General features: G+C 42.0%; 11 protein-coding genes and 2 long non-coding RNA genes across 20 annotated transcripts in view; 6 read left to right on the forward strand and 7 right to left on the reverse strand.

The window, feature by feature from the left end:
• The window catches only part of LOC117738061 (collagen alpha-1(XI) chain-like), a 36,386-nt gene extending 31,094 nt beyond the window's left edge, over positions 1 to 5,292 (forward strand). Inside the window, exons 52-66 of the mRNA XM_034544356.1 lie at positions 359 to 412; positions 535 to 588; positions 936 to 989; positions 1,077 to 1,184; positions 1,278 to 1,331; positions 1,419 to 1,472; positions 1,563 to 1,670; positions 1,812 to 1,865; positions 1,963 to 1,998; positions 2,092 to 2,145; positions 2,299 to 2,632; positions 2,806 to 2,918; positions 3,059 to 3,127; positions 4,039 to 4,272; positions 4,380 to 5,292. Of these exons, the coding sequence (XP_034400247.1) occupies positions 359 to 412; positions 535 to 588; positions 936 to 989; positions 1,077 to 1,184; positions 1,278 to 1,331; positions 1,419 to 1,472; positions 1,563 to 1,670; positions 1,812 to 1,865; positions 1,963 to 1,998; positions 2,092 to 2,145; positions 2,299 to 2,632; positions 2,806 to 2,918; positions 3,059 to 3,127; positions 4,039 to 4,272; positions 4,380 to 4,526 (1,527 nt within the window). The 3' untranslated portion in view covers positions 4,527 to 5,292. The remainder of the gene's footprint in view (positions 1 to 358; positions 413 to 534; positions 589 to 935; positions 990 to 1,076; positions 1,185 to 1,277; positions 1,332 to 1,418; positions 1,473 to 1,562; positions 1,671 to 1,811; positions 1,866 to 1,962; positions 1,999 to 2,091; positions 2,146 to 2,298; positions 2,633 to 2,805; positions 2,919 to 3,058; positions 3,128 to 4,038; positions 4,273 to 4,379) is intronic.
• Positions 5,293 to 10,527: 5,235 nt separating this feature from the next.
• Positions 10,528 to 33,344, forward strand: LOC117733383 (noelin-2-like). Its single transcript, XM_034537000.1, has 8 exons — positions 10,528 to 11,137; positions 19,395 to 19,544; positions 21,685 to 21,840; positions 26,044 to 26,263; positions 26,579 to 26,685; positions 31,003 to 31,179; positions 31,275 to 31,448; positions 32,480 to 33,344. Exons 1-8 carry the CDS (start codon positions 10,994 to 10,996, stop codon positions 32,798 to 32,800), a joined length of 1,449 nt encoding a protein of 482 aa, XP_034392891.1. The 5' UTR covers positions 10,528 to 10,993; the 3' UTR covers positions 32,801 to 33,344.
• Positions 33,345 to 42,841: 9,497 nt separating this feature from the next.
• Positions 42,842 to 44,934, reverse strand: LOC117731988 (P2Y purinoceptor 14-like). Its single transcript, XM_034534620.1, has 3 exons — positions 44,803 to 44,934; positions 44,295 to 44,554; positions 42,842 to 43,409 (listed from the first exon to the last, which is right to left on the reverse strand). The coding sequence occupies exons 1-3, from the start codon at positions 44,932 to 44,934 to the stop codon at positions 42,842 to 42,844; spliced, it is 960 nt and encodes a 319-aa protein (XP_034390511.1).
• A 1,254-nt stretch (positions 44,935 to 46,188) lies between these two features.
• On the forward strand, positions 46,189 to 51,112 carry LOC117732333 (microfibril-associated glycoprotein 4-like). Its single transcript, XM_034535265.1, has 5 exons — positions 46,189 to 46,203; positions 47,631 to 47,828; positions 48,648 to 48,744; positions 48,942 to 49,109; positions 50,844 to 51,112. The coding sequence occupies exons 1-5, from the start codon at positions 46,189 to 46,191 to the stop codon at positions 51,110 to 51,112; spliced, it is 747 nt and encodes a 248-aa protein (XP_034391156.1).
• Positions 51,113 to 52,415: 1,303 nt separating this feature from the next.
• On the forward strand, positions 52,416 to 69,497 carry LOC117732597 (cdc42-interacting protein 4 homolog). Of its 2 annotated transcripts, XM_034535674.1 has the most exons (15): positions 52,416 to 52,850; positions 57,366 to 57,481; positions 57,590 to 57,643; positions 59,117 to 59,264; positions 59,403 to 59,465; positions 60,238 to 60,342; positions 61,149 to 61,277; positions 61,467 to 61,613; positions 62,626 to 62,787; positions 64,525 to 64,548; positions 66,432 to 66,541; positions 67,502 to 67,634; positions 67,763 to 67,830; positions 68,395 to 68,501; positions 68,591 to 69,497. In XM_034535674.1, the coding sequence occupies exons 1-15, from the start codon at positions 52,827 to 52,829 to the stop codon at positions 68,734 to 68,736; spliced, it is 1,536 nt and encodes a 511-aa protein (XP_034391565.1). In that variant the 5' UTR covers positions 52,416 to 52,826; the 3' UTR covers positions 68,737 to 69,497. The 2 variants fall into 2 exon arrangements, with proteins under 2 accessions (XP_034391565.1, XP_034391647.1); XM_034535756.1 differs by lacking the exon at positions 64,525 to 64,548 and having other exon boundaries at positions 52,425 to 52,850.
• An 855-nt stretch (positions 69,498 to 70,352) lies between these two features.
• Positions 70,353 to 85,076, reverse strand: sh2d3a (SH2 domain containing 3A). Of its 3 annotated transcripts, none has more exons than XM_034535469.1 (19): positions 84,768 to 85,027; positions 84,457 to 84,548; positions 84,222 to 84,339; positions 83,145 to 83,203; positions 82,871 to 83,028; positions 78,729 to 78,768; positions 78,457 to 78,573; positions 77,947 to 78,090; positions 76,808 to 77,127; positions 76,557 to 76,642; positions 75,569 to 75,688; positions 74,844 to 75,001; positions 74,496 to 74,690; positions 74,162 to 74,323; positions 73,864 to 73,979; positions 73,241 to 73,412; positions 72,300 to 72,411; positions 71,816 to 72,001; positions 70,353 to 71,059 (listed from the first exon to the last, which is right to left on the reverse strand). In XM_034535469.1, the coding sequence occupies exons 2-19, from the start codon at positions 84,544 to 84,546 to the stop codon at positions 70,863 to 70,865; spliced, it is 2,550 nt and encodes an 849-aa protein (XP_034391360.1). In that variant the 5' UTR covers positions 84,547 to 84,548; positions 84,768 to 85,027; the 3' UTR covers positions 70,353 to 70,862. The 3 variants fall into 3 exon arrangements, with proteins under 3 accessions (XP_034391360.1, XP_034391276.1, XP_034391445.1); XM_034535385.1 differs by having other exon boundaries at positions 70,354 to 71,056; positions 84,768 to 85,076; XM_034535554.1 differs by lacking the exons at positions 82,871 to 83,028; positions 83,145 to 83,203; positions 84,222 to 84,339; positions 84,457 to 84,548; positions 84,768 to 85,027 and adding an exon at positions 80,835 to 80,953 and having other exon boundaries at positions 70,356 to 71,059.
• Positions 85,077 to 86,133: 1,057 nt separating this feature from the next.
• Positions 86,134 to 102,638, forward strand: LOC117734407 (proto-oncogene vav-like). Of its 5 annotated transcripts, none has more exons than XM_034538435.1 (29): positions 86,134 to 86,303; positions 86,755 to 86,851; positions 86,945 to 87,061; positions 89,085 to 89,201; positions 90,623 to 90,684; positions 91,893 to 91,958; positions 92,051 to 92,159; positions 92,981 to 93,073; positions 93,183 to 93,251; positions 93,445 to 93,548; positions 93,633 to 93,732; positions 94,230 to 94,325; positions 94,731 to 94,799; positions 94,955 to 95,041; positions 95,144 to 95,229; positions 95,338 to 95,473; positions 95,557 to 95,666; positions 96,172 to 96,273; positions 96,370 to 96,464; positions 96,579 to 96,601; positions 96,772 to 96,808; positions 97,193 to 97,350; positions 98,617 to 98,682; positions 98,937 to 98,968; positions 99,874 to 99,984; positions 100,892 to 100,979; positions 101,289 to 101,430; positions 101,586 to 101,737; positions 102,152 to 102,638. In XM_034538435.1, the coding sequence occupies exons 2-29, from the start codon at positions 86,765 to 86,767 to the stop codon at positions 102,203 to 102,205; spliced, it is 2,568 nt and encodes an 855-aa protein (XP_034394326.1). In that variant the 5' UTR covers positions 86,134 to 86,303; positions 86,755 to 86,764; the 3' UTR covers positions 102,206 to 102,638. The 5 variants fall into 5 exon arrangements, with proteins under 5 accessions (XP_034394326.1, XP_034394324.1, XP_034394327.1 ...); XM_034538433.1 differs by having other exon boundaries at positions 86,137 to 86,303; positions 92,978 to 93,073; XM_034538436.1 differs by having other exon boundaries at positions 86,138 to 86,303; positions 92,978 to 93,073; positions 97,193 to 97,329.
• Positions 102,639 to 103,531: 893 nt separating this feature from the next.
• On the reverse strand, positions 103,532 to 105,663 carry ubl5 (ubiquitin like 5). The gene is made up of 5 exons (XM_034538461.1): positions 105,541 to 105,663; positions 105,096 to 105,160; positions 104,658 to 104,741; positions 104,530 to 104,567; positions 103,532 to 103,814 (listed from the first exon to the last, which is right to left on the reverse strand). The coding sequence occupies exons 2-5, from the start codon at positions 105,149 to 105,151 to the stop codon at positions 103,771 to 103,773; spliced, it is 222 nt and encodes a 73-aa protein (XP_034394352.1). The 5' UTR covers positions 105,152 to 105,160; positions 105,541 to 105,663; the 3' UTR covers positions 103,532 to 103,770.
• On the forward strand, positions 103,760 to 111,034 carry pin1 (peptidylprolyl cis/trans isomerase, NIMA-interacting 1). Its single transcript, XM_034538447.1, has 6 exons — positions 103,760 to 103,866; positions 105,832 to 105,897; positions 107,355 to 107,437; positions 108,992 to 109,100; positions 109,184 to 109,294; positions 110,132 to 111,034. Exons 2-6 carry the CDS (start codon positions 105,840 to 105,842, stop codon positions 110,239 to 110,241), a joined length of 471 nt encoding a protein of 156 aa, XP_034394338.1. The 5' UTR covers positions 103,760 to 103,866; positions 105,832 to 105,839; the 3' UTR covers positions 110,242 to 111,034.
• A 3,262-nt stretch (positions 111,035 to 114,296) lies between these two features.
• Positions 114,297 to 117,124, reverse strand: LOC117732074 (perforin-1-like). The gene is made up of 7 exons (XM_034534744.1): positions 116,858 to 117,124; positions 116,646 to 116,725; positions 116,043 to 116,088; positions 115,643 to 115,776; positions 115,426 to 115,564; positions 115,244 to 115,324; positions 114,297 to 114,812 (listed from the first exon to the last, which is right to left on the reverse strand). The coding sequence occupies exons 1-7, from the start codon at positions 117,122 to 117,124 to the stop codon at positions 114,297 to 114,299; spliced, it is 1,263 nt and encodes a 420-aa protein (XP_034390635.1).
• Positions 117,125 to 123,250: 6,126 nt separating this feature from the next.
• Positions 123,251 to 124,570, reverse strand: LOC117736483. The gene is made up of 3 exons (XR_004609972.1): positions 124,486 to 124,570; positions 123,840 to 123,983; positions 123,251 to 123,763 (listed from the first exon to the last, which is right to left on the reverse strand). It is a non-coding gene; the product is annotated as an uncharacterized LOC117736483 (long non-coding RNA).
• Positions 124,571 to 127,344: 2,774 nt separating this feature from the next.
• On the reverse strand, positions 127,345 to 130,154 carry LOC117732124 (perforin-1-like). Its single transcript, XM_034534879.1, has 6 exons — positions 129,888 to 130,154; positions 129,676 to 129,755; positions 129,073 to 129,118; positions 128,673 to 128,806; positions 128,456 to 128,594; positions 127,345 to 127,860 (listed from the first exon to the last, which is right to left on the reverse strand). The coding sequence occupies exons 1-6, from the start codon at positions 130,152 to 130,154 to the stop codon at positions 127,345 to 127,347; spliced, it is 1,182 nt and encodes a 393-aa protein (XP_034390770.1).
• A 6,115-nt stretch (positions 130,155 to 136,269) lies between these two features.
• Positions 136,270 to 137,589, reverse strand: LOC117736535. Its single transcript, XR_004609973.1, has 3 exons — positions 137,505 to 137,589; positions 136,859 to 137,002; positions 136,270 to 136,782 (listed from the first exon to the last, which is right to left on the reverse strand). It is a non-coding gene; the product is annotated as an uncharacterized LOC117736535 (long non-coding RNA).
• Positions 137,590 to 140,322: the final 2,733 nt, after the last annotated feature.

A 140,322-nucleotide genomic window follows, 5' to 3' on the forward strand; every position in this document is an offset into this window, starting at 1 on the left:
TGCAAAATTGCCAGAGATGACCGAAACTATCTTTCTGGGATAAAAAAAACACGTAATGTTACTTCGTTTTAAGGACGCCGCTGAAACTTTTTGTCTTTTCACAGGAGCAATTCTGTGATAGTAAAACGCAATGGAACAAAACACGTTACATATGTTTAAGGGGAAATGTAAAAAAAGGCCAAATTAATTGGATCTCTTGAACTTTTCATTTTGTGGAGAAATTAAACAAATGAACAACGACCTCGGTTTTATTCCTCTTCCTTAATATGTCTCATAATTAAAATCTTGCATGTAAAGACATCTTCCAATATATTATCTGGTGTATATCGCCTGCCCACTCTTTGTCTGACCTCATCAGGGTGTGGACGGTCTGCCCGGGTCTAAAGGAGACACAGGAGACCCCGGGAAATCGGTGAGCTCCTCCCTTCTACGTCACACACCACAAGGACGTCCACGACGCTCTTTAATTCATAAACAAGAAACAAGAAAGATGCAGTCGTCATACAATCCAATGAGTTTCTTCCTATTCCTCAGGGACCACCGGGAGCAGCAGGAGAACCTGGACCATCTGGACCTCCCGGGCGAAGGGTTTGTGTTTGTGTTTTTGTGTTGTTGTGAGGACGAGGTTGAGGGTGTTATTGCATTCTCACAGTGTGTTCAAGTTCTTTGTCATATGCACAACAATTACAGAGTCTCAGGCTCCCACCAACAATGCTGATGTATAAAAATAAAAGGTAAAAAAAAATTAGACTTTAAACATAAAATAGAGTAAGTTAAATTGAAAATATATGTCGATAAGAGAAATGTAAACAGGAATGCAGGTAATGTGTGTGCAGAATATTAGTTGTAAAACCGTAAGTAAACGAATATGAAAGCTGAAAGGATCGATTGCGTGTGTGTCCGAGTTTAAAATGTTCTAAAATGTTCCTCTTCAGGGCCACTTGGGAAAAACAGGGAAAGAAGGAAAGGGGGGTCTGAAAGGAGCGAAGGTGAGTGCTCGGAGGCAACTCTTTGAGGAAGAACATCTGTACGCTCGCAGCGTCATGAAGGTCACCCTGTTCTCCGTTTCTTTTTAGGGTGCTCCTGGTCTGGAGGGGCCCATAGGGAAAACGGGGCCCGTAGGTGCCCAGGGACACCCCGGCAAGTCAGGCCCTCAAGGTTTAAGAGGGATCCCCGGCTATGGCGTAAGTCGGGCGGTGAAGAGTGAAACAGTTGAAGACGGAAAGAAAAAAAGATGGAGGTTAAAATACTTGTGTGTGTTTGTGTGTCTCTCTCAGGGGGAGCAGGGTTTAAATGGACCACCCGGTCAAACAGGACCCCCAGGCCCCATGGTAAGAGGCCTCAATCGAAAACACAACGTAGAAAGAGTGTGACAAATAAATGAGTGTTGTAATCCCATCATAACTTTGTCCCTTCAGGGTCCGTCGGGATTACCAGGACTCAAGGGAGACCACGGCAAGAAGGGAGACAAGGTGCGCGCATACTCAACACACACACAAGAACATTCACTCTGACCTTCACCCTCACTTTGACCCTGAGCCGATTTGTGTCACCCTGTGCAGGGTCACGGTGGTCTCATAGGTCTGATCGGGCCACCAGGGGACATCGGAGAGAAGGGCGACAGAGGACTGCCAGGAAACCAGGGCCTGTTGGGTCCGAAAGGAGACGAGGTGCTGAACATGTATTACAAACAATAGACAAAACCCCTTATTGTGTTACCAGCAACTTAATCCACCTTTAAAGGATAAAGCTGGCAGGATAAAGCTGTTCTCGTTCTCTGACTGTTTGGTTTCTTTCATGTTTAATATCAGGGTCTGGGTGGTTCAGCAGGTCCCACCGGCCCCCCCGGCCCCAGTGGTCTATCTGTGAGTATACAAAGTAATCTTGACATGGGGTTAGTGGGACATGTGTTCATCTTCCCTCTGTGTATCTTTAGCTTTAACTCTTTACTTCCTCTCGCAGGGTGCTGGTGGTACAAAGGGCTCTAAAGGAAACCAGGTACCTGTGATGCTCTTTGCTTTATTTGATTGAATTAGTCAGTATACCGTCACTGTCATTGAACGAATCCCTGTGCTCTGTGTACGTATTTAGGGTCCAATCGGTCCCAGGGGAGACATCGGGCCTGCAGGACCTCCAGGACTACCAGTGAGTTCTGCTTGCATACATTTAGTACATCAACCAACCATAAAACTCTTATAACTTAGAATTAACACAAACAAAACCCCATCTGTGTGTCTTGTGCTGCATCCTCAACCTGTCCACCACCTGTATGTACCTCCTCTCCTCTCCTCTCCTCAGGGAAAACCAGCGGCCGACATGTCTCCTCTGCCAGAGCGTGCACGGAGAAGGAGAACCCACACCTCGGTGGATGGCGCTGCAGTCGAAGAGGAGGAGGAGGAGGAGGAGGCGATGGACAGAGGCCGGGACGAATGGATGCAGGGGGATCAGGCGCGGCAGGACGGTCGAGTGAAGGAGGAGAAGGAGAAGGAGGGCCAAGGCATGGAGGAGGTGTTTGCGTCTCTGTCCTCGATGAAAGTAGAGGTGGATGGTCTGCGTAACCCACTAGGGACGTTCCACAGCCCCGCACGCACCTGCAAGGAGCTGTGGCTGCTCCACCCGGAGCTCCCCAACGGTACTTTATCAGTTGGTCTCTCGCTCGCCAATTTGTTTTCACAGCTTCTTTCTGTATTTTATTTACCAGCTGTCTGTGTGTTATTTATCTATCTGATACCATCTGTGTGGTTTTACTCTGTTTGGTGTTGACCCCCCCCCATCCCTCCTCCGCTCCCCTCTGTCTCTCTCCAGGTGAGTACTGGATAGATCCCAACCAGGGTTGCCATAGAGACTCCTTCAAGGTGTTTTGTAACTTCACTGCACAGGGAGAGACGTGTCTGCAGCCTGACAAGAAGTTCCAGTCGGTTAGTTCACGCACACACACACACACACATGTGCACACACTCCTGTTCAAAGCCAACAGGAGCCTGAATGGAAGAGATTAAACTGTATTTAGTCATCATCTGTGTGTTGATTTAGTGAATCTTTGTTTGTCTGCCATCAGGTGAAGTTGGCAGCTTGGAAAGGGGAGAAGCCCGACAGCTGGTACAGTAAATTCAGGAAAGGAAAACAGGTATAGTGTGATGGTTTTTGCACGATATCGATGAGGTGTGTGTTTTAATACACAGACTTCACGCCGAAGGATCTCATATATGAAATAGTTGAATCGCTGCTTTGATGGAATGCTAATTAGCAGCACTTCATTTTATTAAGTGGGTACTGAAAGCAGCATTTACAAAGTTCTGCATTATTCAAAGTGATCTACAACGCGGCTCAGTTTTTTATTATTAAATCATTTATCATTACGGCAGGAAAAAAAGAATGCATGAGAAAATTAGCTGAGGCTTGTTTGTCGTTTGCTCCCGCCCACCACAACGCTCGGAGGCGGAGCTGCCAGGTATCACACACTAGATGTGGGCGTGTCCAACGACATGGTCGTTTTGATTTTCATAAAGAAAACCGAAACGCAGGTTAACAGCAAAACTAACTCACGACGATGATTCACAATGTTCATTATAGTCGGGAGATGATATTAACTGCTTATTGGCGTTGAGCCACGTGTGATCAATCACTGTAGAAGGGTTGAAAAAGAGATGTGGCAACTAAATAATATATATATATATATATTGTATAGACAATACTTTTTATCCAAACAAGCTTTAGTCCAGTAAAAACATTTTGTACAAACATTCCTGATTTTCAGCCAGCTTTGCTAATTGACCGACTTCACCTCTACACCAGCAGGTTTATATCTTTGTCTTTTAGTAAAATAATAAAAAACATATTGGATGAATAAAATTTAAAAAAGGATAAATTGTTTGTTTTTTTAATCTAAATTGCGTTGCTTTATTGGTTAACAATGATGTTGGGATGATGTCAAAAATGCGAGTTTAATTTTTAAATATATTAAATTTTTAGTGTAATTTTGTTTTCCACTGCTGTGTGTACTTTTACATGCGTGTGACTCCCGGCGGTCTCCCCCAGATTTCCTACTCCGGGACGGACGACGTTCCCGTCCACGTGGTCCAGTTGACCTTCCTGCAGCTGCTGAGCGCCACGGCCAAGCAGACCTTCACCTACCACTGCCTCAACTCCGCCGCCTGGCTGCACGCCGCCACCTACAGCCACGAACACGCGCTGCGCTTCAGAGGCGCCGACGGGGAGGAGCTGACGCACGAGAACGCGCACTACATCAGCGCGCTGTACGACGGGTGCCAGGTGAGTATTCGACGCAGGGAACGCACGTACACTTCCTTTATGTGTGTGTGTGTGTGTGTATATATATATTGTTTGTGATTGTTCCTCCGTGTCACTCGTCCCTGTAGACGCGCTCGGGGCAAGAGAGGACGGTGTTGGAATTTGACGCTCCGCTGTCCAACACGCTCCCCATCGTCGACGTGGCTGTGCCTGATTTCGGGAAGGGGAACCAGAAGTTTGGTTTCCAAGTCGGTCCGGTCTGCTACAACGGTTGAGCAAGCCAGTGGGGGGCGGGGGGAGGATTACAACAGGAGTAATTTAATAGAGCCATGGACACTTTCTACATGCAGGGAGAAAACTACACCCAAGACTGACCTGGTGCCACATATTTATAAGTTGATTTACCTACTACAGTGTTCCTTCACCTAAACATTCACTCTTACACAGACATTCTTTCACTCTCCTTAATTCACCTTATTCCCCTCGTACTCAAGAGCAGTCCATAAATGTATCGACTGTCAACCTCATCCTCAGTTACACACAATTTGGATTTTCTGTCACCCCCTTTGGTAGAGTGAGTGATGCTCCCATTGTTTCACCCCTCTCTGGTCATACATGTATTGATCTATGCACTCACTTCCTATCAATATACAAGTCTACAAACACTTTGATCAGTGAGTCATCTTCATAAATACAAACACACCTTATTTCAGCACCCGACCCATTGTTCTGTGATTTCATCAAACCTCAATTTGCTGTGTTGTTTTTTTTTTGTTTGTTGTCGTCATTTTGTTGTTACAATGACCTATTATGTGATGTATATTGGAGTGTAATTCATCACGGTGCTATTGTGTGGTCCTTGCGGAGTACATTTATTTTGTAAAGGGGAACTGGGGCAGCAGTGCATTTTTTTAATATTTTGTTTTATATATTGCGTGAAGCCTTGTTTTTATATTTTTTTCAATATAACAAAACCAAACTGTGGTACATGATGAACTCAATGTCTTTCTGTGTATAGTTGTGTGGGGAAGTGACTGAGAAACATCCTTTAATAAAAAAGTACATCATGTACATTTAACTTAATATGATGACATTTAGTTTCATTGAATGCTTCTCAAGCAAAGCCAACAAGAGAAAAGCTTTGAAGAGCAGAGGCACCATCTGCTGCTCTCCAACCAGGAAGTCTTTTCACAGGTCTGCACCTCCATCCGTCTTTCATCCTGTTCCCACCGTACTTCTCTTTCCACGGGTACAGGGTGCTTGATGATGGCACACAGTGCCAATTTAAAGGGATGGTTTGGATCCTAAAAACACATTTTAGCCACCCAAAAGAAAGGCTGAGAGTTCCTCAGTTGGTTATTTTGTTTGTGTCATTGTGTGATTCTGGTGAATTCGACCCGAACCCTTTAAAACACCAACACACTGATGTTGATTTCACTTCTTTTTTTTGGTCTTAGTTAAACAACGACTATTGTGTGGACTGTAACTAACTTTGGGACACATGGTGCAGAGAGGATTTAATCCCTTAATTCCACTGACCACAAACGGCCTGGTGTTTTAATTAAATGTCTCGACAACTATTTAGTGGATTTTCAGGAAGTTTGGTGGGGAATCAGGATGAAATATAAAGATTGAGCTCCTCACAGAGCCACTGTGGTCGTAGACTAACCGTGTGGTCTGTTGTCTCTCTGCGATTCCTCCACGTTAAAGATGGACATGAGATACTCGATGACCAGATTAAGCATTTTGATTAAAAGAGGCAGCCTAAATAGAGTGATATGACAATGCACCAAATGGTGCCGTTGTAAAAAAACAACCTAGTTAGGGCCAATCAATTCAATGCATTGATCGCTAAAAGCGTAAATTATACTCTTCAAGCAACTTTAATTTGTTGGAGGGACCATATGAATGTGTGGTCCAGCTTTAGTTAAAAGCCCAGCGACAGCAGTATGAACCAACTCAAAAGGGGCTTTCTGAATACCGGGAGTTTAAATTGAAATAAATGCTTGAACAACTTTCTTCAGCTACACACAGGCCTCTCGTACTTTCTTTTAAAACGTTAAATTTGAGTGAAAGATATCTCCTAAATGTCTGGCAGGGAGCCGGCTTTGGGACCGTTTTTTTGTGAAAGAGTGCTCATATTCTGTATTCATTGTGCGCTACAGCTTGAGGATAAGTCATTCTCTCCTGCGGCCCCCATGCAGTCTTCCCTCATTCGCCTTTTTAAAAAAAAAAAAAAGGTGATCCTTATCTCCGCTGTTCTTCTGTTTATGTCATCATGCAGCACGGCTAACATCGGCAACAACAACGTTGAAACTTTAACGAGAGGAAGCACGTGACACGGGAGTGTTTAGCCTGTTAATTGTTTTTTTTTTGCAATTAAATATAAACGACCTGACGTCATTATTAGCGTTAACTAACACCACGGTGAGCGCGAACATAGGAATGTGCATATTTGATGCCCTTTGAGCTTTAAAAAAAAATATAAACAACCTTTTTTGAGGAAAGGTCCAACACTGTTTAATGTTTTATTCCTTTTTCGGTTTGTGCTTACTGAAGATTGATGTCAGTGTCCACAGAGATGGAAAAAAAGAGAAAAGTAAGAAGCTTTATTTGTTATAAACGACCAATGCTCGGTGTGGCTAATGACAGCGATGTTGTCAGTCTTTTTTAATCAAAGATTTTGTCAAGAGTTTAAAAATGTCGACTACCTTTGGAAAGGGAAAACGATTCATGGTCCCTAGAGGTTAAAATAATAATGTAATAGCATTTATATGACACCAACAGGGTCGAACTTTCATGCTAATATGTTAATGGTACATGTTCCATGCTAAAGATGAGCATGCAAACTAGCTAGCTAACGTTAACGTTACACGAATGCTCGTGTAAGCAGTATAACCACTGCAATGGGGAAATGAATTACTCTGATATTGACTGTAATAATCATTTTATCCTGTTTTTTATTTCATGACATGGAAAATGAATGCAGGATATCGTTAAAAACCCCCACCCCCGAAAAATCCTAATTTGTGTTGTGTGCTATAACTCCCAATTATGCTTCAAAAGCGGATTCATACTTTTTAAAAATATATTTTGAGTTCCTGATTTGCTAATCCATAATGTTGCTAGTTGTAAGGTTATGCTTTTGGTATATTATGTGAAACAGAAACAAAATTGGGATTTTGGAGGAAATAAACATGTTAAAAGTCCCCGAAGGAAATGGAAAAAAAATACATATAACGTTGGCAATCATACCATAAGTTAATTGAGGTATTGCATTAGCACTACCATGAAGAGAATAATACCTCTGGAACAAATGTTCACGTTATCAGTCAACCTGACTGATATTGTCTCAATCAACTCAACGTTGGGAGAGAACGGCTGCTACAATTCACTGATGCTCAAAGTCCATGTCTTAAAATAGCTGTCCCACATATGAGGATATATTATTACCACAGAAGACGAAAGAAAAGCAGCAAATCCTCACAACTGGACTCCAAACATAACTATTATGTATATTATTTATACACTCGTTCTCTTCACGAGGCCCAAACCAACAATCTTGCATGCAACACACACATACACACACACACATTCACAGACTGTGCATCCACGATCCTCTCCCCCCAACTCCTCCTTACCCACAACCCCCCTCTTTCACCTTCTCTAAGACAGTTGTCCTCTCCAGCTGGCGCCGGTGTGGCGCTCCTCAGCATGCAGCCAACACCAGGACAGCGTTCTTTATCCACAGCCAGAGGGGATCAAGTCACTCCAGTGGAGCAGCCCATGACCCCCGAGGTGTTCGATCCCCCCGCGGTACCTGAAGCAGACGCGGCGTGTGCATTGCTGTTTGTGCCCGCAGCCTGAACCCGGGTCAAGACTTGGGAGACCTGAAGGAGAGAGGAGCTTTGGGATGGGTCCCGCCGAAGCCTTTTGGATGCTGCTGCTGTTTACTGTCTGCTCCTGTAAGGTAAGAAGATGGCCCTCACTCCTAACCTCCTACTCTATGTGTTGGAACGCCAAAAGACGAAAGAAATTGCAGATGTCTAATTTAATATCAGATGTAAAGGTGATGCAGACTAGTTTATACTTGTGTCCTATGTAGAGAGAAAGTCCTCTCTTATTCATCACATGATCATTTTAAACTCTAAATATTTGATATTGGGTATTAATGCACACTTTTGGCAAAGCATGCACTTGTATGGACTGTATTTAAACCTCCCAAAAAGCACATCTTGGAAAAGATTCCCATTTGCTATTTGTCTACACTGTCAAAATACATGAAAGGCTGCATCCGTCCACAGCATGAAAATAACTGGATAAATATGATATTTTGCTGCCAGAGGAGTTGTTGCCAGCGTGTCAAGAGTCCTCCTTTCAGTAACTCCTAAAATCACATTATCTCGTCGCTTTGTGCTCGTCTTTTTTTCTTTTATTGTGGGTTTTGAGGTGCACACTTTTGGGCTCATTATTGCGTGTCCGTCTTTCTTATCTGCCATTCTGTGGTGTATTCTTGCAACTTTGCTTTTTTGTTTTGCTCTATAAAAAAAACCCATATTATTATTAACAGCAGGATTAGTAGTAGTACATGTTTGCTAGAGGAGACCATAAATACCCCTGAAGGCGATTCACACAGCTCAGATGCCACGTCGGCTCTATTGTGGCCCTCCGTCTCCTGACAACCACGTTACCCCTAAGTGCTGCTGATTGAAATATTCATGTTGGTTCAGCGTATTCGCTGAAGGGCTTTTTTTATGTATAATTCCATGTGTATCCTGGGGGTTCTGTACTCAGACAAGAAAGCCTGAGCATGTAACTGTTGATGAGAACAAAGGCACAATAAAACATTTAGTGATAGGTGGTTAAATTGTCGACATAATCGCTTCAGGCGTGAACCGCAGTGTCCTTTTGTAGTTCAGCTGCAGTTACACATGCTCGTCTTGTTATAATACCGTGAGAGGCGCTCTCACACACCGCCGATTAACCTTAAATGTTCTGTGGGGGCTCTTTAACAGCTCAACAAAAAAAAAAAAAGTAACGATATTTAGCTTGATACTTTGTGGCATATCAACTTATAACACATCTATTACAGTTTATTATGCATTACTTTTGTTTGGTGTCTGTAAAACATGGTTGAATACAGTCATTTTTATGCAGCAGTAACTGAAAATCCCCAATAAGTCTATATTGATTTATGTTTGTACATAATGGTTGACACGTGTGATTGAAAAATGACTTAAAACGTTGATCAATTATCAACATGTGCAGTCGACTAATCGATAAATCCACTTAAAGGGTTTGCATTTATTTACAAAAAGAAGAAAAAAGTACCTAAAATGAAAGCATAAAGCAGTCAGGATGCAGACTCAAAAAAAAAAAGAATATTTTCCTGTCTTTCCATTTTAATCTGCATGACAAAGTTGCAGTTTGATGCACGGTGTCACTTCCTGATAGCATCAAGTTAAGTGTATTAATTATTTACTAAGTCGTGTGGAATTGGGACACCTCTGCAGCACATCCACTGGCTTCTTTTGATCTGCAGTCCCTTCGGCATGGTCGACATACAAACAACCCCATAATACTCCAGCGGCGCGTTAGCCGGATGTTATTTTGGGAGTTTGTTGTCTCCATGGAAACGCTGCAGACACAGATCACCTAAAACATCGTCTGAACATCTTGTACTTCGTCTCAAGTTTGATCGCATTTAATGTGAAAACAGCTTGATGCGGAGGTGAACTCCTGCGGCGTGGCGGCTAGCGGCCACACGGGGGCGGTGTTGCCTCGGTTTGCACTGCACGCGGCACGCACAGATCAGGAGCAGGTCAATCTACATACAGTGTTGTGTTTTCATGGAGCCGTTTGCATTGAATCAATGTAAAGGAACATACGGGGAGATGGACGGAGAGGAGAAGAAGGGAATGTGAAGATGAAAAGGGAACATTTAGAGGACAGGGTCATGCGGAGAAAAGGAGTCTGGGTAGGAAGAGGAGGAACACAAAAGAAGAGAGGATGAACGTGAAGAAGGTTCTTTTTTTATAAAAAAAAATTAAAATAATCTCACTTCACATTTCACATTGTTCGCTTGTTCATTTAGGAACCATTGTTCTGGAGGAGAATGGGCTCGTGTGATGGAGAAGTTGAGGGAATAGATGGGCGCATTAGTGAGAGGGAGAGATGGATGAGTGTGTCTGAGAGGGAGAGAGAGGGGGGGGAGGAAGGGAGGGAGGGAGGGAGGGAGGGAGAGGATAAATGAGAGAGCAGCGCTGGCTCAGCCTCAGCTTCTTACTGCCAGGGGAAGGAAGGAGTCCAGGAAACGCACCCACAGATCAGGGGACCTCACCAGCGGCGCCCCGCAGCATCTCCTGCAGCCCGAGCCGAGCCCTGGATGGTTGGACCCGACGCGTCCTCGCGTGGAGACATCTGGAGCGGCTCCAGGATTTATCCTCTAACCTGTGGCCCCGTGCGCAAGACTTTCAGCAGTGGGACGATCCCGGCGGTGGATTCTAAAAGACTGAACGCTCTCGACCGGGCGTGACCACAAACGTTTTACAACCATGTCGTGTACGCGTGCGCGTGTTTTTTTGTTTTTTTTTAATAGCATGACTGCCGCCAAGAGTTTGGACTGCGTGTGAGAACCAGCCAAGAGTTTGTGTGTTTTTGGTTGCCCGTGTGTGTGTGTGTGTGTGTGTGTGTGTGTGTGTGTGCGTGTGCGTGCGTGTAGTGTGGATGCGCGTGCGTCAGGATGAGTGTTCCCATGTTAAAGATCGGCGCGGTGCTCAGCACCATGGCGATGGTGACAAACTGGATGTCCCAGACTCTGCCATCGCTGGTCGGACTCAATGGAACCGTCATTTCCTCTGAGGGCACACACGAGCGGATCGTCAGTGTATGTATCCTGTATGCACGCACACGCACACGCACACACACACACACACACACTACAGACAAATCACATTGAATAAGATGTGCTTCTTTTTTTTCTCGTTCTCCAGAAGTTCATCCTTCACATTGTTTCTGAATATTTAGGAGTCAGTCAGTTTGAATTGGGAGGTATTTGTGTGTCGACCAGCTGCTTTAAGTTATCTTGTGTTCTCTGAATGTGCACTCGCTCCAGCTCTCTGCACATGTAATTGCATCGGGTCTCTAATGTGACATTCTCTGGAAAACAACCAGACTATATCTGCTACCGCTTGGTGGAAAATCGACACATCGGAAACGTTGAGCAGCAGATAGTTGATCTGTTTGTTGGTGCAGAGAATAGAGCAAAGGTGGAGAAGAAAGAAGAAAGAAAAGATGCTGAGGGGAACAGATTGAGAACATTTAAAAAACGAAAAGTGTGTTGCCAATATGAAGAATAAATAGCACTAATAAGGACATAAATGAATAAATAATCTTCTCTTGTTTATGTGAGTCATAACGAACACATGTACAGTATGCACCAACTACACACACACACACACACACACACACACACACACACACACACACACACACACACATACACAGTGTAATAGGATGGCTCTCTCCCTGACTTCCTGGGGTGATATTTCTCCCAGGGAAGGCTGACTCACCCGTGGGACAGCCAGCAATTTGTTGCCTTAGCAACACCCTGACATGTAGACGCTGGACCAATGGACGTATACAGGTCCCCTCACTCTGTATATAAACCATGTGTGTGTGTGTGTGTGTGTGTGTGCACACGCGCTCTTGGCTTTGCATGATTTAGCTTTCTGGCTCGAGAGGCACCTCACAGCTGCTATGTGGCGGCACTTTGCAAGTTCAGCAAAGTGCATGCAGTCTCATGCAAGTAGACGCCTACACACAAAGACACACACACACACCCTCAGAACAACACACACACACACACACACAGAGGAGCTGGCTGGCTTGTTGCTACTTCAGGCTACGTATGGGAATGACTATACAGTATGTATATAAATACACACATGATATAGTGCATACACTGCATAGTAAGGAGTATATTTATCTGGTTCCCAACTCTTTCATAGACGCCACCCATCATGTTCAAAACGAGGTGCTGTTTACCACTTTTGATTATTAACAAAGTGGATATTGTGACACTATGTTTTTCATGCAATTTAATTTGTTTTAGTTGGTTTGGCCAAGTTCATGCATTACTTTTAGCTCACTACAGTATTGCAATCGTTAATCCATTACGCTACGCTCATTATTTTAACCATGTATCCATTACTTTGATGCATTTGAACCATTTACCCATTCCTTGTATGTATTTCAACCGTGTATCCATTATTTTTATGTATTTTAACCTTAACCCTGATAGGACCGCGAGCACCACCTAGGTTCAAATGAAAGTTGTTTGCGGCCCTCTAGGTCCTGGAGGGCCGCAAACAACTTTCAGTTACAATATAGCTTCCCACCACTTGGTGGCGGTAATGCGTCAATCAGTTGTTTCACAAGCTCCAATAGGCAGAAGAAGACACTCAGCCAGTCGCTAGCCTGTAGCGAAAGTTATGGAGAAGTATTAAAAAATGAATAAATTAAAACGAAAGTGGTAATAAAACCCCCCAAAAGTCTAAATGTACAATCCCGACAGAGGTGACGAGGCAGAGCCAGAGCCCAGTGTGTGTAGCGTGTGTGTACTCTGAGCTCACGCTACACACACACTGAAGCTTTAAAGCTAAAGCGGCGTCTCAAGACCGGACATCAGCGCTCGTGGGAAAGCCGGTCGACTCTGCCTGACTGCCGACGTTACCGCGACAACACGCTCCCGTTGGTACATGCTGCACAACATCAGGAGAATACGTCCTCTTCTCACTCGGAAGGCGACACGGGTTCTGGTCCAGGTTCTGGTCCAGGTTCTGGTCATTTCACGCCTAGACTACTGTAACTCCCTCCTGGCAGGTCTACCTGCTAAGGCCCTCCGACCTCTGCAGCTCATCCAGAATGCAGCAGCTCGACTGGTCTTCAACCTAAATTCACCCACACTGGTTACCGGTGGCTGCCCTCCTACACCCAGGACACGGTCTAACCTTACACCCAGGACATGGTCTAACCTTACACCCAGGACACGGTCTAACCTTACACCCAGGACATGGTCTAACCTTACACCCAGGACACGGTCTAACCTTACACCCAGGACACGGTCTAACCTTACACCCAGGACATGGTCTAACCTTACACCCAGGACACGGTCTAACCTTACATCCAGGACACGGTCTAACCTTACACCCAGGACACGGTCTAACCTTACACCCAGGACATGGTCTAACCTTACACCCAGGACACGGTCTAACCTTACACCCAGGACATGGTCTAACCTTACACCCAGGACACGGTCTAACCTTACACCCAGGACATGGTCTAACCTTACACCCAGGACATGGTCTAACCTCACACCCAGGACATGGTCTAACCTCACACCCAGGACACGGTCTAACCTTACACCCAGGACACGGTCTAACTTTATACCCAGGACATGGTCTAACCTTACACCCAGGACATGGTCTAACCTTACACCCAGGACACGGTCTAACTGTACACCCAGGACATGGTCTAACCTCACACCCAGGACATGGTCTAACCTTATACCCAGGACATGGTCTAACCTTACACCCAGGACATGGTCTAACCTCACACCCAGGACATGGTCTAACCTTACACCCAGGACATGGTCTAACCTTACACCCAGGACATGGTCTAACCTCACATCCAGGACATGGTCTAACCTTACATCCAGGACATGGTCTAACCTTATACACAGGACATGGTCTAACCTTACACCCAGGACATGGTCTAACCTCACATCCAGGACATGGTCTAACCTTACATCCAGGACATGGTCTAACCTCACACCCAGGACATGGTCTAACCTTACACCCAGGACATGGTCTAACCTTACACCCAGGACATGGTCTAACCTTAAATCCAGGACACGGTCTAACCTTACATCCAGGACACGGTCTAACCTTACACCAAGGACATGGTCTAACCTTACACCCAGGACATGGTCTAACCTTACATCCAGGACACGGTCTAACCTTACATCCAGGACACGGTCTAACCTTACACCAAGGACATGGTCTAACCTTACACCCAGGACATGGTCTAACCTTACATCCAGGACACGGTCTAACCTTACATCCAGGACACGGTCTAACCTTATACCCAGGACATGGTCTAACCTTACACCCAGGACATGGTCTAACCTCACACCCAGGACATGGTCTAACCTTATACCCAGGACATGGACTAACCTTACACCCAGGACATGGTCTAACCTTACATCCAGGACATGGTCTAACCTTACACCCAGGACATGGTCTAACCTTACACACAGGACATGGTCTAACCTTACACCCAGGACATGGTCTAACCTTACATGAGAACATGGTCTAACCTCACACCCAGGACATGGTCTAACCTTACACCCAGGACATGGTCTAACCTTATACCCAGGACATGGTCTAACCTTACACCCAGGACATGGTCTAACCTCACATCCAGGACATGGTCTAACCTTATACCCAGGACATGGTCTAACCTTACACCCAGGACATGGTCTAACCTCACATCCAGGACATGGTCTAACCTTACATGAGGACATGGTCTAACCTCACACCCAGGACATGGTCTAACCTCACATCCAGGACATGGTCTAACCTTACATGAGGACGTGGTCTAACCTCACACCCAGGACATGGTCTAACCTTATACCCAGGACATGGTCTAACCTTACACCCAGGACATGGTCTAACCTCACATCCAGGACATGGTCTAACCTCACACCCAGGACATGGTCTAACCTTACATCCAGGACATGGTCTAAACTCACATCCAGGACATGCTCTAAACTTATACCCAGGACATGGTCTAACCTTATACCCAGGACATGGTCTAACCTCATACCCAGGACATGGTCTAAACTTACATCCAGGACATGGTCTAAACTCAAATCCAGGACATGCTCTAACCTTACACCCAGGACATGGTCTAATCTTACACCCAGGACATGCTCTAACCTTACACCCAGGACATGGTCTAACCTTACACCCAGGACATGGTCTAACCTTATACCCCAGCCCGTTCTCTCCGCTCGGCATCTTCCAATCGACTTGTGACGCTAATCACTCGACAAAATCCAGACTGTTTGCTGTGCTGGCTCCTCGGTGGTGGAACGAGCTCCCCACTGACATCAGGACAGCAGAAAGTCCTTATACCTTGTCTTGTTGTATGCGCAGGTTTACATACACATGATAAACAAATGTGTCATGTTTTTGCTCGTCAACTGTAAGTGGATTTGATTTAGTTAGTAAATACAAATCAAACAGAGAGGGCAATCAATTAGTTAAACCAATACGGTGTTACTATTGGAATGGGCCCCTGGGCCGCTTTGGGGCCCAGAGGTCAAAAAGGTTAAGAACCCTTTGATCTATACGGCCGCTACTAAAACCTTAAATAAGGTGGCAGCTGTCACCAGGAAGCTGAACGTCTCCTACTTGCTGTTTGCTGTATTGTCTTTGTTTTATTTCCGGTAAATATCACAACGTAAAACGTGTGTTTTGTGTTTTAAAACTTCGCCTGCTGGTCTGTTCTCGAGCTCACAGCTGATTTGTTGACATGAGGTAAACGTGCCGCTTGTTGTTGGGACGCGGGCGTCTCCGCATTTAATTTGAAATCAATGCGACCGGGCTCGTGCTGCTTTTAGTTTCCATTCATTGTTTTTGTGTTTAAACTATTTGAATATGTTGGAGTTTAGCGCGTTTGTTGTCGGTCTTATCGGGATCCGAGTACTGTTTGATGAAAAGATGCCGACGTCGAGATTACACTTTGTTTGAGCATCGCGTATTGTCCAAGCTCTGCCTCCGTCTGTTGAATCCTTGTTGGTATTTCTCTCTATTTGCACCGATCGCAATCGGCTGAACCGCCCGAGTAGATTTTGATCATCTTTCCCTTGTGTGAAATGTGCCCTTAGGTGCCGTATGTCCTCCTCTGTTTAATTACATCGAGCAGGAGGCACAAGCGATGCTTACATTCCCATCACATCCACGTCCTCCTGTTTGAACCCCCTGCCACCGTCAGCTCTATTGTAAATGGGACTTCAAGGTTACCACACCAAACCCAGCTGATTGATTTATCAGACGTTTCCCTCCCGGCCTCCTCCTCCTCCTCCCCCTCCCGTACCTTCTCAATCCTCCCAGCATCCTCCTCTGTGCCTTCTTTGTCGTGGTTTGTAGGGCATCCTCTCAGACAGATTACTGTGACAGGCTGCTGTGCGTCAGGTTGAGCTCACACTGTTCCTAAATGTTAACGCTGCTGTAAGTAGGTCAAACCGAGGACCTCATTTAATGGCTCGTGAATTGGGTCCAACGTTTGGACCTCAGGGAACATTTGCTCAGTCCTATCCTAATGAGGTCCCAAATATCATATGCATGATTATATAACAACACAGGTAGTGTGTTGGAGCTGTTGAGGAATGCATGTGTCTTGAAGTGTACTGCAGCTTTGAAAAATCACATCAGCAAACGCACGTCGTTGTCATTAAAAAATTAGAAAATTTCAATATCAGTGTTTTTATAGAAGTGAAATATTTTACAGTGAGAACTGACTTCAGAAGGTCGATTTTAGTGGTCAAAAAACTAGATTTATAACATTTAAATAACGAGCTGTAAACACAACACTGCCGTCTCATCACTTTTTAAGTTGATATTGCAAATCGTCTCATGCAGACACCAAAATCCAATTAACACCTTAACATTGGACATGAATAATGAATCGAGCCCGGCTGGAATCCATCTAAACCCTGCTGTCAGTCATGTGATCTAAGTAGGAATTTCTAGAATGTTTCATCTCTCAAGTTTTGGCCGCGGTTTCGATCAAAATTTCAATTGATTATTAAAGTTTTTTGAATTTATAAACCTTTTTTTTTTTTTAAATCGCGCCACTTAAAATGAAGCGCAGCCTAAATCACACCGCATCAATACAGATGAATGATTAGTCAAAGATTTCAATGCTTCACAGCTTCTACAACGCTATGGTAACAAATTTAATAAAGTTTTCAATTGATATTCAAATCCGTGCCTTTATACGCTAAACAAAGTTACAAAAATGGAACCGTTTTTGTTTTTGCTCACATTTTTCACCAGTTAAAATAAAAAGATCTTAGACCTATTTTTTTTTTCTGAACACAAGAGACTTTCTTTCTCTCAAAAAGGGAGCACACGATAGTTCCTCCATCAGTGAGTGAGCGCCGCTCCATCCACCTGACAGGTGTGGCATATCAAGCTGCTGATTGAACCGCACGATTATTACACGTTTTCTGTATTTTCATCTTTTTACGAAAGACATTTATCAGCTGCCTCAAAACCATGTGAGGCGATTTGTGTTGCGACACAAAAACCTGCACGTTCCACAGTGACCTTTCGTGACCCCTCTGGGATAACCCTGCTGTTTAGTCAGCGTCTTGATGTGCCACGCCCGTCAGATGGATGTTCTGCTCTTGGCAGAGGAGAAGCGCTCACAGATTTAAACACATTTCTGCACCGCGTTTTAAAGGCGAATGAGTATTTTGCGTGCGGCAGAAAAAGTCTGAGATCTTTTATCTCAACTCGTGAAGCTCCTTTCATGTCTTACCTTTCTCAACAAAAGCCCGGGACATGTGCACCGCAGTGTACCCGTTCTCCAGAGGGAAGTCAAAGGAAACTCAATGAAACGCTCAGACGTTACAACGATTTACCTCCGACAGATCGAAATCTGTTCTTCTTTTTTTATGTTTTATGTTCAGATCTCTGGGATCTCTGGGGAGCTGGTGACTTTGTTGCCAGTTCCTGGACATTTGATTTAGACACAGCTGTCTGTGGCGCGGACAAGTACAATAAAAGACAAAGAGCATGCACTCTCCTTATTTTTACATGAATGGACACTGAAACCCACAATATGCTTCCAGTGAAGAGCTCCTGAACTCCTGCTCTGATTTACCAGTAAGGCAGAAAATAGACAAAGACGTTTGTCAAACAACAGCCTGAATACCACGCCGAGATGCTGAGCAAATGTGTGAAAAGAAGCACAAAAGAAGCTGCTTCAGTTATATGACTCATTGGGTCTTTTTTCACACAAAAAAAACCAGATCAACAACAAAACAACAACCTGCAAACAAAAAGAAATCGGAAATGTAACCAACTTCAAGGTCCTTGAATTAAATAGAAATAAAAAAAGTCACTTCAAACAAGACAGCATACATAACTCACTGCATTATCAATGTTAATTGGTATTTCTGTTACATTATCACATTCATATGGAAACGCAGAGCACATGCAGAGCACATGCCCCCTATATTGCTGTGTGTAGCCCTACGCCGGTGCTGTAGGGACGTGATTCAGAGCAACTTGCCACTGATCGTGGAGCTGCTGGGGTTTGCACTCCGGTCGAAGCACATTTGAGTGAATCGACTGGTTTTTTTTGTTGGTCCCTGAACGGACACATTTTAGATTTCACAGATCAGACCCAGTTAGAGGTCTAGCTGGGGATAAAAATGGGATTTAGAAAAGCTTGGCAATCCTATTACACCAGGTGTGTATGTTAAACAGGGAAATGCTCACTCAGTTAATCAAATTAGGTATACAGGATGTCAAAAATGTCAAGTCGATTTTATTTATAGAGCCCAATATCACACATTTTGCAAATCCCAGAGGCAGTGGTGACTTCACGCTCCTTGTTTTGCCCGAATAAATAGACAACCGCTCAAAAGATATTTCATTTGAATTTTATTACTGATTTTGGGTCAATCATCACATCTTAGAAGCTGGAATCAGGGACTTTTTGCCCTTTTTCGCTTTCCCCATTATTCGCTTACCAAGATACCTCACAATTTCTACATATATATTCATTGACTTATTGTTCTAGCAGTATAAGACAGTATGAAATATCACAGGAAAAAGGCCTGAAAGGTCAGACGTGGTTCCTGGAGGGTAATCTATTGTTCACAAGTAAAACTCAGACTGAAAACGCATTCACAATAGTGTGTGTTATGATTCAATGGAAAATAACATTAATAAAATGTGAGCTTTTGACAATAAATAAACAAATAAATCCCTTCGTCTAAATTGCTTGGCTGACCTTCTCCTCCTGCAGTGATGTCGTTAACGCCGAGCTTGCTTGTGTTGCAGGGTCTGTACCCGGGCTCGGAGGAGGGCTGGCAGGTGTACAGCACAGCTTCGGATCCGGACGGCAGGTGTGTTTGCACGGTGGTCGCCCCGGCACGAAACCTCTGCAAACGAGACCCTCGGAGTCGACAGCTGCGCCTGCTGACTGAACAGGTGTGTGTGTGTGTGTGTGTGTGTGTGTGTGTGTGTGCACGTGCGTATCTGTGTGTGCATCCTTGCATGTTTCATTGCGATGCCGCACAGGGGAAAGGCAGCATACTGGAATGAAGTATTCACTGGACTCCCTCTTTTGTTTTGACACTTGCAGAAACACACATGAACAGACAGGTTTTCACTGACAGATGTAGCCCCCCCCCCCCCCCCTCCCCCACCCCCATCTATCCATCCTCTGAAGACTCCTAGTCACTCAACATGCACACAAAAAAAACCCGGGTTTAAACTGACAGATCTACACTACAAGGTGCAGCTTTATGAATGTTTATGAGCTCGTGTGTGTTTACGCGAGGATATTGCATCCGGCTGCGTCAGCACTTTTCTCCCGATGCATTATGTGCGTCCTCGGGAGAGAGAAAAGAAAAGAAAAAAAAAAGTGATTTGTGACAGAAGCCGATGAATTATTGAGCGCCATAAGGCCGGCGAACATTTCCCAAAAGCATGCTCCACTGCCAGGCTCACACGTCGGGATAACGTGCATCCTGTGTTCCTCGCTAAAGTAAAAGGGCCCTCCAACGATAATGACATCACGAGGGGTTATTTTTCACCCACTGCTGATGTTGCACCCTCTGCTCACCTCACGCATAAAGAGTAATACAACACTATCTGAAATAACTTCCCTTGCCCTCCTCCCTCTGTTCCTGTTGGGAGGCGTCTGTATTTATGAATCTTAATTAGCTCAGCGTGTCTCTGGAAGTGACACCTCCATCCTGCTGTGAGTGTGAATGTGTGTGCGTGTGTGTGTGTGCGTGTGTGTGTGTGTGTGTGTGTGTGTGTGTGTGCGTGCGTGTGTGCTCCTGGAAGGGTTTACACGTGTTTTTGCTCAAAAATTTCCACCCTGGCATGTGTTATACTGGCAGATGTGAGTGTTTTTTTGTGTTTGTTTGCATACATCTGTGGCATTTTTACAATTGCTTAGCTTTTTTTCATTTTTTCTTTTCATTAAAAATGTAACGAGATCTGAACTATCCGTTAATGAGAAGGAGCGTGGGAGTGTTTGTGTCTCCAGAGCAGACGAGGCGAGGACCTCATGCGTTAGATGGATCCGATGATGAAGCTCCTTCAAAGAGGAACGTGTCCGTCTGCCTTCACGTCCGTGAGCCCCGAACGCAGAATGCACGCGACCCAAAGACACGTTTGTCCCTTTTTTGAGTCATCTGTTCGTGAGATTTCTGCCGCCTCCCTCTTTTTGAAACTGAGATGGAAGGAGTTTTTTTTTTTCCTCCCCTGTAGTGCTCACGGCTTTAAGATATCATCACAATTCAGTCGTAATGCGTCTATTCCACGATCAGATCACCGGGAAATTGAGCTCTCTTGGGGAGCACAATTACTAACTTTAATGACTTTCCTTGGTGCATTAACTTTTCCTCATAAGGTGGACATTTTCAGTTCATGCTGAATTTCCAGTTCAATGTATTGATAACGTCGCGGATTCCTTGAATTTTAATCTATCTCCATTGTCGGGTCAATGCTAAGACGGTAAACATTTGACCTGATAAAAGATCAGCGTGTCAGCATGAAGCTGAAAGCCGAGCTGAACTACAGTGATGACTCACTGATGACTCTGAATCTGGTTGATTAGATAATGAAGTCAATATTGTCGCACTGACACATCAAGCTTATTTATTTAAATATACACAAACAGACAGTGCTGTTAACATTAATTATGAGACATCCAAAGACCTGTAATGAACGCACATGTCGAGAACAACCAAAATAAGCAGAGATGTCAATACAACCACATCATCACAGTGTCCCAGGAACTTTAAGTATTTAACTTTAACTATTTGCACGTGCGGTATCATGCGTATGGAAAAAAAATTGAACTTTTTGGCAGTTTATATAAATATTTCGCCAAATCGACACACGGCCATATTGAACGACAACAGGTGTTAGGAGACAAATAACAGTAGTGGCAGTAATCAAACAGCAGCCGACACCAATCGAAAGCATTTCAGGCGATGCAGGGGGCTCATAATGATCACTCATCGTATCAACCGTGTGCGTGTGTGCGTGTGTGTGTGTGTGTGTGTGTGTGTGTGTGTGTGTGTGTGTGTGTGTGTGTGTGTGTGTGTGTCAGGTCCAGAATGTGAGTCAGTCCATGGAGGTGGTAGACCTGCGGACATCCAGAGACCTGCAGTATGTCCGAGACTCTGAGCCCCTGCTGAGAGGAGTGGATGGACGTTTACAGACTTACGTCGCCAACCCCCGCACTCTGACGACCAAGGGCCTGCAGGTAAACACACACACACACACACAGGCAGACATCCAGACACACACACACACACACACACACAGTGTAAGACAGTCGCTGTAGGGAACACATAACCTTTGGTGTGAAAACATTGATTTCACGCATGCCAAGCTGAGCTTTTCTGCATGCACGCGAGCATCTTTCATCGAGGGGGGGGGGGGGGGGGGGGGGGGGGGTTGTCTTAAAGCTGTCAATTCACGGGCTTCATGTCCGCCGCGCAAACGTGTCACACGGCCTTGAACAGAAGGCGCCAGCAAAGCTGCAGCGTCACTGCACACATTAAGACCTCGAGCTGTCCCAAAAAAGAAAGAAAGAAAGAAAGAATCTGTCTGGAATGAAATCTCACATTTTAATATCGCCGATGACATTTTACTTCATATTTAGACACAAAAAGCACGAGGGAGTGAATGCAAAGCGCACAATTATCTTTCAGTCTGGCGTCAGTGTTTGAAATGAGCAGGACAGAAGACAAGAAGGCTGAACATGTCTGCCTTTTATTGAGGGAAATCTAAATGTGTTGTACCTCTTAAATTTGGAGTATTAATCTCATCAGTGTGTGTTTCCTGCCTTGATGCCGCTTGGCAGGCGTCTGTGCCAACTAAAAAATAAATAAAATAAAAAATTACAAAAAACAGCAGGCAAGTGGCAGATTATCTCCAGAGCTTCAGAGAGTGAAAGGCTGTGGATCTGAGGAATGAGAAGCGGATGATCCCGAACAGTTAAATCAGCCGTGACATTGCTGGTTTAATGTGCTGGTGGCAGCTGACGACTCCTAATGACTGAACTAAAAGGTACTAAAACCCTGCAACCTGTCTTCGCTCGCAGGTAACTTCCCCAAGTAGGTACACGTTGTGCCGCACAATGAGCTCAATGATGCGCTCGGGTAGGCGTCGGCGCTTTGAATCGAATCGGAACTCGTTCACGCTGCATAAAGTTCAATGAACGGACACGAGGTGTTATTGACTTGTTCAGTAAGTAGTGAGCGTTTCTGTCCTTTTAATGCAGTGTTAAACGGTTTTAATGATATATTTGGGGACATTTTATTGGGAAAGTTATAGCTGAGGGGATTGACACCGCTCTCGTATCTGTATGGTAAATATGAAGCTCCAGCCGGCAGCTCCTCTTAGCATGAGGACTGTAAACAACTAGTCCAAAATTTAATAAAAGTTGCCTTGAAGATAACTGATATTAAACATGTTTGTTTAATCTGTACAAATGTCTTTTTTACTGGTACTTGTCCGGGAGCAGCAACTTCCCGCAGTCTCCGTTTAGTTTCATATTAATAGCTCATTAATCCGACATTATACGTAATGTGACATGTGGTTGGCCCAATATGGCCGCCCCCAAACCCATACAGCCTGTGGCATCGTTTTAAGGGTACTGGTATTGGTAGTAGTATCATTATAGAATAATATATCAAGTAGTTAAAGGCATGATATGCTATATGAACCGGACACAGGCTCCATAACGGGTCTGCAAACAAACAAACAAACAAACAAACATGCACAACCCCGGACTTCCCCAAATATGAACAGTTCTGCCTCCCCATAAATCCATTCTGCCGAGCATCTTTTGCCGAGCATCTTCTTAATACATTGCAAGGCTCAGGGGTCTGTTTTTAAGTTTTTATGCAGTTTGTGTTTGTGTGTGTGTGTGTGTGTGTGTGTGTGTGTGTGTGTGTGTGTGTGTGCGTGCACACGCTTGTTGCTCCTTGGGGGATTTCACAGTCATAAGCTTTTGCCTTTGCACTGAGAGGCAGAACTGGTGAATATTTATGCCATGTGCAGCTAGTAAGTTTATCAATAACTAAACAGTATTTTTATCCCTCGGGGTGAAGGAAACAAGGGGGAGGGAGGACAGGAGGTCAAACAGAGAGATAAAGAGGGGCTCTTAGAAGGAGGGCTTCAGAGACACGGGGGAGAAAAGCGGAGGAAAAGAAGAAATGGAGACGGCTTATTGCTTATTACCATTTTTTCCCAGAGGGAGGGAGGGATGAGAGGACTGAGCAAAGGGGAGTAAGTGGGGAGGTAAAGGTTAGGTAGAGAGAAGGGGGGGGGGGCGGGGGGGAGGATAAAAGAGTGAGACCGGAGGGGAGAGATTAGAGAGATGAAGGAGGAGGACACATGGCAGTGTGGGGGGTGGGGGGTAGGTAAAGTGTTTACTAGTTAACGAGCCGTGACATTTTCCAGCTATTTTGCAGAGATTGATTTTAATGCACATTAATGCATTTTAAATGATATGCAAATGATGACGTCAATACCAATCAGTCGGGATGAAGTGGCCACATTTAAGGTCAGCCAAGTGTTCACAGGATTCTCACACTGTTCTTTTCTTTTTTACGACATGTGGAAATTGATCTGGGGGGAAGTGGAATAATCGCCCTGATTTGAAGATAGGGGAGGGAGTCGACTCACAAAGCGTTTGACGGACAGCCGAGTCTGCTTCCTGGATGTGTTGAGCCGCTCTGACGAGACGATAAGGTTTTTTTTGTTTTTTTTGTCTTTGTCTTTTCACACTTCTTTTAATCCTTCATATCAAAATCCAACGCCTCTCTTCATACTCAGCAAACCGGCTTCCGGAGGGTGAAAAGACTTCAAAGTGTCGAGACTGAAAAAAAAAAGAAAAGGGGGGGGTATTTTAGGAAAATGTGTAATTTTTTGTGAGTCGTGTGTCGGGGCGTTTAATGCATACACTGAATATTAATCTGTCTGTGAGTTGATTGCAGAAATAAAAGAAAGTTCTTTTTTAAATCCACACTGGCTCAAATGTAGCCAGACGATGTCTTCAGTCGTAGAAAAAAAAAGAAGAAAAAAAAGCAGATTTTTAACGGTTCTTGGGAGGCCAAAAGAAATGCAAATAAGTTGCTCATCTTCCCCGCTTCCATGCTGCTTATCTGGGTCGCGGTGCCAGCGAACTGGAAGCCCCGGCTTACTTTTCCTTCATCCACATCTTCCTACCTCCTCCTGTGGGATTGTAAAGGCGTTCTCGAGGCCAGATGGGATGTGTCGTCCCTCCGGCGTTTCTCGGGGGCGCTTTCCATTTCGCTCACTTGGCTCCCTCGCCTCCATCACTCGAGTCTCTCCCTCGCGTCAGAAGAAAGGGTCCAAAATCAATTAGGTTGTTCCTTTCGGTTTTCAATGTGAGACTCAAACGCAGGAAAGGAAATACTCGCCCGTTCCATGTTTAAGTCTAACTTTTAGTCTAACTTTAAGTCTCAGTCAGCGTATTCCCAACAGGTGGTGACCTGTCCTCGCTGAAAACACACTCCCCCTCGGCTGGATCCTGACATTGGGTGTGGGAACCCTTCTTTTAATTAAAGGTGTTTTTTTTTTTTTTAAAGTACCTCATGTCTGCTGCTCCAGTACTGATTAGAGATCCGTTGAATGCTCAGTGTGCGATGGATTATCATCAATACAAAACACAGTAAGTAAGGCTCAGGCTGATATTATAGGACAATAATAACAGTGGCGATGTGGCTGAAAAACACTGTAAGTCCGTATATATTTTTCCTGAATGAGCCAACGTGCAAAATAAGAAAAAGAGAATGTGAACAAGATGAGCTGTAGAAGAAAAAAGAGCCAACGTTGAGGAAGAGAACTTTTATGATTCATTCATCATTCAGAATACACACTCGACTAATCCTTTTTTTTTTTACCAGATGAATAATGAATAACAGAGGTGCAGCTGGTGCTTTTATTCCTGTTTCCACAAGTAATTTGCCTCATCTACAGCATTTAAATCATGCAGGGACATTAATTGTAGAGCAATGCTGTTTCCACAAAAAGAGCATTTCCCTCTTACTGAATACACACAATGAACGTGTGTTGCTTTCAGGTAAAAAAACAACAACAGCAACAACAAAACAACAACAACAAATGTCCACATAGAAAGATACCGTTGGTCGTGTGGAAGCTTCCTCACTCGATCCATCTTTTGAGTCGCAGGCTGCAGGATGGAGGAGCGAGGACAGGAAGCCTAATTAGCTGACACCAATGTGCACCCTGAGTGCTCTCCATGAAGGCCCACTCAGAGGGCACCCTGACCCAGACGCATCGACCATGTGAAGGAAGGAGCAGCGCCTCCACTGCCTTAGACAAAAGACTAAAGAAGAGTCATGTTAGTGCATGGAGAATCCATCTTCCCTCTTATCTGATCTCCCATCCCCGTCTTTAAATGCACCCACAGGAGTTAAAGGGCCAGATGTCTCAGCTGCGGCCCCTTCTGTCAGTGGTGGAGCAGTACAGATTGGACCTGCAGACGCTGGCCACCCTGCGACTGGAGCTCCTCAACCTGTCCATCATCCTGGCGGCCATCCAGGAAGAGGTCGGAGCGTACGACTACGAGGAGCTGCAGCAGAGGGTTCTGCTGCTGGAGACGAGGCTCCACAGCTGCATGAACAAGCTGGGTACGGGAACGCTCTGATTACACGTGAGGCACGCCACATGTCGGGGGCGTTTTAAGGCGGTTTAATAGATATATTATATTTCTTTACAGTGCATCCTTTTGGCACACATCTATTTCACCTGAATAGACTTCATTTAGTTTTTGGTGAATTTTAAACAAGCTGGCCAGGTGACCTTGACAAGGCGACGTCACTCCAATCCAGAAGAATATGAGCACACAATTTGTTACTTCGCTTTCCACAATTGTCACTTTATGTGCAAATATAAAATTCATTTTACGATTGAGCCCGTTATGTGTCCGTCCTTTTTGTGAACAGGTTGCGGTCGTCTGACCGCAGTTAGTACCCCAATCACCGTGAGAGCCTCGGGGTCCCGCTTTGGCTCCTGGATGACCGACGCGATGATTCCCAGCTCCGACAGCAGGGTAGGTGCACAGTGTGTGTGTGTGTGTGTGTGTGTGTGTATGTTTGTTGTGTGCACGTGACAAGTGAAGTAGTTGTGAATGTGGTCAGAAGGTAGTTAAGCTCGATATTTTCCTTCATGCCTTTTACTGCCTTTCTGCCTCCTTTCCAACATGACTCCCGAGTGCACTTTGTCCACACACACACACACACACACACGCACACACACACGCACACACACACGCACACACGCACACACACACACACACATACACACACACACACACACAGTCGGGCGCATATTAAGCTAGTTGTCAAGGCGACTGTCTCCCAGTTGCCAGGTGTGATTTATATCGCCATGGTGACCCTTGCCTGTTCCCCATTAGAGCCTCTCCCTGGTGATGAGAAGGAGCTGTACGCAGCAGCAGTCTCCCAGTTATTGCCTCCCGTTTCCCAGTCACCAGTGTGACTGTCACAGTTATGGGTCGGGCCTCCTTCCCGGTCCCGGTGTCCGTTTGCGTACTTGTCTCATAGATGGGAAGCTGTTTCTCTCTCTCTGTGTGTGTTGCTGCCATTAAATGGTCGTTCTGGATTTGTATTATAAACAAGATGGGGAAACTAAAAAGCTGTAATCTGCTGAAATCTCTTTCATCCGGCTTTTCTTTGATCGTGAGGGATCCCCGTGGAGCTCTCTCGTCAACACACTTCTTATGTTTACATTGAGCGTTTCTTATCAAAACGCATATGGTGTTTTCATTGTTCCTTAACATGCGTCTAAGATGCATCTCTTATTATCTCTTAACAAATACAGAGCCGATCTTTTATTTTGGATATCGCATTTAAAGATGGCGCCCCCCCCCCCCCCCCCCCCCCCCCCCCCCCCCCCCCCCCCCCCCCCCCCTTTCCTTCTTATGAAAGTACAGGAACCAAAGAAGTCTCTGCAATGAAAGGATTGCATCAATTTCCCAATAAAAGCCATTTCCCTCTGAAGAAACACAAACACATTTCCACACAGTGTTTTCTGTGAAAGATTCTAACGAGTAGGTGCAGCTTTTGATATTTCATATAAGGTCATGATTGCAATACCGCCTTCACACTATACTATACGAGCGACTCAGCGACTACAGAATAATTTTCAATTGAAGCCGGTGACATTAAGCTACAAAATAAGGAATTACCGTTTTTGTTTTATTATATATATTATTGTTTTGTTTTTTTAAATCTTATTTGACAGTAAAGTTAAAAAAATGAAAACGTAAAAAATCTATCAGTGAATTTCCCGGCGGGACAACCTGCATCTTATCAGTTAAAGCACACACACTGTAAGTCATTCTCATACACCCTTTTGGTATCCATGACTACAGTATCTGCACAGGGTCCCAGTTTGGCATTTATGAATTCTTCATTAGCTCAACAGTGTGTGACATGTGTGCACGCATTGTACTACACACACACACACACACGCACACACGCGCACACGCGCATGCACACACCTGTCGCTGTCTTTGAGAACAGCTGCCGAGGTGCCTGCTGAAAGTGTGAGAGAGAGAGAGGTGAAGAGGTGTAAAGCAAGAACTGGAGACAGTAAAACGAAAGAGTGGGTGGACAGAAAGAGAAAGAAACAAGGAGAGTGTGTGGGGCGTGTGTGTGGGGGAGGGGGGAGGGCGTGTGTGTGTGTGTGTGTGTGTGTGTGTGTGTGTGTGTGTGTGTGTGGTGGTGGTGATCAAAAGAGCAGCAGTCGGGACAGGCAGGCAGGAAGGTATGAAAGAAGCTCGGGAGGCGACGGCGAAGACAAACAACAGAGGGGAAGATATGTGAAGACATGAAGTAAACATTAAAGTTGTTTTTGTTGCCGTAATCTTTCTTCCTCTCCACACTAACCATAAATCGATCCTCTCCCCCCCCCCCCCCCCCACCCCCCGAGCGTAACTCCACAGGAGGAAATAAGAGCCAGCACCATGCAGTCCTGTTTAACTATGTTTACGACAAGTTCGACTGGAGGAGGCGTGAGGCGCGCCGTCAGTCGAGAATCGCAACGCCACGCGTGACCATTAGAAAACCTCCCTTCTTCTTGTACTTTTGAGTTTAACGTGTGTTTTTCTTTCTTCTTCATTTGCCATTCATTCCGTTTGCTTGACGCGCTCGGTCTGTGCAAGTCGCTGTGACCTACATAGACGCGCTGGTTTCAGTGTTACTAAATAATCTAGCAGGATTGGCTCATTTGCATACGATTAGCCAACGAGGGAAGTTGCAATTGTTTTTATGGAGTGTAGAGAGAGAAAGGCGAAACTACCGGTGAACCCGAGTTCGATGCAAAGTGTAAGCGATTCATATGTTAAAACGCAAACGCTGACCAGAACTAAAAGGCCAACCGATGTGTCGCGTCCACGCTTTTTCTTTGTTCTGGACACAACTGAAACCTGGACCTGAGGGGGCAGAACACACAACGCGGGGGTGCAATGGTAGCGATCTCAACACTAAAGTGTGAGGCACGGAACGAGAGCTGTGGGTTTTCACAGACTAAATCTGAACCTATCCTCCCAGGCGGGTACGACGGGAGTGGAGGCCGACTGGGAAGTGGAGGCCGACTGGGAGAAAAAACGCTGCAAATAATCTGTAAAAAAAAAAAAAACCTGAGGTGTGAATTCAATAACAAGAAAACCGCAAAAAAAAATAAATACAATGATAAAAAACACACCTCCCCCTGTTAACCTTTTCTAGATCGCGCACGTTGGTTGTGTAATCAGCGTCTGGGGCTTGTTGATGTGGAGCATGTGGAGCATGTGGAGCGTTCAAACGGGAGACGATTACAGCTGCCAGGAGACAAAGGGACACCAGATCCTTTTGAAAAGGGAATTAAAACAGAGACGGCTTCGTCAGATTAGCTGCTGAAGCGGGGAAGAAATGGCTGGAACGGTTGGAGCATTTAGAGGAGGGAATGTTGGTGGTTGAGAGCGAGAGAGAGAGAGAGAGAGAGAGGTGTTTGATTGTCATTGCAAACCTCAAGTCAAGTGTCATTTAAACACTGTTGTCGAAGGCCCTTTAGAGTGACTGCAATCAGTCGCCGTTTTACTGGTACGAATCATAATTCTATGAGAATTCTACTGTAATTTAAAAAAAATCGGTGCCGTCATGCACTGCAGGAGAGATTCATCTTTTCTTTGACACCCAACAGACAGGGTCCCTTTTTTTTTCCCCCATCCGGTCCGTCTCCTCTGCCCTCCCGCTTTTCTCTGTTTGCAGAGAGAATAACAAGCATCTTTTTTTCATTTTTTTTCACCAACAACGCTCTTCTCTTCCTGCCAGAGCACTCTGCTCTTTTCTTTCATCCGTTTCACCTTCCCGTCCCTCTTTGGGTAATTAATCCACCAATGTTACCCGCCCACCGCCCACCCCCCCTTCCACCACCCCCTCTTCGTGCTCTCTCATTCTCTGTCAGTTTGCTCCTCCAGGGATCTCTGATGGTTATGGACGATGAAGGAGAGGACCATCGAGCACATTTTATTAGCTGATTTGTAGCTAATTCATTTGAACTCCGTGTGGGTTGGAAAGTGTTTTTCCGACCGACTCGCTTTAACAGATTTGGACTTGATGGCCACAGACACACACACACACACACACACACGTGATATCCTGCTGAAAAGAGTGAGGCTGAAGCTGCGTGGCATCCTCAGCAGTGAAATGCAGTGTAGTGATCAACAGAGCTCCTTTTGGATGCTCATTACAGTGAAACATAACCTACATATTTACGCTTTGATGTCCATATTTTCATCGAGGGCGACACTGTCTTGCGTAGCGGCTTTGGATGGGGTTGCTGAATTTCCACAAATATAATAAAGAGTAATACAGACACGCTCGTAATACCATAAAATCCCAGGACCATAGAATATATAGAATAGAATAGAGCTAATGCTGAGCTCTTTCGTTTTAGAAGTATTGCTGCAGGTCGGGTTCACTTCCGGATATGCCCACGCTTAGACTAACTCTTTTTGCTTGTGTTTTTGGTTGATAAAAAAACCTCTGAACTCATTGAATATCCCTCTCACTCTCAGTGCAGCCACATGCACACACCTCTTTAGCATGTGGAGAAATCAAAAGCCAGACAGACCTGCTGTGCCTCGTCGCGGTTGCTAAGCCATGATTAGAAAACCGGTGGTCGGTCAGTTAAATGGTTTGCCGTCACCGATTCCATTGGTTTGAGGTGGGCTGTTTAAGTACCAGCCACCATGTCATTATCTAATCAAGTTGCTAGTGAGCATGGCAGGTGAACAATATGGATTTATGTAAAATGAACAGAGCTACAGGGCCAGAGGTAAACCGGTTCCTTCCTCCTCCTTCAGGTGTGGTCGATGGACGGCTACTATAAGGGCCGGCGCGTGCTGGAGTACAGAACCATGGGGGACTTCACAAAGGGGCAGAACTTTGTGCAGCATCTGTTGCCCCATCCCTGGGCAGGAACCGGCCACGTGGTCTACAACGGGTCGCTCTACTACAACAAACACCAGAGCAACATCCTGGTAGGAGAGCGGCTGGAATGGAAACGCGGGGGAGAAGTGAACCGTTTGCAAAAAGATGAGCAGAGTGAGAGATGCATGCGTCTTTCTCTTTCCAGATCCAGTACCACTTCCGCTCTCGCAGCGTGCTGCTGCAGCGCAGCCTGAGTGGAGCCGGGTACAACAACACCTTCCCCTACAGCTGGGGGGGGTCCTCTGACATCGACCTCATGGCTGACGAGATGGGGCTCTGGGCCGTCTACACCTCCATCCCGAACGCAGGAAACATTATGGTAACGGTCTCTTGTGATAAACAAACCCAAAATAATAAGCATTAAGAACATGGAGATAATATTTTCACGCTATCTGAAAAAGAGACATTTAATGCAGTGATGCGTTTGTTCCAGTCTGGACTTTGCTTTACCTTCCAAAAGTCGTAAACTCCCACGTTTTTTAAAAAATCCATTAAAACAGCCGAGGCAGATTGCTGCGTTGAATAATGTAATGTATCATAATGAACTCCAAGTTCAATGTTGTTTTACATAACATGATTTTTATGAACTGCATAAGCCTCTTCTTTTTCCAAGCCTGTGCTTATACCCTGTGTGTGTATGTGTGTGTTTTACCTGTCTAGTGGGGACAAGAGTCTGATTACACAGTCACATTGTGGGGACTTACCTACCTTTTGGGGACAAATTGTATCGGGGGGGGAGGGGATACCATAATGTAGAGCATTACATTTTAGGGTTAGAATTAGGTTAGAGTCATTGTTAAGGTAAATCTCCAGGAAATTAATCTTAGTCAATGTAATGTCCCCGAAAGTCATGAAAACACGATTGTGTGTGTAAGGAACCTCCACTTCAGGTACAACAGGCTTTTCCATCGTTGGGTGATTGAAAAGAAAACACAAAGAATCAGTCGATATTTAAGTCCCATTTATGTCATGATTTATTCACAAGGCCTTTTTGCATTTCGTCACATTGATTGATACACAAAAAAACACTTTCTCCAACGTCTCCTTTGGATGTAGCTCAGTAATTAGGCACAGCAGGTCTGTCAAGCTTTGCAAGCCTGATCACGTAAACATTAATGATAATAAACATTTCGGGCATATGTGTCGATACAGGTATATCTACAGCGAGCTAATATGGGCAGATGTATTGGCCTTTTCTTGATATTTAAGAAAATATTGTACATAAGTACAGCATGTGATTAAGTACTTATTCAGTTCAACAAACGTGGGGTTATAAAAATAGGAAAACTACGCAGACAGTTTTTGGTTTTTTTTCGATCTCCGTGACCGTCAGTCGCTCTGCGTTCGCAGGTGAGTCGCCTGGACTCTCGCTCGCTGGAGGTCCTCCGGAGCTGGGACACGGGGTTTCCGAAGCGCAGCGCAGGGGAGGCCTTCATGATCTGCGGCACCCTCTACGTCACCAACTCCCACCTGGCCGGGGCCAAAGTACACTTCGCCTACCACACCAACTCCTCCACGTACGAGTACACCGACGTGCCCTTCCACAACCAGTACTCCCACATCAGCATGATGGACTACAACCCCCGCGAGAGAGCGCTGTACACCTGGAACAACGGACACCAGGTGCTCTACAACGTCACACTGTTTCACGTCATCAGGAGCGACGGATAGATCGCCGCGTAGCAAATGTTTAAAAAAAAAAGAGAGAGAGCGAGGCAATGTGTCATTACAGGATACTGCAACTTACAACGCACACGCACACATATACACACACGCACGCACGCACAACCGCCATTCAAGTCACCAAGAACATGATTGCTTTCTGTGTTTGAATTTGAATGACTTGAAGACTGCGACTAAACACAAAACTCAGTTGTGGACCTCATGACTAAAGGTCACAATCGAGAGTCTTCATCACAGCGAAGAGGGAAATTAACTGCTTCCGCCACAGAAACGCTGGCAGGAAGAAAATCAGACACTTTGTGCTCATCCATATTCTGTTGCGTTTCATTCCCAAGTCGTGTCTCGAGAATTGATTTTCGGAAGTTGAGGTCGTCTCGTCCCAAATATTAAAAAAAATAAAAATAAATGCGACCGGAATTTCGACTCGTCTCTCCGACGAAAGGACCCCGATGGAGATGTTCTGGGTTTGTGATGTGATCGTGGACGTGTTCAGTCAGCATGGTTGTTCATTCAATAAACATTACTGTCAAAACTGTCGACTGTCTTCTCTGTTTTGGAGCAGAGAGAAAGGCTTTTTTTTTTTACCTTGTTTTTTTTTTTTTATATTTAATTTGTCCTGTTGAATATGACCTGCAAAGACCCCACCAGGAAGTGACTGAAAATAAACAATAGTCATTGAGTAACTTCCAGACTAAAGGAATCACACCTCAAACCATACAGAAGTACCACAGCAGAACTACCTACATAACAAAGAGCTAGAACCCCCCCCCCCCCGCCTACACCTTAATTTGATTAAGATGATGTTCTAGTCTTTTATGCAGTCTGTGGCATTCACCAAACCTTGCGCAGCTAAAAAAAAAGGCACAATTATGAGGAGAAGTTGAACACACTTGACACCACGCGACAGATATAGCTTTGGTGTCTTCGGCTGGAGCTCTGTTTGAAGTCGCAATCCAAGGATCGGCGTTAATTAACTGGACAGGTCTCTCCTCGTGTAATGATGTTTTCATCGAGTCTAATAGATCCGAGTGGAGAGTTACGGAGGATCAGAGTTCAAAGGAGAGCGTCGCTTTGACTTTGGATCAGGCGCAGATGCAAAGGTTAAAAATGCTCATTACGGTCTAAGTGGCTTTTATGTGCTGAAAAAACGGAGGGTAATGTCCCCCCCGGGGGACGGGTCAATACTGTTGGTTGAAACCAGCAAACACACACACACACACACATACACACACTATCATAGTGTCACAGATACACACAAGCACGTACTGTAGAGACACAAAAGACGGATGGACACGAAGAAGAAGAAGAAGAAGAAGAAGAAGAAGAAGAAGAAGAAGCGTACGAGAGACGGTCTCGCTGATGACGAGATGGAAATCAATACAAAGCGTCGGAGGATAATAAAGGAGCTCGGCCATGTGCGGATCTAATTGCGGAAACATCACGAATGGGTCATTGGGTTGCCATGGTGACTGTAATGATGTTGTGTCTAACCGCCTCAAGTTCGTGTCAGAACACGAAACATCCTCCACTTAATTTTATTTCTCTCTTCTACCTCGCATACAAATTAAGAGACATTTAATTACAAGAAAGAAGACTCTTCTTTTTTTTTACATGACTACCAACTGAATCAGAAAAACCTCTCCGCACACACACACACACATTGATAATCCGTAGGGGGGGAAGAAGAATCCAATCACATGTGTCAATAAGCTGTGAAGTTCACACCGTTTTGAAGGAGCTCTCCTCATCCCGCCCCGTTGACTTCTACTTCCCTGTGTGACGCTCTGAGAGGGGGAACAGGTGTGAGCCTGCTGCACCTGTTCACTCCCTTCCCAACAGCAATAATTAGTGGATTATAACCAGAACGAGGCGACGCTCATAACATTACAGCGCTCATTTAAAACGCCTTAATGAGGTTTTCTGTCTCGCGTCAAGGTCGCACTGTGAGAACGAAACCGACTTCTGCTTCTGGTGCCGCTCACAAAAAATAGGAATAAAAAGACGTCGCTGTCGTAATAATAATAGCGATGCGACAGGTTGTCGTAAAGGTTTACATTGCATGGTTGTGTATTGTTCTGTTGTGGGATGATGAAGGGATGATGAAGAGCCACTCCGAACATTGAGTCCTCCATTTTCCAAACACAGTGTCTCTATTCTGTGAGTTCCACGCTACCAGTGGTGGAAATCATTTGATTCATAGTTAATATGAAAGATATTGATTACAGCCGCTCTGCCTCATTTTTAGGTGCAGCTCTATTGAAGTTGAGATGAAGAGATGAAGAGATGAAGAGATGAAATGCACGTTTTGAAGTTACAACTAACACTAAAACAAATTATCCACAATACATCTGTGCTGTTATGTTTCCTCCTCCTCGAGTCTTGTAGTCGTGTTTAAAATATGAAGTCGTTCTTCAAACCGACGCCGTTATTGTTGAAGTAGTATACCTTCAATATCTTGTTGTTTTGGTGAATGAACGTTTCCTGGATGCAATTAGGTTTTGTTTTTTAAGTTTTTCACGAGGAATTTAGCTTTAAAAAAAACTTGTATTCGTATAAAATAAAATGTAATGTGTTGCGGTACTTTATTTTTCATATATACAGAGTGTTATGTATGCCCAGTATAGAGAAACATATACATTTACACGTTCTGAAATACTCTCTAGATTAGCTACCAAGTACACTAATTGAACACTGTCTCCTTTCCCATTTAATTAGTACCAAATCACCCCAAAGAAAACCCTGCATCGCTGTTTTTTACCTTTTTTTTTTAACATAATATTAAAGTATACATTTCAGGACTCTTCTCTTAAGTCCACGTCTAGTATTGCGGTGTGATGATATCGTGGCAGACGCGTTACATAACACGTTCGTCTGCTTTGTGACACGAGTGAGCGACTCTGCGCTGACAGCCTGAGACTTTAGCCTGATTTCCCTCCATCCCTTTGTGCTCCTCTCCAGTTATTTCTCTCTCTCTCTCTCTCTCTCTCTTTGTTTGTTTGTTTCTTTCTCCCCTCTTCTTCATTTTGCCCACCTCCCTGCTGTCTCTGGCGAGGCCGCGGTCGCCTTGGCACTGTCCCTGCTGCAAGGATCCCTTCTCTCCATCTATCAGCGTCATTGGCTCTGATTTTATGCATCACAGAAGAGCTTCTCCAGAAGACCCGCCGGAATTCCACAGAGGGATACGCAGTCATGCGCGTACACACACACACACACACGCACACACACACACACACGCACGTGTGCGTGGTTTACGCGCAAACACACACAACCTCACACAAACCGTTGCCCGATATATCATTTTTTTACCTCTTTATTTATTCATCTCTATCTGTCCATCTATCCATTGGCTTCGCTCCCCTGGGCGGATATCTGCCTGATGAATAATTTACAGCTGTTAAAAGAGACCACCTGAGGGGGACAGAGGAAGGAAACAGGATGAGGACAGGTAAAGTGAGGAGGAAGGAGAGATGAGAGACCTTCTGGTGGAAGGAATGAATGTGGAAGAGGGGGAAACGCAGCCGAGCGACACATGGCCCGTGATAATGCTTAATTAATGACGGAGGGATCAGCCAATTAAACAAGGACACAGGGTGAGAGACTATAGCTCGGGTGGGAGACACCAACGGGTGGGAGGAGGAGGAGGAGGAGGAGGAGGAGGAGGAGGAGGAGCAGGAGGAGGAGGAGGATGTCAGAGAGGCGGCTGATGATTTGCTCTCCTTCGTTGAACGTAGAGAAGAAGAAAAAAACAATCCGGGTGTAAAAAAGAGCGACAAAGAGTGACGAGTGGGTCTGGGGGAGAAAAGAGAGGCATCAAGTTCCACCCGAGCTGCTGTTCTATAAATAGAAGTCGGAGCACTTTGGGGAAGGGGGAACCAGCCAATTAGAATCGCGCTGCGCTGCCGATGGTAAACCCCTCAGACACGTGCGCTCGGCAAACCGGTCAGACCTGCTGGTATTGTCACCTGCATCATGTCTTCGGAGGCCCACGTGGGAAGCGGCGGGTGTCGCTATTCAAACCCCAGGGGGCCTGGGGCCCTAAGGGGCTTTGATGCACTCAGGGGGGGTGGGGGATTTGATGTGAATCAGCAGCATTGCAGCAGTGAAATAACAAATTTGGCACACACGGTTTATATTTGTTTTGTTTTTTAAATCTGGATTTAGATCTGCTTTTAATTCGTCCGTCGGCAGAAAGAGGTTGCACTCCTGTCCCGCTTCATGAATCAATTCAATAAGTGAAAGAAAAGCTTTACGAGTAATTGAATCCATGAAAAAGGGGGTCGTCAATGAATTTAGGTGCTCTGATCCCCAGCTCCTCGTATCCAAATGTTCCCCTGGGCAAGAATTAAATTACTCCTGATGGTATCAGTGTAGACAGGAACACAATTGAGCTAATATAAAGGTAAACAAAAGAAAGAAGCTGCCTGGGTTGCATGAAATATGAAAAGAAAACACTGAACACTTGATTTTGTTAAAGTTTTCTCATGTTTAGATATTGTGTTGCTGTTCTGTGACAGTGAAAGCAAAGACCAAAAAAAACAAAGACACTTTGAATATATGAAGCCACATTTGAGCATCTTCGCAGGGAAAGTGCTGTATCAGCAAACTTTGAGTTTTAAAAGCACTAAAACTTAAATGACGATGTAAACGTTCACTTACATAAAACAAACTACACACAGATTGCACTGCAGAATCACCGAGGGGAACATTAACTTAATGTAGACAGCAGTATTCTCGGCTCAGATGACTGATGATGATGATGATGAAGGTATTGTTTTTGTGTCACGCATACAAATATGTTCAGCCTGCAGACACCGGAAAAAAACCCCATATAAAGCAGCTCCTCACTGCAGTGCATGCATTTTCTTGTGCCGCCATTAAAAGCCCCAAAAAACAATCAGTTTTTTAATCTTCTAGTAATATATATATATATAATTATTATTTTTAAACAATTTTTCTGGTGAATATCAATTATGGCAGTGTGTGTGTGTGTGTGCGCGTGTGTGTGTGTGTGTGTGTGTGTGTGTGTTTGCGCTCACCTTCCAGTTCCCCTTCAGCTAAACACTGTTGGCTTCATCGTTGTTGCAGTTGTTTGCACTGTTAGCCATGTTGAGAGCTGTGTGGACTCAATCACTGAACCAATATGTGCTTTTTTGAAAAGAAAAACGCAGGTGGTAAACGTTGTCCACAAAAAAAATAAAAAATCGACCGAGAAAGCTGATCTCTTCTGCATGCACAGCTACCAGTATGCATTGCGCGCGCTAATTTCCATTTTTATTGATAAATACACAGAAAATAAATGTGTTCAAAGTCAATAAAGACAATATTATGACACCTGAGATGTCAACCACACACCTTCTTTCCACCGGAGCCGTCTCTGTTTTCTCGGGAAGAGCAACAGATTTTTTGCACCATTAGTGTGCATGAAATATGTTCTCCCCTAACAGCCGGCACAGACGTTAGCTGTGAGCCATCGAGCGACGGACAGATTGACAGCGTGTCTGTTCAAGCTCAGCTGAATTCACCAGAAACTCCGGTTCTTTCTGTTACTTAGCAGCTCCATTTCCTCCAGTCGATGCTCTCGTACTGGGATTCGCATTCATTTTTCACTCAACTTGACATGTTTTCAATGCGGGCTGAAAGTGTTGCTGCATTAACGTACGCTTACCTGAGCTCTAATCACACATTTCCATTGACTTCAAAAAGTTTTTTGTCTGAACTTCAATTTAGGGGTTTCTCAGGCAGAGGGGGGGTTATGGGTAATTTCACAGTCTTCATTGCCAAATAAGCGTATTTCTCACACTTGATTATTCTTTCCATTTTCATCTGAGTGATGCTGTTTTTTTAGGATGCCACATAAAGTCACTCTGCTCCCTCTGAATGGACTCCTTTTGTGTTTTCGTTCACATGCATTCTTACGATTATTGATCTGCCATGGGGGTGAGCTCCAACATCCCTTTATGCTTCTCGGCGTTAACTACCGGGGACGGACGTGAACATTAATAATTGATTGGGATTACCCGCACGACTGAAGTGTGCTGAATGAAATCTGCAGATGATTTACTTTGTTGGGAACGTTTAGCCCTGGACGCCGAGGTTCCCTTTCTTCACCACATCATTGATTCTCTGCATTACTCCCGTCGTTTGCTACCTTCCCTCTTGTTCCCTTTCATCCTCTTAATTTGATCTCTCTGCCTCCCTGGGAGTCTCTCTTCATTGAGCATCGCCTCCCTCTTTCTCCCACTCCTCTTATCTCATTACTCTCTAATTAGCCCCAAACGAGCCCGCAGGAACCAATAACACGCTTTTTGCTCATGCATATCAATGAGATGCGCGCACACACACACACACATACGCGCGCGCGCACGCACACCGTCACATCTGTAAAGTCAGGTTATATTTGTGTGTGTCACTGCGTACGCGTTATTCACAACACTCTTTTTGATATTTGCATTTGTTGATTCGGCCATGAGTTCTGGCAGACTTTACTTTGGCTGATTATGCAAGAGTTAATGTGTGTGTGTGTGTGTGTGTGTGTGCGTGTGCGTGTGTGTGTGTGTGTGTGTGTGTGTGTGTGTGCTACACACTCGTGGCCAGCTTGGATCTCAGTTGGATACAGGAAATGTGTGTTTGGTCGGGAACAGATGATTGTGAGGCACACTGTCCCGGGCAGAACTCTGTACCAGGAGGTGGCCAGTAAACACACACACACACACACACACACACACACAACACACACATGCACACACATTCTGTTCACATGCAAAAAAAGAGAGAAAAAAAACATGCACAAGCTAAGAAACAAGTCCATTGATGTGAATAAAACTGCACCTCACCAAACCTAAAGATAATATTTCATGGGGGGGGTTTTCACACCGGTAGACGTAGATCCTTGTTTTCTTTATGCGTCTGAACGATGCATTGTTTTGGACATCACATTTGATAAACGTAGCGACATTCAGACAGTTTTAATGGGAGTTGGAGTCGAGTGATGGGTTGAAACGTGGCGAGAGGGTTTATTAGTCAACTGTGTGTGACTGAGATGGGAAGTAACCCAGGCACAGCTGCAAGTGCAGCTAAACAAACACTCATACATAAAAGATGAGTCCCTCTCCACCCCCTTTGTGTGTGTCTCTCTCTCACACACACACACACACACACACACACACACACACACACACACACACACTATAGCTATAAGTGTTCACCTGAATTTATTGACTAATCTCCTTTTCTATAGGATTTAATTCACCAATCTCTGTGTATTCAGGAACTAGACAAACAAGCTTCCTCTGTCCCACTTATTTTCAACCTGCATGTCTGGATCTGTGCACCTGTGTTTATTTCCGTCTTTTCCACCCTTCCTCTCCTCTCCTTTCCTTCTCCTCTCCTCTCTCCTCCCCTCCCTTTCCCTCCCCCTGCTCAGGCCTCGGTCTGTCTGAGAGGACAAAGCGATACCTCAAAGGTTTTTTTTGAAAAATTATATGTCGTGTCATCGCCACTCAGCTATACGGAATCTCGTGTCGGGGTATATGCAACGGGCCTCGGCTTCGCCCGTGTGCCGTGGTGTGATAAATTAACAGCTTTGCATATCCTGACTGTGTGTGGAGGCAGGTCACGGTGAATCAATAGTATCTGTGGAGGGGAAGGAAGCAGAATCTCTCATCTTCATCTCCGCCTCAGAGCTGTATCTGTCTTTTTTTCTTTCCAATGTTTCGGCATGTCTCTCTGCTTATCTGGCCCTCCACCCTCAATCCCTTATCTCTCTCTCTCTCTCTTTACCCTATGTACCCAAAAGCAATAAGTGACTTGAAGGGCAGAGGGTGAAAACACAAATGAACCACAGGGGGTGAGTGACAGACACAGAAAGCAGGGGGGGGGGATAGACCATGTAACAGATGGGAGAAAGAGATTGTCTCCGATATCGATCTGGTAATCCTCGTTGTGCTCTCTGGCAATTTGAATCTTCCTCCTACACAAGATGAGGAGATGCAGGGAAAGGGTGAGATTGAGAGAGAGAGAGAGAGAGAGAAAGGAGTGCATGGAGTGGAGGAGGGAGGGAGTGAGGGAGTGAGTGAGGAGGAGCAGTGCCATCCAGTGGTGCAGAGGCACGCTGCAGCGTGTTTGGTCTTTATTTTCATAAGAGAAACTAAAATCATAAAACTACAGCATGCACTGCGGTCAAAATAACTTGCACTGTAATAAATGCACTATTCTTTTAATATTCATATGTTATCCTATGTTCGTGCCCTTTAGCTTTTATTGTGTATTGTAATAATTGTTCCAGATTAATGTGGGAGGTTATTATAGGGCTGTATGCTACCTGAGAGGAATTAACTCATCTGCATGTTTTCTAAAGAGAAAAAGAAATCATCCATTTTTTTAATTTTTTCATTAAAGAAAATGCTTGAATTAAACATTAATCAGAAAAAAAGTCAGTACAGTTCCTTGTTGGAACGTAACATTACCCATTTATTTTTGCATCCAGAAAACTAACTGGTGATAATAAGTGAAACAATATGAATAACACAATTTGACCATCGTTGCTTTTTAAGCGCTGCGTTGATTTGAACTGCAACTAAAATGAATATACGTTAAATAATATATTGATTTATTCCAAAATCTCGTGGAACGATCACACGTGTAACAAACATTCATGTGTCCACATACTTTCGTCCACATAGTGCATCAGAATAAACACCCTGTTTAAAGCCCTCTCTCTCAAAGGAGCCTATACTTCTACTTTCCCTCCGGCTACATCGCGATGACCTCAAAAAGCCATTTATTAACATGGATTATATGTCGACTGGAACAAAAAAAAAAAAAAAACTGCCAGATGATCAGCAGCTACATCTCTCTTTCTCTCTCTCTTCTTCTCTAAACCACCTGACACAGAGATTGAGATCAAAAGAAAGGAAAGATGGAGCGAGAGAAGACGGAGGAATATATATGAACAGAAGAAAAGATTGACCGCCATCTCTCTCGGTTCATAATTCGGCACGAAGGCCGTGGGTTAGATTTCTCTCTGTGTTAGCAAAGCGCCCTCGATAACTATGCTGTTAAAGTGGAAGATCAGAGGAAAGGAAAAAGAGAGGATGTGTAACTGTGTTCCTGTCTAGTCGCACAGCTTCTTTTCTCTTGATGTATTCAAGCACACGGACATCAAAGTAAAACAGAAACACGACATACTGTATATTTATATATATATATATATATATATATATATATATATATATATATATATGTTAATGGTGTGATAATGGTGGTTATTGGGATTGTTCACTATATTTCTGATGAATGCTGAAATATCAACTGTTGAATGGCACATTTTGTACAGACGGCGTCCTCATGACATTTGTTTGGCATCTTGTATGTTTTTAGTGAAATGTCTATTAGATGGATGATTTGTAATGCGATGACTACACTCAGGTGTTCACGGTGACCCGCGCGGCGCTCGACATCCTGCGAATGTCATAAATTCATTTTCAGTTCCCACCATTAAGAATATAAATGGCCACTGACGTTACGATGTACTGTAATCAAATCAATCAAGAACAAGCGATTACTTTATATGGCGAATGTTTCGTTTGAAGCAGTTATATTACATTAATACGTTTTATTTCATTCTTTTTGGACATTCACTTCACGTGCGGTTAAAATGTAACTGGCAATTATTACATTATCGTTTTTTTTTATTACAGTTGTTTGTGACATTACGTGACATTCATTGTTTTATCTTTCAATATCTGGAATTAATGCATTGTCACTTTTTTAGAATCATATTTGTTTATACTGAACTTTCTTTTTGCATTATTAGTTTTTATTAAAATAATTATTTACAATTATGTTATTAGTTCATAATGCTTCTTCGCCTTATTTTTTAACAATATTTATTTTGTTATGTGGAATTATTACATTGCATTCATTATGTAATGACCGGTTATATTATAATTTCTTATTACATTATTTGCAATTATTAAGTAATCTGTTATATTGACATTATTGGCTTTTCAAATGTTATAAACAGTAATTTCATTTTCCAAGCAGCCCAAACTGGGTCCTGAACCTCTTGCAGAGGATGAAGTAGATGAGCGGGTCCAGGCAGACGTTGAGAACGGACATTATGATGGTGACCTCCTTCACGTTGTAGAGGAACTTGCCACTTGAACACAGGAACTCTTTGGGGAGGTGAACCAGGTGGTAGGGGACAAAGCAAAAGCAGAAGACACTGACCAGCACTAACATGTTCCTGCGGGTCCTCGCAAGCTTCGTGAAGCAGGAGGATGCCGCCAGCCTCTGCTGCACCAGTGCCACCCGCCGGGAGGTGCTGTAGTAGAAGAAGACCAGGGAGGCGAGGACGGACAGGAACATGACGTTGGCGCAGGAGTATATGATCTTCATCACCAAGCTGAACTGGCCGGTGTGCGAATATTCACAAGTCTCCAGGACAGAGGTGAAAGGTTTCTGGGTCTGGAACGACAGGACGACGAAGGCGCTCATCGTGGCCAGGAGGAAAACCCAGGTTGCCGTGGAGATGATGTGAGCGGCCCGCACCGTCAGCAGGATGTGAGTTCCTAAAGGTTGAACGACCTTCAGATACCTGCAGAGGAGAGAGAGGATTTCAGTGAATAACGGTTTTGAGTTTAGCATTCACCTCCTGCTGCCTTTAAGTGGAAACTGGGAATTTGTGTGTTTGACGTAGGGATTCGATGAAGAATCACTCTTCTTCTACTCGTAAAAAAGAAACACTAGTGCAGTAGTTTTGTGTGTTTACAGAAAAGACTCCTCAGCTCTTGCAGTGCACCTGGTAGTCAACTTAAAGGGCATTACGAGTACCGAGTCATGCCCTTCGGCTTAACCAATGCCCCCGCCGTCTTCCAGACCCTGGTGAACGACGTGCTCCGGGACATTTTGGATCGGCACGTATTCGTCTACCTCGATGACATCCTGATATTCTCCAAGAACCAAGAGGAACACGTTCACCACGTCCAATCCGTACTCCAACGGCTAATGGAGAACTCTCTTTTTGTCCCACCGTTTCATTTCTGGGATATATATATCGCTTCCCATGTCAGCATCAAGATGGACCCCGCGAAGGTTGCTACCGTCACTACCTGGTCTGTCCCAAATTCAATGTTTCCTGGGGTTCGCCAACTTCTTCAGGAGGTTCACCCGAATCACAGCTCGGTCGCTTCCCCACTCACTGGCCCTCACCACTTCCAAGATTCCCTTCTGTTGGACTTCTGCAGCCTTCAGAACCTTAAATCCAGGTTCACCAACACCAAGTCTCGACCCTTGGCCGGATTGTTGGTATTGTAAACCTCTGTCTGGAATAAAGCTTTTCTTAAACGATTCCACTGGTTCTGTTCAACTGCGACTGGGTCCTTACCACCACCTGTTACAAAATTGGTGTGTGCATTGGCATTGATACATCTGGGAAGTCTGTTTCATGCAACAGGGAGATTCAAATTTAAAACTGGCGAACCTGTTAGCGGCGATGTAGCCCATGAACATGATGCTGGCGTAAATGTTGAGCAAGAGAACGGCGCGGGCAACGTTGCAGTTGACCAAGTGGAGGGTGACAGAGCTGCTGGCGTATTTCGCGACGCGGATTGGGAGACAGAGGCAGACCAGGAAGTCGGCGGCTACCAAGTTCTTCAGGTAGATCGTGATGCTGCTGGATGTCTTCTGCTGAGCTCGGCAGAAGTAAAACGTCACGATGAAGCCGTTGAGGGGGAGACCCACCTGGAGAGAAAACATCGCGAGTATGGAGAGATTTACAATTTGCAACATTTGCCGTCAGTCAAAAGAATTTTTGGATTTGACCGGAGATCACTTAAGATGATAATGTTCTACCCAATTAGGGAATCAAATTCCAAAAAAAGTCAGTCAGTCGGAATAATGTTTGCATGTACCCAACCCCAAAAGAATTTGGTTGAAAATGTTTCCTGACTCTTGCGTGTGTTGTGTTGATCTGGATTGTTGAAACTCACCAGAAACACGAGACCGTGGACCATCATGAAGAAGAGGTCGGCTGACCTGTCCACCTGACCACAGGTGGTCTGGTTCGTAACTGATGACTGATGGAATAAGGAAGTCGCTTCCTCTCCTGCTTGGTCACTCATTGTTTCTATCTGGTTCATCTAACAGAGGTGAACCCAAATTACAAATCTTCATATCCATAGTCAACCCAAGAAGATAAAGTTGTATCACTTGAAGGAACAAATGGATGGTTTCAAATCAATGCAGTGTTTTATACCATCAACTCCGTATTATATATCCTTATATTAACTTAATGGTCAGCTGACCGTATGATCATGAATATTAAACCTTGCATCAGAAAAAGTGCAACGAAGAGAAGATGAAATACCTGCAGCACAAACCTGTCTGTGTCGGTGAGGAGGTCTATTCACTGAAACGCTTCCGTCTTCACAGGAAGAGCTGCAGAACTAGGAAGTGATGGCTTCCTTGTGAGATAGCATCTCTATAAATAAAAGAAGCAACACTGCACCGCTGTTGGTTGAGGTGTCGTTTTATCTTCCTGTGTACTTCCAATACAATTACCACTGAAGACTTTTTTTGGTGTCACGGTCTCGAATAGAAGATACATCCTCATGGCATTTGGTGGCAAACGAATCTATTGATCCTTATGCAGGTCTGAAGGTAACCCAGACAGCTTCATAGCCCCGTCCTCTGGGGGCATGCACAGGATTAATCGTGAAAAAGTCAAATAGGATCCCTTTTTTTGGTAATGGACACAAAAGAAAAGCATCCGCGTGAGCAAATGGTCAGAGCAGATGCATGACGTAGTATTGAATATCAATAAATAACGCTTATGATGTGTGTGAAGGACATGGGTCTGCTGCATGGAGCTTTAAGCAACATTTAATAAAATGTGCACACTGAAAACGAACCTGTTCCTGCTGTTTGTAATTGTTATTATTGAAAGACTCTGACGGTTTTTTCTTTAGGCAGATGCATATTTCTTTCCTTGTTTTGCATTTAAATTACTTTAAAAATGAGTCATGAGCATCAACGACAAATAGATACGGAAATTCTCTCTGGACTTCAAATACCGAGGTCATGAGTGCAAATTCAACTCCCCCATATATTTAATTTTTCCTTTCTTTCCCTTTTTATTAAATTCAAAGTCATCAAAGATATCAGAATCTGCGTTGATGATATGCGACGGCTTTCTGGATTTGTGTGTGATGGCAGAATAACTCAAGTCTGTTAAACAACTGCCACATTCCCAGAACCGATGGAGTAATAAAATAAACGTCATTGTTGTGTGTAAACAGAGCTTATCAGAGTCATGTGCTTCCACAGACTGTTTAAAAGGACCTTGTTTTAGACCAACCTTCCTCTCCATGATGATGATGATGATGATGCAGGTAAGAGCTGCAGCTTCTCTTAACATTTAAACCAGATCATTTTTTTTATTTTATAATGAAAAAACAAATGTTGCTCCTATTTTCTTTGATATACTTAGACAATGTTTTCATGACGTTTATTATTTTGTGAAAATGTATTATCTCAATAATTAGCATTATTGTTAGTAATGTCACTAGTAATAATAGCACTAGTAATTAGTAATGTCTGTGGGAACAGCTCTAAATTGTCAAGATTTTAAAAACCAGAGTCGCAGCACTTATTTAATGTTAAAATCAGTGAAGCAAATCTATGTGTTTCATAGTTTTCTAAATAGTCATTTATAGATTGACGTGTAAAGGAAGTCAAGGTTATAATAGATTACCTAAAACATTTTTACAATTTAATCTTGTTATTGTTAAATTAATCAACAATTTGTTCCATTGTTTATTGTTGTTATTTTAATGGTTGGGTGTCGTAGATTAATATTATTGAGTATCTTTCTTTTTATTGTTGGCTCTGCAGTGTTGTTAGTTATTGTTAGTTACACATTAACAGGCACTCGCAGCCCCAGTAAGAACACATTATCTCTTTCCAGATGTCAGATCCCTGAACTCGCTTGCGTGAATTAAAACAAACTATTAGAATGTCAAACGAAAACGCGCAGGATATTAGACACGGATAGATTTAAATGTTTTCAAATGAATTTGAATTAATCCAAACCTGATTCTACACCCTCTGCTCCATAGAGGGACAGAGTTCAGAACAACTCAGCAGGGGAAAAACCCCAAATGTTGTAACTGTTGTTTGCTTCCAGTGAATTTTCTGCTCTGAATTCAAGTCACGTAAGACTTACAGAGCAGCGAAGGTGGATGTGTTTGTATCTCAAGTATCAATGAAATCCTGTTCTTTCATACCGGCGTCCATTCAGAGAAACCATACAATAAATACATTAAGTGAGAAGTATGAAGAAGACGGGAAGGACACAAAGAGTAATATGGTTGTTATTTACTTCACTCACATTATTTAAATACCTTAAAATTGTTTTCGCAGAGGAGGATAATTGTGAGAACAAATGAAAAACCACTAAAGATATATGAATGATACAATAGAGAACACAAATACATAATACGCATCTACAGTGTTTCTAATACATCGTCGGAGTACCCTTTTAATTTAATTAAAGGAAGAGAATCCCGCTGATATTCTCACCAAACGGATGATGGATTGTAATCACAGAAGCAGTGATTGAATCATTGTGCCAGAAATAATAAATACATTTATTTTCGTTTACTACCAATAACCGTATTTAATTACGTGACACCGTTCTTCATTCCGCCTAATGTTTGCTATTTAATCTGTTTTTCTCGTGATATGCATCCATGAGTGCAGGAAATCCCTGTCCATGTGTCATTAATCATCATTAATCCCTCCCTGCTTTCACATCCAGGTGACATTATTCGTCGCCGTGCTGGTTCTTGCGGCCTCAGTTCGCGTCGACTCCCAGTCCTTTCTGCCCATCGACTGCGACGACGTCTATCGCCATGACAACACCAGCTCCAGTGGGGTGTACATCATCTACCCAGGAGGTCCCACCACGCCGCTGCATGTCTACTGTGACATGGACACCAACGGGGGCCGATGGACTGTCAGTGCTCCTCAGATTTGATTTGATTTGATCCTCATTTAGACCGCGTGCAAAGATTTATTCATCTTTTAACTCCGAAGGGTTCATTCAGGTGACCGTAGAGTAAAAATAACCTAGGTTGAAACGAGAGAGTCTGAAGACTTGGGTTCTGGTTATAAGTTATAAGAATAAGGACTTGAGACTTGAGCTGCTCCTCCACCATAGAACTAGAGGGAGAACTACTTGTCTACTCGCTGGCCATCGGGCCCCTGTGGAGATAGGTGCTCAGTGTATCCTAAAACGTCCCCCAGCAGCCTATAAGCCTATAGCAGCATATCTAGTGGCTGGACCAGGGCAAACCTGATTCAGCCCTAACTATAAGCACTATTAAAGAGGAAAGACTTAAGTCTATTCTTGAATGAGGTGACTGTGTCTGCCTCCCGGACTGAAAGTGGAAGCCGGTTCCATAAAAGAGGAGCTTGATAACTGAAGGCTCTTGCTCCCATCCTACTTTTTAGGACTCTAGAAACCAGAGTAGCCCCACATTTAGTGAGCGCAGCTCTCTAGTGGGGCAATATGGTACTACAAGCTCCTTACGACATGATGGTGCATCACCAATCAAGGCTTTGTAGGTAAGGAGAAGAATTTTAAATGTGAATAAATCTACACAGGTGATTTATTGAAAGAGAATCGAATGATCCGAGTTTGAACCGAGCAGCAAAGTCCTCGTTGCCTCTCAAACATTTTCTGAAAGGTCGTCCATATTTATAAAGGTCTCGCTGACAGAATGGATGGTAACGTGAGTTAGTGAACCTTTTAACATCCCATTTTCCCTCTCAGGTATTTCAGAGGAGGATGGATGGGACCGAAAACTTCTACAGGCCCTGGAAGCACTATAAGACTGGATTTGGGAATGTGGCCGGAGAATATTGGCTCGGTAAATTCTTGAGGGGAAAACGACATTAAACACAATGCTGCGCTGCATGCTTTCCATCTGATGTTGCTGTGTGAGACTAGATAAGGGGTTTGAGAGACAGTCTGAGGGGAAAGAGGTTAAGTAAAATGCAGAGGAACTACATAGGAGACTCGGTCTGGGAAGGTGACATGGAACCAGGTCTTTGTGCGCCTTCACAGGCCTGGAAAACATCTTCCTGCTGACTATGAGGAAGAAGAACGAGCTGCAGGTCGACATGGAGGACTGGGCGGGAGGGAAGGCGTCCGCCCAATACTCCTCCTTCTCGATCGATTCTGAGAACGCTGGTTATCGGCTTCACTTTGGCAGCTTCACTGGCGGAGCGGCAGGTGAGGATTACCGTGTTGCTTTGGGACGTCTAGCTTTAAAGGTTAAAAGGTGGATGGATGGATGAACAGGTAGTACTGCAGGATGTTTTTTTTAAGTTTCAGTATAAATGTGTTTTACTCGAGTACTTTCCTTAAGCAAATGTGAGGTATTTATAATCGGAAACTATTCAGACTTTTGACTCAACTTCTACTTTTCAGATTGCAATTTTTTAATGCAGTTTATGTGCAGTGTTTTGATTTTGAATGTGTGTGTCTTACTTTACGAGTTCTTAATCTAAACAAACTTTTAAGCTAAACAAACTCCTTAAACAGCCTCTTGGATCAGCTGAAAAACGGGGCTGTTTCACTGAGCTTATGAAAAGTTGACTTTGTGACTCTTCGTGGTTTTCAACGACGCTACAAACTACACAACAACAAGTTTAAATTAGTGCAACCATAAACATCTACAGCTGTAAAATGCAACATAAACATTAATGCATTAATCCAACAACATTGTGTTTCATCGTAAAACACTGAACATCATTAATACTTTCACTTTTCATACTTTAACAACTTTTTTCGGAGAATACCCACATATTGTTTACTTAAGTAGCGTTTTGAATGCAGTAATATATTTACTTTTACAACAACAACAAAAAGCCATTGACATTTTGTGATGCCAAAATGTCGCTCTCCAGAGACAAATTAATATATTGTCAGATTCTTGGAAGATGTAATGCCCTAAAGTGCAGAAAACTGAATTCTGAATCTTATATTTAATTTCGTCAAAAAGAAAGACACTAACCCCATTATTTACCTGGATGCGGCAACAGACTTCCACTTCCACACTAATGATGTTGTTGTCGAGCTCCGTGCACTCAGCTTTGTGACAGTGAAAGAAAGCTTTTATCACTCTTAACAGACTGGACTCCTTTTTTAAAAAAACAGATATGGAAGAAGCATAAAGTTAATGTACTATGACAACAATCTAGAAGTGCTGCATTCAAAATCCTACTTAAGTAAAAGTACAGACGTATTATTCACTAAATGTAAATAAAAAATGACCTCTGTGACCGACATGTCATATATTTTATTGTTATGTTGTTAATACTAAGGCATCGTTGCTCCGGCAGCATTTAGCTGGTCCAGGTGGAGCTATATGTGTAAATTTAGTTAGTTTAGTCCAGTGGTTCCCAACCTAGGGGTTGGGATCCCTCCTAAGGCTCACTATACATCTGAGGGGTCGTGAGGTGATTCACAGAATTATATTCCACTTTTGGACTTTTCGCAAATATAAGCTTTTATTGTGAAATATTGGATCATTTAACCCCCTTACCTGGTTTAATTTAAATAACAATTTGAGGCTGGTTTAATCTTTAACAATGTACTGTATTTTATATGCTAATCACACATGTTTTTATGGAAGATATGAATCTGAAAAGTAACTAAAGCTGTTTAAGGATCTCTTATATGACATTCAGGGCATTAATATAGCAGCAAACAACAGCGGTGTGAGGCTGTAGTGGAGTAATGTTTACGTGAGCAGAGAATGACGTCGCTCTCCCTCTGTGCGTGTTGACTTCTGAGCCTCTCTGTGCTTTGTTTACAAAGACAGTACTTTACCTAAGTGTATATGTATATATTTGAAAAAAGGTAACTTAAATTATTCACTGGCAAAATGATAACAAAGTAGCACAAGTAGAAGGGGTTCTGACTTTCCAACTACAACTTAAATTCAACAAACTTTATTTATAGGGGACAGTTTGATGGAACACAACGACATGAAGTTCACCACGTTTGACAAAGATCTGGACCAGTGGGAGCATAACTGCGCTCAGCATTTTCTCGGAGGATTCTGGTACGGAAAGTGCCACTCGGCTAACCCCAACGGCATGTACGCAGCCCAAAGTGCCATCGGGTATTCCAACACCCTCAACATTTGGCGAACGTGGAAAAGCCAGAACTCCCTCAAGACTATTGACATGAAGATGAGATCGATCGCTACGTGTACATGCGCACTTTAACTGGACTGCCTGTGCATTAACTGGATCACGTTAATGACTGAATTCAATATCCACTATGTTCATGTTTTTGTTTTTGGCGGCCCCTGTGGACAAAAGTGGTCGTGTTTTCAAGCGCCAGAGTCCCTTTAACTTAACTTGACCTCTCATTTTACTGCAGCAGGTTCTGTCTCTCAGTTCTAGCTCTGGTTCCCCCGAGATGTTTTTATTAAGGTTTTAGTAGTTTCAGCTATAAACATGTGACAACAGCGCAACATAATTTGATTGCATTTTTTTATTTTGTGCAGCAAAGGAGCAGGATTATTTCACCTCGGCAGAAATTTGTGAAATGTTCCTTCTTTTTTTTTTTTTAAATGTACAATATTTTACTTTAGACGGCTGTGGATTTCAACGTGCATCTCTTCTATCTGTTTGTTATTGGTTACAAATGAACATGAACAACCGATGCTAATATAGATGTTGCTAGCTAGCGTACGAGATTGTATAAAGACGTAAGCACCTTGCTTATCTGTGTTGACGTACTTTTCTGTTAGAAAATGAACGTATTTCACAACATTTTTAAATTGCATTTAAAAAGAGTCTATTCAATTGAACGTGTTTGTTCTAGCTCATCAATAGACATACTTCAAAAAAAATGTAAACACTACTTATCTTGTCTTTGTTAAAATTGCGCCCACCAAGGGTGTAATTGTAACACTTTGACATCTTGCATTGAATGTAATATTATAGTATTGTCCTTATTGGTGAACAATTAATTGTGTTATTAATTAACGCACACATACATGTGATTCCTATACCAAAAGACGACAGGCGTGTTTTCAAGTAGTCTTTGAGTTACGGGTCAACTAAGTGAGGCTCAATCTGTGACGACACGGGCATATTTGTACACATTTAACAAAAAATTTAAAACAATTTATATTGTGGATGAGAGACAAATGTGACCTGCTGGTGTCGCCAAAACTAGGATTCACCCACACATTCATGGCGATCCTTCCGATAGTTCAGGAAAGTCAGGACATTTCAGCTCCTTTAAAAAAAAAACGCACAAAATGTAATTTATTCTACAAGGCGTCTGATTAATTCCCAATACATAACTTTATTTAAGTTAATTTAATCAGCTGCTTTGTGAGATGTGTTGAAAGTGTGTGTGTTGTTTGTCTCGCAGACTCTATATATGTGTGTGTGTGTGTGTGTGTTTTAAAGGTTCCGGCTTTCAGAAGCTTTTATGATGGAAATAACCTGCTGCGTCTTTAAGATAAAACAAACAGAGACGCCGCCGGTAGGTTTCCCACCGCTCCTCCCTCTCTCTCTCTCCCTCCCTCCCTCTCTCTCTCTCTCTCTCTCTCTCTCTCGCTCCGGGACCCGAACTTGTTTCAGGAAAAAGCGCCTGAACATATTTGTTCTGTCTCGCTGCGCTGGAAGAAGCAGGACGGCGGTGTCCGTGCCAAGGAGAAGGCGTAAACTTCCTCCAAACATTTCCTGCGCCATCTCCGCGCTTTTCGAGACTCCAAAAAAAAAAAGAAAAAAGAAAAGTTTTGCGGAATCTTTCGTAACGAGAGGAGTCTTGTTTTTTAAAACAAAAATCTTATTTAGTTTTTTTTTTTTTTTTTCTCCCACCACCTGGTTGCTTCTTTTCTCTGGAGGAAAAGATTCCGGCGTTTTTTTTTTCTGGTTTTTTTTTTTTTGGTGTTGCCCCTCAAACGTGTTTTCTGCAGACATGGACTGGGGAACAGACCTGTGGGTGAGTTGACAGCTGACACAATAAGTGATACACGCACGCAAACAAACAAACAAACAAACAAGCGTCAACGTCCCTTCGGAGTAGCCCTGCTGTTGTTTTTTCGTCGACCCTTTTCACGTACACGGGACTCTTGTTTCCCCTCCCCTCCCCGGTAGGCCCGGGTTAAGTAATCTAAAGTCGGCGGCAGCAGAAGTCTGTAGAGGCTGCAGCCAGAGGATTTCGCAACTCCTGCTCCCTGCATACCTTATCCGAAGCAGGGAGGAGGAGGAGGAGGGGGGGGTATTACTCTTTGAGCCCACTTTATCTACACACACCGTGGACTAAAGGTGTACCCCCCCCCCACCCCACCCCCACCCTCCCTTCATGCATGCAGGGACTTGAGCTTTGCTTCGTGACAGCAGCTCTCGGGAAGTCTTTGAAGGCTAATCTGTGTGACTGCTTGTCACTGCATCTGGTTAGTGTCTCTCTCTCAGCTGCGAATCACAACCACAACCACCATCATCATCATCATCATCATCATCAGGGCCCTCAGGGAGTCAGTGAGCATCAGAGTAAAAGGACTGAGCTGGTGTGTCAGCATTGTTGTTCTGTAACAATTATTAACGTTTTGATTCGTTGGCTGGTTAATCAGTCATTCATTTGGTCTATTAAAAAGTCAGGCATGAGTATGAGTAGGTCCTCCAATATGCTTTGTTTGGTCCAGAGACCCCAAAGACATCCTGTTTACGACACAGAGAGGCAGGAAATCCTCCGTTTTGAGGAGCTGAAACTGGAGAATGTTTGGCATTTGCGCATCGTAAAAAAAAAAAGAAAAGAAGGCTAATCAACTGCCAAAATAGTTCCCGATTCCTAGGAGGTTGATTTTATTACTTCTGCACTGATGTCAGACGATGACCTCTCGGAATAAAAATGTGTGTTCTGTACAAACTGTGTCTCGACTCCAAAAGAAACATCCCGCCTGTTTGTCGTCGTGTGTTTTCGAAGGCAAACACGACTAATTTGCACCAAATCCTGCAGTGATTGTGTTCAGATCCCGAGTGCCTCTGGGATTATCCCACAGGGAAAGAATGGGTGAGGCCGCTTGTGGATAAACAGTCCAAGTTCAACATCATGCTCGTGTTGTGTTGTGACAAATGGTTTTGCATTAATCAGACTTTATGAGGGGGGAAAACCGAAAATCGTCTTGTTGTTTTGTCTATTAAAATGTTTGAGAGCAGAGAAGAAAAAAAAGAAATGTCCATCTCACTCTCCCAAAGCCCAAATGATCTGCTCATGAATCAGTCATTTGGGAGGGGGGGATGTCATTGTTGGTTGCAGCCCAAAACTGACCTTTTCTTCACTGGATGTTTTCCTGAAAAGAACCAAAAACATATTTTGACATTCTTATTCTTATCAGCTGTCATCTGATTGAGCAGGTTCTCGCTCCTTCACGCCACGCTGTCTGACGTCATGGCAGATAGTTTCTCATCGACGAGGCCGGTGATGTCAGATTTAGACCCTGGGTGAAAAGACACTTTTCCTCCATATTTGGTATGTTTTTGTACACTTTGGGACGTCCCGTTTTGTGTGGGTTTGGAGATGCTGCGTGCCGGTCGGTGAGGTTTAAGAGGTCAAAGTCCCCACCGGCTATTGTTAATGAACGGCGACCAAACAATCCAAACACACCCGTCCCCAATCAACTGTAAAAACAGGCCTCTTTTACACTTTGTTCCTTATTTAAAACACGCATGAAAACGCATACGGCGAAAAGGACAGAAGGACGAAGCCGAGTTAATTTTTTTTAAATTCCTCGAGACTTTATTGGCACGTAAAAGCGGCAACGCTTCAAAATACAAAAGTACACAATAACACTAACATGTGAGTCGACGTTAGCTTGCTAATACATGATGGGTTCAGAGTAAAATGAACTGGCATCTGATGTGACTGATGTTAACAATTCATTTAAATGTAATTTATGACCATTTACACCTTTTCACTTCAGTAAAAGTGCGACAGAAGGAAGTGAAGTGAAACCATAAAATAATAATCGCTGTGTTTTAGATTGAGCCGTTTATAGCTGCCGACAAATCCTACACACTGCACCTTTAAGTAAAAGTAGCATAGAAATAACCTTAAAGTACCCATTGTTAGAATAATGTACTGCATCATGTCGTTGTCTTATTAAATCCTTTATTAATGAATCACAATTTGTTTGCGGTTAATTTATTCAAAGTCATCAAATATATGTAGTGGAGTAAGAAGTACAGCAGTTCCCTATGAAATGCATTAAAATTAGAAGTAAAGTAGCAGAAAATGGAAAGTACCTCCAAAGTTTTACCCAAGTACAATACTTGAATACATACATTTAGTTATAATACACCTCACTGCTCAAAAAGTAATGCAATACACCTCATGTTATTAGCCGAGGTTATCCAGTGTGTGAATTCAAATGTAGCCTTATAACCTCGGTAATTAAAATTGGGTGAATTATTTGATTAGTGGCTCTGAATACACATTACTACATTCTTTGACTACTACTACTACGAGCCACTACGGTTTAGGAAATCGCTTTTATGCAGACGCAATAACGGATAGCCGGTGCAACCGGTTTTAATGGCGTTCATTGTGACCTCAGAGCATATGCTGGCCGCGAGTCGTCACGGCGATGGGCGGGACTAGTCCGACTGGTTCCAGGGATCGCGGAGGCCCCCGGGGACGGTCAGTCACAGGGCGGAGGTTTCGCTCTGAGCTAATGATTATCTCATTCCTGTCTCGCTATCAGTGCTTCCTCCTCTCGCACAAACATGCAGATGTGTCGCATTAATAAAAGCAACGGGGCGCAGCAGCACAAGTGGCGAATGCGTGCATGCGGGACGACGTCTCAAAGACTCCATAATCTCCTCATCGCAGTTTGTTTCTCGGCCGTCTGATTCCCTTCCCGTCTCTCTCTCTCCTTCCTGGTACAAAATGTTTCACTCCCATCTCGTCCCCTCTTGTTTTCTAACCCTGTTCCTTCTCGGCCCTCTCGTATCCAGGACACTGCTAACAGTGTTGCTATGATCTCCATTTAGCTTCCCTTCTCCTCTGAGGACTCCGTATCTATGTCTCTGGCCCCAACACACCCTGCAGAGTACACACACACACACACACACACACATGCACACACGCACACACGCGCACACACACACACAATTGAAAAGGTGGAGTCTTTCTTTGTGCTCTTTGTCACATTCACATTCAGTGAGTCCTTTACTGCATGTCAGAACTATTTATGCCAGTGGGGACAGACAGGACAAATATGACCTGTTCGACAGGTGTGTGTGTGCGCGTGTGTGTCTGTCTGTGTTTTGCATGTAAGGAGAAAGACAAGAATGCTGAAAGGAGTTTGCTTTTATGCTCTAGTCAACAACTTTTGTACTTCTGTGTAAGAGAAATTGAAAGAAGTGTGTGTGAAAGAAGAGTTATTCTTAGACTTCCAGTTTCCATTTGTGTCAGATCCACGGCCTGATGAAATGGGGTTTGAGCTGAGACGTTTAGTTGATTGAGTATTGAGACTGATTCTGCATCTATTTTAATGATTGATTAGCTGGTTCCAGCTCCACCAATGTGAATATTCTTCTGTGGTGTTCTTGCTTGTGACATTTTACGGTGGCGTGAACTTGAAAAGACTCTTTAATTGCAGCCTGAAGTCTAACACAGGGCTCTTCTCGGTGTCTGCAGATGTCAGACAGTGTGAAAAAATGAGGCTTTGTTGTTTTTTTTTTAAAGCTCGTTCACTTTGTCAGACACAAAGTGGGCGGGGCTTTAACCAACATCACTGGTACAGTAGAGCTAAATCGATCGGTCGATTCATCAATTAGTCAGCAGCCACTGAAGTGAGATCGATTTTAAAAGGCCCAAAAGACCGTAAACAAACATTTTGAACGATGGACCAGGACCAGTTGCACTCGTTACATAAAGTCTTGATTATTTGTTTTTTTGGTCAACAAAATATCAGAAATTAGTGAAAAATGCAGTCTTCGACCTTTCGAAATCCAAACATTCTTCAGTTTAGTTTCACATAAGACAAAGAAAAGCAAAAAATAAATTAGAAAAAAAAAATACACATTCAGAAGCCATATAACCCATTTTTAGACGTTATTTATATGATCAATCGAAACATTTGCAGTAAAAAAAACAATGAATCGACTCGAGCTTGCAGTCCACGACCCGCTGACACCAACAGACTCGAGTTGCGTTCCCTTTGTCGTGCAGCCGGCTTCACTTCTTGTTTCCAGCGCTTTTTGCTTTCCGTCTGGTCCTCAGTGGCTGAAACGCAGGGCAACTTTTAAACTTTAGTCTTGTGACTGACTCGGACAATCTGGAACGCTTCACTGGAGAAAAACAACAAACAAGTGTTTGGGTCAACGTCTTAAATCTGCACCGTGCACAGAAAAGTCTGCAAGTCCGACACCGATGTCGTCCCCCTCAGATTTGAACTTGAAATGTATAAAAACACGTGTTTTTCTGCGCCGTTGCTTCTTTTTTTTATTTTAGGACCAGTATGATCACATCGACAAGCACACGCAGTCGGGCATCGACCTGGTGGATCGCTACATAAAGTTTGTGAAGGAGCGGACGGAGATAGAGCAGAGCTACGCCAAGCAACTCAGGTTGTGAGCTTGTTTCTGAACGTTTTATTTCTATTTACATTGATCGGGATCTTAAATGTATTTGTGTGTGTGTGTGTGTGTAACTTCTTCTTTGACACTTTCTAACAGGAGTCTATCAAAGAAATATGCCAAACGAGGGAGCAAAGAAGAGCAAGACTGCAGGTGAGTGTCGATTCTTTTCTCCTTGTTTTGTATAAATACAAATGTACAATTTGCTGCTCACTAACCCGCCTTACTGTTGCTGGGAGCCTGCCGAGCTTTTCCATTCCTGTACCACACACATGCAGGAGGAATAATAACTGTGGCAGGTCATCCTTTTGAACCTAAAAGGGCTTTGAGTTCATCTGAAATGACAATTGTAGCTCGCATAAGCTTCAATTAATAAATTAGATTCCTTTTTTAAAAGCATCTTAATGTTAAGTATGCACACGATGATATAATGCTAAAATGCGAGCTACATGAAGCTACATGTGTCAGGCAAAGCATTTAATGAAATCAGCATCCTAAGCAGCTGATGAGCCTTAAAGAAGAGATGTAAAAGACTAGTTAGTTTTAGTAGTATTGTGCAGTATTTTAGTTAAAAATGTAATCTGTTGGTTCCGACAGTTGGGCGTGGTAAAGCAATATTGGATAACAAGCAACACTATTGTTATTGTCAAATGAGTATGCTTTACTTATAAATGAGAATCGATTCTTGGAAATATAACAATTCTCAACATTATGTTCGCCTGGAAGGATTGTGTAAAACCACTATTTACGGCCGCCCCTGAACGCAACAGATACGCAGAGTTCTGGTGAGAGCGGGCTGACCTTGAGCAACAGAACAAGGTTACAATCCGGTTCAAGACTTCTTCTTACCCCAAACTCTGAGTGTGTCGCAACTTTTATAGCCTCAGTCATTGGCTGTGCGTTATCGGCGTATTTATTCTTTAACACATGTTTCAGAGAAAACGTTATCTTTGTACGAAAGCTGGTACAGAAATCTTATTGCCCATAACAGGAGGATTTTGATTGAAGAGAAATCTTTATTATTTATTTGGGAATAAGGGCAGCTTTTCATGCCTCCAGGCAAACAATGTTAACTCCGTCCTCACTGTTGCAGTAGTTTGCACTGTTAGCATTGTTAGCACCGCTAGCTGTGGGCTGCCGGCTCAGGCGTCGCCATGTTGAGAGCCATTAGGAAGCAATCGAAATGCATTTAGCAGTTTTAAACTAAACTCTGATATAGAAGCAATCGTGTCTTCCACGGGGTGGATGTTCCGGTCCTGAAAATACATGTTTCTAAAGGAACCTGTAACCTCACAAAATACTGTCGTTATCTTGAAAATAATGCCGGGTTTCTACTGTTAGCCGGCCGGTTAGTTATTAAACTATGCGTTTATCTGCGTAGGACATGCCGCCAACGCAGATAAACACATAGTTTAATCCATTCCTTTCATTTTTGCTCCTGTGTTTAATGCAGACACACTTAATAGGGCGCCGTGCACATCCCATTGGCATGTAGACCAATCGACAGCTTGACAGGCCTGCAGTTCTTAGTGACGGTTGCTAAGCTACGATTGAATTTGGGTTTATCTTTCGGTTAAATGTTGTTCTCTCCAGCTGTGATGATTTTCCCAAAATTGTCTGCTACAGATTCAGCAATCACGCGTCACTCCAGGAGATCCTGAACGAGCTGAACGATTACGCCGGCCAACGGGAGCTCATCGCTGAGAACATGATGACCGGCATCTGTGTGGAGCTCACCAAGTACCTCCAGGACATCAAACTGGAACGCAAAACCGTGAGAGGGGGAGGACGATAACACGAGGGAGGGAGGGGGGGAGGGGGAGTGAACGGGGAAGATTAGGAAGATTAACGAGGTACGCTGTGTCATCATCTTAGACTGCAGCGCATTAACTGAAACCTCTTTGTTCCGCAGCACCTATCTGATGCCAAGAAGGCCCAGCAGTTTTTAGAGGGCAGCTTCAAAAACCTAGAAAGTGTGAGTCACGTGTTGTTGTTGTTGTTGTTGTTTATGGATGTCGAGTCAAATCTTTGTCATTTAAAGGATTTAAGTTTGCCCAAATTACCGAAAAGAAAATCCCCTTTGCCTCTTGAGGTGTCTTCATGCAGAGGGTTTTTGTGGCTTTATTTTATAGATGTGTTTAAATTTCTTGAAAGTTTCCTGGAAAGAATTGTTTAATTAAGCATTATTATTATTATTATTATTATTATTATTATTATTATAGAGAGGAAACTCAACCAAAGTTCTTCATTTTGTTCAAAATCAGTTTTTTCGAAAAGAAACCCAAATAAATATTAATTATTATTTAATTATGTCATTATTGTAAACTTTATTCTTCATATACTGTATGATGAATTGTATGTTCGCCTGCAACTAATTGCATATTTCAGCAGAGCTGCTGTGCACAGATTAAAATAAGATTTGGAATTAATGAATTGGAGTTTGAGAGTTTGTCTCTATTTAACTTTAGTTAGTATTTACAGTACTTTAGTCCTTCCAAGTAACCTTTAAAATAAAAAAATTTAAAAAAGTGTTTTTCAAATAGTTTTAGTTTTGTCAGGTTTAGAAATATACGTCACAGGTTTTTGTCTACTTCTATTTCTTCCTTAGGTAGAAAGAAGGTCTCGTTATATTAATAATATTTTTCTAATGTGATTTTGGTCCCACTTTCTAATGAGGCACCATTTATTTTTAAGCTCTATTCATTTATGTGTGTGTGTGTGTGTGTGTGCTGTGTAAATGCCTGCAGACTAAGAAGCGCTATGCCAAGGAATGGGCCGAGGCTGAAAAAGCCATCCAACAATCAGAGAAAACAGAGAGTGACCTCAATGCCACCAGGCTCGATGTCGAGAAGGTAAACAAACAAACAAAAAACACACACACACACGTACGTTAGCGTCAACAACTGAGCACTGGTATACACTACCGGTCAAACGTTTTAGGACACCTCAATTTCTCTAAAGAAAAGACCTACACTTTTAAGGGTTATAATGGTCTGTCTCTCTTCCTTTTGTTAATTGCCTTTTTCTTGCCATTATAAGAGCAATATACTACTTCCTGCAGAACAATACTGTCCACATAATGCTTAAGAGGGCGTCGTAACACAGTCCATTCCCACACTGCTTTTATACAGACAGAGTAAGTAATCAACAAAAGTTGAGACACCTGTAGGAATTGTTCAACTTTCAAGGCTTAATTTACTTCCTGAACTTGCAGAACGGCTGCAAGATGTTAACCCATTACTTGTTCCCTGAAAAAGGCCTTTTTGTATACCTCCTGAAATGTACATTATTTTTCAGTTTTTGGTAACCTAAACTTTTTTGTTTAATCTCTGGTAGTGTGCCGCTTGCCTTTTGTACTTTGTAACTGCTTCAATTACAATAAAAACTGGAAAAATGGGGGTGTTCTAAAACTTTCGACCGGTAGTGTATATATTGCTCATGTTTGGTTTTCATAATGTTTTCAGTAAAAAAAAGAAAGAAAGAAAGAAATCCGTGAGCTTTGTCTTGCTCCCTCCGTGGCCTCGATACCTCCTGCTTCGTCCCCCACATTTCTCCCGCTTTGCATTTTTTTGTTTTGCATCATTTCTCCCTCTTCCGTGCATCCTTCATGTTCCCCTCCCTCTCTCCTCCGTGGCTCCGCCCATCTCTCGCTCTGAAGGCCAAGCAACATGCCCACGCACGCACACACACAGCGGAGGAGTGCAGGAACGACTATGCAGCGCAGCTCCAGAAATACAACAAGGAACAAAACTTCTACTACTACTCGGAGATACCGCAGATCTTCAACGTGAGCCAAAGACACGCGCACACACACGCGCACACATTCATTCACAATGCAACTGGGCAGAGCTCACACACCTGCTGAAATACCAAACGCACCCTTTCAAAATAAAATCCTCTCATCTATTGTCTTCGTACGAGTGTGAATCTGATTTGATATTGAAGGAGGCCGTCGTGTGTTTTGTGTGTCGAACAGAAGATGCAGGACATGGATGAGCGGAGGATTCGGCGGCTGGCGGAGGGCTACTGTCAGTTTTCAGACTTCGAGAAGAAGGTGCTGCCCATCATCACCAAGTGTTTAGAAGGGATTTATGCTGCAGGAGGGAAAATTAATGAGAAACAGGTACATGTTAAGATGTTGACCAGAATATACTGTACATGTGTTTGTCAAAACACCTCTGATCACACTGTTGTGAAACTTCCAGAGATGATGTGTCATGTTCTGGTGTTCAAAGGAATAGTTTGCTTTCATTTTAAGACGGTTAAATGTGAAACTGCAATCACCAGTTAGCTTAGCTTAGCACAGTGACTGGAAGCGGGGGGAAATGGCTAGCCTGGCTCTGTCCAAAGGTAACCAGCAGCCCTCTAAAGCTCCCTCATGAACACGTGATGACTTCCTGAAGGCAACAAGGCCGGGAACCAGCGACGCCAGGAAGTCACTACAGGCCTGCACATAACCCCTGGTGTTGTACCTCGGACAGAGCCAGGCTAGCAGTTTCCCCCTGCCTCTTGTCTTCATGCTAAGCTAAGCTAATCAGCTGGTTGTAGCTTTGTTGTTGTCGCCGTACATATATTGTTGGCTTCAATGTTCTCAACTAACCATCGACAGCAAAAGCCAATAAGGGACTTCTGGTAAACAAACACAAGTTATGTTTACATTCATAAATCCAGATGTCTTTTGTTTATCCCAACAAATGTGCTGAGTGCATTTTGTTTGGCTTGTTCAAACTCCATAAGAAACCTTTTTTTTGTAAGATTTAAAACATACAAAATGTGAAGCTTTATTAACACAGATGAATTAGTATAGTGCTTCTATAGCATTTCTGCATTGCGTTCTAGGTTTTGCAAACATTGTACCTTTTTTGTGCATGTAACAATGCACATGTTTCATGTTGCAGAGAGTGTGTTTTCTCAGTTACTGTCCTAATGGAGACACTACAATCTAAAGTAAACAGGTTTTATTTATTTTAAAAGGTTTTGGGGATTACTGTGTCCTAAAGCGCATTAATTACTAAAATGATGTTGATTCACCAGTACAGTAATATTTAAGGCAGAGGTTGTTGTAGTGGTCAGAAAGTCTAGTTAACTATGTGTTAAATCAGTATTGTTACCAGTGTCTCTTCGTCTCCCTGCAGGACTCGATGCTGTTCATAGAGCAGCACAAGTCTGGCTTTGAGCGACCTGCAGACTTAGAGTTTGAAGACTACACCCAGGGAATCAAACCAGCAACCTCTGACTCCAGCCTCAACCCCCCCAAAGTGCGCGCCAAGCTCTGGCCTTTCAGCAAGAAGCACAAGGTGAGTCTGCAGTCTGTTCACGTGAGAGTTCGCGTCGCGTCAAGTTTGCATAAGACGTGCGTCGTCTCGAGGACAAGATATTTGCTGCCTCTCCCCTCTCTGCTTTGTGGATTCTGCATTTGACAACTTGAAAATCCTCCCCGTCCTGTTCTTCGAAGAGTAATCCGGGCAAACAGTCATCATGTAAATATCGGGGGCTTTCCTAAAATGCTTTTCGACTATACCTTGAATAGGGAAGGTGGCGCCGTAGTAGCACTTAAATGTCTCTTACTGATAGCACTTTTGTAGTTTAACTTTATTGAAGAAATGGTTCTTGATTCTTGTTGTTCTGAGTTTGGACTCATGTTTTAATGCACTTATTGTAAGTCGCTTTGGATAAAAGCGTCAGCTAAATGACATGTAATGTAATTTCTGGAAACGGTAACGAGCGCTCGTATAATTGAGTGCTGATCAGAGGGTGCTTCACAGTTTTTTTTTATTATTATTGAAGCCATAAACATCATCTTAATATGAAAATAAACCCTGCAAAAATCAATTTTAAGGCAAATTAAATACACTCCAAAAGCAGAGATACAAATGCACGGTGTTGTTGTGATGGTGTTCGGTAATAAATCTGATTTAAATAATTTACACCCACTCCAATTAAAAATAGATTGCGTGATGCAAATGCATTTAATACATTTCATTTTTTTGATCTCCACACTCAATCGACGCTCCAAGAAAACTATTTACTTTGCACAGAAGTGCAGCGTTTCGACATAGTTGGCAAAACCATCTCTTAAAACGGCTGCACGGCCACTGCGGTGTTTAGCACGGTTGCTCAAAAAGGAGGAAACGGTTGGCGTTGGTCTCTCAATGGGATTCGTTGACGTCCTTTTTAATACCCAACACGTTCTACTTTGAAATTTCTCAATGGCCATCTTGGAGAAGGTGCAATGGTACAGCTGACTGTGGACAAACCTGTTCCTCTGAAGGTTTGACAGCGTCTTGCCGGCACAGTTAAGACGGCTTTCAAAGAATTCCACGCGAATATCGGGGCCCAAAATGACTCGCAACAATGCACTCCAACAAACGCACACACGCAGGAAGCTCCACGCACATTCCTCTCATGTCTTACCCCAGCGCCCTGTTGCCCTCAGGGGCCGATGCTAATTCCAGTCTGCTGCACAGACTTTCCCCATAACATCCTTCGCGCTCTCTCTCTTTAACTCTTTATTACCAAAATCTCTGCATCTGTTTTGACTCCCTTTTTTTCTTCTCCTCCTCCTCATCTTTTCCTGTCTTCACCAGGGTAATTTTTCCCTGCTTTGTTCCCTTTTTTTCCTCTGCTCCCTTGTCTTTTTCTCCCCCTCCCTCCAGTGTGCCCCTCCATCTTTCTCTCCCCTGTCCCCATTCCCACCAGGCAGCCACCCTCTCTCCCTCCCCCTCTGCAAGCTGCAGCTCTCCCCTCTCTCTCTCTCTCTCTCTCTCTCTCTGCCTTAGAGAGTTCAATCGCTCTGTCAAACCCAGGATTTCCACCTTTTTTAAAGATGTTACACAAACATCAGTTGGTGAGTGATGACATATGCTCAGGCCCCCACCCCACCTCGCTGTCTGTAAACGTCTCACTTCCTCATGTACTTGTCTCATTGATGCTGTTGAACCGTGACGTCCGTACGAGTCCATGCTCGTCGCTGTAAAAGTGTGTTATTATTTGTGCATGTGTCTCATACTGAATGTGCGTTTCTCTCCGTCTAGATATCGCATGCTGAAAAGCACACGGTAACATTCCTGAACGTTACATAGAGGGTAGAATGAAAAAAAGGTGCTCCAATCAAAGGGTGCTGGTGATGGATTCTTTTCCAGGGGAAATACTATTTCAGGAGTAACTGCACTCTGGATCGTGCTGCACTGACACCTGCAGGTACAACTGTGTCGAGGCCCCGGTCACGCCAGAAATTCGTCCACTTGCTTTGAAGAGAGTGCTCTCAGCTCCTTGCATTGCAGGGCGAGTTGCTGACCGGGCAGGTAACATGTGTCAGCCAGCCAGGAACAGGGTCGGCCGAGGTGTCCTTTTTATTGGTTCGCAGGATTGTACGTTTCATCCAGTTATTGGAGAGGAAATAACAAAATCAGTGAAGCCCCAGTTTGTGTTCTGACTCTAATCCCTAATCCAGGTAACCACAAATGACATGTGTCCATGGTCAGATTTTTTTAATATATATATATATATATATATATATATATATATATATATATATATATATATATATATATATATTAACAAATATAAATATTTTCACTAAGATTGTTAAAAATCTTTAAGGATTCTGGAAATACTGTTGGATCACAGGTAAGCTTTACAAGATTAGTGTGAGAATTATTATTCTTATTATAGAAAGAAATATTTGAACCCCCGTCTCATGACTGCAAACCATTGGTCCTTTTGAGAGGAGCCGTTTGTATTCTGATAGAGGCGGTTAAATAAAAGAGGATTTGAGCTACAGCACCGTGAAGACAAGATGGCAAAGAAATCATCCAATTTTGCTGTTCTGAAATGCAGGTGTGACCTCGCCTGTAACTACAGCTGTGTGTGTGTGTGTGTGTGTGTGTGTGCGTGTGTGTGTGTGTGTGAGGTGTGGTCTGCCGTATCCTGAGCCCAACCAGCTGTGATGCCGCACAGCGTGCTGAAAGTGCACGAATGCACCGAGTTGGCAGTGCGAGCAGGATGACAGTTACTCTTTAATTAACTCAATGAAATAGTTTTCCCCTCGTGGCCCAGGGAACATCTTTTCTATTCAGGGAACATCAAAAGCCTTCTCTCTAAATGAGAGAACCACGTCTTTATTCTGTGATGCCAAACTGATGTATTACTATAAATGATTTCTTTTGAGCAGAAAGGCGAGACTCAAATTTGATAAAAAAGGAACATATATTTTATTTGAGCGCCACGATTATGCAAACTAGAAATATCTCCATGTTGTTCTCGTTGTGTGATGGACTTTAAAGTGTCAGTTCACTCGGATTATGAAACATGCTTTATCTTTATTTGCCTCCTGTGGCAGTTTTTGTTTTCAGAGGAAAGTGAGTGAAAATCTGCATTGAGAAAATTTAATCGCAACGTTTTCTTTTCCAAAAAAAAAAAAATAGTGTTGTTGCTACGTTGAATAATCAAAACAAACACAGGAACAATTTCTCAATCCCAATATGTTGCTTTGAACCAAACCGAGAAATGTTAAGAGCTTAAAATCTCATTTTCCACACATTTTTCCCTTTTTTAATCTTTTCTTTCATAAATTAAACATAATTCTCACCTAAAATGTACATCGGTCTGGCATCACAAGAGAGAGAGTCGTCCCTGTTGTTCATTCTGTGTGCATCCGTCCAAAACACTGCACAGCTGAATTTCAGCGCTACTCTCAGGGGACGTTATTTGGCTCTGAGCGCTCTTCCTCCTCTTCTCTCTCTCCGTCTGTAACTGTGTGTGTTCTCTCTGTTCTCTCTGTTTTCCAATCTGAGTCTCTCTCTGGTTTCTCTCTTTGTGTTGGAAAGGCGGATAGAAACAGGGAGGAGTGACATCTGGTGGTGATCATTGAGCCGTTCGTCATAAACATGATGCTGAGGATAATTACTGTGTGTGTGTGTGTGTGTGTGTGTGTGTTTAGCCGCCTGCCGCAGAAGATTTCTCTCACCTTCCTCCGGAGCAGAGGAAGAAGAGGCTCCAGGCAAAGATTGACGACATCACCAAAGACCTGCAGAAGACGCAGGACCAAAGGTGACGGCCATCGCCCACAATGTTCGACAGGCGTCACCGAGGCCTGCACACACAGACTGCACACACAGACTGCACACACAGACTCATTGGTGGCTCCCAATTAGTTCAGTGTGGAGTTGCGTTATAAAAGTAGACGGGTTCAAGCTTAGGTGTCAAGAAACAACTTTTATCTCCTACTGCATAATACTTGTGTTCTTTCTGAGCAGCTCTTCTCGTATATGTTTTAATTATCAGTGGATCTCCCGGTTAATTGGTTCAGCCTGAATTAATTGGAAAGTCTTTGGGGTTAAACCTTTGCTGGAAAAGTCATAGTATATATATATATATATATATATATATATATCACAAGTATTTCTCTATGCTGAAAAACTCGCTGTTCATTTCGCCGCAAAAATACATTTTGTTTTAAAATTGATCATCAGCAGTTTGAGCAGATGTCGTCAGAACTGTAATGAAATCTGTAATTCTAGAGCACAGATTAAAAACTTGGGCTTCAAATGATATATTTCCACAATATAAATAAGCTATTTTTTTTTTCTTGCGATATCTCCTATTTGATATATGGCTGTTTTTTTCTGGGGCTCAAGAAATGAGTTTCAATTGAAACGCTGCCGCATACGGAGATGTTTTGTGTGCTCTCGGGGGGAGAAGTCGTTTCAACGTGACAATACGTACACAAAGGACTGTACAAAATAAATGTGGAACATCTTGACACACAGCCTCGACCCCATCAAACACCTTTGTGAAAGAATTGTAACTGCGAGCCAGGCTTTTTCTTCATCAGCGCCCGACTTCACTCACGTTGTATACCGTCGTCCCACATGTTCCTTCAGAAAGGCTTCTAGCTTTTTAAAAAAAAAAAAAAAACTCTCTCCGTTCCTTCCGTCGATGGAAGGGAAGATTTCCTCGAGTGCTTGCGTTTTCCAAAACCGATAACCCCTTTTTTTTCTTCTCCCTCAGCGAGGCGCTGGAGAAGATGAAGGGGGTGTACGAGCACAACCCACAGATGGGAGACCCCACCAGTCTGGAGCCTCAGATCTCAGAAACCGCCCAGAACATCGGCCGCCTGAGGGGGGAGCTCGCCAAATATGAGGTAATCGCACACACACACACACACACACACACACACACACACACACAAACGTGCCAATAACGCGTGCATAAAGGATCAGAATAGAGTGTTTGTGGAAGTCTTAACATCGTATCGCTGGTTTATTGCAGACGTGGCTGGCGGAGGCGGTGGGAGGAGAGGAATCTTCCAATGCCATCAACAATAATACTCAACACGGGTAAGACCTTTTTTTTTTATTTAAAAGAGCAGTTTGACATGTTGGTAAATTTGCTCGTTCGCTTTCTTGCCGATGATTGAAAATGTTTTATCGGCAGGTAAAAAGTCACAGTGTGGTATGTCGTGAAAAACTATATCATATGTCAAAGAAATCCTTAAAAAGTCATGATATAGTTTGTAAAAACAAAATAAAAAAATGTATAAAAAAAGCCATAAAAGTATGTTGTGCGTCTCCTCTTCCTCTTCAAGTCTTTCCTCAGAAGTTATGTTGGCTTATATTTATAATGCAATATTTGGAGGGAGACTGGCTGTCATTCATTTTTACATCTTTTATTACTGGCGACTATTTCCAAGCTGCAGAGAGTTTTACACATTTTGCTTCGCGACAGTTGTGATATTTTCTTCCTCCTCTTCTTCTCTTGAGTAGTGCTAGTACAGAAGCTAGTAGAGAGTGTGGTCATCTCTGTGAGGTTACCAGAGGTCAAACTATTCCTTTTAAATGTGGACTCTTTTCTTTTGTGTGTGTGTGTGTGTGTGTGTGTGTGTGTGTGTGTGATATTTCCAGCGTCCTCGCGGCTGACCAGTCCCAGAGCTTCTACTCAGAGTTCGATGACGAGTTTGAAGAAGTAGAATCTCCTGTTGGCCACTGCACGGCGCTGTACACCTTCGAAGGTACGTTGTCAGAATTCACACGTTCGTAAATGGGTTTAATGTTGGCCTGTTTGACGTGTTTGTGTGTGTGTGTGTGTTTGTGTGAGCAGGCAATAGCGAGGGCACCATTTCCATTACGGAGGGAGAGCTGTTGAGCATCATGGAGGACGATAAAGGAGACGGGTGGATGAGAGTCCTTAGAGCTGGCGGAGACGAGGGCTATATACCTTCATCCTATGTCAAACTTGGCCCATAACGCGCGCGCGCGCGCGCGCACACACACACACACACACACACACACACACACACACACACACACACACACACACACACACACACACACACACACACACACACACACACACACACACACACACACACACACACACACACAGAGCTTGCGATGGAAAGGTAAGCCAAGAGCCAAAGTATATACAAAAGTCGTCCACAATAATTTGGAGCTCCGATGATCTTTTCCCTCGGCCAGCGAGATGAAAGCTCCTCCTCCTCCTGCGCTCCCCGTCTCTCTAAACGCAGATCGTCTTCGTGGATTTCAGCTCTTTTTTTTTAAAAATCCAAACTCGTGAATGTATCCCTGAACCTTGTTAAGTGACGACTAGCGTAACATATTCAGCACCGTAGTAGCCTAAGCGTTGCATATCTTTACGTTGATATATCCACTCACTTGACTTCCTCCCCCACTGCCCTCTCAATAACCTGCTGAACCTTTTCTTTCTGTAACACCGGCCCTCTGCTAAAGCGGCTTTCCTTAATGTGAGTTTTTTTTCTTTTCTTCTTTTTTATCATAGTGATGTTTTTTATGACTTATAACTGGATGAAAACCACTACTCTTAACATCTCACCACGGAGTGTCTGTAAAGGACCGGTTTCAATGTTTGTTTTACGTCCGTCTTCTAACAAGTCATGTGACCATATGAACATTGAAATACATTATTGGCTGGTGCAATCATTCGTCTGGTATCTTCCAAAATCCCCCCACTAAACACCCAAGAGGAATTTCATACTAAAAAGACAAATTAAATTAATAAATTCTATATATTTTGCATCACTCACACCTATATTGGAAGAGTGTTTAAACAATCAGTTTGACCATTTAAGAATAATAAAAGCATATATAAACTGCTTCAATGTACATATTATATGCGTTGCATGAGTATTGTTTGAAGACGACCTAAAAATGGAAACTTGCGTTGCTTTTTTTTGTGAATTTGAGACCTGGTGGGTGAAAACAAAAAGGAAAAAAACAGTAGCAATAATGATCAAAGTTATAGTTTAAAAAAATAGTATTTAGCATGTTAGAATTCTTGCCATAAATACTTGCGTTTGAGGTTGCAGCATCACAGCACCGACGTCATTTAAAACCAGAAATGTGTGCAAATCAAAAAGTGCATAACGGGCAATTATTAAGTCTTCGGTTCTGGTCCATAACTGGTTCTTCTTTGACTGATTTATATGGTTCTCACTTTGTATACTGGTTTTTACCACCCGCTTTCATATGTTGAGCCTCCAGACTATCACTACTGTTGTTGTTGTTGTCCTCACATTCTCCCAAGAGAACAAAAAAGTAAACTCAAGGAAAATGTTAACGCACTTTTAAAATCTGATCAAACTAAATTGAACATTTGTTTGTACACACCTGAGCGCAGAGAAACTTTCCTCCTCCAGCAGATATGTTCTGCACTGTGAAGCTCAGACTTTACAACTCTTTTATTGAGCCATATAATGTTTACCCATCTCTCTTTTTCTTCCTGCACTACTAGATATTTTTCTTAGCATTTTAGGGGTATTATTGTATGATCTTTTTTTTTTTTTTTTTTTTAAAGAAAATGTATTTACGTGTTTTTGTTTGAGTCATAAAGTGAAAAGGAAAAAAACACACAACATCTCGGCTTTGTTTCTTTACAGTTTCATTTGTGAGAAATGTTACATGCAAAAATTAAGATATTTATTGCGTTGAAAACACTGAAATAAAAAAACAATTCCCAGCGTGGTCTCCTCACAGCAGCAGATCGTGCACAAAGGGAACAAACTCTTTAGTCGCGTTCACGTCGATACTTTTGAATCTCAAGTATGAGAGTGGTGTGTATTGATAAAAACAGTGTCCGAGTATCAGAAATGCACATTTCAAGAAGTGAACCGATGCGTCCCACATGTAAGTGAATCCAACGCAGCTCTTTTCACAGTAAAAGACCCACACGTTCACCACACAACTCATTCCTTTATAAGTTAAACTTGACGAGCTTGAAAGTCTCTCGCGTCTCATAAAATAACTTTTATGTTCCGTGTGATCATCTTTCGTTCCCCTCGTCAAAAGTGCCGACTTTCACCTTTTTTTCGCTTGGCGAGACGGACCCTGCAGGCTCAGGTCAGAGGGTCGGGTTGTTGCGGGGTCATCTCCACGGGTTCCAGTTTATCGGAGAGCACGTGAAGGATCTTGTCGAACTTCTCGTAGCGCTCCTCTCTGTCGGCCACCGCCCCCGACTGACCCCAGAGCAGCCGCAGGGCAAACTCTGTGCGGAAAGCCTCGAGCAGCTCGGGGACCGGCTCCCAGCTTCCTGCTGGGGGCAATGTGACGGACATCAGATTAGACGCATGACGTAACGTCACAGTGTGCATCATTTCGGAGCAACGTAGAGTAAACACACTCTCTGGCAGGAAGTGCAAGCAGGGCCTTGAGCCAGAACCACTCGAGTGATTTGAGAATTTGTTGCCGTCACAAATATTCTCATACTTTTTTAATTTTCTCTTCGCGACAAACAAAAAAAAACAACTCACAAAGTGATGTACAGAATACAACACTAGTTTTATTTTTGGTCTAACTTGCTATACTTTGTATAGTGTGATGCCTTAATCCGAATAAATGTGTTTCTATGAAATAACTACATTTAAAATAAAATAAATTAATTCAAAATAAATATTCCATTCGTCTTCGGGCTGTCAATTTGACGTTTGACTAAAAACAAACAAATGTCTTAGATTTTGATGAGCACATTTTGACATTGACATCATTTATATTCATCTGTAATTGTTGGAAAATTCATATTTGAACTAAAAAAAAAAAAAATTGTGAATGAAACTTGCCCAAACAGAGCAGAACAGTTGGCCAAATAACAGCAAATCAGAGTTGTTATTTATGCTAATTATCAAATCTCAATAACTGGTCACATTCATCAGGTTCAAAACGAGACAAGTTGGGCAATTAAGAGAGAATTGGTGACATTTGTACAAACAAACGTCAAATAAAAAAAAGATTAAGAATAGAGTAATGTTCGGAGGCCCGTTTGTCTGCCAGCGCCTCTAAAAAGAAGACGTACCTGTGAGCAGAGACTGCGCGTGCTGCTGATAGTCGTGCGCGTGCAGCGCGGCACTGCGAGCGGCCTGGAGGACGTCGTAGAGAAGCTGGCAGCCTCGCTCGCTGTTCTCCACCGGGTCGTCGCCCTCCATCGCCATCAGCAGAGGAACCAGGTGTGGCACGGCGAGCGGGCCGTGGACCACGGAGTCTACAGAAAAACATGCCATTTCTTTTCCCTTTTTAAAAAGTAACCGCGCTTGTTTTTTAACCCATCTGTGGCAACGGGTGTCCTTTCCCTCAATTTAAGGCCGGGTTTGAAGACGAGCTCCAATTTCATCCATCAAAGTATTTGTACAGATATTGTGGAGTGAAAGTTGTACGCAGCGTTTAGTGGCACCAGAGGGAGCAAGCTGACAAATTGTATAAAAGTGATCAATTTCATTCATTTCAAATTGGACACTCTTTTTCGGTCGTTCTCGTAATCGTCTCCCGACGCCGCCACTCACCGTCTCCGTCGCTCAGCAAGTTCATGAAGGGTTTGAGTTTCTTCTCAAATAAAACTGCCGTCTCCGTGTGGTTCCTCCTCAGTGCTCGCCACGTCATCTCCAGTCGCATTATCTGCATACACAAGTTATTTATTTTCATAACAGGTTTTTTTTTAACTGCATTTATTGCCAAATGCTATGCTGTGAATTTGTAATCATATTTTTTGTGCATACAGGTCATTCTTTATGGCATACTACTCTATGACATTTGTGATGTTATACTTTGACTTTTTTATAGTATGACTGACATACACTATGCCTATTTTATGACATTACTTTTTTTATAGCATACTAAAATATGACTTTTTGATATATTGTGTCTGACACTTTTTTATGGCATATTATACTAGGACTTTTTTCGTGGCATTTCTTATGACATACGATACCATGACATTTGTCAATCAGTGGTTAGCAGGTCCGTCTTTCAATCAGGGGATCGGCGGTTCGATCCCCGCCCTAGTCCATGTGTCCTTGAGCAAGACCAAGAGTTGCTCCCCGTAGCTGTTCTACGGTGTATGAATGTAACATGTAAAGTGTCTTTGACTACCTTAAAAAGCGCTATATAAATTAAATGGATTATTATTATTATTAATAACATACTATCATGACTTTTTATGGTTCTATACTATATACAATTATTATAGCATACAACGCTATGGCTTTTTATGATAGTATATTTTGACTTTTAATAGTCAAATGAAATACAATACAATTACCTATTATGACGTACTTTTAACCACGAGTTTGTTAGACACTTATTATGACATACCATGACTTTTGATATTAATTTTTTGATGACGTACTACAGAATGACTTGGCGACAGTTCTCATGGCAGACTATATTATGACGTTTCATTTAAAGGGATTAACCACCAAGCCTACGTTAGTGACGATCACGTTACCTGAGGCATCTCCAGAGCCTTCATCACAGCCGAGAAGGAGTAGAGGTTGTGGGCGTGTTCTTTCAGGGCCTGAGCCAATAGGATTAATTTGTGTAAAACGGTTGCCCTTTGGCTCACAGTCCCTGTGCAGCCAAGGATGTCCACTGCGATTCCCAGTGATATTAGATGATGCCTAAAACATTAAAGATGTATATATAAGACGTGTGAGAGGGTAGAGGATTGAAAGTAGTTGTGGGGACAGTTTTCTCATTTCCCACTTAATAGAAGTGTGTTGTACCTTAGTCAAGGAATTTAAAAATGACATGTAAAAAAAGCACCATTATAAGTTTCCCTAAAATTTTTTTTAAAAAACTACTGTTTACTAAAGAAAAAAAACATTCCACTGAAAACTGTAAGAGCTTTTTCTTTGCGACACCAAGGCTGGAAAAATACGTCGCTGTCAAATCGAGTCCAAATACTTTCGGCAACCCAGTTAAAAAGTTAATTCATGTGCATTTTTTGTAATAAAGTCAGCGATCAGAAATAACTTAAATTAAAACAAAGACATCGGGCATGGCCCGGATACATGTCAGGAAATGTGCCGTTTGGGTTAATTAACTCTTTAATTAATCAGTTGCGTGTACCTTTCTAACAAATCCTGCCGTAACTGGCGTCCGTGTGGCAAAGTCACGAGCTCCAGCCCTGATCCAACTCCCATAATAGTCTTCTGCTCCTCCGTCACCCCAACAATGCGTGCTACCTGCCACACATTGATCATGATGAATAATGTGTTAACTGAAGCAATACGAACCATTCAGAATAGTGAAGTTATAGTTAACAGTGCCTACTATTTGCATTCGATAGCATTTATCAGGAGTGCAAACATATATATATATTTTTACATGTATTGATTCTGACGCGAGGCGATTGAGAGCTACCTACCTGGCAGTCGACACTGAGCATGTGCAGAGCGGTAACGTCGGCGTTGGAGCGGTTGAACAACTCTTTGAGCGTCAGCAGGACGCTGGGCTCTAGGGGCCGGTTGTTCTCCGGCAAGAGCACCGACTCAAACTGATCCAACTGGAAACACGAGGCCGACTCCACCTGTGATGGAGTGAGATGGATATTAATACGTTGGCACACAAAAGGACCCTTTGGGATGCGCAAGGATCAAGTTATTTCAACTAGTTACTTCTGTAATCCTTTGAAATACTTCACCTTTACTTACAACAGAAGCAAATATGGAAACCATGAACCGTATTTAAGTTATACAAACCTGTGGCTTTTCAAAATGCCAGTCTTCCGCTTCCTCCGCCGTCCTCTTCTGCGGCAGCGTCGGCGGCTGCGATGACGCCTCGTTCTCCTGGGCCTCCAGGAAGCCGAAGGAAGTCTCCGTGAGGCGGGCGCGGCTCTGCCACTTCTCCTCTGCGCGCAGTCGGTCCACGTGACCTTTCCGCTGGGCCTGCGGCACCTGGACACAACGGCAAGAGGACATGAACTCTGCAAGAGGGGATGAGGGAGGGTTTCCAGGCTGTCTTTGTTGGGACAGATTTCCTCCTGATAGAAGGAGACATGACATATAAAAGATGACCAGCTGAGCGGTGATTTGTGATGACTTCTTTACCTGGATGACCAGCTCATCGTAGAAAGAGGAGGGGTCAACGACCCGGCCGGTGGGCGGGGGAGGGATGCTATTGGCAAACAAAGTAGAGACCCTGAAGGGTTTCGGAGGAGCTCTGGGGTGCAGCTGTCCGTCGGAACCTCGCAAGGTTACACCACCACCTGCAGGGGCGGAGGAGGGAGTTATGCGCCTGTGTCTCCATATTTAGAGAAGGCGCTGCCATATGTACTTAAAAACTTTTAAGCTGCTGACTCACAAGTTCCAGAAAGGATTAAGGGAAAGTGTGTGTGTGTGTGTGTCTGTAACTAGTCCCGTCTGTTCAAAGCACCAAGGCCATAACCAGGATCTTAGAAATACTTAGATTGTAAGTGAAAGTCATAAAACACCCCCACCCCTTTAAAAAAAAAAAAAGTCTCTCATATGTTTAATTATAAGCATTTCAAATAATTAGCTGTTCAATTATATTTCATGTAAATGGGGAGCTTCTTTCAAGGAAATTACTTAAAATTGAGAACCGTGTCTCTACCCTTTAATTAGTACCAGACCCTTAAAATGAAATGTTTTATTTCCCAAGCTAAAAATTCTGTTAAAAGCGCCTCCTCTCCACACGAGAGTTGGGTCCAAAAATAAAATATCTATATAGTTGAATGAAAACGTCCTTCAGGTTGCTAAAAACCCCACACATTGTGTGTGTATTCTGGCAGAGCCGGACAAGAAACGCTCGTCACCTGGATGGGAGGGGCGTGTGTGTCGCGGTCGAGGGCTCAGCAGCGGTTCGCTGCCCGTGCGAAACACGGGGGAGATGGGGGCGGGGTCAGTGTTCTTCGAAGGGGTGTTCTGTGGGACGCCTGGATGAGGAAGAGGGACAGCGGGAAGTTGAAAAAGAGACGTTGCAGAACCCCCGTTTCTTCTTTGTGTTCTGATGATAGTTTTGCTTCGCGCAAATCGAATGTCCACAAATGTCTTTCTGAGGTCTCCTGCAGCCACATGTCCAAAAGATGTTCCTCCTCATATGTTTGTATTGAAAACAACTTCTGTATAATCAATGTGGCAACAGATTCTTTGTGGCTGTACTCAACTTGTTTTAACTACCACACACACACACACACACACACACACACACACACACACACACACACACACACACACACACACACACACACACACACACACACACACACACACACACACACACACACACACACACACACACACACACACACACACACACACACACACACACACACACACACACACACACACACACACACACACACACACACACACACACACACACACACACACACACACACACACACACACACACACACACACACACACACAGCGTTCTCTTCATCTTGTATCTGTGTTTCCTGAATAGTGCATATCAGGAGAGGGAAAACGAGTACATATTGATAAAGAAAGAAAGAAAAAGAGACATTTACTGTCAACTGAAATACATGGTTTATCTATAAATAATAGCATCTGTATACATTTAAAAAGTGAATGTCATGCTTCAGAGATACGAACTGCTCCGACACAAATAGACCCGGTGCTTAAATATATAAGAAGAGCTTCCACATGAGCCACAAGCAATACGCCTTGCTGCATGACAAGCCGCCTGTCTCTGGTTCAGGGCCGACGGACACACACACACACACACACACACACACACACACACACACACACACACACAGCAGCGTGTGTGTGACGTACCTGTTCGTAGGTTGCTGTCAGACTGCGCCGACTGAAGCGAAGGTCTACGGCCGACGTTCTCCAAGTTCGCAGGCTGACTTCCACTCCTGCCGCGCGGAAAAAACAAAGTTCTTTGAGAATATTCATTTGAATTTGTGTCATCACTATACACGTGTGTGTGTGTGTGTGTGTGTGTGTGTGTGTGTGTGTGTGTGTGTGTGTGTGTGTGTGTGTGTGTGAACTGGACTACATTTCAACAGACTTCCTCCCACCTTAGCAGTGGGTTGATGACGTGCAGCGCGTCGGTGTGTGCAGAGCTGAAGCTGCGCCTTTGGTTGGCTTGAGTGTGTCTTTCTTTCCCCGCACCACCATTACTACGACTACTAATACTACTGCTGCTGCTAGTGGTGCTGGTGGGCTCTCCATGTCGCTCGACGATGACACGCAGAGGAAGGGTCCGTGTGATTGGGTGAAAGATCACGGCGCCAGAGGCCTGGGAGATGGGAAGACGCCCGCCCACGTAGAACCGGATCAGAGCGGGAACGTTGTCGAAGCGATCCTCCTCAAACTGGAACAGCTCCCGAGAGTAGCCCTGTCACGCAGACAGGAGGCACACACATGACATACCAAGCAGAGCTTCTACAGGAACAGTCCAACAACAAAAACATATTTTTAGTAACAGATACTCCCCACTCTGAGGCTAGAAAGGTGGATATTGTAGCTTGCAGCTTAGCACAGTGACCCTGAGTCACAAAATTATTATTTTGTAAAGAGTCAAAAAGTCAAGAAATGTCTCAAATCCCTCTTACAGTATAAACAACCTCTCCACTATTTATCTGCATGCTCTAAACACTTCATTAAAAAAGGCTAAATGTTTCTGCCTGAGTTTCAGAGCTATGAGGGGGCAATAGTGCATCATTAATTATATTAGGGTATATGTAGAGATTGAAACATACAGATCAACGGTGGAGAAGTAGATTATACTCCAGGTGTGATTGGAGAAGCTACAATGGATGTTTTGATATGACTCCATTGGAGTCCTTTATTGTAAACAATGGGAATCAAAGCCTGAGTGCAGCTGCAACTTTCCAGAGCAACAAACGGGAGGTGGGTGGTTTGATGAACAACAGATAGTTTTGTAGTTTCTATGAACTGCAACGTAGTTACTTTAAATATATTGACTAGTTTGGGATATTAGATTATTTGATAAATTGTTTAGTCTAGAAACGTTTGTGAATTCCCAGAGCCCACTTTGACTTCTTGAAATTGCTTGTTTTGTCGAACAAAACCCATAAAGATACAAATTAACCAATGAAATGAAATGCAAAAAAAAATCTTTATATTGAAGAAGCTGAGGCCAGTGAAAGGTTTGCATTGGAGCTACTTACGGAGTAGCATAAGTTAGACGTACCTTTTTTGGACGAAGGATCACTCGTATTATCTTAAAGTGCATGGGCCCGTCCTTCCAAAAGCAGCTTAAAACGTAGTCGCCGGGGGAAGAGCTCGAGTCTCGGACCAGGAAGTCTCCGTCCCTCTCAAACAAAGACTCTGCAGCCTGGAGACAAAGTTGATCAACACCTCTGTGAAGGTAGGACTGATCCAGGATGGTGACATTAGACTGCATTAGTTGTAGCTATGTGTACCAAATGAACTGGCAAGTGTGCATGAAACTTGAGCCACCAGCCAGGTAGCTTAGCTTAGCATAAATACTGTCTGCAAAGGGAAAGCCTGACTGTCTAAAAGTAGTCTGCCTCTATAGATGTGAGAGTTGTATTAGTATCTCCTCATCTGACTATACGCAAGAAAGCCAAAAAAAAAGTGCATTTCCCAAATAGTAGTACATCTATTCCTTTAATCTGTGTGAATAAAAATGTGCTTTTTAAGCGTAAGCGCAGCGAGAACAGTGTGGTCCTTTGAGCACCTCTCGGCTCAGCGGTCCGTGGTACCACGCATGGCTCGTGGGGTCATCGGTGCTGAGCTTCAGCTCCTCCTCCAGCTCCTTCTTTAATGAGTCCATGTCTCTCCGACCACCGAACAACTGCAACGCACGGAGCAGAGACCATAATACGCATTGTTTCCTCTTGCACGCTTTCTTTGCTCACATTTTATATACGTGCGCACGGGATATAGGAAAATATGCAGGCAGCCACACAGAGGGGCTAGTGAGAGAAGCAGCAAGCTTTAACCTCTTACCTTCAGCTGGCTGAGGTATGCGCTGACACTCCTCCTCTTGCTGGAAAACAAGAGAGAAGACGTGATTTTGGAGCAATAAAAAAGGAGTCACAGATAACGGTGCAATGTTTTTCCTTTTCGAACATGAATAGTACAGGGATGGAAGGCCACTGCCAAGGTCTGGATCTGTCATTAACACCATCAAAAAAAAACAGAGGGCCTTTTAATAGTGTGCCTCTTTTTTTTCCCTTTTCCTTCCTCCCTAAGCTTCCACCTTCCTGTCTCTGTAAACACGCGGCTAACAGATGAACAGCTCAGAGAACCCACAGCAGGACGGCCCCACTAGATAACCCTCGGCCATCACATGAGCCATTAGCCAGTCTAGTAAATCTATGTGTGCCCCTCGCTGTGGTTTAACAATGTGGAACAAATTGGGTGTTCGGGGATTGCTTGAGGGATGTGCACAAACAGTGGCGTGACTTTTACTTATTTACCCTGCTTTGACCCCCGAATACAACTCATAAATTATACAACATCCACGGAAGAAAAACCCCCAAAAACACACACGTTGATACGTCTGATTACACTAATTTGCCAATTTCTTTTAGGTGCTAAAGCAAAAACTACTTTAGTCGAATGTAGCAGTACTGCGATAAATCCTACATTCTTGAGGGATAGGATTTTTTTAGCTTTGGTTAAAACTGTTTCAGAATGGTGCTGAGTCGACTTTATGCTCATTTTGGAGGCCGTGTAGCTTGCGATGCTGTAAAAATAAACCCCATAAACTCAAGTCTTTCTTTAGAACTCCAGCCATAACCATGACGCCCGTTATCACACAGACAGAAGTCATAGCAAGATTTTAGAAATTTCTGAGGTCATGAGTCCTTCAGACTCCTAAATAATTGAATCTGCAGTTTAGTACATGTTCAGCAAGATTTAGAGCTGTTCTTGAAAAGGTTCTCTAAATATCAATGGCCTATAAAACGTGTAGTGTTTAGGTTTATAGGCTTACCATCATATATCCTACCAGAAATAAATATTGTGTAGACAAATACTGAATCTTCGATAAAGTCTAAAAATACCGTAATGACTCTGCATGCCCATCACATGCAAGTTTTTAACTGTAGAATGGAAGTCCCCCAAGGTTGTTAAAACCTCCACACTTATAATAAATAACGAGAACATTACCTTAGTGTCCTCAAATCGTACCGTAGCTACAGTTGTGCTAAAAACCCAAAGGCTGTGTCTTCCTATTGCTTCTTTTGTCTGACTAAACAAACCCAAATATATTCAGTTTACTATCACATAAGAAAAACCGCAAATTCTGAAAAAGAAAAGAAAAGCCAGTGTTGTGTATAGTTTTTACTGACCTAAATCGTCACGTTAAGTGTCCATAGTATCAGGAAAAAATACTGTAGTATTATAATTAAATTTATGGAAATATTAACCAACATAAACTAAAAAAAATCCAAAATACCATAAACGTTGAAAAAGCCCCTCTTTAAAACGTTTTAACCCCCCCCAAAAAAAAAACTTATTATACCTTCATAAAAAGTCTCAAAACCTCCAGACACACGTACACTTAAACACGCACACGCGCAGATAAATTACATAAATTACAGCTGTGAGATGTGTTACGAGGCTGCGTGCAACATCCTGTTTGAGGGGCGTTGGTCCAGGCGACACAACACCTGAGCGGTGTGCTGCAGAGACACAACCCGACACCACGTTGTGTGTGTCAAACTATTGTGTTACGCTTCACCAGCCACATGGTTTACTCCTCCGTTTAAAATCCGATGTGGCTAACTGGAACTAACATTGAAGTGGCCTCGTGTTGCTTCTCTTTCTGTGTCGAGATTGTGCAACAGGTGTTAGTTGACTTCAGGTAACGTCAAGATAAAAAAATGTTAAAAAAAAAAAGCAACACACGGACGACTTTTTTTTCTCATATCAAAAAAAGACCCCCCCCCGATTTTTAACAGCTTGCATGTGTCCGAACTAAGAATACGTGTTTACGTTGTTGTTGTTGTTGTTGTTGTACTGCAAACCACGAGTTAAACTTCATTAAACATCGTAAGTCTCGCGTTAATTAACGTTAAGATACAGTTTAACCGTCGCTTCTCCTACCTGTCGGTCCTCTTCACAGCTCGTGCGTCCCGGACATGTTCTTTTTTTTTTATTTTTAACGATATTTGTGGATTAAATTGACACCGACAAACAAACAAAACAGCTTCGGAGCTGCAACGTTCAAGTCTTCTTTGCCCCCCCCCCCCCCTCGTCGGTCCCTCCCAGCTCCCCCTTCTCCTCCTCTTCGCCCTCCTCTCCGTGCGCAGTTTTCAGACGAGTTCCCACAAGTTTCTCCCGAACCAGTTCTTCTCTCCTCCCCCCCTCCCCGCCCCGGGGCCCCCGGTGCTGAAACACGGCTATCTGCTCGGCATTCCTCGGATACCGGGACACACACACACACACACACAACAGCCGAGCTAGACGCATCACCTGGCTGCAGCGGCTTGTCCCCCAGTAAATATCCCACACATGGTACTAATTCTTCAAACATGTTAAATCTGTTTTATGACACGCATTGAGAATGATTGCCCAACACGCGCTGATCTCAGGTCAGAACCACCGCCTGCTGGCAGCCACACCGATTCTTACCATTTTATTTTTTTTATAGATTTTAATTATCAGTCATTTCCTGTCAATGAGAACGTGTAACTGTTTTCTCTCTTGTGGCCACTCGGGGTTTAAAAAAAAGAAGCTGCTGTGAGTTTTTAGCAACGCGCATTGATATGACTGCGTTGTGCGGTTAGGTGCGTTTAACTGTTCACCTGGTTTTCGAACGTTTCTCAGCCAATCAGAGCCCGCCGTGGGGACCGGGACTATCTACTACACCTAGCACCTACATGTTTGGGTTACAACCTTTTTGAGTATTCAGCGCCATATGTCTGGTGAGCGGAGATGTGCCTGAACTTGACAACCAGCCTCCGTGTATACAGTTAAAGTTCTTGTCAGTTGTATAAATCAATTATGCATGAAAGGAAACACCTTTTAAAACTAAATGAAAGAGTAACTACAGTGGTGTTTCGCTTACCTCTTATATTATTATTATAGATTACTAAAGCCATGAAGATAATTTGGTTGTTGTGTGTATAGTGGAAAAGCACGACTCTTGGGCCCTATAACCAGAACCTGTATGAACAATTCTTGCTGGAAATGGTTCATTCTAAATCGTGTTTTCTGCCGTTAGTAACAATCGGAGCACTTCAATATATGTTTTTCAACATAACACAGCTGCACAGCATATGCTTCAGTAAAATGATAAATATGTTGTGCAGCTCAGATGATCAACTTTGAGAAAATATAAGTTGTCCTTAAGCTGACGTTCTTTTTTATTAAATGCTCAACACTAACTTCAGATCCTGCTCACCTGTCGACCTGCAGTTGTGCAAAAGTTGTGCTCTTTAAACAATTGACAGGAAAAAAATGTCATCAAACAGAAATGCAGATATTACCTCGTCGCAAGCATCTAAATTCTGAGGATTTGTTGTATTTCTTTGTCACAGTGAACTAAAACCTGTACTTGTTGCCGTCTGGTCAGACCAAAGAAACTGGAACTGGGAGTTGCTGAACATTTTCAGTTCTTTCAGGACCACAAACTGACTTCATTTCCTCCAAACCATGAGCACATAAAACCAAAGCTAAGTAGCACCAGGGAGAGACTGAAAACGAACATGTCCCTTTGTAATTTAGCTGAGCTGGCCCTTTAATGCTGAAAGAGAGCCTGCAATAAACATTCCTTTTAAGACCAACAACCTCCAAACACACACACACACACACACACACACACACTGGCCTTTGTCACTCAGTCCTTGACCGCTCACTGGGGAGGAAGTGTGACCAACATATCAAAGTCCCAAGGTGTGTCGTTCACTGTGTTAGTCATCTAAAAATCAGCTGTTCGATGGAAGTAAGTAACTACATATCAAGATGTCATTCATCCTTAAAGGCATTTAATTCACATTGTCCAGGGAGTACACTTCAACTTGCACAAACTCAATTTAAGAGGCACCAGTTGATTATTAGCTAAACATGAACCTGGAGAAAGTGGGTCACACACACACACACACACGCACGCACACACACACACACACACTCCATCCTACCTGTGTTTGCTGTCCTGACAGCGCTCTGCCTCGCTGACAGCCTTGTCCTCGTTCAGTGGGCGGAGCTGGGAGCAGGAGGCGGAGAGGCGGTGCTTCTTATCGGCGCGCTGGAGGCGGGGCATCATGCTGTGACGAAACAGGTCCTTCTTCGGCTTCACCTGCAGGAGAAAAAAAATGGTTGAGACCCAAACAGTGTTTGGTGATGATTGCATTGTTTTTAATTGATGTGTTTAAAATGCTGGAGGTGGTTTTACAGTTGACTCAGTGGACTCACCAGATCGACAGAAGAGCCCAGGGAGTACTTCCGGCTCACCCGGCGCTCCACTTGCACACCTGAGAGGACGAGAGGACATTTGAAGGGAATACTTGTACTTGGGAACAAAATATGCACGTTTTCTGTCGTGCAGAGTTTAGAAAGAGGAAATGTTGGTCCGTTAGATATGAAGCTGAATTTTAAAAAAGGATGCCACATTTTAATAGGTTCTATTTTTTTTCACTTTTAGCCAGATGTGTCCACCTGTTTCTAGCTAATAAAGCTAATAAAGCATATTTCCCAAAATGTTGAACTATTCATTGGTGTGCATGTATATGCAATATACAACATTGTTCAATTTATTCATTCAGCAGTGGGAATATTCATTGTTTATTCAGGCCTTCCTCTCTAGATTTTTACATTAACATTCTTCAACTTCTTTAAAACACAATAAGCAGGAACAACTTAAATAACTTTTAGTAACATTTTGACTTAATTAACAGGTGTGTACAAAGTGTCACTTGCTTATTAGCACAAATGATTTCAACAGCTACTTTTTCAATGCAGCTGTGTATCTCATTTAAAAACGTAAATAACCAACCTATTATTATTTTTCGTCTTCTACGTAGACTATTTTATTTAAAGTGGCATAAATGGAAGTCTTTGAGATGGCCACTTTAAATTGTTGTATGGAAGTCTGTGTTAGCAACTCAAAATAAAATAATCTTTACACCCGTTGCTACCGAGACTGTACTTTGGCCCACGTCTAATGTGCACTGACACTGATGGGAATGACATTGTGTTGTTTGTTTTGCAGGTCTTTAGTCATAAACAAAAGACTTGGACAACTTCACATTTTTAACTGACGATGCAGGAAATGTCAGGGGACCATCCCAAAATATGAATGCATTCTGTGATGGATATTTTTTAAAAAAAAGTCAAATGACACACAGGCCAAGATGATAACAATTTTTAGTTTTACATTTAGTCACTTTGCAGGGCTACGATGCAATACAATGCAATATGTTTCCACTTGATAAACACTGGAACATTTTCATAATGATTTGAATATTTTGATTATGGGCCGGTGAGTGTCACCAGAGTGCGGCTCCAGTCTCTGCCGGTGTCCAGCCAGTTGATTGAGGATGGTCTCCCTGTGTGTGGCATCCTCGACCCCTGAGTCCTTCAGCTCTCCGTCCGTTACACTCAGCAAACCCTGCAGAGAAACCAAAGGAGGGAGAGTGAGGGGGCGATAAAGAGAAATTGAGGGTTATGGAGATTGAAGATATCGCACGACGAGTGCACACAGACGCATTTTACACATTTCGCGTACCTCCAGACCATAATATTCTCCCTCTAGTGTCTTGATGTACTGGGGCAGGCCGATCTGTTTCAGCCACCAGGCGATGGAGCGATTATTCATGTCTGAACAGCAAAAGCCGGGAAGACACTGGTTACATACCAGCACACATGCACACACACACATGCTTGTACATGTTTTCTTTTCACCAGACATTTCTGAGTAAAGTACTAATGAAAGAGTGAAGTGACATCAGCTTACTGTAGGAAACCAGCCAGCTAGACAAATAAGCAGAGATCCCTCGTGTTGTTTGCCTTGCAGCAGCCACAGTGTGTGACACCTACCTGTTTGCAGGGTCCACCGAGGGCCACTGGGATTCCACTCCTCTCTTGCTCCTCGTAATGTTTCTATCTCATAATGCCTCTTTTTCGTCTCACTTTCCCTCGGGGGTTCCTTCCTCCTTTCGCAGCCGCTCTCATCTGAGTTGCAACTGTCTCTCACTCTCTCATTGTGGGAGCCCCCGCTCCCCCTCAAACCTGCAGGGTCTCTCAAAAGGCCAATCACATCGTGGCGGTGGGCACTCGGTGCCCCACAGACGACAGCAAATCACAGCGCAGGAATCAGCCAGAGCTCTCAGGAGGCGGAGAGGGCAGGTCGAGGCCTGTCACAAGAGGGAGAGAGAGATAGAGAGGTAGAGTTCAGAAAAACAAGAATGGGGGATATGAAAATGTAAGACTGTTAGGCGACATGTCATGCGTGTGTCTGTCCAGGCAGTATGCCAGGAGCTGCAGGAGCTGCAGGAAACACGGTGAACAAGGCTGACACCTGGTGTTAAACTAAAAAGTGACACAGGATTGACTCTTTACGAGGATTACCACTCAGACTGAAGTTGTTTTGTATATTCGGTGACTGGTGACAAACTAGTAGCGTTGGATTTGAATGACTTCGGTGTTTACGAGGCAGTGAGTGTAACAAAAGATGCTACGGGGCATTATGGGTAATGTAGGATCAAGCATTTCTTTAGCTTGATGCATTCTGAGGTCTAAAAGTTGGGATATCTCAGCGTCTACTGCTTCCATTTGGACTATTTACTGTTTATGTCTTTCACAGGTCCCCCAACTGTATGTATGTACAATATGTCCTTGCACTAGTTTACACATATTCTGATCCAGTGATACTAAATAAGTGAAACATAAAGTTTTTGTGTGAAGGAGTTTTTATGGTTGAGATTCTCAGCTGTGAATCCATTCAAACAATATATAATACCCTATGTATATATAGGACTTTACTTTTGTAGTTTAAGAGTTTAATACTCTTAAGATACTTGTTAATCTTTAGTTATTGTGCGATTCTTACAGAATTTTAGCGACATAAAAAAATAGGATCTTTGTGAAGAAACTTGATGCCGTTAAATGATGAATTTGACCTCCACAAACTTAAATCACAAAATGCACAAGGCATCAACTTAGGTCCTTTTACCACATTGGAAGTTGGCTTGTCTAAATAACGCTGTTGCCCAACACAGTTATCTTTTGATAAACTCTCTTGCTGTACTGCACAAATACACAGCCTCTCCTATTCTAACTGATTTCATGGTACACAGATAATAGGAACCATTTCACAATCAACGTGTACCACTCAGCAGCAGCAGCAGCAGCAGCAGTGTTGTGTGCATGCATGTGTGTGTGTGAATGTGAGGCTGCGTCAGAGGAAAAAGGAAGTTGCGGGATGAAGTTAAAAAGCCTCCGACGCAGTGCAGCGCTGCAGAACACCCACCACGGAAGAGAGGCAGAACGAGAGAGCCGGAGTCTGACAATGAGTTAGTGAAAGGAGAACTTTGTGGCAGAAGACGGAGAACTAACAGGAGAAAACGCCCGAAGGTAAGATCCGATTGTGGTCCCGCACGGATGTGCAGCTAGAACATGATTAGGTCTTCTCGTGGAGTTGTGCCCTTTATTTGTGGTTATTCTACGAAGTTTCAAGAGGGCCGCCTGCTCCGTGCTCGCTGGGAGGCCAACCGATGTGCTACTGATTGGGTTTCCGACTGAATGCGTCATCAATAACCTCCGTATCCAGGTTTATGGCAGAAGTTAAACCCGCTAAGTGAGATTGAGGAGGGACTTTATTTGTGTAATGCAGGAGCAAACGTTGTCACACTTTATTTGTGTACATGCAAATTCAGACGGTGAATACATTCAGTGTGAACTCCACGAATGGTCTAAAAAAACTGATTGCCAAGGAGAGAGTTAACTTGATCTGAGTGACTGCTGGACGTGGTACAGAGTGATAAAGTGTCCGGCGTGTCAATCAATCGAGCGATCTATCCCTCAGAAAACCCAAGATGGAGTTGTGGCGGCAGTGCGCGACGTGGTTGATTGACGCTCGAGTTCTCCCTGAGAACCACAGGGTCACATGGGAGGCCGCCCAGGTAACTTCAGTACACGCGCGCGCCTCTGCACCTGAACACACATGGTCTCTTGGTTCCTCAGTCTGATTGTGCGTGTGCGTGTGCGTGTGCCAGGTGTGCGACCTGGCTCAGACGCTGAGAGATGGCGTGCTGCTGTGCCAGTTACTCAACAACCTGCTGCCTCAGGCCGTCAACCTGAGAGAGATCAACCTGCGCCCGCAGATGTCCCAGGTAACACACACACACACACACACACACACACACACACACACACACACACACACACAAATCCTTTCCTGATCCATTTCCATAGCGACCAGGAGGCATCTATATCTGTTCTCATCAGGGGAGTGTAGAGGGGCAGAGATTGAGAAGGGGAGGATGATGATGATGATGATGATGATGATGATGATGATGATGATGATGATGATGATGATGATGACGATGATGAACTGAAGAAGAGAAACATCTGAACAGTACTCAAAAACTGTATTGTAACTTTAAAAGTCCTGTTTTCTAAAACAAATCAAATAAAAAGGAGCTTGTCAGTATACTTTTAAATTGTTTTTGAATACAGGAGATACCACTCTTTAAAGCTCAGCTAATGATCTATAAGCTGTTATATCTGAACAGTTTCTGTCGCCTGTAACTTCTCTCCGCCAAGAAACAACCCCACACTAAAAGGCTAATTGTCGTATATTGCATTTTCTTTTCTTTTTATGTCCCGATCAAACAAAGAAGATGTATGCTGCGTGAGCTTCGGAGAGCCACGCTAACCGCTTCAAGTCGTTATGCTAAGCTAAGCTAATCTTATTGAACGGATCAGACAAACATGATGTAATGAGTTGAGCTTTGGGGGTGCTGGTAGGCGGATTATGTTACCAGAACTGAGCTCGCTGTCCCCCCCCCCCCCCCCCCCCGTTTCCAGTCATTATGCTTAGCTAAGCTAACCGCATCATATTTATCCGATTGGCATCGATCTTTTCATCTGAGAGAAATGTTTTCTAGAAAGAAAACTTGGATCATTTTGTGAAAACCTGTCAAGCTTTTAAAACATCATACGAAGAGAAGAATTCAGAGCAAAATACGAGACGTGTGAAAAGACAGGAATGTCCAGAGGGAAGTCCTCGATCGTGTGTGTGTGTGTGTGTGTGTGTGTTTGTGTATGTGTGTGGGTGTGTGTGTGGATTTGTGGGTGTGTGTGTGTGTGAGAAACTTTGGGAAGTCCAATGACTTCAAGAATGGTTAAGAAACTTCCGGTGATTAACAGAAGACGGGAGTGCACTCTGACGCACACACACACAGACACAGACACACACACACACACACACACACGCACGCACGCACGCACACACACACACCTGGTGTTACACAAGTAGAGGAGCTTCCCCGTGCTGTTGCAACACTACTCTGTGGTGCAGGGATATGCCCCTGTGTGCTCTCCTGACTGAGTGATTCGCCGTGCGCAGCAGTATCAGTTGGAACTCAACGTTTCCCCTTTTCTCAAATTAGAGTTCCTCATTTCCCACTGCTGAACAGACAGAGAGAGAGAGAGAGAGAGAGAGAGACCAGCTGCCTCAGGAAGTTATGTACAACGACGAGTGTCTGACATGGTGGTCAGACACACTGTGCACCGCGCTCTCTGTAATTTCTTTTGGAGTTATCTTTTGGTTCTGAAATAAATAAGGCCTTCCTTTTGCTTTTACACATCAAGTCTGTTTGGAGTCGGCGTGTTCGATGTGATGTGTTCTTACTGTCTGTATTCCGGCTTCACCTCCTTCTTCTACACTGTTTTGTCTTTTTTAATGTTTCTTCTCATTTGTAGTCGTCGAGGAATTGTGTGTGTTTATGCTGAATGTTGCCACAGGTATTTCTTTAATGTTGTTGTCAGACATCATTTTTTTTTTTGTCTTGTTGTCGCTCTCCGCGTATGACATTTTGTACACACACTCATGTTCCCCAGAGGATGAACCCTACTCACTTTGGGGATCACCTGACTGCCTCTAGGGCCACCAGTGGGTCACAGCTTTCACTCATCGTGTGAAATATCTCAATATCTACCGGACAGAATATTCAGTACAGACATTTATTGTTTTAACTTGATGAATCCTACTGTGTCATACTTTCTTTATGACCAAATACCTGCCATATAACTGACATTTTCCCAGCAGCTCTGGCGTTGCTGTATGACTCTGGATAGATTGTGTAACTGTTGTAAGTAGAAGTAACGTGTGTGTTTTGGTTTCTTTTATAGTTCCTGTGCCTGAAGAACATCCGGACGTTTCTGGGAGTTTGTCAGGAGAAGTTTCACCTCAGAAAGAGCGAACTGTTTGAAGCCTTTGACCTGTTCGATGTTCGAGACTTCGCGAAGGTATCACAGCAGCTCATGTTCCCATAGCCATCCGTTACCGTAGAGTACAGCACAGTAACGTATGAGGGAAACACGCGGTGCCCTCTTACTACACGCTTTATGGCAGAAGCGTGAACAGAGTCCTGACGCCTCGCTGCAGCTTGCAGACGCCCTCAAAGCCCGAACAGGAAGTACTTTGTTGATTCAAAGGTGCCGTGGTGGGTGCTACGCTCAAACTGTAACCACCGTATGAGTGCAGAGCGGCGGCCGTGAGCGCACTCACATGCACTCACGTGCACTCACATGCACAAGTGCAGGGAGAGTGGCTTAATACTCCACTATGTCTTAGTTGTTAAATAAAATAGTTGTTTGCTGCTATATTCATGCTCTGAATATGATATAGAGAACCTTTAAAACAAGTTACTTAGGTATTAATGACAATTCACCATTTTAAGGGGGTTGTGTGTCAAGAAGTAGTCCGGTACACTTTCCAAGTTTCTATTTTTGGGATTTAACAGACACAAATATAATGGTCCTTTTTAATGCGATTTAAAGATGGGTGGGCGGATTTAGTTTGAGCTGTTTATTGTCGTTAGTGTTTCCAGTCTGTATGCTAAGCTAAGCTAATCAGGTACTTAGAGGATAGCGTCTGTGGAAACCTTTCTCTTACCACATATTTAGGATATACATTTCCCACCCTTCTAATGACACATAAAAGCGTGAGGGTGATGCCAATCTTCTCATCTAACAGTTATGGCTAATAAGTTCATATCCCAAAATGTCTTCTTTTTTTTAAGTCTTTTAATCAGATGCCAGTACGAATGTAAACCAGTCTATTCAACTGGGTTTTTTTTTCTTCCTCTAAACGTCTTCTTCAGACTCTCACTTAATAATTATTTCCTCTTATCTTGAATAAAATTAGAAATCAGACGGAAACAGTCCAGCAGTACTGAGAGAGGAAATATATTATTTCATTTGGGCAGCGTATTAATTTCTTATCCCCAGAAGTGTCTTTTTTTTTTTATGATTTCTGCCTGAAAGAAAAATAACCGTAGTTCAGGTGGCAGCTTTTGAATCGTAATGTGCTTCAACTCCACCGGAGGTTAAATGTGACTTTGTGAAGGCAGAAGTTATAAAACATTTAGTCACATAACACATGACACTCGTCGTTGCTTCATCACACAAAAGAAGCGGCCGGCCGTGTGACATCGTGGAGTTTGTTTTTTTCTGATCACATCGTGAAATTGGTTATCTGATATCACTCATCGTGATAGAATGAGAGTGAAACCAGGTCAGGGGATAATTATTCAGTGTGAAACAGAGTCTCTAACAGAATGTGTGTCTCTCTGTTCACAACACATTGACTCTACACTGTGTGTGTGTGTGTGTGTGTGTGTGTGTGTGTGTGTGTGTGTGTGTGTGTGTGTGTGTGTGTATGGCAGGTCATAGACACTTTGTCCATCCTCTCTCATTCGTCCATTGCTACACAAGGAAGAAGACTCCAGTAAGTAACTTCCTTCCTTTGTTACGTAATCAAAGTGTTGATGCTGGGTTCTTTTTAACTAATTTTTAGCATTTATAATCAGTATTAATACATGGTCTTACGTTTATATGGAGACTTTCTAGTCTTCCGAACACTCAAAGCACCGTAGACACACACACACACACACACACACACACACACACACACACACGCACACACACGCACACACACACGCACACACACACGCACACATTCATACACTGAGGTGCCACCTGCTCATCAGGATCTAATACTTTATAAATGGTTCATAACACACTGTTGTGTAGTTGTACACAGATATAAGGACACTTTTAAGTGTGTAAGAATTGTTTTATATTATTACAACATAATTTTACTATATTGAAGACATTTTTAAAAAGTCGCAAAAGTACTCATTAGGCTCATTTCATATTGATATATATTGTTTTGTTACATATTGATGATTGATGCATTATTGTGCTCTCATACTTTAATGCTGCAGCTGGTCAACTTAACTACTTTATTTACAATTAGTTAATTAATTGATTTATATTTTGTATTAGATTACTAAAGGTGTCAAAATGTAGTGGAGTGAAAAGTATAAAGTAGCTTGAAAAAAGTACGGTACTCGAGTAAATGTACTTATCATCATTAATTATGTATTTACACACCACCCTCCACGTATGGGTTCCCACAGGAGGAGATGTTGACAAATACATTATTACACAATTACAACCACAAGAGTGTGAGAAGGAAACTATTCATTACATGTTTAAGTACAACTGTTAATTGCTAAATGGGTGGGGGTGAGAGGTGGGGGTCCATTGTTGGCATGCTGCGCTGAATGTGATCGAAACATAACAAATGAATAGCGATTTATGATGTAAAATGTATTTCATTAAGCAGAGGTTGTGTTGGTTTTTGTTCGCTCTAAAGTAGGACTATAGCTGATGACAGCAAAACAGTCATCAGGTCGTTTAAAACCGAACAATATATAGAATAAAACCTCAATTTCAACGACTATATTTTTTCGACATGTAGCAGTTTTCTCGGCCCTAAAAAGCTGAATCTTTTTAATACATGACAGTGTCGTTCAGTTCCACAGCAGTAATGGCAACTTGTCTCCTGCCGCCTTACAATGTGAATTCAATACGAACATTATACTTGATAAAAGGTCGTTATCCCCTCACCGTTCTTCCTTCCACCTGCAGGCCTTTCCCTTCGGAAGGATGCACTCCCGATGACGAGATCTACAGCGGCCTGTCCGACCACATCGAGTAAGGCCTTTTTTCTCCAGTAACGTTACAATAATCATCTCGAGGTCCGCTTGTGATTTTTATACAACGACGATGTGTGTCATGTGCGTCAGTGACACGGTGGACGGGGATGACGACTTGTACGACTTTGTGGAGGACGAGGACAACGAAGGAGACGAGATCTATGAAGACTTGATGAGGACGGATGAACAACCTGAAACGGTGAGTGAACCTCCGATTAAGAGGAAGAGGTGTTCGGCCTTTTTTTGGCAACCAGGTCTGTCTTTGACCACAGTTCCAAAATCCAGGGCCCAGCCTCCGTCTGATGATCCAAAGGAGAGTTTTCCAACAATTAAGGCCTATAACCCCATAAAATTAAGCTTTTATTTTTTTTTTACTTGAGACTTCTTGTCACATTTACATTTGTACCGTAGTAAGTACAATTATTCTGGAATTTGCAAGACAAAAGCAAAGATTAGAGGGCAATTTGAATATAAAGACAATTTTGTGTTGCAGAAATATGTCTCTCTGCTTTCCGAAGCTGTTAATCATCTCCACGGGAGGTCTTTTTTTTGCAATGCGTCTCCATTTGAGCTCATTTAAACCGAAAAACTTCAGGTCCCATCCAATAAATACATAATGTGGAAATGTCACCCGGCTACATAATTAATAAAAGCACACGCTGGCTATGAGACACTGTGGTCGCGGGTGTAAATGAGGCCTCAGGAGAGTCAGAGTGATACATAAAAGGACCTCAAGGGGGTAATAATGTCAATATTTGATCAAATATATATGCGTCAATTAACACAGGACTATTGTTTCTCCAACAAATTACTTCCAAAAACAACCACAAATACAAAAAAAATACTGCATTCATCGAATAACCAGTAGGAGAAGATGAGATCGCCAACAAACTGGCATCAACGAAAAAAGTCTTCATGCTACGAATGATGTCCTTTTTTATAGCGAATATATGTGTAAAGATTAACGTGACAAAACATCCTCTTCATTCGACATGTTCGTTGTGTGTGTTCGTGCAGCAGCAGAAGGCCGAAGTAGACAAACGAGAGTGCTGCCTGCAGGAGATCAGACAGACGGAAGAGAAATACTCCGATACACTGCAATCTATATTACAGGTGTGCACACGCATGTACGAAGGCACACACACACACACACACACACACACAAGCGTGCATTTATTCGCACATTTAAAGTGACAACCGTGTCTTCTATATATTTGTGTAGCACTTTATGAAGCCTCTTCAGAGGTTTCTCCAGGCTCCAGACATGGAGAGTATCTTCATCAACATAAAGGTACGGGAGACTTTTTTTCTACACACCTGGTCACGTTGACAGTTCAAGTTTACCTTCATGTATTTATGAGCCTTGTTCACATTCTTCTTCTTCTTCTTCTTCTTCTTCTTCTTCTTCTTCTTCTTCTTCTTCTTCTTCTTCTTCTTCTTCTTCTTCTTCTTCTTCTTCTTCTTCTGTGTTTTTGTATCTGTAGGATCTGGCAGACACCCATCGCAATTTGCTGGAGGAGGTCCGGAGTTCCATCCTGGATTACGGAGCAAAGAACCTGCACCAGGTGTTTCTGAAGTACAAGGAGAGGTACACAACACACACAGACGTGTTGTTTCTCCGTTACACTGCAAATACATGTACGTTATAATGTGTTGTAATATCTGTCCCCAGGCTCTTACTGTACGGCCGTTACTGTAGCCAGGTGGAAGCGGCGACAAAACACCTGGACAAGCTCTCGAATACGAGGGAGGACATCCGGATGAAACTGGAGGTGAGGACGAGCACAGAGCAGGAGATGTGTCTTTTCGGGTACCTTTTAACCTTTAGAGTCAACCACTAAAGGTAAAGTCTCAATAAGGTGTGACGAATATTAAAACTTTACATTTAAAAATGTAAAACGCAAAGAGTATCAACTGCCCGTAGCTTTTATAATGATGTTCTCTCTCTCCCTATCTCTCTCCCTATCTCTCTCTCTATCTCTCTCCCTATCTCTCTCTCTATCTCTCTCTCTATCTCTCTCTCTATCTCTCTCTCTCGGTCTCTCATAATCACTATCTCTCTCTCTCTCTCTCTATCGGTCTCTCTCTCTCTCTGTGTCTATCTCTCTCTCTCGGTCTCTCATAATATCTATCTCTCTCTATCGGTGTCTCTCTCTCTCACTATCTCTCTCTTTCACACACACACTATCTCTCTCTCTCTCTCTCTCACTATGTCTCTCTCTCTCTCTCACTATGTCTCTCTCTCACTATGTATCTCTCTCTCTTTCAGGAGTGTTCAAACAGGGCAAATAGTCGACGTTTTTCTCTCAGGGATTTACTCATGGTCCCTATGCAGAGGGTCCTCAAATATCATCTGCTGCTACAGGTATGTTTGTACAAGGGTGTGTGTGTGTGTGTGTGTGTGTGTGTGTGTGCGCGCGCGTGTGTGCGTGTGCACGTGCGTGTGTGTGTGTGGCAGTGATGTAATGTAACATTTACTCTGTAAGTGCTTAAGTACACATTTGAGGAGGTAGAAAAATATTGTACATTTATCTGATAGCTTTAGTTACTAAATTGAGAAATGTAAGAAGCTTTCCTTTACCATCAAAAAACTAAACAATCAATCAAATAATCAGGAAAATAATCAGCAGATTAATCCATTATATAAATAATCAGTAGCTGCAGTCCTACACAACATAGCTACCACAGTAAAACCCTGCTTTTAGAATAATGTATGAATTATAATCATATAATATATAATAATTTCTGCATGTTTATCTTGTGCCTGCAGGAGCTGGTGAAGCACACCACTGACCCTACAGACAAGGACAACCTCCGCACAGCCCTCGACGCCATGAGAGTAAGTGTGTTTATGGCAATCACCAGCCTTAATTTAGGATATGTTTAGATATATTTAGAAACACTCATTCGTTCCTCTACGTGTGTGTATGTGTGTGTGTGATGTATATGTGTGTGTGTGTGTGTGTGTGTGTGTGTGTGTTTGTGTGTTTGCAGGACCTGGCGCAGTGCGTGAACGAGGTGAAGAGAGACAACGAGATCATCAGACAGATCACCACCTTCCAGTTGTCCATAGAAAACATGGTGAGGTCACATGATCTGCTTTTCATTCATTCTTCGGCTTTTATTTCATATTTTACTGATCCCCCCCCCCCCCCACCCCCCCCCCCCCATGCTCTCCTTCAGACTCAGTCTCTCGCTCTCTACGGTCGGCCCAAGATCGACGGAGAGCTGAAGATCTGCAGCCCGGAGAAAAAGTCCAAACAGGACAGGTGTGTGTTGTTTGTGTGTGTCGGCGTATATATATATATATATATGTATATATATATATATCTTTCATGTGTTAATGCCGTGCGTCTGACCTTGTGGGTCTCCGGCAGGTACGCGTTCCTCTTCGACAAGGCCATGTTCATCTGTAAAAAGAAGAGCGGAGAGACGTTCGAGCTAAAGGAGACCATTGAGCTGCAGTACTACCAGATACGAGACGAAACCACCGGAGAAAAGGACAATAAGAAGGTCGTTCTTACTACCACGCTGCAGCACTTATAGCGGACGTCTGTAAAGCACGGGTCGAGCTAACGGTGTGTGTTTGTGAACAGTGGTCCTATTTGTTCCTTCTGCTGGACTGCAACGGGAGGTGTGGATACGACGTGTTCTTCAAAACCAGAGAACTGAAGAAGAAATGGCTGGAGCAGTTTGAGATGGCTCTGTGAGTTATGGAAATAAACACACACTGGCATAAAATCAGAATAGAGAAGGTCTGTTTGCATCGATGTCGCAATCTCAAGCAAGTGAACACTTTTAAAGGAGTAATTTAGCACTTTTGCTGTTCAATCGTTGGCTTTTACAAAGCCTCAGCCTCCGATGATGGATGCAGCGCCATTTTGGAGATGCTTAGTTTGTTGGACAGTCTTCTATAATCAATATGTTTACAGTAATAATGGATTAAATGAACACAGAGGGTTTGTCACCAGACTGCCTCTCAGCTCATGGTCTCAAAGTCAAATATCGTATTATTTCCGATGATCAATCAGTAAGTGTGAATCACATCAGGATAGAAACAGAAGTGAGTGGGTCTGAGCTGCAGCTCTGCTGATTGCGCAATGCACATGATTTGTAGATCGCTGCTGCTGCTGGTTTCTTCAGCCTCGGTGAATACCAAATAGAGGGCAACAACAAATGTTGTTCAAACCGTTTGTACTTCCTGTTTGCAGGTCGAATATGTGTCCCGATAACTCCACAGCCAACAACCACGACTTCCAGATGCACTGCTTCGAGGAAACCGCCTCCTGCAAGGCCTGCTCGATGCTGTTGAGGTACTTCGTCTCGCTGGCGGTTCCTCTCAGTTTGGCTCGTAGCTCTCCATATTTTCTTTTCCCCCCTTTTTGAATCTCTCCATCTGTCTTCTGCAGAGGGATATTTTTCCAGGGCTATCGCTGCACTCGCTGTAAAATGGCCGCACATAAAGAGTGTTTAGGAAGAGTCCCTGCCTGCGGACGAAACCCAGGTCTGTATATATGTATGTGTGTGTGTGTGTGTGTGTGTGTGTGTGTGTGTTCAGTATTTCTAATTATCGTATTTATCACTTCTCTCACATTAAATTGTCTTCTCTATATTGCAGATCATGCTGGCACTGTGAGGAAGGTGAGACTGCATTTATCGTTGACATTGTGGAAACATTTTATATTATTCGGGTGGAGGTGATGAATGAGCCCTCGTTGGACTCCTTTCTTCTCCCCCGCACACTATTCCACACGTTCATTTTAATGACGTTTTAATAGTTCTTCCTCTAATTGAGTCTTTTGTTCCTCCAGAAAAAAACACACACGTCCTCTGGACTTTCCAGCGTTGGTAAGAAAAATGTTATCTTCAATTTAATCGCCCTAGAGATGTTTACAATTGAGGCCTTTTATTAATTCACTTATAAAAGCCTCCGCAGTGAGGCATCCTACACACATAATATCCCTTTTCTATTGAGCATTTTAATCATTTGATGAATATGACGCAACCAAATTCTCACAGAAATGGGAGTGTGACGGATTTGTTTCCTTTTGTTTCCGAAATATAAAAGAAATAAAACATTTTTTTTAGATGTGTCCTGTCATGTTTCCTCTCCAAAACCAACCTCCTTCATGTTCAAGAGTAAATCAAATACTGGATGGAGTCAAAGGTCTTGCAAAATCTCAACGTCTCCTCTTTCCTCTTCCTCTTCCTCTTCCTCACTCGCTGTCTCAGGATTTCCCAAGATGGAGGTGTGTCTAGAGTATTACGGCCTGCCTCCGCCCCCCGTGGGCTTCGGCCTACCGCTTCACCTCTCCAAAGGTGACATCGTTGAGCTGACCCGGGCGGATGCTGACCTGCCATGGTGGGAGGTAGCGTTAAAAAACCCAAATGCAAGCGTACACACTGTGACGTGTCTGTGTGTGTGTGTGTGTGTGTGTGGGGCGTCACACGTTATTTCGCTGTGTGTTGTTCAGGCCCTACTTCCTGTGGTTCGTGAGTCGGTGTGAAAGGCTTTGGTCTCTTTCAGTCTCGTGTGTCATTTTCCTCTCTGAATCTCGTTCCACTTCCTCCCCTTCAGGCGCAGCCGGCACTCGTGCCTCCGCTTGTGTGATTCATTTAAAAAAAAAAAAAAAAAAAGGTTTTGATATGGAAAAATGAATCCACCGTAATGGCTGAGTGCCATTCAGCTGCGTGAGTTTCAGGGTTGGATAGAACAAGAGCTAGTCGTCAAGGTTATTAATAACACCTGGTGTGAAGAAGATCCCGTTGACTTTTACTTTGTTGCTGATCTTTTTTTTTTACAAAAAGCACACTGGAGGTTGACGTGGGAATTGTTTTACGACTTCTCACACTTTCTTTGTCAGTCACGTTACGGTTGCGTGATTTATTTATTTAACCTCCTTAATCCTGGTTAAGATGGCAGCATCCATAAACACCACATGAAAAAGACAGATCACATATGGAAGCCCATTTCCAGCAGTAAAAGCAGTAAAATATATAAAATAACAAATGTAGCTGCGGTGTTAAAATATCCCCATGATTAGTCATAATTATGAGAAAGAAAGTAGAAATTATGAGTATAAGTGTACATGTGCTTCAGTGGCGCTGTTTTTTAAAATGTTTTTACCTCTCATATAATGACTTTTCATCTCATAATTTCGAATTTATCTGATCATTTCGACTTCCTATCTCATCATTTCGACTTTCTATCTCATCATTATGACTTTCTATCTCATCATTATGACTTACCATGGGGATATTTCTATTATCACAGCTACATTTTTATTTTACTGGCGAAAATGGGCTAGGTAATTTAAGAACAACATTAAAAACATAATAATTTCACATGAAAGAAACTTTAGCAAATTGCACCAATCAAATAATTTTCATCCTATGTTTGGGAAAACACTGGAACTGTTGGATCCACAACATTTGATTCATCCTTTACTCTCAAACTCTTCATCCATTAATCCTCACCTCAGCTTTACGAAACCTACTCACTCATTTCTACCTACAAATTTGGTGTAAATTCTGTCAGATCGATTGCTTTCGGGTGGTGATTTGTTCATAAGTTACTTGTACTTGTTTATCTGTCTCAATGACTGCTGGGTGTAGCCCGTCCGGCCATGTGATTTGCTGTTGTGTGCGTCACTCAGGGAAGGAACCTGACAGGCGGTCAGATGGGATGGTTCCCCAGCCAAAAGGTTCAGCCCTACATCTCCGTGAGTATGAAAATGCACGAGCCAACGTGAGCTCTTGAACACATCACCAAACTGAAAATGCTGTAAAAAAAAAAAAACTTTTTATTTTATTTTTAATAAGGTTTTCATATACCTGAGCACAAAAAAACAAACAAATAAATGGCAGACATGTTCAGTCTAGGTGATATTTGTCTGCATCAGTAAAGGAAGTAAAGACCCGTGACTGCAGACCTGTGTTTTAGGTCTAACCTCTGTGTGATCTCACCCTTTCCCAGAGGCTGACCTCTGACCTGTCGGGCTTCAACTGGTGAGTAACAACAAGAACTCGGTCTCATGACTTGCTCACCAAACCCTCGTTAACCTCATGGCTGTAATTCTTCCTGTAATATAGGAAGGAACGATTGAGACCACAGAGCTAATACAGAAAACCCCCAAGAGCCACAAAAATAGAACCAGAAAATTAAAAGTGCTTTTGAAGCAGTTTTGGATGTAGAAAGTCATCTTTAGTTATTCCTTAACTCAAGAGGACTGCAGCAAATAACAACGAATGAAAAGAAAAAAATATATAAAACGCAGATGTCCTTTAAATATCCATGTATTGGATTTAAAATGAGTTACTTTACTGCCGCCTGGTGGCAACATCAAATATGACACTGTGGAATGAAACTAAAAAACTAATTTACTGATCCCTAAAAACTGCAGCAGTCAATTTCATGAAAATTATAAAAACACTTTAGTTAACGTTAACGTAACCCTATTGACCATTTATAATCAGTACATAAATAGTTAATACATATTGTATAACATAGTTGTAAGTAAAAGTATGTGTTACTCTATATGTCAACAACTATAAGTGAAGGTTGTAGTATAAACAGATAATGAATAATAATATAGTAAAATACAGTTTTAATGTCTATATGAGAAGTTCTAACTATTGACAAATACTGTACATAATAAGCAGTTAGAAATATATATATATATATGCGTACAGTTACATTATACTGTGTTATCAACCACTCCTCAATTATTTTTACACTTAGAAATGCTAAATAAAGTAATTTAAAGTAAAGTGCTCAAGAAACTTTAAAGCGAAACATTTTAACTTTTATTAAAAATTGACACTTTGGCCTTTTGCTATTTCTTTTTTTTTTAAACTGTCTAGACTCTTAAAAAATTAAAATAATAAGCTTCTGATTCTCACTGTGCTTGAAGGTTTGCAGGGAACATGGACAGAACCGCCGCCAAGAACCTGTTAATGTCCCGGTCGGATGGAACATTCCTCGTGCGGCAGAAAAGTGGAGGAGAGTTCGCTATCAGCATCAAGTGAGCCTTCGCAGATTTATCGGTTAAGAACATTTTATCTAGAGGAATGTTTATTTCCTGTTTCCAGATTGAAGATCACGGGCCCAGTATTCACTGATCTGGTCATTTACAAGTTGATAGATGGCTTGATAATCGAGGTTAAAACTGGGCTAAATGTTGTTAAAAAGTGACGGTTAAATTTAGAAGTGGTTGTATTTAGTGTAATATTGTTGAAACGGCATTTAAATGACTATATTTTATTATGAAAAAGGTCATACTGTGTTGCTTCATGTTGAAATGCTGCTGTAACAACTGTGTAACGATTCTCTTTAATTAAATTATCCTTTTCCAGGTTCTTAACTATAAGAATTTGCGGCTTTTTCCATCTTAAATTGTAATTAATAAAATATATTTCTTTAACAGTTGCTCGGACATTTTAAAGACCAAAGAATTAATGGGAGAAAATAATCTTCAGTTTGATTGATAACGAAAGTGATTGTCGGTCGCAGCCCTGTTTGTAAACCAGATGTCTAAAGTTTTAAATTACATACCTGATGTGTGTTGACCTACAAATGACCTTGGTCGCGCTGGCTCAGCGATGTTGAATGATGACTTAACTAAACGTAGGTACGTTGCTGAATGCCTGTGAGCTCGGGTATCACTTCCTCTCCAACAAAGAACTAGTGCCTCATATAAAAAAACATTCTCGTGTGAAAGACACTAATCTTTGCAGAAGTTGAAAAGTTGTCCTTCTTTTTAGAGGACATCAAACTAAACTATTCAACCTCTTTGTGATCAAAAGGCCCCGAGACAAATAATTAAAATACCCCAAACACTGAACTTTGCCTTTTTTAAATGTTATTAATCTTAGAGCTGCTACTTTACTACAATCTCTTTAATTCACAACCCTTTTTTTTTGTTCTTCCAGGTTCAACATGGACGTGCGACACATTAAGGTCACGTCCAATGAATGCCTCTACCGCATCAATGAAAAGAAAGCCTTCAAGAGTTTAGTCGTAAGTTTAAGAAGAAACACACTAAAACTGCCCTTTACGTTTTGAGTTATTTCCTCCTGTCAAACTGCATCCACCCTCTGCTTGACCTCTTTGACCTCTTTGAAATCCCTCTTAAAAACACTTTTTTATTCACGCTTTCACAGGGTTTTAGGCCTGAATGATTATTTTATATTGTTTTATTTTGATTATTGTCAAATGTGTCTTATTTTAAACTATTTTAAATTGTCTTTTGCAACCTTTGTTTTGAAAAGTATTTGTATCCCACTCACGTGTTCCTCATACTCTCCCGTCTCCTTTTCCCGGTGGTAGGAGATGATTGAGTTTTACCAGCAGAGCTCTTTGAAGGAGTACTTTAAGGATGTGGACACCACGCTGTGCACGCCTTACAAACAACCAGAGCAAAGCAGCTCGCCCAACAACACGCCACACGCCACGCCAAACACAGCACCAGGTGCAGTACATCCCCGTCACCTCCCACCATTACGATCTTCTGATCGAACTCTCGGCAAGAAAGCGAATAAGGCGATTTCCCCCCCCCCCAAAAAAAAGCTTGAATATTCTCTGAAGCTCATCTGTTGTTGCAAACGTTGGCCCTTTTTCTCACAGGAGGCAGCACGAGGAGCTTCGGCGTGGTGAGGGCCCGCTATGACTTCTCCGCCAGGGACCGCTCGGAGCTGTCGCTGCGGGAAGGAGACACCATCAAGATCCTGAACAAGAAAGGCCAAAGCGGTTGGTGGAAAGGAGAGGTGTACGGCCGGGTGAGGACATTGCAAACAGAATAAGAACTAGAAAAAGGTGCAGATCTCCGCCCAGGTGTGTCTGCAACCACCGCTGCTGTATTGTGCGATGGAATGAATACAACCCACAGCTGACTAACCTTTTCGTGGAGACACCAACAGGCCTGCAAGCTGCACTCAATATAAAGCGTCAATAAAAAAGGTGTTTTTAGTCAGTGTGAGTCGCCACAACCCCGAGAGGTCCGTGAGCATGCAGCCGTAACTGGGCCCCCAGAATATAATGCGGTTCGCTGCAGCAGCACACACACACACACACACACACACACACACACTGGATCACATTATCCTCCTGGCGGAAATAAATAAATAATATGAACAACATTTACAGGTTTTGAGGCAGCTCGTCTTAACCGACACTGCCCCCTTTGTTTCCAGGTGGGGTTCTTTCCAGCCAACTACGTGGAGGAGGACTACTCTGACTACTGCTGATGGAGATGTACAGACCCAGACTGTTGGAGTGGAGGTCTATGTGATACCTGGCTTCCATCGATTGCATCAACCCACATGCACCAGGGTGTGCGTGTGAGAGCGACGCTGTTACTTGTGATCTAATGACCGTCTAGCGATGTGAATACAAGTTGTGTCCAGCTGATCTGATGAATGCCTGGTTCATGTCTGTACAACTAATTAGAGGGGGGAAAAAAAGTGTGCTCAAACTTTACATCACACATTTCAACACAATTAACACAATTTAACGGCATTAATTCGCTATATCAACCTCCACTCTTGTGGGACGGGTTTCCAAAACATCTTGGAACCTGGCTGCAGGTGTTTGCTCCCATTCAGGGTCAAGAGGTTGTCACTGTTGGGTGATGAAGCCTGGCTTTCAGTTGGGAGTTCCAATCCTCCCAAAAAAAAAAAAGGTTTGGATGGGGTTGAGTTCAGAGCGTTGTGCAGCAGAGTGAAGTTCTTCCACAACAAAACTGTTTCTTTATGAGTCTGGCTTCTTTTTGCATGGCGGCATTGTAATGCTTAGCTTAGTTTAGCATAACGACATCGTGATTTTGAAAGGTTATTTTCCAAACTATGGAAGCACACTATTGTCTAAAAGGTCATAGCGTGCTGTAGCATTTACATTTGACCTTAACTAGAACAAAGGGAAAAGGAAACTGACCAAATAGTCATGGAAGAATATAAAGTATCAATACCACAGTATAAAATCACTCCTTTACAAATAGAGCTTCTGCAATTAAATATAAATAAGTAAACTTTAACAGTCTTAAATTGTTAGGGATGCACCGATCCGACTTTTTTACTCCCGATACCAATACCTGGGCTTTGGTTATCGGCCGATAGAGTACCAACTTGATACTGGTGTTTAATTATTAAGCTGTAGGCCTCACTGTGTGGAAGTGGCTGGTATTCTTTTATGTGTTAGACATCAGGCTTAAACATTCCTTTCCTAACTTTGTGGAAGAAAATGTAACAAATAAACACAGATATAAATGTACTGACTTAGTATTAGTTATAACAATGGTATCAGATGCCTGATCCAGCTATTTGAGTCAGTATTGGACCGATATCAAAATATATCCATATATATATATATATATATATATAGTGTGTTTTATACATTGTATAGACACATTAATGTGGATGTCAGTGTTGTAGTTGTTCTAAGCTGTGCTTAGCTGATCTTAGCTGTTAGATGCATGTAATGTAGTGTAGTATAGTATAACATTATATACTTTCAAATTACATTGTAGCCATACAAGAGGTTACAGGACCACAATGACCAGCACTCAGACTTCTAAGTAGGTAAATATCCTCTTTAATTCCAAAATATCAAAACAAAAACTGCACAACATTTCTTTCACACAAATTCGTGGGCTAAAATCATACACTAAAACTGAAATCAATGTAATGTCTATGTAGATACTGCTCTTGCTCTCTTTGATGATCATGATAGTTTCATGCGACCGGTCCCATTTGTGTGTGCGCGTGTCAATGAAGCGGGTCGTCTATGTAGCATCGACATGAGGTCCTCCTCTGGTCTACTGGTAGTAAAGCTCCAAGTTCATCCCATCGTGGATTTCATCTGCAGAGGTTGTGGTTAAGTACAACAGATCAGGATGAAATTGTTCTTCTTGGTAAGTTTGCTTCAGTTAATATGATCAAATGCTCCTTGAGAAAAAAAAAATGATAATTTAGAAATACATTATCTCCGCTGACATCCACTAAATCACTATATAGACTGAGAAAGTGTGCGCCAATACATATTTTATCAAAGTTACAAAGATCTCAAAAAGTTAATCAAATCATGCAACTTTCAAGTGTATTATGAAAATGGTATCTACTTGTGCAAATAATTTTTAATTGATTTTTTCACGATACTTAAGATTTTTGACCTCAACCCAAAACAAGAACAGTACACAAAATCAGATTATTGATAAAAAGAAGGTAGTATATATTTCTCCATTTTTTAGGATTTAGTGATGGAAGCACTATGTATCGTGGGTTAAGGTTGTTGTTGTTGGCAGGTTTGTAATACACTGGTAAATTATAAAGTTATCGGTCTAAAAGTGTAATTACTATTAATAGTATGGAGACTTTTTCTTACAGTAAGTAATGGTATGTCAGACAGATTTAGAGTCCTCTTTTGGAAGCAGCGAGGGTAAAGTTATTAGTTATAATATCAGCCATTACAGACAGACAATAATTGTTATGATTGGCCCACAAATTCTATATTGGTGCACAACTACATCCAGTATGTAGAGCAACCATCCACCCTGCAAAGATTGTTTAAAGGATACAGTCACCCAGAGAAACGTGGTCCTTGAATATGGTATACCTGTGGGAACAGAGGAGGAACAATTAACCGCTAATAGAAGACGACCACAGAAACACTTGTTATGATCACGATTCCAGAGAAGTAACTTACCATTTCTTTAGTACAATCTTGTCAAAACGTGTTCCTGTCTGAGCAGCAATGAGCTTCTTCAGATCTCCAATAGTGTCCTCAGAGCTGAAACATGGCGGTTAAGGAAGTAGCAACGTGATGGCACTGGAAAAAAATGCAGGGTCCCAACTTAAACGTGGTTTAACTAACCCAGGTTAACGTGATGTCATCTAGCCTTACTTGGTTCTTCAAAAGCAGTTGAAGGATATCTGTGTTGATCTTGGAGGAAGTTGTCTTGAATAGTCTCGTTTTTACTGTATTCTTTGTTATACTACATGTTGAGCATTGTTGGAGGGAGGCATCAATAATGATCTGTAATCAGGCCAAGCTAACCACGTTAGCTGTACGTGGGCTCGGGTAATAAACATGTGGCAGGACACATTATTCAGGAAGAACTCCACAGTTTCAGAAAAAGGATACTTGCACTTGACCCGGACTTTCTTGCCCAGGCGATCGTTGCAAACCACCTCGATCATTTTCTGTTTCTGTCAGCGGAAGGACATGTAGATAGCCGGTTAGCATAACATGTGTGAGTGTTGAGTCTAAAGCAACTCCCCATAACATAACTTGGGATAATACTGCTCATACATTTAGCTAGTTACACGCTATAGCCAGTGTGGTTCATTTACACAACGTGCCACATGAGAGAAACGGAACCTAAACTGTCAAATCAGTTTAAAATCAGTCAGGTTATTTTGTTTGGTGCTAGCTAACACCAGCTAGCTAGAGCTCACAACACGTTATCGTTGTATATTGTTTTGGCCAATATGTTACAAAGCACACAAGAAAACCAATAGTATGTCTTGAATAAGTGGAGCATTGTTTACATCAACAATGGACGGTGTGTTTAAAGTGGCATCCTTACCTGGAAATTCACAGCAAAATAACCAATATTGCCTTTCGATGATTTTCTGTGGACTGTTCTCCTTCCGTAAAGCTGATTCGTTTGTGTATAAGCCTCTCGGCCAATCAAATGGGCTCAGTGATGACTGACAGCCCGTGTTAGCCTATGACAGTACAGTAAAGAGGCGGATCTAATTCTGAAAACAACTCCTGCCGTAAACACGTTGCTAACTGTCGCACTTTGCCTAGCTGCAGCCCAACCTGTCCCACACGGTAGCTTCATTGAAATTTGTTTTTGTAAACGCTATTGCAGAAAAAAAAATGGCAGACGAGGAGAAGTTACCTGCTGGATGGGAGAAAAGAATGAGCCGCAGTTCAGGTAATGAAACGGAGGCCTCGGGAAGCTAAATATGCTAGCTAGCTAAGCTAAATGCCAATATGCACCGTTATAATGTAGCTCTCGAGCTAGCAGAACCAGCATCGTGGTTTAGTGTTGAAACGAGGCGGGCGAGACTTTAGCTTTAATGGCGATCTACTGAAACAAGTGATGGGTAACTCGGTCTTGCAGGTGTGGTTTGCAAAAACGTGACGTTTGGTGTGTCGCTTCATGGTCGCGCCAGAGGTGATTCATTAAACCTGGCGGCTGCAGGGCCCTGCATGACGTCATTCTGCTCCAGCGACTCACCTGCGCTGCACGAGCCTCGGCAGGTTTTTTACATATTTAAGAAGCTTAGTAGATTCAATCAAAACATGAATATTTTATAGTCTCCCACTCAGCTTTGGTTTGTAGGCTGCAGCACAACACTGGTGGAGGAAGTACACCGATCCAGAAGTACTTATGCAAAACTCTAAACATACTACAAATAAAATCCCTGCATTCAGAACCTTAACGTATTACATTGTTTTAAAATATTATCAGCAAATACTATATAGGTTCACTATGTCATCCTCTACTGACTTTTTTTTACTACACCTTTTATAGAATGTCTCACATCACATAATATATCATAATGTACCATATTACATATGAATATGTTACAGTGACTAATGCTCTATACGCAATTATATTAATGCACACATATTAATTACACCACTGTCAATTTCTTATTTAATGTACCTCCTATTATTTGTTTCTTTCTATACCTATCTGTATTTATTGATGTCCTTGTATTGCTGCAACAACCACAATATCCTGCTGATGTTCAATACAGGCTGTATCTTAATTGTAAAATGTACATTAAGTATGACAAGTAAAAGTATACTCATTGAGCAGTAAAATGGTCCCTGTCAGTGTTTTAATTGATGATTGATTTATATTAATTGCTATTACTGCTGCATTAATGTTGCATCATGTTTCACTTTTGTGACAATGCATTTTCTAGCTGTTCCAAGATGTTAGGCTGCTGTATACTTCTACTCTACTACAGGAAAATATTGTACTTTTTACTCCCACATTTGTGTGACAGCATTTCTGCAAACAATTTCTTATCCCCTTCCCGTCCAGTGAAAACCTCGTATCTCCGGATGAGACTGATTTAGAATGTTTTTGATGACGGATGAAGAGTTCCTTTATGTGTTGAGAAAATTCTCCCTAATTCTTCAGCTAAATAAACTAATTAAAAACCCTCTTGGATCAGATGGAAAAGGCAATGACACAAAGCTGAAAGCAGTTTTTATGCGCTAATGAACAGTTAACTTTTTAGAGATATGTGATTCTCACAAGGTTGCCATGTTGAGAGCATTGTGGAGAATTTAATATTGATGTTGTGTCTTCAGCCTGTTCTGCTGATACCTAAAAAAAAAACACTCGAATGCATCTTATTATTTTCCCTGCAGGCAAAGTATACTACTTCAACCACATCACCAACGCCAGCCAGTGGGAACGTCCAGTGGGAGATGGTCGTGGAGAGCCAGAGAAGGTTATTATATGTAATATTTTAAATGTATTTATTATTATAATAACAATACACTTTTATTAACTTTTCGAAATGAGTGTTACAAACTGCTTAAAAGAATAGCATAAAAAATAAGACTGATTTAGTTAAGTGACGACTGAAATTAGTGATGGATGAGGTCTGATGACATTTTGGAATTCCTGCCAAAAAAAAGTAAATTATTGGATTTGAACAAAACAGTGACATCTGGTGGTTTGCAGGATGTATAGTAGCTTTGTTAGACGACTGCCGAAGCAACCCGCCGGTTGCAAACTGGTTTCAGTCCCATTTGTGTAATAAACAACTGCATTTTGTTTATTTAAAGCTATATTATTCTGGAATTAAATAGTTATCTTAAAATAAAATAAATGTGTTGTCCAAAAAGCCTACATATCAAATATCTCTCTTGACATTGAATTATCATGTATCTTATTACATGTATGTGCTTTTTTTCCCCTTCATATTCAACATCTAGCCTCCGACAAAAGGGCTCCGGTGCTGATGTATCGCCCTCACATGCCAAGCCATAATTTACGATGAGGTCGAATGTTACGATAAGATACGAGAAAAGTCAGGACTATATTGAGTGGCAATAATATGGAAATTTGCCATTTCAGTGTTTAACTGAGTGTACGGGTGACCAAGGAGGTTTTATTATGACCACGGTAACTCAGTTCTTTCAGTTCAAATCTATTATGTCGAGGATGATGAGGTTGCAAAACCAGGTTATTCAACCTGCTATTAGAAAACAGCAAATGTTTAAATTATTATTACTATCATTAGTTTGTTTCCACCCTGTTGATGACATTTTATGTTATGAAACTGTATGATTAACCTCTCCCATGATTATAACAAAGAACAGAGAAAGTAATCAAACTGACCTGGTGAAATTAGGTCACTTGTTTGTTAGTTGGATTTGTCTTCTTCATTGGATCGCACACATTTCCAGGACTGAACTATTTCACGTAAATGTGTAATTGTGATTTTTATTTTTTTTTGACCAATATTACAATTTAAAATTTATTTTTAATTTATTAGGGTCTTCTGTTGCCATGAATTTAACAAGGTGGTACAAAATTACCCTTGTCTACCTTATGTCCTCTATAGGCAAGCACCTGTCTAGCAAGATACCTCATGCATCCCATCATTTTAATTAGACAGTGCCTTGCCTCCAGCTGTGTTTTATCCATTGCACTTAGTAGTTGGGTGTGAACTGGCGTTTTCTCCAATGCATTTGTTGTTACAGCATGATGGTGTGCTTTACTCGCTTGATGGCGATTAAAGCTTTTAATGGCATTTTTCCAATTAAACCACATACTTTATTTCAGGTTTCTAACCAAACACCCATTGACTTTGAGAGGAGGGAACCTGAAGTGCAAACATGCTGACTTTATTAAAGATACTGAAGCCATTAGTTACGATTGATCTCATCTCTTTCCTATTAGACAGCGCTACTGACTTATCTGTGGAAACATACTATTATTCATACCAGTCTTATTGATTCTTGACACTGATCAGTTTGTGTTTTTTCCCTCTCAGGTACGCTGCTCTCACCTCCTGGTGAAGCACACTCAGTCACGTCGTCCATCTTCTTGGCGAGAAGCAAATATCATACGAACTAAAGACGAGGCCCTGGAGCTCATTCAGAGTATGTAAAGGCTTTGGGGGGGGGGTGTTCCTCAGGTCTGATCCACATGTTAACGTTGTTCTTTATTTCTTTGTTCTGTGCAGAATATATAGAAGATATCAAGTCTGGAGAGGAGAAGTTTGAGTCCTTGGCTTCTCAGTTCAGCGACTGCAGCTCAGCTAAGAATGGTGGAGATCTGGGATTATTTGGCAAAGGTACAAATAAACAAACACACATAACGATGCACCAGAATGTGCTCACGCAAGTGCACTCCCATCAGGAATACACAAACACACCAGGGGTGGGTGTGTGTGTGTGTGTAATGATTCACATATTGTAGTATGAACAAATGGGTAAAACATATTTAGGGATCAACTCCTTGAACATTTAGACTCTCATTGATTCACATTTGTTTATTATTTGTCAAATAAGATTGTGTAAAGAAGACAAAAGTTTTTTTTAATGCCTCTGCACCGGCGACCATCCGGTCCTTTCTCGTGAACGTGATATCTCAGGAACGAACGCCTCGAGGGAGTTACTTCAAACTTATACTGATTGTCTGGTTGAACTGATCAGATGTTGGTGGTTAAAGTTCACTGTAAGCTCACAAAACAGAATTTAAATGCAATTTCACACAAATGTCTATTGGGATACAATTATGACCTTTTGGAAAGACATGGACTTAAACTGCAACATGACATTGACGGAGGCATCCAATCGCGATTCACTGATTCTAGTTAGTTTTATTAATTTTAGATCAATGTTAAAGTTTGTTTGACTTTAATGTAATTTCTGTCAATGTTGCTCTTATTTCCCTTCACCGTGTCACATGAATAGCCATTTAATTAGCCATAACACACAGTCAGCTGAAAGTGAGATGTTATGTACTTAAAGACAAAGGCATAATTGTGTGTAATCATTGTAAGTAAACGCAGGTCTTTATGGACAGAGGTCTTAGATGATGATGTACAACCGGTTCATGTGTGAATTTGTATTTGAATGTGGATAAAATATGTGTTACTACAACATAATAGATATGTTTTATGTTTTAGGTCAAATGCAGAAGCCTTTTGAAGACGCCTCCTTTGCTCTCAAAGTTGGAGACATGAGCGGCCCTGTTTTTACTGACTCTGGGGTCCACATTATCCTACGTACTGGTTGACAGGAAGAAGCCACACAGTACACTTTCCTCTTGTGTCCTCACACACACAGTCCAACCTGACCTGATTCATTTTAATGACCCACACCCCCAATAAACAAAGCTTCTGGGCTGAATAGCATTAGTTTAATGGGATCATTTTGTTGCAAGATCATTTTGTTCCACTGGACATGTTTGAATACTTCGATCGCACTGAACATCAAGTATCGCAGATTATTCATGTGAGACCTCAAGCTTTTATTAACCCTGGCAATGCCATTATATAAAAAAATGAGTGCCTGTGACTCTGTTGAAGTGATTGCTCCTGTGGAAACAGTTTTACACCATGCAAGACGCTGGAAGATGCGTCTGTAAAAGCTGTTTTTTGTATGTGCATGTCTTCAAAAAGGACCTTTTATTGTATACTTTCCTGTAACCTTTCCATTTCTACTGTATGTGTGCCGAAACAGATCCTCGATCTATGTTTTGGAAAATGGATTCATAAGATATTTAAAATACTTGGACATGTATAATACATTGCAGCCCCCTGCAGTTTTAGAAAGTGCTGTAATTCTGAGTTCTCTGCATTTGGTATTGATTTAAATTTGTTATCTTTTGCAGATATCTAATAAGATACAATCATTTTTTGGCATTATCCACTTTGAAAAGTGCATGTTTCCTCTTCCTTAGGATATACAAAGATAAAGATGGCACAGATTAAAACTTCCCAGTTTTAACAATCAGCTCTGCAGCTTTTTAAAGCATCAAACCTGTGGCACTGAGTTTTTCCTGCATCAATAAAAATATCTTTTTGTAAGTCTCTTGTTTTTGGGGTTTATTTATAATATAATTAAACAGTGAGCGCCTATTAATTCATAGACCGTATTTACAGACGGGTACAGTTCATAGATCCCATGCAAAGTCAATGCACAGACAATCAGCGTTAAGATGCTCCGCCCCCCTGGCTGCTGCTACTCTAGTAGCGCTGGAAGCGGAAGTTATCGAGACGGAGTCGGTGAAATTCCCCGAGCTGTGTGAGCCTACGGGTGATGTTATGAACCCAAACACGAGGGCGTTAGATGTTTCGACGTTTATGGGATGTCCACAACAAGTATAAAGCAGAACTAGTGGTTATTTCTCCCGTGGTGGATGGCGGAAATTAAAACAGTTTTTACAGAGATAAGCCACGCCCCCCTTTTCGCAAATGGTTGCGAAATAGTGATGGGACGAGGAGGGAGTTAGCGAACGTATATGAACAGAGCGGCAGTGGACACTACCGGGGCAGGAGACGTAACGGACTGACAACACAGGCCTGCAGGACCAGGGTTGATATGCAGCTGGTGACGAATCAAACAGGCTGCAGCTGTGCACCGCTCGGGGTGTGGCCAAGGGCAGTGGAGGTAGGACCAAGAGCACACACAACAAGCACATGGCAAAAACAAAACAAACGGGGATGACAGACACATGAGGTAAGGAGACTTGGGGGAACAGAGGTAAACACACAATGGGTCAGAAAGGGATCCTGTCAGCACCGACCGGAGCCCGTTTGTCGGAGGCTAGATGTTGAATATAAAGGGAAAAAAGCACATACTAATAAGATGCATGAAAAGATATTTGATAGGTAGGCTTCTTGGACAACACATTTACAAATCAGGGATGCTATATGTTCTACAAACCCAGATGTCACTGTTTGATTCAAATCCAATTATCCAAATCTTTACTTTTTTTGGCAGGAAGCCAGTTCAGTCTTGTTTTAATGCTATTTTCTATAGCATTAGTGCTCTATAATAAAAGTGTACTGTTATTATAATAATAGCAGTATACTTTGCATGCAGGGAAGAAAGACACAAGATTAAATAGTGCTCAATATAAAATTCAGAACATATATATATATATATATATATATATATATATATATATATATATATATATATATATATATATATATATATATATATATTGCCTCCACAAGGCTCTCAACATGGCAACCTTGTGAAATGAATTTTCCAGATGGGAGAATTCTATCAACACATAAAGGAACTCTTCATCTGTCAGTTCATCACAAACATTCTAAATCAACTCATCAAGGTTTTTACTGGACTGGAAGGGGATACACTTTAATCATTTGGGTATTTTTTATCCCTTGTTTTCATTTTATTTTCTATAGACTATAAACATTTCATTAGTCTTCCAAAAATGAATTTATTGTTGTGTTTTTTGCTTTGTGAGGCACTTTGGGCTGCATGACTTCTAAGTAACTGGTCAACACCCATTATTGAATTTAAGTGCAATAATTGATATTATAAAGATGTCAATTTTACCTAGATTACTGTATTTATTTATGTTGCTACCAATTCAAACCCACCTCGATAGAAAACTGGACTGAAACCATTAAAGAAATCCACGAGATGGAAAGAATTACCTTCCTTCTGAGACTAAGAAAAGAAAAATACAGATGGACAAAATGGACCAAATATATGTCAGAATAAGGTAATTGGCAGATGATTCACCCTCCTTAACCTCACTGTTTTTTAAAATGTGTGGGCTCTAGAGGCTCATTATCTGATAAAAAGACAAGCACTATTCTTAACTAAGATGTACTCCATATATATATATATATATATATATATATATATATATATATATATATATATATATATATATCTTTCTTTAGATCCAAGTATAAGAAACCCTGTGACTAGAACTCTTTGAATATATTATTTTATATATGATGGTTGATTTTTCTTAGCATTTTAACTAGTTTACTTGCTTAAACATTTACTTTAATTTTAATTTTCCTTATGGCCAGACCTGGCCAGATGCACGCTTAATTTCTTTTATCCTTTCTTACTATCAAAGGATTTATAACTGTAAAAATACCTAAATAAAATACTAAGTATAAAAAAAAGTACTTAAAGACAGAACATAGGTTTTCATTGCTTTTATTTGCTTTAGAAGGGACAGACAATTTTTATGTTACAGCAGACATTTTAAAAGATTTAAACCGTAACCGTAAAAAAAAAAACCACTGAATCCAATTTATAAAAGTGCTTATCAGTAATAGTAGTTAATAAAAACAGGTGCAGTAAAAATACCTTTAGCTTTAACCCTACTGGCACAAACAACATTGATTTCAAATGTTTTCTAAAAAAACCCTATATTGAGTTCAATGACAACTTGAAGAAAGTAATTAACAGATGTGATATCACCATGAAAGGAAAGCCAGCGACACGCCCATTCACGTGTTCCTCAATAAATAATTGGTTTGTTGTACTGGTTGCACTGGTCTCCAGTGTAGTACTGGTCGCAGGTCAGAGTGTACTTGTACTCGACGTTCCCTTTCAGACTAGAACACTTCTGAGTGTGTGATCCCCGGAGCACATTGAACGGACATGACACCAGAAGCACATCCTGTCTATAGTCCTTGTGCCAGACCTGGAGCGTCAAACTCTGGTGTGTCTCCACCTTCAAAGAGATTTAAAAAAACAATTGTAATCAGAATAATGTAAAATAACAAACAAACGTGTTATGAAAGTGGATTTATAATAACTGGTCACATAGAAGCTACAATTGATATGCAGTACAGTTCTGCATTACTGTATATTCAAATTATACACAGTACAGTAATTTAACATGTACAGTACTGTTATTTGAAACAGCCGTATGGCATTTTTAAACAGTCAATCAAATTCAGTAGATAGCGAAGCTTTCCATTATATTCATATGATAAATAATCAAATGTAAATTGCGTGGTAATCTGCATGAGAAAAACATAAAAAGAGTTGGCATCCCCTAAGATGTTTCCACTGCATTTCTGCAAAGTGCTCGTCGAAGGGTAATCGCTCCTATTGTCCTCCCTTCATACAAGAAAAACAAACAAAACAAGAGGAAGAAGATTTACTGACCTTTCCCACAATGAATTTAGAATTCCAGACTGGTTCGTTGGAACTGACCTCATGAGTTCTATGAGCATCATTTTTGTATTTCAAGACAGCATACCTGAATAAAAAGACAGAAAAGTATTTAGTTTAAATGCGTCTTTGACGAGTCGTGATCACAGTGCCCACTATGTCGACCCCTCAACCCTGTTCCCCTTTCTCTACGTACGTTTGAGTATTTCCATGTGCAACTCCGCTTAGCCCCCAGCCTCGGATGATGGTCACCACCAGCTGTCCCCACCAGACCTTTTGACTACAGCACTTTGAGGGAATCAGGATCTGGCTTCCATAACCTGCTTGGATCGAGGGCCTGATGGCGTTTTCACTCAGGTAATCTTGAATAGCAGCCTTCAGGGCTATCTTTCGTTTATAGTCCGGCACCAGTTCGTGCAGTGATCTCAGGGAATACTTCACAACATCAGGGTGATATGTGAGGGTCTTCAGCCAATTGATGTAGCCCTGAGAGTCTTCACGGATGAGAGAAAACTCCCCCGACCAACCATTTCCTCCTACCACCTGTGTGTAGTGGTTCTGGAGACCGTGGTAGTACGTGGTGGAGACGTCCTGATTGTATAGGATATTGTTGCAAGTCTTGATGTGAGCTACAGCAGTATGACCAAGGCCAACAGAGATTCCCAGCTTCAAGCAGGAGTGCACCTAGAAGACAGGAGAGAAATAAGATGAGATTAGTGGTGCAGTAGGTCATTATATGACTCTTTAAAGAACAGTGCGTCGCATTTGGGGGGATCTCGTGGCAGGAATGGATATATGGTCTAATTAATCGTTAATAGCTGGGAGCGATTCTTCTTCACAGAGCCGCCGGCCATGTTTCTGCATTTCCTTTTTTATAATAATGGATCAACCAATCACTGCTTTTTAAAAGAATGAGTCACAGCTAGTAACTACCCTACCACACCTTTTCACTGAGGTCAAAGTTTCTATCCTTTCCTCGCTTAGAGAAATGTAGGTAGGGTCTCTCTGAGAGTAATCTCAGAATGACCCCTGGTCTGGTATATAAAGGGGCTCATTAGGGAGAAAACTGGTGTTGTGTTTTTTATTTAAAATAAACATGTGTGTGTCATGTGTACCTGCTTTGAGGAGAGCCCTTTCAGTGAGGACGAACAGATACATGCGGCCCTGACTCGATTCAGTTGCCCCCCAAGTTCAACCTGAAATGAAGTACAATGTTATTGAGACAAGAACATTTGATTATTCCTATGAGCTGAGAAAATAAAGGTGGTGAGTGGAGAGAGTGTGCGTGTGTCTTAACCTGGCGCGTATAATGTGTGCCATAGGTATTGATGAGATTTCTGTAATGGGTTTTGGTGGAGCTGCTGTAGGAATAGGGAAGACTCTCGAAAGCCTTGTAGAATTCATGGCTGATGCGCGGGTTGTCCGACAAACGGTAGCTAAAACACAAAAAGACCGACTGTTAAATTAAACAGAATGAAAACTTAGTTGAAAAACCGCAGGCAATGTCACCCTACCTGTAATGGCTACAGGTGACTCTGTGACTGCTGAAGTAGCGGTAGTCCTCTTGGTACTTGGCTGTAGCAAACTTATACAGATCGGACCGTGATCCCACATAGTTCAGGTCGTACTGTAGGGAATTCAAGCCATTCTGTAAAAAGACATAATTATTATGAGCCTCATGCCTTGAAGCAACAAGCGGCTATAATAGGTTCAACAATCACATTGAAACAAATGCTCATAATTATGCATCCTTTTTAAGTCGCAAAGTGGTCAAGGTCTATCTATAAAATATGTCAATTAAGAACAACGTTTTTATTGGGTCGAAACGTGTCTACACATCTGCGGTCACAGTTACAATAATAATATTGCTAAATATATGTTTCTCTTCAACATTATCTGTGATATGTTTCCTACCTGCCAACCATTACTGCCTTCGTTGGAGTAGTACCTGATCAGGGAGCTGCGGACACAAGTTACAGGAAATAAATGTGAAAATCCCTCTAGTTGCAAAAGGACATAAAATGCAGAGCTGGTTTTTCCAACTAACAGGTACACCAGGATTGTGTCCCTACAGTTGTAGGGATTTAAATCATTTGCATTTGATTTAAATCACCACACACACCCTCTTGTCACTAAAAGTTGCTGATTGATTGATGGATGGATGTCGTAATATTACTGGTTGAAATTAATTTGAACTAGCTTACGCAAGCACATTTTTCAAAACAAGGCCATTTTTTTAGCATATTTTGATAAATATCTGCAGAATATTGCTGGGAATGTAATTAAAAAGTTAGAGGCATTTTTCAATTTCATCTCAACTTTCAATTCTTTTCCAGAGACAAAATGTTTTCAACTAACTAGCTAACGTAATTATTAGCGACAGTTGTCATTTCAGCAAGCAAAAGTAAAAGTGATAACCCTTCTTCTGCATATGAGTTCAGAAAGGAGTTGAAACTGTTGGGTTCCCAACAGGGAATGCATTTCTACGTATGCTTATGATGATGCACCACAGAATACCTGACAGAGTTGTGTTCAGTGTGGTCATATTGCACATTACAGTGGCTGAATGCACGCCACTCCCCTGCAGAGACGGGAACCTGGAAATAAAATAGATCAGAGTAATTAAATAGTCCAAAGACCATTCTAGTGTGAACAGGTGAGAAGACAATGGTTAACATGTTTATTAGTGCAGTGGAGGTTTTTTATTTGTGCTTTTCTGATTTAATTACTTTCTGCAGAACGTTGCCATGATGAGGGTTCTTGTACAGATTGCAGGAGCCACTTGGGTTCAGGTACGTCGTCACGTCGATCACGTGGGCTCTTCGCTTCAGGGTGACCGCATCGTAGCCCTGCCCCACCAGGTTGTGGCCCGGCACAAAAGAAGCTTGATGGCACTGGTCGTTGGTCCAAGTCCCAAAGGAGAGAACAGGGGAGTGGTGCACCAGAAAGAGCAGGACACTCAGGCTGAGGAGGGGTGGGTTTGAAAAGGAGAGCATGGCTGGAGTCCAAGATAGGCTGAAATATGTCAGAGAGAAACAAAGACGAAAATGACATCAGTGAGTCGTTTCATCTGTAAAGTAGTTATCAAGTTATTAAGCTATGAACTGCACATCTAGACTTGGTGATGCTTTCAAATTCAAAGTGATTCAGTCACAGCTATTATATATTTTAAAATTGCCAACACCACTGCAATTTGCAAAACAACCTAAAAAAGTGTAATATGACTAACAAAGCTGCACTATTTTTAGGGTATTTGAGTCTATGACGAAATAAAACTCAGCTGTCAAAAGCAGTGGAGGAAAACAAATACAAAATAAAGAATAAAAGCCACAAATGTTTTTTGTCATCCTGGCCCTGTTAAATATCAACACCTTTCCCTCTGAAATAATAAAAGCACAATGTTATTACCTCTGCAGGTCTGAAGAGGTGAGGAGAACGTCTCAGGAGGTGGTGAGACGGTCAAGTGTCAAACAAGGACTGAATTTGTGCTTTTATTCGTTCCTGACAATACAGATAATGAGAATGATTATTGAACAAACAACAGGACAAACCTCATAGCTGCAAAAAATACGCCTTCCAACAAACCTTTGGATTTGTTCTGACAAACTTGATCAACAACATTTTCTATAATTACCAGGAACATTAGAATTATATCGTTTACCTCCACCTGTGCTGAACATTAATGCTGGCAAAATCTTCCTCAGTGAGACTTTCTTGTTAATATAGTTTCCATCATCAGAACCCAAGTCACATCTGCCTCATTATACCTTGAATAGGTAGCACTTAAATGCCGTAGTAGCACTTAAATGTCCCTTACCGATAGCACTTTAGTAGCACTTAAATGGCACTTACGGATAGTACTTTGTAGTTTAACTTTATTGAAGAAATTGTACTTGCTTGATTCTTGTTGTTCTGAGTTTGGACTCACGGTTTTATGCACTTATTGTAAGTCGCTTTGGATAAAAGCGTCAGCTAAATGACATGTAATGTAATGTAATCTGGCAGTGTTAGTGTTTTTAATGTAAGACGTTTTACAGGTCTCCCCCATTTTAGAGGCTAATATCAAGCAAACTCACAGTGCACTCTGAAAGGATAAGAATGAGTTTGATTGAGCTCAAATGCTGAACAACTCTTTTCTTATTTGAGTGTTGTTGAAACCTTTCTGCTGCCTTTGATACAGCTGATCATGGCTTATCAGTCCACTGCATGGGTCCGACAGCAACCAAAAGAAAAGTGATAATTCCCCCCAAATCCTATTTGAAATAATATTCGATATAATTTAAGAAAAAAGCAGTTGCAAATACTAGATCGGAGTTCCAGGTTCAGGTTATTTACTAGAGAACACTTTCCAGCATATTTCTGGTATGACAGACATGATTGTGCCACACACTAATGTCTCTCTCTGTGGAAGGACTTATCTATGAAATCATCTCTTTCGTGCTTATTCAAAATATTCTCATACATACCGTCTATAAATTAATAGGAGCTAACTGTTTAATTCTGTTCTCAATAATCCCCAAAAACAAGAGACTTACAAAATTATATTTTTATTGATGCAGGAAAAACTCTCTTTAAAAAGCGGCATAGCTGATTGTTAAAACCGGGAAGCTTTAATCTGTGCCATCTTTATCTTTACATATCCTAAGGGTGAGGAAACATGCACTTTTGTGCCAACAAATGATTGTATCTTATTAGATACCTGCAAAAGATAACACATTTAAATCAATACCAAATGCAGAGAACTCAGAATTGTGACGACAGTCACAGGCACTCATGTTTTTATATAAAGGCATTGCCAGGGTTAATAAATGCTTGAAGTCTCACATGAATAATATGCGATACTTGATGTTCAGTGCGATCAAAGTATTCAAACTTGTCCATTGGCAAAAAATGATCTTGCAACAAATTGATCCCATTAAACTAATGCGATTCAGCCCAGAAGCTTTGTTTATTGGAGGTGTGGGTCATTAACATGAATCAGGTCAGGTTGGACTGTGTGTGTGAGGACACAAGAGGAAAGTGTACTGTGTGGCTTCTTCCTGTCAACCAGTACGTAGGATAATGTGGACCCCAGAGTCAGTAAAAACAGGGCCGCTCATGTCTCCAACTTTGAGAGCAAAGGAGGCGTCTTCAAAAGGCTTCTGCATTTGACATAAAACATAAAAACATATCTATTATGTTGTAGTAACACATATTTTATCCACATTCAAATACAAATTCACACATGAACCGGTTGTACATCATCATCTAAGACCTCTGTCCATAAAGACCTGCGTTTACTTACAATGATTACACACAATGATGTCTTTATTAAAGTACATACCATTTAATTTTCAGCATGTGACACGGTGAAGGGAAATAAGAGCAACATTGACAGAAATTACATTAAAGTCAAACAAACATTTAACATCGATCTAAAATTAATAAAACTAACTAGAAACTCAGAGTCGCGATTGGATGCCTCCGTCAATGTCATGTTGCAGTTTAAGTCCATGTCTTTCCAAAAATTCATGAATATTATGTTGAAGAATCTGATCAGTTCAACCAGACAACAAGTATATGTTTGAAGGAACTACCTCGAGACGTTTGTTTCTAAGATATCACGTTCACGAGAAAGGACCGGCCCTTCTGGTGGTTTCATTTACGCTGAACAAAGGGTGTCAGAATCATGAACTGGTCTTTGCCACACAATATATTTGCAAACTCATTCGTATTAATATCTATATTATGTTCGTCGCCAAGAAGAGTGAAAAATACAGCCTTTAATTAGCTGAAGAGTCAGAAACACTCCGTGAATCGTAACTTGCCTAAAGAGAGCTGGCAATAGTCACGGTAAGCAATATAAAAGGAAATAAGAAAGCCTTATATTTGTATTTTGTTTGGTCTCAGCATTGATATTGTTGACCCTTTTGTGCTTTGTAGATAGGAAAATGCCACCAAAAAAGAAAAGAGATATATGAGTTTTTTCACCACCCAGAGGTTAAATAGCTATCAAGAAGCCCAGGTCGTTGTTAGTTAACGTTAGCTAGTGACGTTAGTAGGCTAACTACCCACACAGTGCAAACCTGCCTTATTTTGAAATGCATTCAGGAAACTCAGAAAATCCAGTGCAGATGTAGTGCAGGTTGAGGAAGCAGCAGCTGGACCTTCAGGGCTTCAGGTGAAGTCTTACATTGATTCTGTGTTGAGGTGTGTTATCATGGCTGTAAACATTGTCTACCTGTTTTAAGTGAATTATTATTATGTTAAAACATGCATGTGCAGACTAGGCTAAGCTCTCTTTGTTCTTTAGGGAACAGTAAGTTTGAGCGCCAGTGACCGTCAAGGAAGTGAGTGAAGCAGTATCATGGACATAGGGAGTGAACCATATAGGGAGTGAACCATACCAGCCTGACCTTAAATCCATCGAAGTACAGCAACTTCAGCACAAGAAGTTACGGTTTCAGGCAAAGTGGTATAGTCAGTATCTGTGGCTGCATTATAGCCCTACCTTGAAAAAGGTACTTTGTTTTGAGTGTGTCAAAGCATACACCATCAAAAAGACCACTTTGGAAAGAAAGAATGACCCAGCCTTCTGCTTAAATGGTTTCAGTAATTGGAAAAATGCCATTAAAAGCTTTAATCGCCATCAAGCGAGTAAAGCACACCATCATGCTGTAACAACAAATGCATTGGAGAAAACGCCAGTTCACACCCAACTACTAAGTGCAATGGATAAAACACAGCTGGAGGCAAGGCACTGTCTAATTAAAATGATGGGATGCATGAGGTATCTTGCTAGACAGGAGCTTACCTATAGAGGACATAAGAGAGGAGGGTAATTTGTACCACCTTGTTAAATTCATGGCAACAGAAGACCCTCTTCTGACCTCTTGGTTTTATTACTGTTATTATGTTTAAATCGGTTCTAAGTTACACAAATGTTAATACATTTTAATAAAGTTTGCCTGTTCAACATAATATCAACAACGTTTTTTTTAATATGGCGGGGGGGGGGCCTTGTTGGGCACATACAAACACCGTTGAATGCCGGTGCTGGACCGATAGAAGCAGCAATGACAACATATACAGAGGTCCACACACTGGAGATCCCTTACGAGCAATTTCTGGAAAGTAAGTACATGTTTTTTTTGTCTTACTTAAGTTTGTAAAGTCAGGAAGTCATAAAGACTTCTTCTATAACTGATTGGGTCAGGAGTTAAGAAGCTTTAAATCCCTCAAACGTCACACATTTACCAGTCGGTACAAACTGACGCTGTTCAGCAACATTTTGTTTAAACCCACCAAACTTTAGTTGATGGTCTAATTCAACAGACAAATTTACTTTTTCCTTGCAAACCAAACTTTGTTGTGCTATTGTTTTCTAAATATATGAGAAAGCACCATTACAAGCGTTGCTGGTTCAATTTTTTTTTACCTCAGCTCTACTGTATGACAATAATGCAAAAAAAGACTGCATGTATGATCTAGATCTAATCCAGTATTTACCTTTGCTCAGAACATTGCAAATAATCTGCAGACTAATCGATAATAAAAATAATCATTAGTTGCAGCCCAAGTTAAGGACATCTTTCACAATTTTCTGACAGTTTATATACCAATCAAAAAAAGAGACCTATCAAAAACAACAAACTGAGGGAATAATGAAAATAAATGTTAGACGCGATGTTATTAATAATGCAAAATACAAAATCATGTAGTGTATTAATAAATCACTTTGCTGCATGTCCTCCTCTCTCTGTCCTTTTCTTTATATCTTTGGCTGTTCTATGATAAAACCAGAGAAATTAATATTGGAAGTGATTGAAATCTAAAAATAAATAAATACTGCGAACGTTAACTACAAGTAACCGCATTATTTTATCTGATTCTGTTCTTGTACAAATAAGATAAGCTCGTGTTCATGTTTGGCACACTTGTACTTTGTTTAATACGTTATGGCTTGGAGTTGAGTTCAAAGAAAAGAATTTAAAATTGTAATATTGGTTAAAAATAAATAGAGATAAAATCACAATTACACATTTATTTTAAAATAGTTCAGTCCTGGAAATGTGTGCGATCCAATGAAGAAGACAAATCCAACTAACAAACAAGTGACCTAATTTCACCAGGTCAGTTTGATTACTTTCTCTGTTCTTTGTTATAATCATGGGAGAGGTTATTCATACAGTTTCATAACATAAAATGTGATCAACAGGGTGGAAACAAAATGATAATAATAATGTTTAAGGAAGCATTTGCTGTTTTCTAATAGCAGGTTGAATAAGCTGGTTCTGCAACCTCATCATCCTCGACCATTTAAAAACATAATAGATTTGAACTTAAAGGACTGAGTAATAATAAACCTCCTTCGTCACCCATACACTCAGTTAAACACTGAAATGGCCGATATCCCTATTATTGGCACTCGATATAGTTCTGACTATTATCTCGTATCTTTCACGGGAGCACAAGGATATGACCCAATAGCACACCACAGGAGACAGACTCAGATAATGGTATTTATTTTTGCAAGGAAGTGTGGAGCCCAAGGTCCGACACAGAGGCAAGCAGATCACAACGTGAGTCCTGTGGCTCGACACCAGAGGCAGGCAGAACAAAACAGGTGCTACAGACGAGGAGAGAGCGTTAGCGAACAAATACAAACAGCGGAGAATCTCACAGAGCGGGGCAGAAGACGTAACAGACTGACAACCCAGGCCTTCAGGACCAGGGTTGATATAGAGCTGGTGACAAGTCAAACAGGCCGCAGCTGTGCACCGCTCGGGGGTGTGCCCATGGGCAGCGTCTGGAGGTAGGACCAAGAACACACACAACAAGCACATGGCATAAACAAACAAGGGGATGACGGACACATGAGGTAAGGAGACTTGGGGGAACAGAGGTAAACACAATGGTCAGACAGGGATCCTGACAATCCCATGTAGCCGGAACACCTGGTTGACCATAATGTCCGGCGTCTCCCGAGCAGAGGAAAGCTTGGCCAGCGATCTACCACCGTGACGATGACCATGTTCCCTTGCGAGGGTGGCAGGCCTGTGACGAAGTCCAAGGCGATGTGAGACCAGGGACGATGTGGCCCCGGGAGTGGTTGCAGCAGGCCGGCAGACGATGTGACGACTTGTTGCGTGAACAGATGGAGCAGGCCAGGACAAATGCTCTGGTGTCTGCCTCCAGCGACTTTCACCAAAAAGTCCGCCGGAGCATGTCGGTGGTACGCATGACGCCCGGGTGACAGGAGAACCGGGAGTTATGAAACCATTGGAGCACTTGGGAGCGTGCAGGCGGAGGAACAAAGGTGGGGTGAGAGAGGCTGCCACACAGGTTGCCACATATGGTGCCAGGAAAGGAGAAGTGACGTTTGGGAAGAACTGGCGAGAGAGGGTGTCGGGTTTTGTATGAAGCTGCGGTAGAAGTTCGCAAACCCCAAGAACTGCTGGAGCTGTTTCCTAGAGGAGGGGGTCGACCACTCCGTTCCCTTCTCCGGATCAGCCCTCACCTGACCCGTCTCGATGATGAACCTCAGGAACCGAACAGAGGTTACGTGGAACTCACATTTCTCTGCCTTCACAAACAGTTGTTCTCCAGTAGGCGCTGGAGAACCATCCGGACATGACGCTGGTGTTCCAGAAGGTCTGCGGAATAGATGAGAATGTCATCTAAATATACACATACAAAACGATTCAAGAAATCGCAGAGTACGTCATTTACCAACGCCTGGAACACAGCAGGGGCGTTAGTGAGTCCAAACGGCATAACTAAATAATGGAAGTGGCCGAGGGGGGTGTTGAACCCCGTCTTCCACTCGTCCCCCGTCTGGATCCGCACCAGGTGGTACGCATTGCGGAGGTCGAGCTTTGTGAAGAACAACAAAAAAAGAACCCAGTTCAGTGGTGACGAGGATGGGCGAATGAATCCAGCTTTCAAGGACTGCGAGATGTACTCCTCCATGGAGACCTTCTCTGGTCTGGACAGGTTATATAACCGACTGGAAGGGTCAACAGGGATCCTGACAATCTTTTCGTAACATTCGACCTCATCGTAAATTATGGCATATGAGGACGATACATCAGCACCGACCGGAGCCCGTTTGTCGGAGAATGCTTTTATTCATGAGCCTTATTGCCGAACATAAATTTAAGATTCCAGAAATATCCAGAAATGACCGTAAGAGCTATAGAACAAATAAAACAGAAACAAGCTCTTACGAGTGTACACATTAATTAGATGACATTCATATATACATGTGGACATTAATCACAACATTTTCTCTTTCATAAAGGGCACATATAGCTAAAATCTTATTAAAATAAAGTCACTAAACATGTAGTCAAAGCCTAAATAAAACACAAAGTACCTTGTTCCCGTTCCAGCTAGGTGCTTAGCAGTTCATAGAGTGAATTATGTGAGTGAATACACATGAACACCTTCTTCTTCAGTACACTGTCAACTAACAGACTTTTTGCAATGTCATGTTACGATAGTTAATCTATTTCCGGTCTCGCCGGAAGAACTTCAAAATAAAAGGACCCAACACATACAAAGGCACTTACAAAATGAAGTCTTGCGGGAAATAGTCACCATATTAACAGAACGTTTTCTGAGTCATTTACACATACCAATAAGATACATGAAAAGGTATTTGATATGTAGGCATTTTGGACAACACATTCACACATTATTTCATGCTTCGGCTCTTGTTTTTCAGGGATGCTATATGTTCTACAAACCCAGATGTCACTGTATGTTTCAAATCCAATAATCCAAAAGCTTTTTTTGGCAGGAAGCCAGTTCAGTCTTGTTTTAATGCTATTTTCTATAGCATTAGTGCTCTATAATAAAAGTGTACTGTTATTATAATAATAGTAGTATACTTTGCATGCAGGGAAGAAAGGTAGTCAATAAAATGGCATTCAATTATGTAGTTTTTCTAACAAATGAAAGCAGCAGAACAAGCTGAAGACACAACATTAAATAGTGCTCAATATAAAATTCAGAACATATATATATATATATTGCCCCCACAAGGCTCTCAACATGACAACCTTGTGAGAACCACATATCTCTAAAAAGTTAAAAAAAAACAGCTTTCAGCTTTCGACAATGCATTTTCCAGATGGGAGAATTTTATCAACACATACATTTCAATTCAATTCAGTTCATTTTGTATAGCCCAATATCACAAATTACAAATTTGCCTCAGAGGGCTTTACAATCTGTACACATACAACATCCCTGTCTCCGGACCTCACATCGGATCAGGAAAAACTCCCCAAAAATAACCTTTCACACGGAAAAAAGGGAAGAAACCTTCAGGAGAGCAACAGAGGAGGATCCCTCTCCCCGGATGGACAGATGCAATAGATGTCATGTGTACAGAATGAACAGCATTACAAAGTTACATAAACACATTACATGAATATGACAATGTATGACTGGACCTCCAATCCATGAAACAGAAAAGGAACATAAAGGAACTCTTTATCCGTCAGTTCATCACAAACATTCTAAATCAACTCATCTGGAGTTACGAGGTTTTCACTGGACTGGAAGGGGATAAACTTTAATCATTTGGGTATTTTTTATCCCTTCTTTTCATTCTATTTTATTCTATAGACTATTTATAAACATTTCATTAGTCTTCCAAAAATGTATTTGTTGTTGTGTTTTTTGCTTTGTGAGACACTTTGGGCTGCATGACTTGTATAAAACAGATATTTTAAACAAAAAGATTTAAGAAGATCTAAGTAACTGGTCAACTTAATTGCGAGAATTGATATTATAAAGATGTCCATTTTACCTAGATTAGTGTTGCATAGTTGTTTTGATTGTTGTTGTTTTTCTAATAATTTTAACAAATTTACTTGCTTAAACATTTACTTTAATTTTAATTGTCCTTATGGCCAGATGCAAGCTTAATTTCTTTGACCCTTTCTTACTTTGAAAGGATTTATTTCTTGTCAAACTGTAAAAATACCTACATAAAATACTACGTATCAAAAAAAGTACTTAAAGACAGAACATAGGTTTTCATTGCTTTTATTTGCTTTAGAAGGGACAGACAATTTTTATGTTACAGCAGACATTTTAAAAGATTTAAACCGTAACCGTAAAAACCAACCACTGAATCCAATTTATAAAAGTGCTCATCAGTAATAGTAGTTGATAAAAACAGGTGCAAAACAGAAGCCTATTTTTTTCAACCACGATCTAATTGCTGCAGTAAAAATACCTTTAGCTTTAACCCTACTGGCACAAACAACATTGATTTCAAATGTTTTCTAAAAAAACCCTATATTGTGTTCAATGACAACTTGAAGAAAGTAATTAACAGATGTGATATCACCATGAAAGGAAAGCCAGCGACACGCCCATTCACATATTCCTCAATAAATAATTGGTTTGTTGTACTGGTTGCACTGGTCTCCAGTGTAGTACTGGTCGCAGGTCAGAGTGTACTTGTACTCGACGTTCCCTTTCAGACTAGAACACTTCTGAGTGTGTGATCCCCGGAGCACATTGAACGGACATGACACCAGAAGCACATCCTGTCTATAGTCCTTGTGCCAGACCTGGAGCGTCAAACTCTGGTGTGTCTCCACCTTCAAAGAGATTTAAAAAAACAATTGTAATCAGAATAATGTAAAATAACAAACAAACGTGTTATGAAAGTGGATTTATAATAACTGGTCACGTAGAAGCTACAATTGATATGCAGTACAGTTCTGCATTACTGTATATTCAAATTATACACAGTACAGTAATTTAACATGTACAGTACTGTTATTTGAAACAGCTGTATGGCATTTTTAAACAGTCAATCAAATTCAGTAGATAGCGAAGCTTTCCATTATATTCATAAGATAAATAATCAAATGTAAATTGCGTGGTAATCTGCATGAGAAAAACATAAAAAGAGTTGGCATCCCCTAAGATGTTTCCACTGCATTTCTGCAAAGTGCTCGTCGAAGGGTAATCGCTCCTATTGTCCTCCCTTCATACAAGAAAAACAAACAAAACAAGAGGAAGAAGATTTACTGACCTTTCCCACAATGAATTTAGAATTCCAGACTGGTTCGTTGGAACTGACCTCATGAGTTCTATGAACATCATTTTTGTATTTCAAGACAGCATACCTGAATAAAAAGACAGAAAAGTATTTAGTTTAAATGCGTCTTTGACGAGTCGTGATCACAGTGCCCACTATGTCGACCCCTCAACCCTGTTCCCCTTTCTCTACGTACGTTTGAGTATTTCCATGTGCAACTCCGCTTAGCCCCCAGCCTCGGATGATGGTCACCACCAGCTGTCCCCACCAGACCTTTTGACTACAGCACTTTGAGGGAATCAGGATCTGGCTTCCATAACCTGCTTGGATCGAGGGCCTGATGGCGTTTTCACTCAGGTAATCTTGAATAGCAGCCTTCAGGGCTATCTTTCGTTTATAGTCCGGCACCAGTTCGTGCAGTGATCTCAGGGAATACTTCACAACATCAGGGTGATATGTGAGGGTCTTCAGCCAATTGATGTAGCCCTGAGAGTCTTCACGGATGAGAGAAAACTCCCCCGACCAACCATTTCCTCCTACCACCTGTGTGTAGTGGTTCTGGAGACCGTGGTAGTACGTGGTGGAGACGTCCTGATTGTATAGGATATTGTTGCAAGTCTTGATGTGAGCTACAGCAGTATGACCAAGGCCAACAGAGATTCCCAGCTTCAAGCAGGAGTGCACCTAGAAGACAGGAGAGAAATAAGATGAGATTAGTGGTGCAGTAGGTCATTATATGACTCTTTAAAGAACAGTGCGTCGCATTTGGGGGGATCTCGTGGCAGGAATGGATATATGGTCTAATTAATCGTTAATAGCTGGGAGCGATTCTTCTTCACAGAGCCGCCGGCCATGTTTCTGCATTTCCTTTTTTATAATAATGGATCAACCAATCACTGCTTTTTAAAAGAATGAGTCACAGCTAGTAACTACCCTACCACACCTTTTCACTGAGGTCAAAGTTTCTATCCTTTAGGTAGGGTCTCTCTGAGAGTAATCTCAGAATGACCCCTGGTCTGGTATATAAAGGGGCTCATTAGGGAGAAAACTGGTGTTGTGTTTTTTATTTAAAATAAACATGTGTGTGTCATGTGTACCTGCTTTGAGGAGAGCCCTTTCAGTGAGGACGAACAGATACATGCGGCCCTGACTCGATTCAGTTGCCCCCCAAGTTCAACCTGAAATGAAGTACAATGTTATTGAGACAAGAACATTTGATTATTCCTATGAGCTGAGAAAATAAAGGTGGTGAGTGGAGAGAGTGTGCGTGTGTCTTAACCTGGCGCGTATAATGTGTGCCATAGGTATTGATGAGATTTCTGTAATGGGTTTTGGTGGAGCTGCTGTAGGAATAGGGAAGACTCTCGAAAGCCTTGTAGAATTCATGGCTGATGCGCGGGTTGTCCGACAAACGGTAGCTAAAACACAAAAAGACCGACTGTTAAATTAAACAGAATGAAAACTTAGTTGAAAAACCGCAGGCAATGTCACCCTACCTGTAATGGCTACAGGTGACTCTGTGACTGCTGAAGTAGCGGTAGTCCTCTTGGTACTTGGCTGTAGCAAACTTATACAGATCGGACCGTGATCCCACATAGTTCAGGTCGTACTGTAGGGAATTCAAGCCATTCTGTAAAAAGACATAATTATTATGAGCCTCATGCCTTGAAGCAACAAGCGGCTATAATAGGTTCAACAATCACATTGAAACAAATGCTCATAATTATGCATCCTTTTTAAGTCGCAAAGTGGTCAAGGTCTATCTATAAAATATGTCAATTAAGAACAACGTTTTTATTGGGTCGAAACGTGTCTACACATCTGCGGTCACAGTTACAATAATAATATTGCTAAATATATGTTTCTCTTCAACATTATCTGTGATATGTTTCCTACCTGCCAACCATTACTGCCTTCGTTGGAGTAGTACCTGATCAGGGAGCTGCGGACACAAGTTACAGGAAATAAATGTGAAAATCCCTCTAGTTGCAAAAGGACATAAAATGCAGAGCTGGTTTTTCCAACTAACAGGTACACCAGGATTGTGTCCCTACAGTTGTAGGGATTTAAATCATTTGCATTTGATTTAAATCACCACACACACCCTCTTGTCACTAAAAGTTGCTGATTGATTGATGGATGGATGTCGTAATATTACTGGTTGAAATTAATTTGAACTAGCTTACGCAAGCACATTTTTCAAAACAAGGCCATTTTTTTAGCATATTTTGATAAATATCTGCAGAATATTGCTGGGAATGTAATTAAAAAGTTAGAGGCATTTTTCAATTTCATCTCAACTTTCAATTCTTTTCCAGAGACAAAATGTTTTCAACTAACTAGCTAACGTAATTATTAGCGACAGTTGTCATTTCAGCAAGCAAAAGTAAAAGTGATAACCCTTCTTCTGCATATGAGTTCAGAAAGGAGTTGAAACTGTTGGGTTCCCAACAGGGAATGCATTTCTACGTATGCTTATGATGATGCACCACAGAATACCTGACAGAGTTGTGTTCAGTGTGGTCATATTGCACATTACAGTGGCTGAATGCACGCCACTCCCCTGCAGAGACGGGAACCTGGAAATAAAATAGATCAGAGTAATTAAATAGTCCAAAGACCGTTCTAGTGTGAACAGGTGAGAAGACAATGGTTAACAAGTTTATTAGTGCAGTGGAGGTTTTTTATTTGTGCTTTTCTGATTTAATTACTTTCTGCAGAACGTTGCCATGATGAGGGTTCTTGTACAGATTGCAGGAGCCACTTGGGTTCAGGTACGTCGTCACGTCGATCACGTGGGCTCTTCGCTTCAGGGTGACCGCATCGTAGCCCTGCCCCACCAGGTTGTGGCCCGGCACAAAAGAAGCTTGATGGCACTGGTCGTTGGTCCAAGTCCCAAAGGAGAGAACAGGGGAGTGGTGCACCAGAAAGAGCAGGACACTCAGGCCGAGGAGGGGTGGGTTTGAAAAGGAGAGCATGGCTGGAGTCCAAGACAGGCTGAAATATGTCAGAGAGAAACAAAGAGGAAAAGGACATCAGTGAGTCGTTTCATCTGTAAAGTAGTTATCAAGTTATTAAGCTATGAACTGCACATCTAGACTTGGTGATGCTTTCAAATTCAAAGTGATTCAGTCACAGCTATTCTATATTTTAAAATTGCCAACACCACTGCAATTTGCAAAACAACCTAAAAAAGTGTAATATGACTAACAAAGCTGCACTATTTTTAGGGTATTTGAGTCTATGACGAAATAAAACTCAGCTGTCAAAAGCAGTGGAGGAAAACAAATACAAAATAAAGAATAAATGCCACAAATGTTTTTTGTCATCCTGGCCCTGTTAAATATCAACACCTTTCCCTCTGAAATAATAAAAGCACAATGTTATTACCTCTGCAGGTCTGAAGAGGTGAGGAGAACGTCTCAGGAGGTGGTGAGACAGTCAAGTGTCAAACAAGGACTGAATTTGTGCTTTTATTCGTTCCTGACAATACAGATAATGAGAATGATTATTGAACAAACAACAGGACAAACCTCATAGCTGCAAAAAATACGCCTTCCAACAAACCTTTGGATTTGTTCTGACAAACTTGATCAACAACATTTTCTATAATTACCAGGAACATTAGAATTATATCGTTTACCTCCACCTGTGCTGAACATTAATGCTGGCAAAATCTTCCTCAGTGAGACTTTCTTGTTAATATAGTTTCCATCATCAGAACCCGAGTCACATCTGCCTCATTATACCTTGAATAGGTAGCACTTAAATGCCGTAGTAGCACTTAAATGTCCCTTACCGATAGCACTTTAGTAGCACTTAAATGGCACTTACGGATAGTACTTTGTAGTTTAACTTTATTGAAGAAATTGTACTTGCTTGATTCTTGTTGTTCTGAGTTTGGACTCACGGTTTTATGCACTTATTGTAAGTCGCTTTGGATAAAAGCGTCAGCTAAATGACATGTAATCTGGCAGTGTTAGTGTTTTTAATGTAAGACGTTTTACAGGTCTCCCCCATTTTAGAGGCTAATATCAAGCAAACTCACAGTGCACTCTGAAAGGATAAGAATGAGTTTGATTGAGCTCAAATGCTGAACAACTCTTTTCTTATTTGAGTGTTGTTGAAACCTTTCTGCTGCCTTTGATACAGCTGATCATGGCTTATCAGTCCACTGCATGGGTCCGACAGCAACCAAAAGAAAAGTGATAATTCCCCCCAAATCCTATTTGAAATAATATTCGATATAATTTAAGAAAAAAGCAGTTGCAAATACTAGATCGGAGTTCCAGGTTCAGGTTATTTACTAGAGAACACTTTCCAGCATATTTCTGGTATGACAGACATGATTGTGCCACACACTAATGTCTCTCTCTGTGGAAGGACTTATCTATGAAATCATCTCTTTCGTGCTTATTCAAAATATTCTCATACATACCGTCTATAAATTAATAGGAGCTAACTGTTTAATTCTGTTCTCAATAATCCCCAAAAACAAGAGACTTACAAAATTATATTTTTATTGATGCAGGAAAAACTCTCTTTAAAAAGCGGCATAGCTGATTGTTAAAACCGGGAAGCTTTAATCTGTGCCATCTTTATCTTTACATATCCTAAGGGTGAGGAAACATGCACTTTTGTGCCAACAAATGATTGTATCTTATTAGATACCTGCAAAAGATAACACATTTAAATCAATACCAAATGCAGAGAACTCAGAATTGTGACGACAGTCACAGGCACTCATGTTTTTATATAAAGGCATTGCCAGGGTTAATAAATGCTTGAAGTCTCACATGAATAATCTGCGATACTTGATGTTCAGTGCGATCAAAGTATTCAAACATGTCCATTGGCAAAAAATGATCTTGCAACAAATTGATCCCATTAAACTAATGCGATTCAGCCCAGAAGCTTTGTTTATTGGAGGTGTGGGTCATTAAAATGAATCAGGTCAGGTTGGACTGTGTGTGTGAGGACACAAGAGGAAAGTGTACTGTGTGGCTTCTTCCTGTCAACCAGTACGTAGGATGATGTGGACCCCAGAGTCAGTAAAAACAGGGCCGCTCATGTCTCCAACTTTGAGAGCAAAGGAGGCGTCTTCAAAAGGCTTCTGCATTTGACATAAAACATAAAAACATATCTATTATGTTGTAGTAACACATATTTTATCCACATTCAAATACAAATTCACACATGAACCGGTTGTACATCATCATCTAAGACCTCTGTCCATAAAGACCTGCGTTTACTTACAATGATTACACACAATGATGTCTTTATTAAAGTACATACCATTTAATTTTCAGCATGTGACACGGTGAAGGGAAATAAGAGCAACATTGACAGAAATTACATTAAAGTCAAACAAACATTTAACATCGATCTAAAATTAATAAAACTAACTAGAAACTCAGAGTCGCGATTGGATGCCTCCGTCAATGTCATGTTGCAGTTTAAGTCCATGTCTTTCCAAAAATTCATGAATATTATGTTGAAGAATCTGATCAGTTCAACCAGACAACAAGTATATGTTTGAAGGAACTACCTCGAGGCGTTTGTTTCTAAGATATCACGTTCACGAGAAAGGACCGGCCCTTCTGGTGGTTTCATTTACGCTGAACAAAGGGTGTCAGAATCATGAACTGGTCTTTGCCACACAATATATTTGCAAACTCATTCGTATTAATATCTATATTATGTTCGTCGCCAAGAAGAGTGAAAAATACAGCCTTTAATTAGCTGAAGAGTCAGAAACACTCCGTGAATCGTAACTTGCCTAAAGAGAGCTGGCAATAGTCACGGTAAGCAATATGAAAGGAAATAAGAAAGCCTTATATTTGTATTTTGTTTGGTCTCAGCATTGATATTGTTGACCCTTTTGTGCTTTGTAGATAGGAAAATGCCACCAAAAAAGAAAAGAGATATATGAGTTTTTTCACCACCCAGAGGTTAAATAGCTATCAAGAAGCCCAGGTCGTTGTTAGTTAACGTTAGCTAGTGACGTTAGTAGGCTAACTACCCACACAGTGCAAACCTGCCTTATTTTGAAATGCATTCAGGAAACTCAGAAAATCCAGTGCAGATGTAGTGCAGGTTGAGGAAGCAGCAGCTGGACCTTCAGGGCTTCAGGTGAAGTCTTACATTGATTCTGTGTTGAGGTGTGTTATCATGGCTGTAAACATTGTCTACCTGTTTTAAGTGAATTATTATGTTAAAACATGCATGTGCAGACTAGGCTAAGCTCTCTTTGTTCTTTAGGGAACAGTAAGTTTGAGCGCCAGTGACCGTCAAGGAAGTGAGTGAAGCAGTATCATGGACATAGGGAGTGAACCATATAGGGAGTGAACCATACCAGCCTGACCTTAAATCCATCGAAGTACAGCAACTTCAGCACAAGAAGTTACGGTTTCAGGCAAAGTGGTATAGTCAGTATCTGTGGCTGCATTATAGCCCTACCTTGAAAAAGGTACTTTGTTTTGAGTGTGTCAAAGCATACACCATCAAAAAGACCACTTTGGAAAGAAAGAATGACCCAGCCTTCTGCTTAAATGGTTTCAGTAATTGGAAAAATGCCATTAAAAGCTTTAATCGCCATCAAGCGAGTAAAGCACACCATCATGCTGTAACAACAAATGCATTGGAGAAAACGCCAGTTCACACCCAACTACTAAGTGCAATGGATAAAACACAGCTGGAGGCAAGGCACTGTCTAATTAAAATGATGGGATGCATGAGGTATCTTGCTAGACAGGAGCTTACCTATAGAGGACATAAGAGAGGAGGGTAATTTGTACCACCTTGTTAAATTCATGGCAACAGAAGACCCTCTTCTGACCTCTTGGTTTTATTACTGTTATTATGTTTAAATCGGTTCTAAGTTACACAAATGTTAATACATTTTAATAAAGTTTGCCTGTTCAACATAATATCAACAACGTTTTTTTTAATATGGCGGGGGGGGGGGGCCTTGTTGGGCACATACAAACACCGTTGAATGCCGGTGCTGGACCGATAGAAGCAGCAATGACAACATATACAGAGGTCCACACACTGGAGATCCCTTACGAGCAATTTCTGGAAAGTAAGTACATGTTTTTTTTGTCTTACTTAAGTTTGTAAAGTCAGGAAGTCATAAAGACTTCTTCTATAACTGATTGGGTCAGGAGTTAAGAAGCTTTAAATCCCTCAAACGTCACACATTTACCAGTCGGTACAAACTGACGCTGTTCAGCAACATTTTGTTTAAACCCACCAAACTTTAGTTGATGGTCTAATTCAACAGACAAATTTACTTTTTCCTTGCAAACCAAACTTTGTTGTGCTATTGTTTTCTAAATATATGAGAAAGCACCATTACAAGCGTTGCTGGTTCAATTTTTTTTTACCTCAGCTCTACTGTATGACAATAATGCAAAAAAAGACTGCATGTATGATCTAGATCTAATCCAGTATTTACCTTTGCTCAGAACATTGCAAATAATCTGCAGACTAATCGATAATAAAAATAATCATTAGTTGCAGCCCAAGTTAAGGACATCTTTCACAATTTTCTGACAGTTTATATACCAATCAAAAAAAGAGACCTATCAAAAACAACAAACTGAGGGAATAATGAAAATAAATGTTAGACGCGATGTTATTAATAATGCAAAATACAAAATCATGTAGTGTATTAATAAATCACTTTGCTGCATGTCCTCCTCTCTCTGTCCTTTTCTTTCTATCTTTGGCTGTTCTATGATAAAACCAGAGAAATTAATATTGGAAGTGATTGAAATCTAAAAATAAATAAATACTGCGAACGTTAACTACAAGTAACCGCATTATTTTATCTGATTCTGTTCTTGTACAAATAAGATAAGCTCGTGTTCATGTTTGGCACACTTGTACTTTGTTTAATACGTTATGGCTTGGAGTTGAGTTCAAAGAAAAGAATTTAAAATTGTAATATTGGTTAAAAATAAATAGAGATAAAATCACAATTACACATTTATTTTAAAATAGTTCAGTCCTGGAAATGTGTGCGATCCAATGAAGAAGACAAATCCAACTAACAAACAAGTGACCTAATTTCACCAGGTCAGTTTGATTACTTTCTCTGTTCTTTGTTATAATCATGGGAGAGGTTATTCATACAGTTTCATAACATAAAATGTCATCAACAGGGTGGAAACAAAATGATAATAATAATGTTTAAGGAAGCATTTGCTGTTTTCTAATAGCAGGTTGAATAAGCTGGTTCTGCAACCTCATCATCCTCGACCATTTAAAAACATAATAGATTTGAACTTAAAGGACTGAGTAATAATAAACCTCCTTCGTCACCCATACACTCAGTTAAACACTGAAATGGCCGATATCCCTATTATTGGCACTCGATATAGTTCTGACTATTATCTCGTATCTTTCACGGGAGCACAAGGATATGACCCAATAGCACACCACAGGAGACAGACTCAGATAATGGTATTTATTTTTGCAAGGAAGTGTGGAGCCCAAGGTCCGACACAGAGGCAAGCAGATCACAACGTGAGTCCTGTGGCTCAACACCAGAGGCAGGCAGAACAAAACAGGTGCTACAGACGAGGAGAGAGCGTTAGCGAACAAATACAAACAGCGGAGAATCTCACAGAGCGGGGCAGAAGACGTAACAGACTGACAACCCAGGCCTTCAGGACCAGGGTTGATATAGAGCTGGTGACAAGTCAAACAGGCCGCAGCTGTGCACCGCTCGGGGGTGTGCCCATGGGCAGCGTCTGGAGGTAGGACCAAGAACACACACAACAAGCACATGGCATAAACAAACAAGGGGATGACGGACACATGAGGTAAGGAGACTTGGGGGAACAGAGGTAAACACAATGGTCAGACAGGGATCCTGACAATCCCATGTAGCCGGAACACCTGGTTGACCATAATGTCCGGCGTCTCCCGAGCAGAGGAAAGCTTGGCCAGCGATCTACCACCGTGACGATGACCATGTTCCCTTGCGAGGGTGGCAGGCCTGTGACGAAGTCCAAGGCGATGTGAGACCAGGGACGATGTGGCCCCGGGAGTGGTTGCAGCAGGCCGGCAGACGATGTGACGACTTGTTGCGTGAACAGATGGAGCAGGCCAGGACAAATGCTCTGGTGTCTGCCTCCAGCGACTTTCACCAAAAAGTCCGCCGGAGCATGTCGGTGGTACGCATGACGCCCGGGTGACAGGAGAACCGGGAGTTATGAAACCATTGGAGCACTTGGGAGCGTGCAGGCGGAGGAACAAAGGTGGGGTGAGAGAGGCTGCCACACAGGTTGCCACATATGGTGCCAGGAAAGGAGAAGTGACGTTTGGGAAGAACTGGCGAGAGAGGGTGTCGGGTTTTGTATGAAGCTGCGGTAGAAGTTCGCAAACCCCAAGAACTGCTGGAGCTGTTTCCTAGAGGAGGGGGTCGACCACTCCGTTCCCTTCTCCGGATCAGCCCTCACCTGACCCGTCTCGATGATGAACCTCAGGAACCGAACAGAGGTTACGTGGAACTCACATTTCTCTGCCTTCACAAACAGTTGTTCTCCAGTAGGCGCTGGAGAACCATCCGGACATGACGCTGGTGTTCCAGAAGGTCTGCGGAATAGATGAGAATGTCATCTAAATATACACATACAAAACGATTCAAGAAATCGCAGAGTACGTCATTTACCAACGCCTGGAACACAGCAGGGGCGTTAGTGAGTCCAAACGGCATAACTAAATAATGGAAGTGGCCGAGGGGGGTGTTGAACCCCGTCTTCCACTCGTCCCCCGTCTGGATCCGCACCAGGTGGTACGCATTGCGGAGGTCGAGCTTTGTGAAGAACAACAAAAAAAGAACCCAGTTCAGTGGTGACGAGGATGGGCGAATGAATCCAGCTTTCAAGGACTGCGAGATGTACTCCTCCATGGAGACCTTCTCTGGTCTGGACAGGTTATATAACCGACTGGAAGGGTCAACAGGGATCCTGACAATCTTTTCGTAACATTCGACCTCATCGTAAATTATGGCATATGAGGACGATACATCAGCACCGACCGGAGCCCGTTTGTCGGAGAATGCCTTTATTCATGAGCCTTATTGCCGAACATAAATTTAAGATTCCAGAAATATCCAGAAATGACCGTAAGAGCTATAGAACAAATAAAACAGAAACAAGCTCTTACGAGTGTACACATTAATTAGATGACATTCATATATACATGTGGACATTAATCACAACATTTTCTCTTTCATAAAGGGCACATATAGCTAAAATCTTATTAAAATAAAGTCACTAAACATGTAGTCAAAGCCTAAATAAAACACAAAGTACCTTGTTCCCGTTCCAGCTAGGTGCTTAGCAGTTCATAGAGTGAATTATGTGAGTGAATACACATGAACACCTTCTTCTTCAGTACACTGTCAACTAACAGACTTTTTGCAATGTCATGTTACGATAGTTAATCTATTTCCGGTCTTGCCGGAAGAACTTCAAAATAAAAGGACCCAACACATACAAAGGCACTTACAAAATGAAGTCTTGCGGGAAATAGTCACCATATTAACAGAACGTTTTCTGAGTCATTTACACATACCAATAAGATACATGAAAAGGTATTTGATATGTAGGCATTTTGGACAACACATTCACACATTATTTCATGCTTCGGCTCTTGTTTTTCAGGGATGCTATATGTTCTACAAACCCAGATGTCACTGTATGTTTCAAATCCAATAATCCAAAAGCTTTTTTTGGCAGGAAGCCAGTTCAGTCTTGTTTTAATGCTATTTTCTATAGCATTAGTGCTCTATAATAAAAGTGTACTGTTATTATAATAATAGTAGTATACTTTGCATGCAGGGAAGAAAGGTAGTCAATAAAATGGCATTCAATTATGTAGTTTTTCTAACAAATGAAAGCAGCAGAACAAGCTGAAGACACAACATTAAATAGTGCTCAATATAAAATTCAGAACATATATATATATATATATATTGCCCCCACAAGGCTCTCAACATGACAACCTTGTGAGAACCACATATCTCTAAAAAGTTAAAAAAAAACAGCTTTCAGCTTTCGACAATGCATTTTCCAGATGGGAGAATTTTATCAACACATACATTTCAATTCAATTCAGTTCATTTTGTATAGCCCAATATCACAAATTACAAATTTGCCTCAGAGGGCTTTACAATCTGTACACATACAACATCCCTGTCTCCGGACCTCACATCGGATCAGGAAAAACTCCCCAAAAATAACCTTTCACACGGAAAAAAGGGAAGAAACCTTCAGGAGAGCAACAGAGGAGGATCCCTCTCCCCGGATGGACAGATGCAATAGATGTCATGTGTACAGAATGAACAGCATTACAAAGTTACATAAACACATTACATGAATATGACAATGTATGACTGGACCTCCAATCCATGAAACAGAAAAGGAACATAAAGGAACTCTTTATCCGTCAGTTCATCACAAACATTCTAAATCAACTCATCTGGAGTTACGAGGTTTTCACTGGACTGGAAGGGGATAAACTTTAATCATTTGGGTATTTTTTATCCCTTCTTTTCATTCTATTTTATTCTATAGACTATTTATAAACATTTCATTAGTCTTCCAAAAATGTATTTGTTGTTGTGTTTTTTGCTTTGTGAGACACTTTGGGCTGCATGACTTGTATAAAACAGATATTTTAAACAAAAAGATTTAAGAAGATCTAAGTAACTGGTCAACTTAATTGCGAGAATTGATATTATAAAGATGTCCATTTTACCTAGATTAGTGTTGCATAGTTGTTTTGATTGTTGTTGTTTTTCTAATAATTTTAACAAATTTACTTGCTTAAACATTTACTTTAATTTTAATTGTCCTTATGGCCAGATGCAAGCTTAATTTCTTTGACCCTTTCTTACTTTGAAAGGATTTATTTCTTGTCAAACTGTAAAAATACCTACATAAAATACTAGGTATCAAAAAAAGTACTTAAAGACAGAACATAGGTTTTCATTGCTTTTATTTGCTTTAGAAGGGACAGACAATTTTTATGTTACAGCAGACATTTTAAAAGATTTAAACCGTAACCGTAAAAACCAACCACTGAATCCAATTTATAAAAGTGCTCATCAGTAATAGTAGTTGATAAAAACAGGTGCAAAACAGAAGCCTATTTTTTTCAACCACAATCTAATTGCTGCAGTAAAAATACCTTTAGCTTTAACCCTACTGGCACAAACAACATTGATTTCAAATGTTTTCTAAAAAAACCCTATATTGTGTTCAATGACAACTTGAAGAAAGTAATTAACAGATGTGATATCGCCATGAAAGGAAAGCCAGCGACACGCCCATTCACGTGTTCCTCAATAAATAATTGGTTTGTTGTACTGGTTGCACTGGTCTCCAGTGTAGTACTGGTCGCAGGTCAGAGTGTACTTGTACTCGACGTTCCCTTTCAGACTAGAACACTTCTGAGTGTGTGATCCCCGGAGCACATTGAACGGACATGACACCAGAAGCACATCCTGTCTATAGTCCTTGTGCCAGACCTGGAGCGTCAAACTCTGGTGTGTCTCCACCTTCAAAGAGATTTAAAAAAACAATTGTAATCAGAATAATGTAAAATAACAAACAAACGTGTTATGAAAGTGGATTTATAATAACTGGTCACGTAGAAGCTACAATTGATATGCAGTACAGTTCTGCATTACTGTATATTCAAATTATACACAGTACAGTAATTTAACATGTACAGTACTGTTATTTGAAACAGCTGTATGGCATTTTTAAACAGTCAATCAAATTCAGTAGATAGCGAAGCTTTCCATTATATTCATAAGATAAATAATCAAATGTAAATTGCGTGGTAATCTGCATGAGAAAAACATAAAAAGAGTTGGCATCCCCTAAGATGTTTCCACTGCATTTCTGCAAAGTGCTCGTCGAAGGGTAATCGCTCCTATTGTCCTCCCTTCATACAAGAAAAACAAACAAAACAAGAGGAAGAAGATTTACTGACCTTTCCCACAATGAATTTAGAATTCCAGACTGGTTCGTTGGAACTGACCTCATGAGTTCTATGAACATCATTTTTGTATTTCAAGACAGCATACCTGAATAAAAAGACAGAAAAGTATTTAGTTTAAAT

The sequence above is a fragment of the Cyclopterus lumpus genome, chromosome 1 (assembly GCF_009769545.1).
Source record: "Cyclopterus lumpus isolate fCycLum1 chromosome 1, fCycLum1.pri, whole genome shotgun sequence".
Lineage (NCBI taxonomy): Eukaryota > Metazoa > Chordata > Actinopteri > Perciformes > Cyclopteridae > Cyclopterus > Cyclopterus lumpus.

Bases quoted from the DNA above. Each gene is read 5' to 3' on its own strand.
- LOC117731988 (XM_034534620.1), bottom strand. From the start codon at position 44,934: ATGAGTGACCAAGCAGGAGAGGAAGCGACTTCCTTATTCCATCAGTCA. The intron at 44,555-44,802 runs GTGAGTTTCAAC...TTTTCTCTCCAG, and splicing joins TCCACGGTCTCGTGTTTCTG to GTGGGTCTCCCCCTCAACGG. The intron at 43,410-44,294 runs GTTCGCCAGTTT...TCTCCTCTGCAG, and splicing joins GGCTACATCGCCGCTAACAG to GTATCTGAAGGTCGTTCAAC.
- LOC117732124 (XM_034534879.1), bottom strand. From the start codon at position 130,154: ATGCTCTCCTTTTCAAACCCACCCCTCCTCGGCCTGAGTGTCCTGCTC. The intron at 128,807-129,072 runs GTAGGAAACATA...GTCTTTTTACAG, and splicing joins AAGGCAGTAATGGTTGGCAG to AATGGCTTGAATTCCCTACA. The intron at 127,861-128,455 runs GTTAAGACACAC...CCTGTCTTCTAG, and splicing joins GCACACATTATACGCGCCAG to GTGCACTCCTGCTTGAAGCT.
- LOC117734407 (XM_034538433.1), top strand. From the start codon at position 86,765: ATGGAGTTGTGGCGGCAGTGCGCGACGTGGTTGATTGACGCTCGAGTT. The intron at 92,160-92,977 runs GTGAGTGAACCT...GTGTTCGTGCAG, and splicing joins CGGATGAACAACCTGAAACG to CAGCAGAAGGCCGAAGTAGA. The intron at 93,252-93,444 runs GTACGGGAGACT...TTGTATCTGTAG, and splicing joins GTATCTTCATCAACATAAAG to GATCTGGCAGACACCCATCG.
- pin1 (XM_034538447.1), top strand. From the start codon at position 105,840: ATGGCAGACGAGGAGAAGTTACCTGCTGGATGGGAGAAAAGAATGAGC. The intron at 105,898-107,354 runs GTAATGAAACGG...TTTTCCCTGCAG, and splicing joins AAGAATGAGCCGCAGTTCAG to GCAAAGTATACTACTTCAAC. The intron at 109,295-110,131 runs GTACAAATAAAC...TTTATGTTTTAG, and splicing joins TCTGGGATTATTTGGCAAAG to GTCAAATGCAGAAGCCTTTT.
- LOC117733383 (XM_034537000.1), top strand. From the start codon at position 10,994: ATGAGTGTTCCCATGTTAAAGATCGGCGCGGTGCTCAGCACCATGGCG. The intron at 26,686-31,002 runs GTAGGTGCACAG...CTCCTCCTTCAG, and splicing joins TTCCCAGCTCCGACAGCAGG to GTGTGGTCGATGGACGGCTA. The intron at 31,180-31,274 runs GTAGGAGAGCGG...TTCTCTTTCCAG, and splicing joins AACACCAGAGCAACATCCTG to ATCCAGTACCACTTCCGCTC.
- ubl5 (XM_034538461.1), bottom strand. From the start codon at position 105,151: ATGATCGAGGTGGTTTGCAACGATCGCCTGGGCAAGAAAGTCCGGGTC. The intron at 104,742-105,095 runs GTATCCTTTTTC...GCCATGTTTCAG, and splicing joins AAAGTCCGGGTCAAGTGCAA to CTCTGAGGACACTATTGGAG. The intron at 103,815-104,529 runs GTATCCTTTAAA...CAACCTCTGCAG, and splicing joins CCACGTTTCTCTGGGTGACT to ATGAAATCCACGATGGGATG.
- LOC117732597 (XM_034535674.1), top strand. From the start codon at position 52,827: ATGGACTGGGGAACAGACCTGTGG. The intron at 64,549-66,431 runs GTAACATTCCTG...GTGTGTGTTTAG, and splicing joins CGCATGCTGAAAAGCACACG to CCGCCTGCCGCAGAAGATTT. The intron at 67,831-68,394 runs GTAAGACCTTTT...TGATATTTCCAG, and splicing joins AACAATAATACTCAACACGG to CGTCCTCGCGGCTGACCAGT.
- LOC117732333 (XM_034535265.1), top strand. The intron at 47,829-48,647 runs GTCAGTGCTCCT...TTTCCCTCTCAG, and splicing joins CCAACGGGGGCCGATGGACT to GTATTTCAGAGGAGGATGGA. The intron at 48,745-48,941 runs GTAAATTCTTGA...GCGCCTTCACAG, and splicing joins GGCCGGAGAATATTGGCTCG to GCCTGGAAAACATCTTCCTG.
- LOC117732074 (XM_034534744.1), bottom strand. From the start codon at position 117,124: ATGCTCTCCTTTTCAAACCCACCCCTCCTCAGCCTGAGTGTCCTGCTC. The intron at 115,777-116,042 runs GTAGGAAACATA...GTCTTTTTACAG, and splicing joins AAGGCAGTAATGGTTGGCAG to AATGGCTTGAATTCCCTACA. The intron at 115,325-115,425 runs GTTAAGACACAC...ACTTCATTTCAG, and splicing joins GCACACATTATACGCGCCAG to GTTGAACTTGGGGGGCAACT.
- sh2d3a (XM_034535469.1), bottom strand. From the start codon at position 84,546: ATGAATAATCGCTCCATCGCCTGGTGGCTGAAACAGATCGGCCTGCCC. The intron at 76,643-76,807 runs GTGGGAGGAAGT...TCCGCGCGGCAG, and splicing joins GTCATCAACCCACTGCTAAG to GAGTGGAAGTCAGCCTGCGA. The intron at 72,002-72,299 runs GTGAGTGGCGGC...GTTTTTCTGTAG, and splicing joins CTTGCTGAGCGACGGAGACG to ACTCCGTGGTCCACGGCCCG.